The sequence below is a fragment of the Triturus cristatus genome, chromosome 8 (assembly GCF_964204655.1).
Source record: "Triturus cristatus chromosome 8, aTriCri1.1, whole genome shotgun sequence".
In the NCBI taxonomy this organism is placed as follows: domain Eukaryota; kingdom Metazoa; phylum Chordata; class Amphibia; order Caudata; family Salamandridae; genus Triturus; species Triturus cristatus.
Genome location: NC_140591.1, coordinates 1,369,296,268 through 1,369,440,446, shown reverse-complemented (window position 1 = coordinate 1,369,440,446; position 144,179 = coordinate 1,369,296,268). Strand labels below are relative to the sequence as shown.

General features: G+C 42.6%; 1 protein-coding gene and 1 long non-coding RNA gene across 2 annotated transcripts; both read left to right on the top strand.

Annotated features, from left to right (window-relative positions):
* The first annotated feature begins 23,836 nt into the window (after positions 1-23,836).
* On the top strand, positions 23,837-124,181 carry ADAMTS5 (ADAM metallopeptidase with thrombospondin type 1 motif 5). The gene is made up of 8 exons (XM_085623082.1): positions 23,837-25,839; positions 52,485-52,617; positions 69,842-70,009; positions 94,062-94,345; positions 100,349-100,532; positions 103,730-103,905; positions 108,645-108,820; positions 119,082-124,181. The coding sequence occupies exons 1-8, from the start codon at positions 24,910-24,912 to the stop codon at positions 119,644-119,646; spliced, it is 2,616 nt and encodes an 871-aa protein (XP_085479208.1). The 5' UTR covers positions 23,837-24,909; the 3' UTR covers positions 119,647-124,181.
* On the top strand, positions 60,168-63,803 carry LOC146805780 (uncharacterized). Its single transcript, XR_014967507.1, has 3 exons — positions 60,168-61,171; positions 62,696-63,300; positions 63,454-63,803. It is a non-coding gene; the product is annotated as an uncharacterized LOC146805780 (long non-coding RNA).
* Positions 124,182-144,179: the final 19,998 nt, after the last annotated feature.

Below are 144,179 nucleotides of genomic sequence, written 5' to 3'. Positions count from 1 at the left end.
CCTGTACTTTTCCCCTGCGCTTTTGCACAAACAGCAGCCGTGCGCCAATGCAGACACCCTTGCACCATGGTGCAGGGCTGCCTGTGTTGCAGGGATGATTGTTGTTGTGCAGGAAGGGACACCTTCCTGCACAAAAACAATCATTAATGGTGTTTTGCTCCTTCTATGTGTGCTTCAGAATGCAGCACACATAAAAGGAGCAAAAAACGAAGAGAAATAAAAATATTTCTCCTCATTGCGCCACTTCTATGTTCTGTGGGAGGCGTAGAAATCTGAAGCATTCCTAGGTTTACAACACGTTGTTGATTTAGGAATGTGTCAGGTTCCATGGATGTTGCGTGGAAACACCCACTGCAACACCCATGGAACGCACTTTTCACGCAGAGTAATGCATGAAAGTGGCCCATATTTACAAGGCCATGAATAGTCAGGCAGGGTGACTTTATGTGGCCTTGTAAATATGGGCAGGCACACTGTCCCGCCGGTGCATCTAAAACAGTGATACACTGGCAATGCAATGAGCTTGTAAATGAAGCCCCTGGTTTCTTGTTAGTGCACACTCGAGTCTGGATTCCTTCTACTTCTGATTGGATGTACAGTATACATTACCTGGCTGTTCAACAGTGCCTACAGGCTGGACATTTACCCCTGTTTGAGTGGATTTGCATAGTACACATCCCTAAAGTTTATAAAAGCATACTACTAGTTGATTACCTGTCACTTCAGGGCTGACTCCCTGTAGCATACACCATGGTGGACCCACCAACCTAGATGCTAAGAACTCTGTGATGGGCTCAACTATACAATACTGAATACTTTTAAAATCTGCATCATTGTGTCTATTCTCACACGTTCTTCAGCACCTCATGCTTATGCACAGCAACATTTATGGCACCATATTTGAAACCTGTCTTTGAATATCATTAACCTGACTCAATACCCTCCATGTAGGCCATACTACTTCCAATATCCTAAAAACCATGCGCTCTAAAAAAGCGCCCAGGAACCAGATGCAAGCAAAGAGCGCTCTCTGGCTAGGGATATGAAGTACTATACATGGGACGGTACAATACTACTAAATCATGGAGACAGAAAAACTAAATGCAACATAATGAATCTGTAAGTGCGACCATGGCATCAGAGTCCAGAAACATAGCACTTTCTACACACAATTCCCACTACTGACTATAAGTAAGAACTTCTCTGGCTAGAAACAGAGTAAAGTCATCCCCTTCCCAATCTCCCCTCTATCATATGGCAATAACCTCAAAACATACAGATTAATTGTGTCTCCTACGTACCCATGCACCGTGCTTACATAGAAGCTGCCTTTTGACACCCATGCAAACCATTCCTGTATAACTGCAGAAGGACAAGAGAATACAGCACTTATTGTGGAAGGGAATGCCATTGCCTTAACCACAGCACATCAACGGCACAAGTTGCAGTACATTTACCAAGCTGGAAACCTGCTCCCCTTCCCCTCCCAGGACATCACACCAAGCTCCAAGATGAAGGGTATAAGGGAATTCAACATTGTAGAAGTTACTGTTAAACCTGGTGGTGACATGATAGTGGCCAATTCAGTGCATTTTCAAAAAGACTGCATGTGCTGCTGTATGTTATCAACATGAGGCTGTCTAGAAACAGACAAAGCAGTGGTTATAAGCATTGCATGAGTCAAAGACTGCTATAGAGAGGGAAATAGTGGAGAAACATCAGGTAGTGAATACAGACACACACGCTGGTCCAGGACAAGGTAATAGAGCTATAACAAAAAAGTATTCCAGTGTTAATTGAAATACTTACTCTCATGTGAGAGCATCCTATTTTTGTTGAGCTACTTCTGTGAGGTGTGAAAACTGGCATCTATATCCTCTTGATGGTGATGATGGGTGTAGGACAAGAAGTGCCCTGGTCCCTTCAGCATCATAACTTGTGAGCATGACTGAGGAATTATATACGTTTCCTGAATAGGCTCTTGTGGATGCTTATGGCTAATGGAAGCAGCCTGTACCAGCTTCAAGCATTACCCCTAATCAAGATTCTAGAGGTCTGTCTATTACTCTAAGTCAAAGCAGTTCTTAGTCCTTTACATCTATTCTTTCCATTCCACTCATCTCTTGCTGGCTGCTGTGGGGGGTCAGGTAAGGATGTTGGCAATGCCCAGATTGGATGGGTACTTTCTATGTGCTGGTAGTAGATAGTAAACTCCCAAGATTTCCTTGCAATCCCTGTGATCTTGGCAAAGAATACAAAGGACTGTGAAGCCTTACCTGTTTATGTGTTGTCTATGTGCCAGAAAATGTATCTCCCAAGTACTTCTACTTTCCTGTTGTTGGGTGATCGGTTTGAGGTATGATGAGCAGTGCGATTTCCTTGATGGTATCAATGGAAGTAACATTGAAAGCATTCCTAGAGGGGGTAATCCTGGAGTGTTGGCTTCACTGGAAAGCCTTTTCTAGTGTGTTTCCACTTCCTGAAGTTTTGCAGGCATATGGACACCATGTGGAACTGCATTCAGGTTCTATTCTTAAGCTTTGCCCATGGCACACAATTTCATCAATGGATTGTGGTGGACTGCAAAGAGATATCTGCTAACACAGGGGGTGAAAATCACATCAACTCATCAACAACTGGAGACCGAGACACAATCATAGGGGCAGGGAATACAAGGATACTGGAACTTCAAGTAATTTATACTGGGACAAGTTGGCGAAGGCCAAGGCAGGTGCTTGAAATGTGAAGAATCTAGCATAACGGACTTTCCAGGATGGTGAGGGGTCACCATGTGTGCTTTACTAGTCACAACCCTCAGTGGGTCAGCATCAAAAGAGCATTAGACTTGAATTTCTGTTTATCCCTGACAATAACTTGATCTCCTCTTTTGAACTCAGTGCTCCAGGCACAGCGGCATCTAATCGCATAGATCTTCATTTTGCGTTTGTGAGATGAATCAGTAGTGCAAAGTTTATTAAGCTCAAGAGGTCTTTCAGTGTTCCATTGCGGTAATTTGGTTTCAAACATTAAGGTGGCAGGGCTTTCATCCATGGTAGAATGGGTAGTTGAACTGCATGCACAAAGCATAGACTGAAGAACTGATTTGAGTTCAAGCTTTTCCAGTTCAGCATGCTGAATGGTATTCTTGAGGGTGTTCATAAACCTCTCAACAACACCATTCGCCTGTCTCCAAGGAGGTGTGCTTTTCTGATGCTTCACATTAAGATTAGTTAGAAAAAATGTAAATTCTCAGCTATTGAAAGGCTGGTCATTGTCAGATTTCAAAATCCAAGGAACACCCCATGTTGCAAAAATGCTTTCTAATTTCTCAATGTCTCTGTCAGGGGTAGTTGACTACAATTCTTCCACATGGGGAAAAGGGGAATATTCATCAACAATTACTATTAGGGGATGTCCATTGTCAAGAGGTCCAAATAAATCAATTATAACCTTCTCCCATGCATTCCTTTGAAGATCAGACATGTTTAACGGATGCAGGGTAGTTTTGGATGACAAGTAGTTGCACAAATAACAGGTCCTTAACTCTTTTTCAACTCTTTCATCAAAGACGAGGGAACCACACTCAATCCTGTACAGCTCATTTAGTAGCAACAACACTATGATGTCCCTCATGGGCCAGTTCAATCACTTGTTGTCTCAGACTCTCAGGCCCGACAATTCTCGACCCTCATGTGATGATGCCTTCTGGGGTAACTGAAAGTTCTTCCTGCATATTTTTTAATTTCTGATATTCAAAGTCATCATAAAGAGGTTGAGTATGTTTTCGCCATGATTGATGTGTAATAATTTGAGTATTAGCAAATCTCTGCCAGTGCTCGTGGCAGCAATGATTTGTACCACTGATATGGCAGCAGGGGTGCTGGATTTCACGATGAAGTTAACATAATCATCAGCCGCTTTAGAAGTGGTGCCATGACACTGTATTGGTACACGTGAGTAGTAGTAAGCAGGGTTTTGATATTTTCCTGGATGATGTACAATCATATAACCATACTCCTGCAGTTGCAACAATGATCTGTCAATGCGAGGGGACATCTTGGCTTTAGGATTGCCAAAAATGGTGAGCAATGTGTGGTGGTCGTGACAAACGTGAAGCGCTTTCCACACAGGAACACATGAAAGTGCCCACAAGCCCACACCACAGGAAAGCTTTCTTTTTCAGGTTGTGAATAGGCACATTCTGTTGATCACAGCCTCAGACTTGCATAAGCCACCACGTGTCTTGGGGCATTGAGATGTCCAGTGTGCTGGGCAAGGATGGCACTTAACCCCACTGGGCTTGCATCAACAACAACCTCTTTCTGTTATTTTGGATGAAAGTGTGCCATTTCAGTGGCATTCTTAATTGAATGCTTGATTTCTTTCTTTTGCTTTGTTTACATTCACGTGACCATCGAAAGGAAACACTTTGTTTCATCAACTCCCTCAATGGGGCACTTACAGTGGCAAAGTAATGTATTTACCTTGAACAGTAAGGGACCATACCAAGATAGGATCTCAGCATAGTTACATCTTGTGGGTGAGGAGTGAATGTCAAGGCTTGTACTTTATTTAGATCTGGAGTCATTCTCCCATCAGAAAAGACATGGCCAAAGAATTTAAGTTTGGTTTTATGAAACACACACTTTGCGGCATTTAAAGTGAGACCTGCATCTGCAAGTATGTGGCATACTTGTTTAAGAGCTTTATCGTGTTTCTTTTCTTTGGCCTCAAAAACTAGTATGTCATCAATGCAATTGAAAGCATTTGTGACTGGCTGTATTATGCGGTAAATGACATCCTGAAAGAGTTCTCCAGTTGATGACACTCCAAAACTTGGCCTTTTATATCTAAATAAACCAATATGGGTTGAAAAGGTTATGTACGTGAAACTTTCTTCCAGTTCATGTTGGTGATAATCTTTGTTCAAATCAAGGCGGGAAAAGACTTTAGATACATTTAGCTGCTTAATCATGTCAGCAAAGTGCAGACCTGGATGTCGCCTTGTTGACTTGGCGCATATCAATGCAGATGTGCACGGCTCCTCCACTATCCTTCTTTGGCACTATCACTATTGGCGATACCCATAACGTCGGGCCAGTGGCTCGCTCAATGATGGCATGCTTTCATAGTGTCTCAAGTTATTTCTCAACTGCCTCTTGTAAATGAAATGCAATTCTACAATGTCGTTGAGAAACAGGACGGATGTCCTCATTTATGTGAAATTGCACTTTCATTGTCTTACGTCTTCCTAGTCCATGAAACAAGGATGGAAACTGATTCACTATCTCATGATAGGCATGTGATATGCATGGACGCTGTAGTTTACATAAATCAGCCCCATGTCAGCAGAATTGCTAATACTGAGTAACATACACTCGATGAAGAGCCTTGCAGGACATGAATTGGTGCTTGTACTTTCGTCTTTTTATGCTTCACAGTTGCTATGAATGAACCTTGACGGTGCAGTGGTGATGAAGCAGCCCACGTATAGACTTTGGTGTTTGACGGGGTTAAAATGGGCACTAGAAACAGTTCATTGTACTTTCCCACTGGCGTAATGTTTATCGACGTGCCACCATCTATGTTAAAAGGTTCTGCGCACCCATTAACTTTCAGTGTACAAATGAAGTTCATGCTTTCTCTTGTTGGCCTAGCTTTGATCGGCATTCTTCCTTGAAAGAAGCTAATCCTATATGTGCTTATCTTCCAGCAGTCAACATTGACATCACACACCCATCTTCCTCGCTGTCGCTTGAAAATGAAGGTGATGTACTTTTAGACTAGTAATTTGATGACAATCGACCTCTTCAGTTTCTGCCTGCCTCTACTGCTGTTCCAGCTTGGCCTAGTGGACGTGGTTGGAATGTCTCTGGAACCTTCTGGCATCCATTTTGCACTTGGTATTTACCTCGCTTTGCAAACCATTACGAAATGTTTCTCTTTCTCGCAGCCTTTGCACATCTGTCAAATGGCGGGACATTTACCTTCATGTGGAAAGGAAAATCCACATCAAAAACACAACTTCTTTGACATTACTTTGTTGCTTTCTCTCTTGTGTTTCGACTTACTTTTCACACTCAGAGCTGAATAATTTTGGGCCATTCCAGCCTCCATGCTAGTGGCTTGTCTGTCAGCTCTTTCTTTCACTGTGGCAGCCATGAGTGGTCACTCCAAACTGAGTGTCTCTATCAGCATTTGTCATCTGGAGGAATCAGAGACACAACCATCTATTACTCTAAGACACATAGCCTCTTCATCATTGAACTTGTTGTGCTTGCAATGCTTGATGAGCGAATCAAGCCTTTCTACAATCTCATCCATAATTTCACCTGTTTTCTGCCATTTCTGACTTGAAAATGTGGCATTGGATTGAGCTTGGTGTTTAACGCCTCTTTGATTTCACGGTGCGTCACTTCATCACCGTCTGGTATTTTCTTTATCACATCTTTTACTCCCTCACCCGCAAAATTCTTTAGCTATTTAATAATCATTATGTCATTTCCTTTATCCAGCGCATCAAAGAAATCATCAAAGGATTCGATCTAGGCAGTCCATCTGTCACCAATATTCTGTGTTTTGGCAGCATCGAAGGGAGGCAGTAGTTTTAGGAATATGGCAGCATCATAACATGTGGAATTTTCTGCTGTCTGGAGCAGAGCTTACTCTGACAGCATTTCCTGGCTGCTTGGACTGTCACAATCATCAAGCACTAGCCGCGTGAAAACACTTGGGTCATCGCGCCCGCTCTCTGGTTGTAAGGTGCTGTCTTCCTCTTTGCCGGTGAGTAGTGGCTTTGTTTCTTGCACAGGTTCTTCAACATTCTCACCTGTTTGCATTGTACCTTGTTTCTACTGCCTTTGGCATTTCTTTGTGCTAAAAGTGTTTTCTGCTTTTAACGATTCCTTCCGCACTTGATGATAACTGCCTTTGGCGCTTCTCTGTACCTGGTTGTCGTTGTCTTCAGCTTTGTCATACTGTATGAATGACGGCTTTGTATTATGGTGTGGAGCAGTATCTCTGGTCTCAACTTTACTAGTAAATTTCTAGCCAATGACAAACAAACTTTCTGTAATGCCTTCACTTTCTTCACAGACCTTGTACTTTATTTGAGTTTCATATAGCACTGGCTAGACCCAGAGGTATTAGAGCACTTTACATGAGGAACGGTGAGTTACAAGTTACATCCGTTACAAGAGCATGGATAAAACAAAGGACAGAAAGGCAATGTTACGGTAGTTCGTAGGTGGGAGGGGGAGGAAAGGAGACATGAACAGGGAGATGGGGAGAAACTGTGCCCAATGACCGGCTGGGTAGGTGACGGAAGAGGGGGTGAACCAGGGCCGATCTCCTCTATAGCTGTCGAGGCAGCTCCACCGGGCATCAGCCAAAGTGCTCGGACTCCACTGTCAGGATGGTGATCAGGGTTTATCTAAAGAAGATCAAGTTTGAACGGGGAGTGGGAGAGATGAGAGCCGCAGTCAGATCAGAGCCCAGGTGTGGGTGGGGGTAAATGTTTTGATGTTATCAAGGCACAGTCCAATCGGGGGTTCGACGGCCGGTGGTGGCAGCCACCAGCGAACCAGTGAAGGCTGCGGGCAGAACGGAGTTAAAAAGTCAAAGGCACCATTTTAAGATCAGGCGTTGTCCAGGCCCATCCTTAAAGATGATACCTAGGTCACAAAATGCCTCCAGAATAGAGCGCCATCGCAAGGGGGTATCAGCTGGACAGCCCCTACTGCTAGGTTTGGGAGTGCCCCGAAGTCTCAGGAGCCCTCTGCGGTGGTAATCAGGGATGGCGCTAGCCGCCATCTTGAGGTCAGGCACTGCCCAGAGAGGGCGTCTTGGTTGGTAAAACGGCCTCAAACAAAGTCCCCAGGCCAGATCACTAAGTTAGGAGGGATTCCCTAAATAGCCCTCGTTGCTCCGATACAGAGGAGCTCTGGAGCCGCGCTCACCTCCCGAAACTGCTGGCAGCGCCGGGGCTGTGTCAGTCACTGTGGTGGTAGTCTCCCCGGGGCAATCATCATGTCCGAGGCTCCTGTAGGGGCCCAGAGGGAGACCACAAAAACACAGTGCAATCTCCTTGGCAGCGAAACGAGTCCGGATTGCAGGTGCCCCTTTGGGGGCGGCCGCCATCTTAAGGCCAGGCATTGTGAAATCTTATGGTCAGGCATTCTAAAAACAGTGCCTTGCATCAGACCCCTTTGTTATCAGCATTGCACAGTTCTTATGTGGAGCTGATTTTTAGTGCCTTCAATAACGCTTGCAGGTGGCAAGCACGTACCCCACCCCCCTTCTCACCGGTCTCGTTCCAGTGATTGCCGACCGCGGAGTCTGGAGAGGCAGCCAGCTGTGTTGTCAGCATATAACCATACTTCTCTGCAGCTTAGTTCCAAGTGCCTCGATGTCTTTCGGGGCTATTCTTTAGTCCTTGCGTGGAGGCACTGCTCTCCGATTATCACCGCCATCTTGTGGAGCTCTGGCGCGTCTTCATCGCGGTCTCTCAGGTGATGAGTTCTACGCTTTCGGTCTATCTCTAAAGATCCTTGATTTTCACTTCGACTGTAGCACACGTGGCACTCACAAGCAGTTTGCTGGACCACAGCAAACTCTCCAGGGCAGCATTCAGGTTGCTGAGTTATGTAATCCCTTACCTTGTTGCCAGTTGTAGCCTCCTCCCCAGCCTGAGGATATGCATATGATCATGCTACATTCAGAGCTTGGTATTGCACATTTTTATTCCTCTGCATGTTACAGTTCACTGAACAGTCTACATCATGAGTTCTATCATCTACACCCACACACAAATGTCACTGTTCTACAGAGACCATCAGGAAATAAAAGGGTCCTGTCATCTCTAACTCACAAGACGCTACAACTGATACAGAAAGGCACCTAACTCGGAGCAAGGTACTATTACATGGGAAAAAGAACACACAATAACATCAAAGTAAGAAAGAACACATACAGATGACACAGATCACACAGACACTGTGTCATCGAGACACCTAAGTAGGAAGGAAATATATGGCAATAAGTGATATGCTGATACTTTTGCATGAAGTCCTAAGACACTAAGACAAAGACAGCTCCTACAGAACAAAAGGCACATATCTTGAAATGAGTAGACACACACCATGACAAGGGACACAGTGATGCCTCAACATGGAAGCCATACCCACTGTGATAAGGGCACACATTCAGGGACTACAAAGGGATGATGAGAGGTAGATACTGCACTGAGACACAAAATCCACAAATGGGAAACAGCCTTTATCACACGGTTTTTACCTCATTGTGCCTTTACCACACATTTTTTGCGTGCATGTTTTTACAGCGAATATGTATTTAAAAGGCATGCCAATACCATGCAATTAAGGAAAGTTGGTTGGGGTTCTCCCCCACAAATACATTGTTTTTAAATCTAAAAACAATGCGTGGTATTGACGCGTTTTAAATACATATTCACGGTAAAAACATGCACGCAAACAAATGTGTGTCAAAGCGTTGTACCGTCGTACAACCCCACAAATAGTGGCCAGAACAGGAGAACAGGATACGGCTCATCTTCTTTGCTTTCTGTGTTTCCACATCTTGCCCTTCCCCTAGCACCTCAGCAGCTAAGAGGAAGCTATTTAAGAGTTAAGAACGGGGAAATAGGTAAACTCTGTGATGGCTTCCATTGTCAAAGGAGGAGTGATGTCGCTTTCGCTACCTCATGTGTTTTGGTGAGTATATGTACAGCATTACCAAGTTGAAGACAAGTTGTCAATTTTTGGAGTTTCTCAAAAAACGATCACTTTTTTAAAAATCTAATAAAAAACACAAGATAGATTGTCTTGTGGCACAGAAGTAAATGAATAGGAAATGCCACAAACGTTCTAAGGCTAAAGCATGTGCTTTGCACAATGAAGTAATAAAAAGCAAATATTCTAGCATACTGTTAGAAGCTATCTGCCTTTTCCATGGGAAGAGATCTTATCTTGACAGTGAATCTGGCTTAAACAGTGTGAACAGCTTTAGGAGAAGTATTGTAAATGTGGGCAGCCAGGGGAAGTTATCAAAAAAAAGGTCCACACTAAAGCGAACGAACACAGTAATTCAGCAATAGGAACTGATAAGAGCCCCGTTTTAAGATATATTAAATACAAGAGATTTCACAAGCGCTGTTCAGGCAAAACCTAAAAATTAACTTGAATGCACATTGTAACATAAAATCTGAACGCGTTTTCGAACATCTTAAAACCTGGTCTCCATCGGGTCTCTCACAATCATTCCATTCCTCTATATACCCAACACAGCTAACACCTGAAATAATGCCCCGCAAAAGCCTGTTAGGACTGCCTAATCTGAATATGGTCTATGTTTGTTGCATTTTGTTGTATACACAGATCATTTTGGTAGCCACTGTATAAGGAAGGCACTTCAATAGTGCAGCCAGGAGGCAGCTGCAGCAAACATTATGGCACTCTTATGAAAGAGTTATGAGTATAGGGTCTGCTATGGATCAGTACATCGGTGGGTGATTTTATATGAAAGATATGCGGCGGTCAAGGAACATACCAAAGTTGCAGAAATTCTTCACAGTTTTAGGGCATTTCCTTATCGAATCACGTCAAGAGAACTAGTGCCTACACTTCGTCGTTTGAACACCATGCGAATCAGGTTACACTGCAACCATTCCTGGAAATCTTTATGGCAATTTAGTACACCCATTTACATGGATGGGAGAGGCTTTCTAACATCAAATCTTGTGCCAGGCCTTTTCTAAATAGCTCTCCATCTTTCTAGGAGAGACATGGCCCCTTTAACTCGGGGTGATTGGCCTTCATGCTACCTTGCAAGGACAAAGAATGTGCTACTAAGTAAAGCTTCTACTTCACCAAAAACATATCTGCATCTTATATATTCTCATATCTGGCAGTAACATAAGGTCAAGTGGAGGGTACATAGTAGATAAGCAGCAAACATATATCAATTGATTTTACTGTGCTGATTAAGAGGTGGGGCTAAGTTACAACCCCTGTGCAAACTCATGTTTTTTCAGTGATTGGAACTATGCCAACTGTGGAGTTTTCCGCATGAGCTGGTTACCAAGGGTAATAAGTATGAAACCTCCACAATTTCCCCCAGGTAAATCTCTTCAGATTGAGCCTGACAAATTTTTCTGAAGAAAAAAAATGGCAGGTGATTACTGATACAAGCAGTTGCCGCAGTGTGTTCTATTTTCGAATAAGAATTATTATTATTATTATTTATTTTTATAGAGCGCGTAGTCACCCGTAAGTATCCCAGCGCTAAGATCAGTACAACTGGGGGGTCAGCGGGAGCAGGGAGGGAGACAGGTTAATTCAGAACGGGGGTTGTTTACAAGAGCGGGGTTGTATCTATAACCCACCTCGTGTTGTCAGTTTTTGTCCAAGTCTGTTAAATACCTCAGTATACTCTGGGACACTTGTAATCGAGGCCATAAGTCCCCTTTGGCGAGAAAGGGACAAAATGTACGAAACATTGTTGGAAGTCGAAGGACTTCATGTAGGCATTTTAACTGTGGCATGACACATCCCAGCAGAGGTATGGAACAGTAAGTTGCACATCAAGCCCAGCCAATCAGTGTACTTTCAAGGCGAAGTCCATTTTACAAGCAGAGGCAAATAGCTGTCTGTCTCCTCTAGTTTCCATATCTTTTTATGGCCCTGTTTTAAAATATGTTTAAGTGAATTTTCATGGACAAAGAAGGAAAACAAACAGGCAGTGAGGCGTGCCAGCGCATGCTAGGCTTCCTTAGTCACTAAGTACAGGCTCAGAAGCAGAAAGTTGTTTAAAATGTTGATGTCATCATTTTTAAGTTGATCTGCTACTGTGGTGCTCGACAGGGGCCTAAATCACGTTCACTTTAATTTGCAGACAACAAAAAGGATATCCCTAGGAAGCGCATGGTCTCGAGCACTATTCCGATTGGGGGACCTTTATTGTGCTTTAAAAAGGCTGTTCTCAGTGTGGCCTGTCTGGAAACACCCAAAGGACATGGCTGCAGGAAGTGCAAGTGAACGGCTCTCCACACTCACTCGACATTATTAGAGAAGAGGTTAAACGTCAACATGGGGCTGGTAGGAGCTAAAAGTTGACACCACACGTGCTTTTAATATGGAGAGGCTGCTGCTGTGGTTGCAGCGAGAGTGTCTGTTACAGCCTCTGCTATGGCTACAATCATGCAGAGAGGACAATTGTGTCAACTATGCTGTAGGTGAAGCATGGACATGCACAGCACCTTCACTGTAGGTGCAGAGAGGAAGTTTTCATCACCACTTCTGTAGGTACAGTGATCAGAGGTTAACCCCTGCCGTTGTGGATGAATTGAGGATGTGTGTGGACCACCTCTGCTCTTTGTGCGTTGATAACGGGGGCACCAGCTCTACTATACTTGCAGTGGTGATGGGTGCGCCACTTTGGTTGTAGGTGCAATGGCTTGACTGGAGGTGCAGCGAAGATGTGGTACAACCTCTGCAGAGCTGTGAAAATGTATAACACCATCACTGTGTATGCATCAAGGAGGTGTGTACCCCCTCTCTGGTAGGTACATTGAAAGCAGGTGCACTAACTGAATACAGAGGGGCAAGAATACTACCTATGCAGTTGGTGCAGAGAGGAGAGAGATAACATGTTCACTGTTGGTGCAGTGCAGATGTGTATTCCACCTTTGCTGCAGGTGTAAACTGTAATGTTATGTTAAAAAGTTTTTTTAAGCACTCGATTACCCGAGTGTGTCTTGGCGCTGGCTAATTGCGCAGTAGAGAGGAACCCTAGAAATAACTGAGACCCTAAACAGTGCTAAACAGCCAAGTCTTCAGGGCTTTTCCGAAAGCCAATAAATTGGGCATGGCTTTGATATGCAAGGGAAGTGTGTTCCATGCTTTTGTTGTTCCCAACACAAAGCTTCGGCCTACCCAAGCCACACATTTAAATCTAGGCACTAGGCACTAGCGCAGATTTGGCTGATGCGGACCTTAAGGTCCGGCCTGGAGTGTACCAAATGAAACTGTATTTTTAGGACATCAGGACCTACATTGTGTAATGCTTTATGAACAATGCAAAGTGCTTTGAAGAGAACTCTTTGTCTAATGGGCAGCCAGTGAAGTTCCCTAATAGCTTTGGACACAGAATGATGTTCAGGGATTTTCAGCAGGAGACAAGCAGCGTTTGAAGTTTATTGAGTACATATTGGTGTGCACTAAAATAAAGACCAATACAATAGTTTAACTCAGACAGCACAAGGGATGTGACTACAGTTTGTTTTCTTGAGATTAGATGCAATAAAAAGTAGCGCCTTCTTTATCATCCTCAGGATGTGAAAAGCTGCAGAGGTGACAGCATAGACTTGGTCAGTATATGTCAGTTTGTTATTGATTAGGACTTCCTAATTCTGGGTATTCCTAACTGGAATGGGGAGTGAACCCAAATCTTATGGCCCCCACACAGGGGTCCAGAAAGAGAATTGGGCTCCAAAGAACAGAACTTTAGTTTTTAGTGAATTGAGCTTCAAACAATTCTCAGACATCCAAACACTGACCGCCTGTGTACAGTCACATAATCTGGCCTGTTGCCGGTGTCCTTGCTGGCCATGGAGGCAACAATTTGTGTGTCGTCTGCATACGATGTAAGAGAAAAACTGAAATATTGTATTAATTCGTCTAAGGGAGTAACATAGGCATTAAAAAGCGTAAGGCTGAGAAAAGACCCCTAAGGAATCCCGCAAGGTAGAGAATAAGGCTGTGAAACTAATTTTCCCAGACAGACAGACTGTTTTTAGCCTTGGAGGAAAGAATCAAGCAGTTCCCAAGCAGTTCTAGTAATCCTGATGTTAGCCAAATGATCCATCCGTAGCCCATGATTAACTATATCAAAAGCCGCTGATAAATTGAATAGGATATGGACTGCTCTGCTTTCCTGATCAAGTGACAGTCTGATCTCCTCAGTGGCTTTGATTAGAGCTATCTCTGTATTGTGGCCACTACGGAAGCCAAACTTAGTGGCGTCCAGAAGATCATGGGATTGAATATGCTCAACTAGTTGGTTATTCACACCTTTTTGATTATAGCAGGTATAACACCTTCACAGTAGGCACAGACAGGGCATGTGTGTGCCACCTTTGCTGTAGGTGCATTGATAGCCGTGGTAACAGCTGCATGGTTAATACAGTTGAGGCAAGTGTACACGTCTGCTGTAGCTGCAGTGAGATCAGTTATGCTATCTCTGCTGTGGTGCACTGAGAACAGGTAGAAGAACTTCACTGTAAGTACTTATAACACTCCTGCTGCTCTGCAATGAATGCAAATCTAACACCACTCCTGCAGGTGTCGTATGGTCACGTGTAACACCTCTGCTGTAGAAGCACGCAGAATAGGTCCTCTGACATGCCAGGTATGCGACTTCTGTCATAGATGCATTGAGCATAGGCATAATACCTCACCTGTAGATGAAGTGAAGACGGGTACAATACCTTAGCTGTTGATGAAGCGAGGACAGGCATTACACTTTCAGTGTAGGTGTAGCATGGTCAGCTATAACACCTTCATAGTAGGTTTTAGAAAGGTATAGAACCTCTGCTGTAGGTACAGTGAGTACAGGGGTACAATCTCCACTGCAGGTGCAGTGAGGATAGGTTTATAGTCTCCTTTTAATGCAGTGTGAGGACAGGCAAACTACAGCTTTTGTATGATCAATGATGACAGGTATAACACTTTTGTAGGTGCAGTGAGATCACGTGTAAAACCACAGCTGAACATGTAGTGTGGACAAAAGTACCGGCTCTTCTGTAGGTAGATTGGGAATGTGTGTGTGTGCCTCCCTCTCATTTTAGTACTGTGATGGTAGGGGTGCCTTCTCTGCTGTAAAAGTGTGTAAACAGATTTACCACCTCTACTGTGAGTCGTACCGGGACACGACTGCCTTCTCTGACGTACTCACTCTTTGGACAGATGTACTTTCTGTGCTGTGGATGCATTGTCCACCGGTGTATCATCTCTGCATTAGATTAATGTAGGCAGTGGCACTGCCTCTGCTGTGTGTGTGGTGTGTTCAGTAGTACCATTTCTGCTGTACATGCACTGTAGACAGGTGTATCACTGCTCCTGTAGGTGCTGTACCATCGCTGTTATAAGTGTTGTGTGGACAGATGTATCATCTCTGTTGTGATTGTAATGTGGAGATATGTTCCACCTTTGCTATGGATGCTGTGTTGACATGTGCACCACACCGGGTCCAGATTAATATATAAATGTCTACAACCCTGCTGTATCTATTGTGAGACTCTTTGTACCATGACTGACGTAGAAGCAATGTTCGTCTGTGTAACACCTCTGCTGTAGAGAATATGTGGGCTGGCTCACCAAGTCTGTTGAAAGTTATATGTGCACAAGCGAATCACTTCTGCTACAGGCTTTGTGTGGATATGTGCACCACCCCTGCTCTAGGTGATCAATGAACAGTTGTGCATCTCAGCTGTAGGTGCTTTGTGTACATGTATGTAACCTCTGCTTTTGGGGTTGTGGGGTAAGGTATGCCACCTCTGCTGTAGGTCCTCCTTCTGTGACTTAATGAGTACCACCTCAGCTATATGTTTTGCATGAACAGGTGCACCATCAATGTTGTAGGTACAAGGAGGCAGGTGTAACAGTTCAGATGTAGGTGATTTGTGGCCAGATTTACCATCTCTGGTGTATGAACTGTGTGGATATGTGTATCCTTTCAGCTGTAGGAACTTTGTTGACAGGTTTGTCATCTCGTTGTAGGTGCTTTGGACCGGTGTATCATTGTAATTTTAGATGCAAGGTGGACAGGTGTAACACCTCTGCTGCCGATGCAGAGAGTATGGGTATATCAGTTTTGTTGTATGCACATTAAGGACAGGTAGTACAAATTTGCTGAAGGAGCTGTGGATGCAGGTGTAACACCGACACCCAAGGTGTAGTGAGGACAAGTATACAACCTCTGCTGCTGGTGCAACAAAGATCTCTTCAATTCTAGGTGTGCCCCCCTCTACAGTAAGTAGAGTGAGGGCAGCTATAACAGCTCTACTCTAGATTTACTGAGTGCAGTTATAACACCTCTGTGGATGCTTTAAGGTCATGGGAGAGACCACTGCTGTACGTGTTGATTGGAGAGGGGTAGGTGCATGAGGTCATGTGAGAAACCACTGCCATACGTGTCGATGGGGAAGGGTATATCACCCTTTCTGTAAGGGTGGTGTTAAGAGGTGCACCCGTGTTGTAGAATCTGTCTGGACCAGTGTGTTGCCACTGCTACATGAATGTGTGGACATAAATACCATCCCTGCTGTGAGAGCAATGTGGACAGATGTGTGGTCTCTGCTACATTTATTGTATGGATAGGTGGAGCTTCTCTGTGTTAGATTCATAGCTTGTCACACTGTGCCGTCTGCACCAAACTATACTATGTACCTTTTTATGATGCTGAAATAATATAATACCTTTAACTATCAAGAGTGGCCCTGTGAAATATTAATTGCTTTACTATTTGACCTGGTTGTGTGTAATAGCACTTGATGCCAGGTCTGGAGGCTCAGGGGACTAATGCATCCACTGCAGGGCCCTGTGTTTGACCTCATGATCACAGGTTCAAATATCGGCAGGTCCACTCAGCCTTTCATCCATCTGAGGTCGATAAAATGAGTACCATTGAGTTGTGTAACAATAAATATCTGTTATTCAGCACCAAGATCCCTCCGGGTGAACGTGCGCTTTACAAATTCACATGTTATGGTATGTTATTTTTTTTTTTTTTAAACAAATTTTATTGAGTTATCCAAGGACATAGGCACATCATGTTATGTTATGTTATGTGTAGATCTGTGCATAAATGTTACCCAAACAACCATTTTCTGTGCTCTCATTACCAACCCATGTTCTGTACTGGATATAAGGGTCTGCCCTGTATGTTTGTATCGTAAATTCAATGAGGACAGATCTACCACTTCTGCTGTGTGATTTGTGTGAAGAGGTGCACCTCCTCTGGTATAGGTGCTGTATGGCCAGGTGTACAATCTCTATTATAGATACACTGGGGACAGACTTGCCACATCTGCTGTATATGCAGTGTTGCCATCTGCACCACCTCTGTTGTAGTTGCTGTGTGGACATGTGTGCCATTTCTACTGTAGATGCAATCTGGATAGGTGTAACAAGTCTGCAACAGGTGAAATTGGGACGTGTGTTGAACCTCTGTTGTATTTGGTGTCTGGCATACCACCTCTGTTTTATATATTGTGTGGCGAGTTGCACCATCTCTGCCGTAGGTCCAATGTGAACTGATGCATAAGTTCTACTGTAGGTGATGTCTGTATAGCTGTGGCATCTATGCTGTGGGTGCTGTACGGGCAAGTGTGTAACCTCCATCTAGAGCAACTTCGCCTCACAACTAGACACCATCAATCTTGCAATAAGTCTCCCGGTATCGGACAAAGTCAACACCTTGAGTCAACACCTTGACCACATGAAACCACAGAAGAAACTGAAGCAATTATGAAGACCATCCACTCCAGGGCACTGTCAAACCCTTGCCCCCAACACGCCTTCAACAAAGTTTCAGCTCCCATCAGCAAATGCTCACCCGAGCCTCAAAACCTACATCAACATTACCACTGTCCCAGAAACCTTGAAGCATGCAGACGTCAACGCTCTCCTGAAGAAGTTTCTCAGTTGACCCAGCCAAGCTCCCAAATTACGAACTGATTTCCCCAAACAGCCAAGGACTTAGAAAAAGCCATCAAGAGATGTGTCGTCAACCACCTTGACAAGCACAAGCTCCTTGATGTCATGCAATCAGGATTCAGACCAATCCACAGTACAAAGACTGCCCTCATCACAGCAAGAGACAACATTCGGAGGGTCTTCAATAGAGGGGAAACTGCAGCCCTCATCCTAATTGACCTCTCTGCAGCCTTCGACAGTCCCCCATCTTAGCCACAGGCCTCCATGAAACTGGCATCCAAGGACTCGTCCTCCAATTTATCTGCACATTTAACACTGGGGGAACCCAAACAGTCAGTATGCCACCATACTTCAGACTTTTCAGAATGCAGCAACCAGACTGCTTCTCAGGAAGAGGTGTGGCGCTGCGGCCAGGGCGACTGACGCCAGAATCAGGGGATCACGGTTCGATCCCCGGCGCCGGCGGTAGATTAGCCCAGCACCTTGTGATTCTGGGCAATAGCTTGCTTAATCTTCCTGAGGGACCCCAGCGCCTAGAGACCCTTACGTGTGATTGTTCGCGCTTTACAAATGTGGATTATTATTATTACTGTTAGAAGGTGGTTCTGACACTATGGGCTGCCCGGATTTTTCACTTTTTGAGCACCTAATTGTTGAGCTTTTACTGTGGGGGAGCCTCATAAGTTGGGACTCACCCACAGTGAACGCAGGATGTAAGAGACTGCATGGGGATTTTACTGGTGTCCCCCTGGCTTGACCAGGCCACTGCGCAGCAGCTGGAGTAAGGGACACCGGGCTGGTTACATGCAGACACATGTGTACATGTGTGTGCACACGTGTACGGACTGCGCAGAGGAGATTTCTAGCGTGCGCAGTCCAGGAGCAGCTACAAAGTGAAGGGTGTGGCAGGACTTATGCAGTATTGGGTGGTGACATGGAATAGGCTTTTTACACTGGAAAGAAACAGGCCAGGGAAAGTCAGTGTGTTTTACTGTGTTTTCACTTCATTATTCCCCTATGGGGATGTGGGGCCCATGGCTAGATTAACTTCCATTAGGCCTACAGATTCAAGACATACACTTAAGTCCAATGTAGCGAATGTGAAAATAAGTATTCTGCAGAGTCCAAAGTCATATTTGTACTGCTTTTGGGTCATCCAGAACTGTCATATTTCTCTGAGCCAGCCATGACCAGACCCAGGCTGAGGGCTGACCTCAGCTGGATGGATTGATAACCTTTCTTCCACAAGTGAGGGCCTCCTCTCCATGAAGAGATGAAGGGTGGGGCTACAGGCTCATCCATCACTAGGTGCCAGGCGCCAGGCTGCACCAAGGAGGGAAGGAGTTGGGTTTCAGAGGACATGTGGCCAGAGACACTGGAGGACACCATTTTGAACAAACCCAGAGGCTGGACAAGAAGGAGGGAGCAAGGGCAGGAAAGTGATGTGTCGCTGTTTGATAGGACCAACAGGGACTGTCTGCCAGCCCCCTACTTAACTTTTAAAAAGTGCTTGCACAGGAAGAGAAGCTCTCTCTGGGGTGTGGTCTGCTGAGGCTGAAGGTGCTGGAGCCTGGCGCAATGGGCAGTTAGAAGGAGAGACCCCCTGACTGCCCCCAGGACCCTAACAGGACCAGAAGAAGAGCCCAGGACTGGTGCACAGGAGCAGTGGCCTCTGCGCAGGGAGAAGAGAGGCCAAGGAGGAGAGCCAGGCGAAAGGCTGGCGCAGGGAGCCAGTGAAGACAGCTCCCTCCTGAATCCACCCTCTCAGAAAAGAGACCCCCTGACTGCCCCCAGGACCCTAACAGCACCAGAAGAAGAGCCCAGGACCGGTGCGCAGGAGCAGTGGCCTCTGCGCAGGGAGAAGAGAGGCCAAGGAGGAGAGCCAGGCGAAAGGCTGGCGCAGGGAGCCAGTGAAGACAGCTCCCTGCTGAATCCACCCTCTCAGAAAAGAGACCCCCTGACTGCCCCCAGGACCCTAACAGCACCAGAAGAAGAGCCCAGGACCGGTGCGCAGGAGCAGTGGCCTCTGCGCAGGGAGAAGAGAGGCCAAGGAGGAGAGCCAGGCGAAAGGCTGGCGCAGGGAGCCAGTGAAGACAGCTCCCTGCTGAATCCACCCTCTCAGAAAAGAGACCCCCTGACTGCCCCCAGGACCCTAACAGCACCAGAAGAAGAGCCCAGGACCGGTGCGCAGGAGCAGTGGTCTCTGTGCAGGGAGAAGAGAGGCCTAGGAGGAGAGCTAGGTGAAAGGCTGGCGCAGGGAGCCAGTGAAGACAGCACCCTGCTGAATCTACCCTCTCAGAGACCCCGAGGGCAGAGGAGAGTGTTCCCAGTGGCTGGGGCTGGTAAAGAGGAGCATGAAGCGCCCCATAATGCCTCGCCAGGCATTTGGAAATCTGCCATTTTGGTGCTTTGTGGCGCCCAGATGAGGGGGTCACCCTCACTTGTGAAAAGGTGCTGGGGGGGAGCTGCTGGAGAAGCACAGTCTTCCCCCCCCCCCCCCCCAGCACGTAGAAGTCTGCCGTTTTGGTGCTTTGTGGCCCCAAGAGGAGGGGGTTCACCCTCACTTGTGAAAAGGTGCTGGGGGAGCTGCTGGAGAAGCACAGTCTTCCCCCCGCAGCACAAAGAAAAGTCCCACCCTCAGTGTCATGGGGACCTAAAGGAAACTACCCCTCAAGGGCTCAGCTAGCATTTAAACACATTCTAGGCTGGAACTTTTGTTCTACAGCTGAGGGTGTGTGGAGAAGTGCATCATGAAGTGAAGGGCTGAGTTGGGGATGTGTGAAGAAGTGCATCCCCTGGAGGTGAAGTGGTGTAATTGCACCGAAATGCATTTACTAGTGGTTATTTCTTTTTAGGTGGACTGAAAGTCACATGTGTAAAGTGAAGTACCTGTGTAAGGTGATGTTAAGCTAAATGGAGTTATGTTGCTGGACCTTCCTTCTAGGAGTCTGGCTGTATTTACGTAATCCCATGCTTTTACCTGTGATTCCTTTTAAAGTGAAGAGGTGCACTGCAGGAGAAGTGTAGTTTCCAGGAGTAATTCTTTTGAAGGAACTGTAAGTCACATGTGTAAGGAGATGTCATAAGCCAAGTGGGGTTATGTTGCCAGACAGTCCTGCTAGGGTGTGTGGCCGTATATGCGTAACCCTGTGATTTCATCTGTGATGCCTTTAGGGGCTGTAATTGCAATGCATTCAAATGATCGACCAAGGTGATGAGTACTGTCATTCTAAAGTGTGCGTAAACATGGATTCTTGCTGCTGCGCTTAGGTGAAGACCCCAGACTGCTAGCCCTTAAGATATAGAGGTGCATACTTTATGGTCAGTAGGAGATGCTCAGTCAGGGTCATGTGTCACCAAGGCAGGTTTATCCCTTTTTAATGCTTGTTGAGGTAATGGGGTGGGTCGCCACTGGGATGGTGCCAGTGCGCAGGGCCCTCGCTCCAGGTTATGTTCAACTAACTGCATTGGGGGCAAGCTGATGTGCATACATGGGAGTGGTGGTACTAGACCCCACCCCCCTGCGGGAGGGGTGGAGATGTTATGCAATGTCACAAAGTAATTCCAACAGCTTATGTATAATTGTAAATAGTATTGAGTAGTGTGTGTGTTTAATAAATGTACTCTTACTTTTATAAAGCAAAGTACAGACTGGACAATCAATTATTGAGTGTTATTTTTGGCGCACCTGCAAATGGCGATTACTAGCCCACACCACCTCCCTTGAGTAAGCCTCAGACTGCTCTGCAACGCTACCCTCTGAGAGTCAGGCGCTACAATTGGGTGTTTGCTTCCCAGTGAAGGACAAATGTAGTCATGTTATTTGTGCAGGCCTCACAGATGCTGCCTCGTTTTGCAACAATTACTGCTCCTCAATCTCCCACGCCGGTCTCACATCACACCACATATGAGGGAACTTCACTGGCTCCCAATAAATGTGTGCATAACTCAAGCTCCTCACTCACATATACAAAGTGTTACACAACACAGACACAGCCTACCTGAACAGCTGCATGCCTTCGCTCAGCCAGACTCTCACAAGCACATGTCCCACACATGGGTGAAAGCTGATCAGGAGCATGAATGACCTCCCACATGACGTTAGAGCCTCCTTTCCCTACCCTCTTGATTTCCGCAAGAAGCGGGAGATTTGGCTCGTCAACTTAAGTTCCCCCGCAACTAGCCTCACACATCTGCCACAGCACCAGGGTACCCTCATGGGTGATAGTGCACTATAAAAAACACAAAACACAACTTCTGCTCCGGATAGAATGTAGACGTGTGCCGCCCTGATATATCTATATTTGGCAGATATCTAAGTGTCCTGTAGATACAACGTCCACAGGTGTGCCACCTCTGCTGTAGTTGATGTGTCGACAGGTGTACCACCTCTGTTATTATGCAGCCACAATGTTGTCAAGTAGCAAGACCCTTGCTGGAGGTGCTTTGCAATCAGATGCGTCGCGGCTGCTGTATGCACATTTTAGGAATGTGCGCCACCTCTGCTATAGGTGCAGAGTGAACAACTGAAGTAGGCTCTGTGTGGACACGTGTTCTGCTTGTGCTCCAGATATGAGGACAGATGCACCGCCCTTGCTGTCATTTCAATGTAGACAGGTGTAGCATATCCGCTGCTGGTGCTGTGTGCACAGGTGTAAAGATTTCAGCTGTAAATGTAATGTACACAGCTGTACGGCCACTGTGTTGTGGGTTGTGTGGACAGGTGTAACACCTCTGCTGTAGCTGTTGCATGGACAGCTGTATAACATCTCTTGTAGGTGTGTGGGAGCAATTCAGTTTTTTCTGATGTAGGTGTGGGGTGTTATACAACCTCTGTTGTAAATGTTGTGTGAACAAGAGTACTGCCTCTGGTGTAGGCGCTATGGGGACAGTAGAAGACGGTCTGATGAAGGTGCTATGTGGACAGGTGTACCACCTGAACTGCCCGTGAACCTTCACTGCATGTGCAGTGCGGACAGGTACACCACCTCGGTTATGTGTTGCTGTGGGATAAAGACAGGCTATATTATAAGCAAGCGTCCTGTGGCGTGCTGCGGCCACTCGGTGCGGCCCAGCGAATATTCAGTTTGCTTTACGCTTATGTGTGCGGCATTTTCGTGGTTCGGCACTCCCTTTGATATTTTTTTTCTACGGCCCCTCAGCCCTTGCCAAGGTCTGTATTCATAGTTTCACAGCTAAGGAAACGGGAAGCATCGAGGCGACGACTAGAACACCTTTTTCATTTCAGAAAGTTTACAGCTGTTTTGAAACAGGAGTCTAGCCAAAGGCTGACGGGTGACACAACCGTGCAAGAACTTCAGAGAGTGGACAGATTTACGAGAAGGCTTTCTGGAAGCTACTCGTGTGTGAAGCAAACATGAGCGCCCCGCGGTCTTGCCCTGTAAAGAACAACTTGTTTGACAAACCTCCATAGATGATTCTAGATAAAGCGCTCGGACGCCACGCACGGGCACGAAGCGCTATAAAATGCACGAGAGAGCACTGAGAACAGCATGGCACTGCAACTGCACTTCGTAATTAATGAGACATAGAGGGACAACGACAACTCAGAACAGCATAGAAAGCTACCGTGTTGTTGTTTTGTTTACTGCGTTTATTTTATGGGGGTCATTACCTGAGGTGAGGCTGTGAACGCAGACCACAGTATTGCAGGAAGAAACGAGCGGATAGAGACATAAATGCACACAATATCACAGACCCCCACAAAGCACATACATCATCACCCTGCCCGGCACGCAAGGACCCAGGAGCAGTCAGCGAGACAAGAAACACCACGTTCTGCAGCAACTTCCTCTCTATAAAAAGGCTGTAAATCTGCCCGAAGTGCTGGAAAAACACAAATAAAAAAGGCCGAAGGAGGTGAGGTAAGCAAGGTTAGCCAACGGGTGGCTGCTTGTGAAATAGTCAGCAGACGCGGACGCTGTGGCTTTAAGACGCGATTCAAAGGAAATCTCATTTTTCCTACCCAAACATTCGGCCCCCTCCCTCCCTCTCTCCCGCTCTCTTCTGTCTGATTAAATAAGGAGGAAGTGTGGGAGTGGTGGTTTCGAGGCTCTCCCTTTAAGAGGCAGCCTGCAGTGACGAATTGTTGAAATTGCCATTCCAGGATGGCATTCCAGTATAAATTCATTGTTCCACCTCTCCGCATCTTCATACTTCGCCCTCTTCTGTTCTGCTTCACATCGACAGACTGGGGGTAGCATAAAAAAAAGTAACGAGTCGGTGGAAACCCAGGATCACTTTTGTCTCTCTTTGCTTTTTCTTTTCCTGCTCAGCGAGGATTTCTGTTTATTTTTTCTCATCCACAAAAAGCAGAGGAGAAATATTGAAGGCGGGATGCTCTCTGAGAAGTGCCGCTGACAGCCGGCAGGAGTGATCGGTGCAAACAAAAAGTTGCTGGCTGCGGAGCCGGGCACCTGCCTGATCCGCCTGGTCTCGCGCATCGTCTCCCTGTGGCCACCGGCGGGGTTTGGTATTGACTTGGCATATTTGCTTCTGAGGGGAGATCAAACAGAGGAGAAGCGAGGGCGCAGAGGAAAGTTCAGAGCCGGAGATGCCATCGCCCTGAGCTGAGCCGGAGGACTTTGCCAGCCCTTCTGCGGTCCGTGGACTGCACTCGAAGGCAGACCCCCGGTAGACACCTACCGCTGCCTGTCCTTTTTCTGACCCGCTTGTGCCTTCCCAGAACCTTTCTGTGCCGTCTGCACCATCCAGCTCCCTGCCCTCTGGAGCCACCTGCACTCTCCCCGGGCACCTGCCCCTCCTCTCCCCCACCTCTACTCTGTAGCCCGTCACCTGTCCGCTTCAGTGCCTACTGGCTCTTCCGCCTCTCTCATGTGCCCTCCTGTTTCTGCCGTGCTCTCCTCCTGCCCATCGGTCGTCCCATCCGTTCCCCTTGCACCTGTCCGTCTCCTTCTTATCCGTGCCTACCCCCTCTAGCCCTGCTGGCCACTTGTGACCCCTGCGGACACTTTTCTTCCGGAGTCAGTCCAGCCCTGGCTCCTTCTGCGTCTCTGATGTTCCCTCTTTCCCTTCTCTGACAGTCCCTGGTCATTCATTCCTTCCCGCCCGTCTCTCTCACGCTCCGGGCTGTACCGAGCTCCTGCTGCACAAACCCTGCCCTCTGGTCCCCTCCGTCCAGCGGTCCCCAGCCAGGATGTGGCTCCTTGTCCTGTTCGGGATGCTGCGCTTGAACTTGGCCGCCCCTCCGCCGGAGAGTCAGCGGACTGCACCTGCCTATGATGAGGAAGCCCTGGGCTCCCTCGGCCCCTCCCCGCGGCGCGGGGGCATCGTGCAGCGCATCGATCAGCTGTACTCGGGCGGTGGACGGGCCGGCTACCTGCTCTACGCCGACGGGCGCCGCTTCAGCCTGCAGCTGGAGCGGGACGAGTCCCTGGCCTCTCCGCACTTCAGCACCGCCAGCCTGGGGCAGCGCCTGGCAGGCGGCCGCCGGGGGCGCTGCCTCTACCGGGGCACGGTGGACGGGAACCCGCAGTCCCTGGCCGTCTTCAGCCTGTGTGGGGGTCTGGACGGCTTCTTTGCCATGAAGCATGCCCACTACACCGTGCGTCCCCTGGGCAGGTCTGCGGACGGCGGCATCTACGGGGACCGCTCCGGGCCGGTGCTGCACGTCTTCAGCAAGGGGCGCTTCAGTTTCCAGACCCTGCCGCCCCCGCTGGAGAGCTGCGGGACCCCTGGCCAGCGGAGCAACACCACCACCGCAGCCCCATCCCCGGTGCCAGCAACCCGGAGCCGCAGCCGCAGGTCTGTGTCCAAGGCCAGGCACGTGGAGCTGCTGCTGGTGGCCGACGAGTCCATGGCCAAGAAGTACGGCAAGGAGCTGCATCATTACCTGCTCACCCTGGCCTCCATCGCCTCCTCCCTCTACGGGCACGCCAGCATCGAGAACCTGGTGCGCCTGGCCGTGGTGAAGGTGGTGGTGCTGTCCGACAAAGACAAGGGCCCCGAAGTGAGCAAGCACGCCGCCACCACCCTGAAGAACTTCTGCAAGTGGCAGCATCAGCACAACCAGCTGGACGACGAGCATGACGAGCACCACGACGCCGCCATCCTCTTCACGCGAGAGGTAGGTCAGACTGGAGCGTGCCCCCGCGTGCTACCCTGCTGGATACCCAGCTAGATGTGAGCTACCTGTCTGGACACCCTGCTCCTTGCTACCTTACTGGGTACTCTGAGGTAGGCCACCGTACCAAATATCCAGGTGTATTCTGCATGGGATACCCAGCTGTCTCCTGCCTTACAGGTTCTTGGCTATATGTTGCATGCTGGAGACACCACTGCATTCTTATAAAGATTTACCACTGCATGTGTCCTAACCAGAGGCCGTACTGTGTGCTGACTGGCTAGAAACCCCCTGCATGCTCTGCGATTACAGACGCCAGCTTGGTAGACATCGGCTGTACGTTACTTGTCTCACTAGACCACTGCATGCCCCCTACCTTTGATGTCCCCAGCCTACCAATCGACTCTGGGTTAGATATCTTGAGAAATGCTACCTGACTCCATAGCTAACTAAATGCTCTGTGCTTGCACACGCTGCTCAGGCCTGTTTGGTGGATAATGTACCAAAGGTTATCCAACAAGATACTCTATGCTAAGTTGGATAGTCTAGTGAAGGTTCACTGGCTAGGTGCCATAATGAAGACAATACTTGTTCTTCAGTGTATTAGTTGGCTAGACACTTCACAAACTGATGTGTGCCTAGATATCCCACTGCATGCTACCGTGCTAGACACCCTGCTGAAAAGTGCCTGACTACATGCACTCCCTAACTCCATCCACCAAAATACCCTTATTCATGTTACCAGGCTCCACATCAATCTTCAGGTTACTCACTTAGATACTTTACTGAACACAACATGAGTTGTTACCGTAGGGAATGTTACCTGGTTAGATATCTAACAGTGTGTTACCTGGACTAATACTTTACAGCCTGTTACCTGGCAAAATGCCACACTTCACCTCATGTGCCTAGAAACCATGTCCAGAAACCTCAAGCAACGTATTCTGACTCAGTAGTGCCTCGAATGCAACCTGGTGAGATGTTCTATCGGATGCTTCCTGGCTAGATCCTCTGATAAGTGTTTTCTATCTAGAAAGTCTAATGGCGCTATACTCCATTGGATTCTACATGACTGGACAGTGCACTGTGTGCTACCTGCCTGGACTCCCTTCTCGTCTCTATCATGTTAGATTAGATACCCTTCTGAATGATGCTTCACCACATATGGTAATGCTGTACCCCATACCTTATAGACATTACTGCCCAATACCAGAATGCTCCCCGGTCATATAGGTTACAGTGCAAGGCCTGGCTCGTTACCTACTGTGCGTAGAAAGGCTGCTTGCCTATGTGAATTTATTTGGAAAGAGACTCTACAAACAGGACATCAGCTGCTTTGAGATAGTAGGCTGTGTCTGGGGTAGGGAGAGAGGAATTATCAACCAACATACCATTATTGCATGACACACAGGATGGGATGGATGAGAGCGAATATGGTGAACAATGTTGGGAGCGATACGTTCAGAGGTTGATAAGGTAAGTCATCATCAACAAAGTCCACCAGCACTCTCAGAACCCAGCTTCCCCTCCGAAGACTCGTTGACTGTAACTTCCACCGTTGACTCTTTACAGTGCCCTGCTGCCCATTGGCTTGGTGTGAGATATACAAATACCACATGAATATATGCATACATGCAAAGTTCCAGATTCCCTAGCTCCTTCCTGAAATGGTAATGTTTTGTGGTTGTGTCAGAGGTGGTACCAAGTTGTTTCAGGCCTCTTCCACAGGTGAACCCTTCTATAGCTTTATGAATAAACGAACATGGATTTGGCTTTTGCACCCAATCTCAGGTGTGTGTGTGTGAGGGGGGGGGAGTATTTGGAAGTCAGCCTACTTGGACATTTGTGATGCACCACCAGTGTACCTTGTGTATTGTGTACTGCATCTTCTTGCATGTAACTTTCTTCTACACAGATAGGCAATGCAATGGCTTCAATGAAGGTGTAATGTACATGGTCCATCAGAGAGCTAAAACCAGTCTGGCTGCTGAATTTTGGATCCATCATGGCTGCTTGAGTGGCTTCTTCTCTGAGAGGCTAGCGTGCATGCTGCTTAGCCAACGTTATTGTTGACGCTAGCAGTGAGCTCTGAAGACCCCAATGTTTCAACTTTGTAAACTGATACCACGCAGTTTTCAAGTGATGAGGGACCACTTGTCACTGGATTGGCAACATACCAAACTGTATGTTATGTGCTTACAACACCTGTGCATCCTGCCACACTACAAACCCCACTATATGCTACATAGTTAAGGACCCACTGCTATTTATCAAACTGAAGGCCTCTTTATATTACCAGTCAAACATCTGATCTCATGAACCCACTATATGTAATACAAATGCATCCCAGCATGTGCTGACTTTTAGCAGGTTGTAACTTCTCATGCAGGTTACGAACCAGAAACTTTATTGTATATCTCCTAGCTGAATCTAGTATGTCTTATGACAAGTCTAGAGTAAAAGACAACTGAAAAAATGAGATGCAGAAAAAATGTGGCTCCTTCAGGGCACACTCTCCTATCCACATAACTATGCAGAGATCTCTCAAGATAGTACACAATTTACCTTCACACAAATACACACAAACCACTTCTATACATTGATTTTCATTCTTATAAATCTCACACAAGCATCAAAAAACCTCAGACACACCCGATTGATGGCTTTCAGAAATCTGCACAAAAGGGTGGTAAGTTTGAGAATGCACTACAGTGCCTTTGAAATGGTGGTTTACACTAGCTCAAATGCGATTCACATATAGCATACACCAAATCAGTGACCTCATGACATAGATCTTGCCCATACACACTGCATTATGAGTTGCATCTTACCTTTTAGCCTATTACATGACGGTACATTTGACTGCATGCTTCAAAAGATGGAAATCACGTGCCTGCCACACACCTGAAGCATAGCAGAATATTCTACTGTGTCTTACAGGACTTAAGACAGCTCTCTTTGTTACAGGCCCTGACATACAAAAGTACATTTTATGGCTGGATATCCTATTTACATAAGCCAAAACTGCTATGGGGTGTATTCATACCAGTCAAAGGCAAATAAACCTTCTGTCGCCAGCTGAACAGACATTGAATAACTGAAGAGATCTGCCACATGCCACTGGCCAACAGGGGATTTCAATTTTTCCACCACTGCAAGTCCCAACTAGCTACATGTTACGACCACACCTTGACATCTCACAAAGACAATAGTATGGGATGATATTAATTAAGTCCTTCTCACCAGATCTTTCCAACATTTGTCCCTCCGACATATATATCTACACAGGACCATTGACTTTAAATATCTCTGAATGGACAAACCGGCACAGTAGTCAGTTCAGTGAAGTATGAACACAACAACTACTGTAAATCTACCTTCAGAGCTGCTCAAAGCTGCCAGCTTACTGAAAACCATACACTGAGCGCTTAGCACTCACACTTCATCGTCCATTACACCGCTAAGTTCTGCGCTCCCTTTCACATTAACTGCTTCCCGTTGGTCCTCACACACAGTATACTCAAATGTACCATTCTGGATCTGAACAAATATTACTCACTTCCAGCTACACACCTTACAAGGTACAGTCGGCTACCCATGTAGGCAATTGCTTCAGCACCCCACGTAGGGCTGGTAACTGGTAAGCAAATATTGCAATGCAATACACTAGTTCATGAGTGAGTGTGTGAGTTGCATGACTGCGTGAGGGATCATTAGAGTGAGACGGAATGTTGTGGTATAGAGTCTTGTCATCTGGCTCTATCTACAAGTTCACCAGCAGGTGCCATTACCAGGATATGTCTGAAAAACACTCAAGGGTGTAATTGGAATAATCATCTAATATGTAATTGGGGAATCTACCTCATGTGAGGGTCTGATAAACTGACATGAAACACCTTTCTGTGTGCTCTGTGTCCTTGAATTGCTGTGGACTACATCCTCAAAGGCCGCTGACGGTGACATGACCTGAGGTTGTGTGGAGTCACACGCGGCATACACTACTTGCGATTGTGGCATCTATTTGTTATGTCTTCTGAAATTCTGTGATAGATCTTCGTACTTGGAGAAACTTCTGCATAATGAACCCGTTAAGATGCGGAGACATGAGGGGTTTGGGCATTTGCATGTACTAAGGCCTGCAGTACCGCGGCATTAAACACTCCTTGGAGAGAGAGGCTTCTGACTCTTGTCGTTACCCGGACTGAGAATTCTGGAAAACACTTTGGGAGCCACTCCTTGCGGCACATGACCTCAGGCATTCTGACAAGACACACAGCCTTGGATATGTTCATCATTCAAATAAACTCAGAATCACAAAGAAGCCCAGGAAAGTGTCTGAGGGTATCAAAACTCAAGGTGGTCTTCTGTGGGAGACAGGTGATTCAGGATCCAGGGAGCCAAGCTGAGGAGTTTTCATCCTTCCATCCTTCGGACAGGACAAGGCCAAGTTGCTCTCAAGAGATTCACGCAACCTGCCTGTCCACAACCCACCAATTTCCTGTTTTTGAGCCTTGGCGCTGTGGTGGTGGCTCCACTTCTCCATTTTTCAACATTGTCCGGAGACCCCAGTGGGGTGAACATTGAACTATAAAAAGACCTAATACTTGACATTACATTACATACTTTTCTGTAAACAATATGACCTCATAGCCCTGTCTGGTGGACATTATTCTTTTACTGATGTGGGTGGCTACGTTGGGTAAAATTTAAGTATATTAGAAAAAAGAACACACCTTTTGTTGCAGGGCGGGATCGGTAAAATGTTTAGTATGAAAAATCATCGCTGGTTCCTACAAAATACAAGACACTTGGCTAGATGGTTTCGACTTTTCAAATAGTATTTTCTTCTGATAATTTGAAGAAAAAAAAGACTCTTCTCTCCATTGCGTTAAACATTTAACAAAGAGAAATCTAAAAGTTAAATTTCATTTGAAAGGAGAATGAGATTGGTTTGGATAGTTTAGGAAGTTCAAACAAAGGTCATTAAGTAAGCATTGGCGAAACCAATAGGTCTAGCATTAATGTGCTAAAGTGTTCAAACTCAGGCATGCATAGATGCAGTTCGTATGCATTACGTGCACAAATACTGTTTAGCACATTAAAACTAGACCTGGTAGCATTGTCAGTGATGGAAAAAAAGTAATTAAACATGTTTTTTCCCTATTGAATGCATATGAGATAAAGAAGTGATTTTGACAAACAGTGTGTTAATAGAGTGTACCTTTTAGATGGTGAAGAGTCCTTTACATATTTCTATGGATACACTTCCTAGAAAGCTTAATAATACACCAAACAGTTAATAGGATGAGGTTAGAACTTTTCCTGTGGTTGGAGCAAATCCCACACAATGGATCTCTGAAAGAATTGGCAACAGCAGGTCTGCAAACAGATGTGCTTTATAGCCAGACCTAAAAATGAATGAAAAATAGCTCAAAGAAAGCCTACATGTAATAAGGGTCATAGAGTGTTTGGATGTAGACACTGAGCAGGTAGTAATGAGAACATTTGATAGCCTGTAGATTTAGAATTGAATTCCACCATACAACCGAACTACAGACCTTTGCTGGAGGGCAGGCAACTGGGAGTGAACTTTGTGTTGTGGCTAGTGGTCAGGCATGAGAGGCAATACAGCCTTATTTCAGCACTCCATAGTTATCAACACAAATGCACAACTCACCTTTGTAATGTTCTATAAATTGCCCAGATTTCCTTTTTTGGTATTCAAATTTGTGTCAAACCAGCAGCTGATCTAAAACACACAAAAGAAAAGTCAAGATATTAGTCCCACAAATTAAGCCCTTCCACTGGACCCTGGAGAATTGAGACGCCGCCTGTTGTATTTCAATTGCTGAAGAGCCTTAGGAAGACAACAGACCTAAAAGTAGTAAGAAACATGCAGGCAGTACAAAGTTCAAGAGGAGAATTAAAATGTAAACCACATGCCCATCAAAGGTGGTTTGCTGGTGTTGGCGGGTGGGGTTAGGAGGGTGGGTAAATTGAGTTTGTTTTTATTGCAGAATGGGTCATTTGCAAAGAACTTGGCAAGACTGCTCAAGTCATTAATGGATGTGAACTTTAAAGAATGTTGTCCTATGGCGGTATGTTCACAAATAGGAAAATGCTCCTTGGGGAGCGGCACTTCCAAGGGCCCCTCACTGCTAAAGTTAAACAGGGCCTGGTGTTGTTTTACTGCTCTCGGGTTCCCTTGTTGACCCTTGCGTGGAAGGATCAAATGATTGCTTGTTTAACAAGGCATGGTTAGGGCAATACGCCAGTCAGTAACTAAAACATATTAAAGTATAATATGCAAATATGCAGAGTACAATACTTCATGAAAGTTGCTATTTGACCTGCAAGAAGAGCCAATGTGCCACGGTGATTATTGTGAATTCCGAATCCAGAATATATATTTATATAGTGCTTCATCCCCAGGACAACCCCACAAAGCACTTAGGTTCCTGATTCCTATCATAAGTAAGTGCTTGGTTAATGGGGTGTTGGATGTACTTTGGCCCTTATGGGAGGTGGTGGGCGTGGAGAGTGAGGTTGAAAGACGCGGAGAAACATGGTGCGGCGAATGTCTCTGCGCGTCAGTGTAAATGTTGCAAAGAACTCTTGTCTTCTATCACCTTTGTTAAGTTACAGAGTCAAAAATTGAATATAAGTGTATCTCACCAATAGTTGTGAGGATATTTGATCTGTGTGACACAGATAGTGTGTGAGGTAGAATTTCAGTGAGGGTGTTCTGTCAAAGTGTGACTGCAAGGATTAGTCCACAGTGTGCATCAAGTGAGCCAAGAGGAGGAGAGGAAGCGCGCACTTCTTGAGCGCGCGTGGTAGGACGTCAAGTGGCATGATGACAGCGGCTCTCTCCATGGTGCTACCAGCTGACTCACGGTCTGAGTGGTGGACGGGAACAGTTTACAGAAGAGCTGTGGTTGTGTTAGCTGACCCCTCATGGTAAACTAACTATGTGTTATCTAACCACTCACGTAAAACTAACTACCTATTGTCAGATGAACTCAAGGCCCTTCAGCTAGCCCAGTGGACTTGATGGAATAAATTATGTTTTTCACCGAACCCAATAAGTTAGTCACAAAACTAAGGTCGAGCATCTTTCAAAGGGAACTTGTGTGGATTCATTTTTAATTTACATTCTTGAAATGCGGAGCCAACAATGGCCAAAGGTAGTGTTGTACTGTGTACACTGCTATGACTCAGCCCAGGAGACCTAAAATGATGATTGATTCTAGAACAGCTTTAAGGACTCGACTGGTTCCCATTCCCTAACCTGCCTGTGGCTGCAGGGCCTGTCTGAGGAGTGACAGCTGAAGGCTTCGCCACTGCGGCTCAGACACATGAACACGCTACATCTTTGGTTGTGTGTCATGGCATCGCGTGCAAAAAAAAGTATCTAGTCAGAATATCGACTACAAGAATATTGTGAAGGAAAGGATACATAGGGAAGTATACATTTACTATCATTAACTTCACATCTATGTACCTTGATGAGATATATATTTTGTGATGGCACAAAGAGGCGTAGTTAATTATAGTTAACCTATTCGTACCTATATACACATATTTGAATGAATTAATGAATGAATGAATGAATGAAAGGGGCTTATAGAGCGCACAGCTGCTTCTACGAGTATCTCAGCGCTTAGAGACTACTAGTGCAGAGTGAAGTGATAATGCCCGAGCAAAAAGCCAGGTTTGAAGCTTTTTCCTGAATAGAGACTCCGAGAAAACTGAACGGAGGCCAAGTGGGAGCTGACTCCAAGCCTGTGCAGTACAAAAAGGCAAAGAGTTGTTTTCTTGATACTTTGTAGTTAATATTCTGTCTACGGTGCTCTTTTTGCACGGATTTATACATCCCAGCCACTCCCCTGCCACTCCCCTGCTGCCCTGTAATTGATGGACGTGGCCAGTGGCAGCTCTGATGTGAGAATGGTGGGTTGGGGATGATTTCTTGAAGAAGGTGGTGCCCCTGTCCAGAACTATAAGCACGTCAGTGTGCTAAAAAAAAATGGTGTGGTCATGCATGTGAGTTGCCTCAAGACACATCTGTGGCTGCTTTGTGCTCTTGTTGGTTAGTGCGATTAGCACTAAAGGGAGGTGTATCACTGTTTTCCGGAGAACTCTTACTGTCTGTAGCGCACGCGCAAGTGTGCTAACTCTGCAAGTAAGTGCATTTTGTGCAGAAAGAACTGAACAGACCTATAAAGCAGTGTTTGCCCCTCCATGGCTCCCGGCTGTGCTGTCTCTTGTTAAATTACTATTGCACAAAGTAAGCACAATAGTGCAGAGTGTGCATAGAGCACAGCAAGAAAACATGGCCCTATATGCAGTGGGGTAATGCAAAATGATGCCCCCCTGCAGAATGTGAAGAGGGGCCCCTGAGTCCCACATATCTCACAGATGTCCATTGGCCTTGGGCTGAATGAGGCCCCCTGAAGGGTCGAGGGGCCCTGAAGGGTCGAGGGGCCCTCCTGCTCTGCAGGGGCCGGCGTTAAACCCCTGCCCATATGTAGTAAAAGTTTGCACTATACAAAGGAATGCCAACTCAAGTGATGATCAACTTTCATTCCCTAAATCTATTTCGCCCTGAAAGTTGATACTTGTGCAGCCCAAAAGCACTTCATGCTAATCCCCTATTAATGTCTGCAAATGGTTGGCGTGCTTGCGGCAGAAACGCACAATACCCGTAGGTTCCGGTGAAATGCTAGATGTGTTAAAGTAGCATGAACTGGCTTTGCGCCAAATCTTAATGCCAAGTGAAACCAGGTGCAAGCAAATGGTCACGCGTTGTTTCCTGCTATATCTACGCGTAATATGTTTCATTTATGCTGAAACACATATCATAGTCGTCTGACCCATGTGCAGCTGTCTAGAAATAGGAAGTTGTGTTGAAGGGTGTACCTCAAGTAAAGCTCCTATGCTAGACAATGTTGACTCACCTTTGTGCTATAATGCAAGGTTGAGTGCCATGCAGAGCAGCCATTTTTAGCATCAGCGCCACCTATGATGTAACCGATGAGCAAAAAGAATTGTTACACTTTTTCATGTAGCACCCTTGCGTGAGGGGTACTGACGCAGGGCCAGTGCGTGATGCCTGCAGCTCCTCTGTTTGTCTTTGTTGTCCTGACTGCAGTGTAGCAGTAATTCGTGGAGGGGCTACCAAACACACAATTTCTTTAAAAAAAATATCCCTTAAGAGTCATTGACATTTGTGCACATTGCCATAAAACCACCATTGCCCTCCACCTCCTTTTCCAGTTTCCCATATGCTAAGAGCGTTCTGATAAAAAAAAAAGCCAGGGTATACCAAAAAGACAAAGCGAAAGAACACACATTCAACAGGTTTCTGAATTACCAAGCATTTTAAAATTGAATTTTGCTTAAAAATGAGTGACAAACTTTTAACCAGTTTCAGGGCCCTGCACTTATTTTGCTCAAAGACATTGATTGCTTCTGATGTTGGGCTCATAACGTATGACTGTTTGTCTCCTTGAGGGGCATGCAGCAGAAGGGACTGCACAGAGAGGATGTGTTGTCAAACCATGCCCATATGGGAAGTATTTGGTGTGAATATGTCGAGAGGTTGGCAGCAGTTCCATATTACTGCATTCGGGCAGCCTTTCAACATCCTGCCTCATCCAGCCACGCTGCTGAACAGCAGCCTCGCTGTCATTTTCAAATCAAAGTTGAAAGAGTTTTGGATAATTGTGGGTCCTGGCTCTGGATTGTGACTCCCCTGGAATTTGCTTACAGAGGCAATTCTTTTCTTTGTGGCTATTTCTGTAGTTTCACAGCATCTAAAGCCACGCATGCCCAATCTGCAGGCAAAATGATCATAATTTCTTTTGGAAGGAAGCCCGCCAGAGACAGCAATATTTTACATTTTTTGCTGGCATGTAAATTTGTAATTTCAGGTTTTAGAAGTCGCAGTACAAACATACATTTGCCCAGTTAGGCCACACATTGGGGAAAAAACTGTTTAGAGCCGGAGGCATTTTCCAAGTAAAATCCCAGAAACCATTGCTTGGGCAGCGGGGCCTACTGATGTGGGAAGCAGCAAACATGTCCTTAATAGACGCACAATAAACAATCCAGGAAGGCCAAGTTCTCTCTCAGTGAAAGAAATTCCACATAAACTGGGTAACCTCTGTAGACTCTCTTGGTTTTTCGATGTAGCATCAAGGATAAAACATTTCCCACCTACAAGAATCCTCACAATGCGAACTATGTAAAACTTTCCAGTAGAAAAAACATAGCTGAAAACCTGGGCACCTCAGTCCAAAGTAAAGACCTCTTTCCTGTTTTTTTCAATGAGAAGTGAAGGAAATTGGCAGGTGAGTTGAACTTTTACAACTGTGTTGTTAATGTATGAAGTAAGCTGCTTGGCAACTGGACGCCAAGCCACCGGCTTGATGTTTTGATGGGCTCTGGAGGCTGCTCGGCGTTCTCTTGCACATCCAGATGTCTTCTAGCTGGCCTGTTTTTCTTCCACGGAGCGAATTGTGTGAGGTACTTTTTCCCATTCCTGTTTACCAGCTAATGCCACCTTGAACTTTGTGTCTGTGTGTTCATAGAATAATATTTGCCCTTCATCTGTTAAGTCGGCACATTTCCTAGAGTTTTAGTAACCCTTTACTTGCCATCAAAATCTGCATGAGGCAAACATAGTACCACGTGGGTGGCTGGCTGGCACAAAAACTATTTGTATCCTGGGATGTCAGTGATGCTGAGTTTCTCAGGCCTTTCTAACTAATTAATGTCACCATGTCTTCCCAAACTGCTCTCATTTTTCTTTTGTTTGCTTTTTACAAATGATTAACTAGTCCAATGAGTTGGCTTCTCAGTCTGAGCAGTGTTGTTTTTTAATAGCTCCACCTGCCCTACACAATGCCGGTGTCAACCGGTAACTTAATCTAGTTGCATCAGAAGGTAAATGTGTAGCTGTATTATCAGAGGATATACAGCACAAGGCGCAACTTTTTTTCCAGTCATTTCCACGGTTGTCGGGAACGTGCATCGTAATCCCCACGACGGTGCCTGAGAAGGCACCACCTCAATTTTGAAGTGGCGTAACACAAGCCCCGCAGCCCCAAAAGTGTGGGGGGGGGGTGCCCCAAGCTCTGAGGGGCCCCCTCAGCACAATACTCTGGCTGGAGATCTCCTGATTGAGTCCAGAGGGGGCCCCTGTCCACATGACTTGCATGGGGGCCCCCTCAAGTTTCGTTACGCCAGTGCCGACGGTCTCTTCGAGCCTGTCAGAAGTGGAGCGGATTCCCTGCAGGCATTGGTTGGACCGCCTGTATCATAATACGGAAGTCAGAACAATGCCTCAGATGTCGGGCGGAACGCCACCGACGAGCTGTCGGATGGCCTTCCTCCCTACATCGTAATGTGGTGCATAATGTTTTTGTGTTGCATGGAACAAAGAGAGACACTTTTTAAACTCCTAACTCTTGTGCAAAGGTTAAAGTGTTGCACTTAATGGAAAACAAACCCACGTGCAAACTTTATACGAAAAAGATGTGCCTTTCTTATTCTGCGTTTCCCAGTTATGTTTCAGAACTCGTCTTCAGATGTCCTTTTTCTCTGTGTCCAACCTTGAGGTCTATATAAGCACCTACTTCCATTAAGAATAACATTTTGATGCCACATTTTAAAATTTAAGAGATGCGCTAGGATGCCTTGCACAATTCAGGACATCGCACCTTGAAATGAAAAATCAAATCTTTTTGATTCTTTGAGTGCGCTCTTAAAGTAACTGCTGTTTTATGAACACTGCCTAATGTGTAACATGAGTTTGCACAAATAATGAAGCAAATATTTATATTGGAAAGAAACCCTTCTAATTTACACCCTCTTTGAATTACTTTTGAATATGTCGGTGTTTTTTCATGCTGCATGCAGAAGCCTTTATCCCAATTCATCTCGATTGAGGACAATGATGTCTGGCATAGGTTTCACCTGATTGGTAGCCGTTTAACACCGGAACATTACAAATAATAACTGAAGGGTGACCTGTTGACATATGAAGAGGTTTTTGACTGTACTATACTGCAAGCGGCCTGCTATAGCAACTTCTCTTCAGTTTGAACGGGAGATACATCTTTTTTGTTGAAATATGCAAACTTTGCAGAATCAATTAGAATATGTGGCAAGTTCAGTAAGTCCATAAGTAAATGGAAAACACAGCAGTCCTATAGTCACTTTTGTCCACTGGCCCTGATTCTACCTAATCAAATTGCCAGACATTTTGCCATAAAATCGATCTTCATTAAACCAATGTGCACACAAACGCAAATACACACATGCATACAAACACAGACATACGCATAAAGATAAATATATATCCATTCAACCCATACAAAACAAAAAAAATAGAAACACAACAGGTAGCCCTAATATCATTTTTTGGTAAATCAGCACATCTGCTGAGCGCTCAAATCACTCTTTTTCCTTCTTCCATTCCTGCGTCGTTACTATCACAACTTCCCTTGTCACTACTCGCATCTAAGCCATCCCTTCCAGGTCCCTGGTAAAGTTCCCTTTCCCACTAGGTAACCCACCAATCACATTGGGTGCACTCGTTGAAGCCGACAGCATGAAATCAGCCAGGTGTCCTTAGGTTCCAAGTACACTTTTGCCTCCTGCAGTGACTGCAACTAGTCTTTACAGTCTTTTGGCCATTCCAAGCCCTACAGCCTCTACTTGCACCATGCTGCTCACAAATTGTAAATCAAAAAGGATCTGACTAAAACGAACAACCCATTTATACTCACACTCACTTTCCAATTGTTCTCTCACTTTTCTTATCCACTTTATTTCGATCAACAAATTCATTTCATCTTGCCAGCTACCACCTGTTGTGTCTTTTGGATTCCATAACAACACAGGACACAATCACATTACCAGGGACCAGTCTTTCAACAATTCAGGAGTCAACAATTCAAAAGGAGTCTTTCCTTTCATAGGAAGTGTCTTCATTCTATAATCAAAAAGCATAGATTAATCAGACATTCTTCGTGACATATTTGATTCCATCTTCAACCGAATAACTTTAAAAATAAAAATAAACTAGCCAGTTTTTGTGTTTTACTTGGTCACTAGCTTGGCAATGGCATAATTCTACTCTTTTATGCTGGGTTGCACATCTAGCCAAAATGTTCTCATTTCCTTACGCATAAATTGAATGCATTTTGATAATCAACTGCTTTTACAAATCTTTCCTTGAAAATAAATCCCACAACTATGTATTCATTACCAGTGCAGTAATATATCCCAGAAACCACATCTCCAGCCATAGTGAAATATAGTCTACCAACATTAGTGTTTAACATTTACCTCGAAGCAAAATCAAAAGGCCCCAATGCTGCTTATTGTCTAGCTCCACCACACCTCAGGATGCAGCTCCCCTTGCATCCTTGGGGGTAGACGTGGTTAGACTACGCTTGTATTCCATCTTAGAACCCATGCCGACTTCTGTGTGATTGTAGATTTCCTGTTGGTGAATGGGCATCAACAGTGTTCTATACATCCTAATGTTTCTGCATGACTAGAATAAATGTCATATGTTTTGCAGATCCATGATCTTCACTCTTAGGCTAAATGGTGCACTTAATGTATCTTTCCCTTAGTACTATTTTGGCTTGTATGGCGAAAAAATAACTTTCCATCTGTACTTGCTTCCACAATGTATCATCTAATGCTCCCAAGCCAAATATTTTGGTACATTCTATTTTCCATTACACCTCACTACCCTTCTTATCCCCAGCTGCTAATAATCTTGATTTATAATCCCCTTTTAGCTTCCTGTTCAATTTCACACTCCTGACAGTCCTCACTTACAGTTAGCACTGCCGAATGTGTCAAAGAACATATTGACCTTTCTGCTACCATGCACGTCCCCCACCACATTATGGAAAGTTTATAATTTGGGGGCATATGTATCAACATCACCATTTGCGATTCTCAAATAGCGATTGTTAAGGAATCGCTATTTGAGAATTGCAAAACGGGATGTATTTAAAAATTCGCAAACTTTTTGCGATTTCTTAAAATTCCTTAATTGCGATTAGCAAATTGCGAAATCGCAATTAAGGAATACCTGCCCATTCATTTCTATGGGCCAGGAGACCCATAGGAATGAATGGGAAGTAATTCTCAAATAGCGAATTCGCAATTTGCTAATCGCTATTTGAGAATAATTTCAAAGGTGCAAGGGTGTCATGATGACACCCTGATGCACCCCTGAAATGAGCATGTGTGTGCATATGGCGCACATACATGCCCTAAGGGCATGTATGAGCGTCACGTGGCACTTTGCAAAATTAAAAATAGTGCATTTTGAAAGGAAATCGCAAATTACCACCAACTGGAAGTTGGTGGTAATTTGCGATTTCTTAAGGATAATTCGCACAACTTGGGTGCTTTTTACATATCATTTAAGAAATCGCAATGTGCGATTTCTTAAATGGTTAGGCAAAATTAAGAAATCGCTAAATTAGCAATTCCTTAATTTTGCGATGGGATTTTGCCTAATACATCCCGTTTTGCGAATTTTTACTCGCAAACGCTGTATTTTGCGATTCGCAGCGTTTGCGAGTAAAAATTAGCTTGATACATATGCCCCTTGGTCACTAATGATGATCATATAGTCAACCTGACTGACCTATTTCAGTCCTCAATCTAAACTTCATACCCTACAAGAACACATGAACATGTTAAACCGCTTAAGTGCCCCCATGAATGCCTTTATTTAATTATAGTAAATGTTCATGAGGCAGACATGAACACCTGTTCAACCATGCCTCACCTAGGAAACAAAGCTCTAATTCCATAGCTACTGATATCCAGTCATTACACAATGCCTTCCTATTACGAACAGATGAAAACATGTTTCCTTCTCGGTCCATCCCAACCGGTGTTCCTGTACTAAAGTAATCCCTTATAGGCTCTATTTTAACAATAAAGTTATCTTAAGGATTTGTCCATTACTGGTCAAAGCCCAGAGAAGAGACAATTTGTTCCACATTTTCTTGTCTTACTTCTACTAATGTAATCTACTGCCCAACAGATTGTGCCCACAATATCCAACTTCACACTGTGTAAATTTGCCCTTTTGCTTATTCAATATTATCCATGCTTCTTTAGCTTACTCTTTAAAACCCTCAATATTCCACTACGCCCTGCCTCATTGGTTCCCTCAATCTAATTGATTAATTATTTTTACTGCAATGCTACATGTTCAACATATTTCTTTAGAAACCAAAAACAAGACTAGACAGTAAAAGGTGTGTAGACTAGAATTGACAGGCACCCTTAGTGAGTAGGATGGGCATTATTGCTTTATATTCCTCGCCCAGAACCACATGATGGTAAACATTGATCAGATATACCATGATAAATATATACGCCATTGCCACTGTGAAGTCATCTGTCGTTATCTAGTTTTTCAAAATTCCACTTACACTTTATTGTACATCAGGGGTACATCTGTTAAAGTATGCCCCACAATGTTTGCTCTTTCTGTTTTCCTTCTTTTAGTCTATATAGTAGTTTACTCTTGTAAGCTTTTTAACTTTTGTCATCAGCTGACATTACCTGAGGCATTGGGCGTTTAATCAAGCTTCATTTTTAATATCGCTTAGTGTAATTGCCCAGTATGATCAATCATTTTATCGCAACACTTTCCTGCCCACATCCTCTCTTGAAAAGCTGTATCTACCTGCATGCAATACAGAATGTCCACCAAATACCCTGCAATTTCTAAGGGACAACATTATATTTGAATACGATTCGTCATATATTTTCTTTGGCACACTGCTATACAGCATGTCAGATTTCTTACTCATTTCTGCCTCTCTACTATTAATTTACACTATACAAAGAGACAGTTTCTCTTCCTCCTATTGCACTATTAAAAATAGTTGGCAAATGTGATAATTCATTATCCCCATCTATTATACAGCGTTCGCTTAGACTCAGAGCTTTATCCTCACTCATGAAATGCCTTCATAGTCACATTCATCGCAATAAACAAATAATCGGTATAAATAAAGTCTTCATCAATATTTTATTAAATTTGTAGCTTTATGATTTATCTTCTTGTCTCAATTGGCAGTGCTTGCACTATTTTAGTTATAGTGAGGTCAGACTTTCAGTAGGAAAGTCATTTTTAGTTTTCTTAATAACGTTTGTGCTGTATGATAAATCTGCATGAAAGTTTCCAAAAAAGGTTTATCTTCTTTGGCTTCTTCATGAAACGTTTGGCTCTCATCCGTGAAGAAGAGGCCAAGAAAAGGAGAAGTCCCAAGAGTTCAATTTCCATTTTAATTCTTATAGGAAAGTATGTTCTCCAGTACAGATAAAAAGATGAACAAAATGACACCAAAAGTGCCACAAAGTGTGAACTATACTGAGAAAGCAGGCGTGTTACGGTTTGGTGTACATCCGTTCAGCTGTTAGCTGTTTCCGGGAAGGAACCATGGTACTAGAACATTCTGACTGGCTGAATGTAACGGTACAACATGTTGAGCCTTCTTTTCAGGACTTGAGGACTTGGCCATCAGAGATGTCATCAATTATGTCATTTGACACAGGAAGAGTGATGTATTATGTGTAGACATGAACAGTGCATGATGAGGGTGCAAGTTGTAGTTATAGTGTGCCATAGAACATTTTTATAACATGCTGAAAGTGCCTAATGAAGCGTGGTTCATCACTTTTACCTCATTGGCATGTTATAAGATGTTTTGTGTGTGTGCCTGTGTGCATGGCAATACACAATGTATCCACAAAATGGCAATTCTATCCACCATTGTTGTTGCGGTCTAGTATAGTACTTAAAATGATTTTCAGTTCTAAGGTGCTTTCCCATTAAATTGAGATATGTGGACTGAGTTGCATAAATTTGCCTAGTCACATTGAGTCTGTGGAATTTACTATTACACTATCTTAGAAGGAACCACTTCAATCCTCAACCTCATTAAGATAGTACATTTCCTGCACACAGCTATTAGGTTCAGCGTTTTGAAAACCGTTAAAGCCACTTTCTAGCATTATGACAGCTGCACAAAACACACACCAGAGCTACTACCTACCTAACCCAACACATACAATACACTTATTGATGTCACAATACAGGGGGAGCCGCATTCTTTGGAAGTGCAGTGTGGATGGTGACAGACAGTAGAGAGAAATTCTGAATAACATATTGGAGCAAACCATCTACTTTAACTGTTAGCTTTGTTGTTGATATACAAAAGAAAGACTGCAGTGTCTCAGATAAATGGATGACACTTTTCACAGTGTAACCAAATAATATGTAAAGATTTTTATTTATTTTTTAGAGGGCTCTGATTGTCTATCTTTGATGTGATTTGCTTCAGATTCTGAAAGTACACTCTCTGGCACTTGTCTTCTAGGGATTTGAGTGATTACAAACCAGGTTGTTTATCATAGTTGATAATGGTTAATTCTTTGCAGTAGAAACATCTGTCCACAATGTTCCTTGTTCAGTTTGTTACAAAATCACATTAGGTTCAAATCACACCACACAATCGAGTTCTTAGTCAATTTAAAATGAAATATTTCAATCCCAATCCTCCATGCTTTATTGACCTTTATAGTTTGTTTAGTTTTCTATGTTGTACATAGCTGATGGTCAATTCAGGTCTGTCTCTTTTGCAGTTAATGCCGATAAGAGCATGCTGTAAAACAACCTGCTCAAAGTTGGCAGTCACACCATGGAATGTTCTCCATGTTTGCCCCATTTCCCTTCCCTGTCTTTTTGAAAGATAACATTCCAGAAAGAGTTTTTGCTGCAGTTGGTCTTTCAGAGGCTCATTTATCTGTGTGTCCATTTGTACAAGGGTAACTAATATGTGTATGTATGTGCAGAGGCCCAAATTATTTCTTAGAAACCTGCCATCAATGCTGGCGAATACCAGGGTTGATGAATATCAAGACTTCCTAGTTTTGATTCCACCTATTGATTATTTCTTCCTCCACCATCCACTTCCTGTCTTTTTACCTCATTCTTGCAGGTTCTCCTTCATCCCCACTTTCTCTCTTTATCCTTCTTTTCATGTTTTTCGCCTCTTACCCCCAAGTCCCCGCTATCTGCCTTTTCTCTTTTACTCTGGGTCAAACTCTGATAATGAAAAAAAGTCACTGCCACCAAAAATGAGGGCCAGTGTCTACCACCTGCAACGGACCCACAAATTAAACACTAGTTTGTTCCCCATCAGCACCCACCCACCAGATGTATATCACACTGCATTTATCTCCTGCAGACATTTAGTTGTTTCAGACTTGTTTACTTACTGTGGTTTGCTAATTAAATTAGACTATAGCACCGCAATATACTATTCTTCCAAACTTTCATAGTATCATCGAGAAGGAGGTAAACGTCTGTCCATTTTGCATATTTCTGAAGCATCTCTTCACACATATCACCATCGTTAAGATTTTCTAATGCCATTTACTGTTTTAATGGTTAGAACTATTTGATTTGGGGATGTGTGAAAATGTCAAATGATTTTTGAACAGCTGCCAAAATTAATAGGTAAGCAATGTCAACAAAGTAAATCATAGGTCTGCAAATGTTCCAGTGTTACCATTTTTTTAATTTAAAAAGTGCATCTTGAAATGAAAGTAGATGCTAGCAATCATCTGTAAAAAAATGGATAGGCATGCATTCCATTAATAAAAAGAATATGGAAATTCTGGTCTCTAGAATCTTCCATCCTTTCTAAAATTGCATGTTTACTTTACTGCAGCACACATTCTGTGCAGTGTATCTGGACAGGAGTGATGCTTCATGTTTAGTATTTTAGAGGCCTGAAAGAACAAGCATCGGTAAAGACAGTGGGCCTGATTCACAAAGGTGAGTAAACTTAGACAAAAGTCTAACTTTGCGTCTTTCGGTATTCACAAAGGGCATTTACGAGTAGTAAAGTTAGACTTTTGACTCAGTTAAAATTTAGTTTTGATCTTAATTTTAACTGAGACCTAAACTAAGACAAAAGCCTAACTTTTCAACTTGTAAATGCCCTTTGTGAATACCGAAAGTCGTTAAGTTAGACTTTCGTCTAAGTTTACCTATGTGAATCGGGCCCACCCAGTGTGCCTGGGTTTAACATGCTAATACATGCTGCATTAGCACCTTTGAGCGAGATAGGTGGGAGAGAGCCAGGCAGAGAGGACAGAAGAGGTAAAGCAGCCACTCATGTAAGTCAAAGCAAGCACTTGCATGGAGGTAGGAGTTGCACCAGTGGGTGTGCCAAGACGTGATTGACCAAGTCACAAGTGGATGCCTTAAAGAGACTAGTTGAAGAAACCCAATGCTCGAAAGATTTAAGTTGGGCGTCCATAAATGTCTATTGGCCTGAGTACGAGTGCCCAGAAGGGTACTCAGTATTTATCGTGTTCAGAATTTATTGGGTGTAATAAATAGCATTTTTCAGAATTTTCCCCCAATAACAGAGGATATAGTGCTAAGTTTGATGGTTACCACACCAAAATCAGCAGGGCTCAGAATTATTTGGCTCAGTCATGATAAGGGCCTATATGAGCTGTTGTGCTTAGGCATGCTAGAGGAATGTCATGTATTTAAAGACAGTGAAAATCAGTCTAATAAAGAGGTAGTTGTAGCACTAGTCATGGCAAGTTAATTTAGCCAACGTGTTTTAGCTCCAATTTTATTTTATAGTACTAACTTGTCCCACATTGGGAACCCCTTCCTACATAATGCAGGTTCTTTTTTCTTTTCAGAAAAAGCATGCCATGGCATTCCTTTGGATTAGATTCATGGTGAGAAACTGCAGGCATTGCACTGGTGAAAGTTGGTACAATACATTTAAAAAAAACCCTTGGCTTCTATGCAATTCAGTCTTTTTGCTATGGTGTGACATGTGAATCCATGTGTTGTACCATTTTAAATGGAAAAAGCCTGGGAATGTGTGCCAATTTACAAATTCTTTTTTGTTGAGCCTGTCTTATAATTTCTAGCAGAAACATAATAGAATGCTCAGGAGCTCCTTGAGCATCACGGGGTTTATTCACAAATAAACATTTTATAGTACGTAAATTAGTACTACAGCACTACTACTCGTACTATAGAGTAGTGTTCACAAGCCTACAGCTGGAGACCTCCGCCTCTCCTATCGTTTCTGTGCTGAGGTCAATGGATGTCATTTAGGGGTCTGGCTTGTCCCTTGCTTCCTCTGTCACTGTCCTGGTGACCCATTGCTCCCTGGGGCTGTCAAGGCAGTGACAAAAAGTGAATACCGTTGTTGTTTTCCATTTAGCTCCTTGCGAGTGACGGAGCGGTTCCATCATGTGCGTCGGTTGCGCTGTGCGCATGACGGAACCGCTCCGTCACGGCCCCGCCCGCGCACGGAACCTTCAGCACGGCGCGGTAATCCGCGCCGCGGTGAAGGGGTTAAATGGAAGCAGCTTGCAGCTGGGCTGGAAACTATTCAAACAAATGCAGTTGGAACCTGCCACAATTTTAAGGCTCACCTAGCAGACCACCTCTATATCCTCCTCAGGCCCCAAGCATGATCACACTTTCATGGCGCTGTTAGAGTGGTTATTTTGTGCAACATTTGACACAGTGGGTCATATCTTGAGTTCAGAGCGCTGTAGGTGTGGTCATGTTTAAAGATGTTGGAAAAACATTGTATAAAAATGCAGTCGCAGCCGGCATGACTCGTGTGTGGTGGGGGCGGGTGCGGGGGTGCACAGGGTTGCACAATAAAAAAATAAAAAAATATATACTCTTACCTCGCCGCCGGGTCCCGCATCTCTGCTCCTGCTCTCCTAGTGGGACAAGAAGCCAGCAGCCAGGAAGAACAGCCAGGCTCCCCTGACCAATCACTAAGCTGCAATGCAGCGTTGTGATTGGTTTTGAGCATCCTGGTTTGACGCTCAACTAAGGAATGGGGGCCTGGACATGTTCTCCACGCAGGCTGCATGGGGAACAAGGAATGTGCGCATGACTGATTTGGGCAGCCCGAGAGGGCCGACCAAACAGTTATTGCACACTTAGGAGTGGGCAAACCCCTCCTCCCCTGACCTGCTCAAGAGCAGAGCAGCCCAACCCACCGCCAGCTCACAAAGGAAACATACAATGATAATAACTGAAAGTTATTATCATTTTATATTTCCTTTCTTTACACTGCTCAAAAGCAGTGGGAGGAGCCGCCACTGTAAAAATGTGCTTGAGTCTTTGCCAGCCTTTCCCTTTCTTCTACAAATTTACTTCATGAATTATGATAATTCATTGCAGTATTTCACTTCCCACTTCCACTACGAGCCTATGTGAAACTGACTTTACCCATGTTTTCACATCCAAGTTGCAGCTATCCCAGTGCACAGCATCTGGGGGGGAGGTTCTATCAAAAGGTACAATGTCGTGGCTAAGGGATGGACTAAATTGAGATTTTGTGAACAGAAATTCAGATCAGAATTTCAAGGAGGTATTGTATGGGGATGGAGAAATACCTGCTGCTGCTGCCACCTGCAGCTACCTGCAGCTACCTGCAGCTCACTGAAGCCATGGGTAAAGTGGTGAGGTGAGTCATAGTGGCTGCCACTTCTTTAGCTGTTAATCTAAGTTTGAATTAGGCCTGGGGCAGCAGTATTGGCGTCGCAGATCTTGCGCTGCCTGAGAGGACTGCTTATAGGTTGAAGCCTTTTCTGTGCAGGATAAGCACAGAAAAGAATGGGGTCTGCTCATTTTGCACAGCCAAATCCAGAGATCTTTTTGCATAGCCCAGTATTGGGCTACAGATGGCATTACGCCTGGTATTGCAACAGTACACATATCTCAGAATAAGGGCTGCACAGAAACTCTGATGTGGAGAGTGACTGTAAAGAAAGAGCCATGTCTTTTTGAAAATCCATCTCCAGTGGAATGTGGATTTCTATGTGGATATGTGGTAATGATGCTGAACCTATTCATGTTTCCCTCAGCAACAGTGTGATGAAGGTTAGGGCGGAAAAGGGGTGCAGCAGGTAAAGCACAATTATGTTGTCATCTGTACTACATAGAAAGCTTTAGTGTCAAATTACTTAGTATGCCCCCTTTTCCCAAAAATGGTTTGAAAATAGACCCTCATTACATTGTTGTGGCCATAATCTGGTAGTTTAAATTCATTTGCCTTTTATCAGATTTGACAATTGGGTTTGTGTACTTTTTCTGGCCTTCATTACCTGGTATTCCTCTACATGAAAAAATGTCTAGGGCTTGCCAGGTCATTTCATGATGACAGGACGCCTCTTTTTCAGTCCTGGACTTTCATATAACTCTGTGCATTCTGGTAGTTATAGTCTTGGCATGCTTTAATGAGCCAATTGCACCAGCACACCCAATGATTTGGAAAAGAAAAGCCAGGTCTGGAAAACTGCTGATGTCCTGTCAATTACTACTACATTTCCCAGATGATTTTGCTCCTGGAGAGACTGATCTGAGCATTCGAGCCCGGGAGGCTGTACTCTATGATTCAGGCAATATCTGCCCATGGAGAGGATGCACTCAGCAGTCAAGTGCACACTTATTCATGGCACGAATGTACAGGACATTTGAGGCTGTACCTAACCATAATGAGCCTGTGAAGGAAGGGATTATGTGCCTGTATTTTAGCTCTTAATGTGTTTATGAAGCTGCTAGGGGGGCTTCTGTCTTCTGGATCATTATGGGCGTTTCCTTTCCTGGACTTGCATGTGATCACCTAATGCATTCTGTCTGTTGTAGTTTTACTTTGCTTACATTTAACTAATTCGACTAGCACACTTGAAAGCAATGAATGTAGGTGAAAAGTTCAGGACTGGAGACAGTGTTCATAATGACCTGGAGTACGGTGGTCATACTACAGGCTTCACGTGGCATATGCATCAAAATCTGACATTATGAGACTATACACAGGGTGTGTTGGGTGTGCGTGGGCATATGATTGTTATGCTTGGCTATTTAAGGGTAATATGGACATTTGGGCATGCTTGTGCATTTGAGTCTCTAATTGCCTACACTTTTGTTAGCCTATGATGTTTGTACCTATGTAAATGACAGCTGCACTCATGACAGTACACTAGTTAATATGTAGTTTGTAACAACACTAGACAGTATTCTGCTTTAGTGGTGCATTTTTGATTTTATTAATCTTGCACTTGTTATTTTTACTTCAATAATGACACTTACTATGACACATTTTTAACATGAGGTCATCGGGATCAAAGGTCATGTGATGCCACTTCCAGACTTGTGATGCACAAATGATGCCACTTCCACTACCCTACCATTATGCTGAATTGCCGTCCAGGTGGAAGTCTCTGATTTTTTAAAATTATAATTTAAAATTGTACTTTATAATTTAAACTAATATGTTCAAATTAACTAATCTTTTAATAGACATGACATTTGATGAGTTAATGTGCTCTTAAGTTTTATTTTAAAAGTTCTATTTTAAAATGACTTTGTAAAATTGATTTACATTTATATTTCCCATTAAAATAGTTTTAATACCGTTTTTCAAAGATTAGTACATTTTAATCATGTTACCTATACTTTCCAGTAGAGAGCTCACCACCATCTTGTTAGAGGCCTCCACCTACATTTGTAAAGTTACTAGGAGTAACTTTACTCTTGTAAATCCTGTTCTAGGACGCTTGTTTACCTGATTTGAGGAGTTAAAACGTGTATGTTTACACCGGGATGTAAATCTAAACTTGGACGTTTTGACACCTAGGTGTAACAGTAAATACACACATGACTTATATATATATTATATATATGTAATATATATTTAGAGAGATATTCATATATACATATATATGTATGTAATGTATGTATATATATATATATATATATATATATGCAATTAGGTCCCTATGTGTTTAACATGGTTAGTCATCCAATGAAAGCAATGCCTTTCTGCTCTCTACCAAAGGCCTGTGTACTTGAATCACATGGTGTGGTTTTCTTCCCTATGAGTTTCCCAAGCAAGAATCCACAAATGTGTCACTTCTATATATTCAATATAAAATGCATGCTACAATTCGAGCCTGGCCTGCTTGCAAGGCTGACAAAAGGTTTTATCCCTATGATGATTTTATAGTTAAGGGTGTTTGGGAAAAACAGAAGTATTACCTATTCTACATTTCAAAAACGTCTAGTTCTTTCTGTTTTGCAAGACCTGGTTTCTAGCTTTGCACATTTGTCCCAAATCGTCATGCTAAGTTTCCTGAAACATGTGTAGATCAATATATATTAATAATGATCCACCTAAAAAAGGGATAATGTGCTTTAAGAGATAGAAAAAACATTCTGTGTGAAAAGCTCTGAATTTGAAGATTTGACAAATATATTTGTTCATATCACTGATAAAAGAAGTTCTATGAATTGAAGAAGCACCTTTTTATGGTCTGATTTGACAGAGCAACTGTCACCAGACAACTATGTTATAATCACCAGGAGTGGGGCTTTGTCTCCACCTACATGTTAGGAGCCAGGAGTACATGTTTTGATTGGGCAGAAGTTGTGTGCGTCCACAGAAAAACGTGCTTGCTCTTCACACAGCTGTGATCCTTCCGTTTATTTATCCAGCTGCCTGAATTTGAACTTTCGGGGGCACACATATGACATTGTAATGCTGTTAAAGTGTTTTAGATGACTAGATACTTTATGGTGCTTTTCACTGGCCGCAGAACAGATGGAAGGGGGCAGTGATTAACCTAAATGGATTTTTAGGTCTGATTTGACAGTGTAACTGCCACCTGACCTTTTAGCCTACACCAATATTATTCTACAGTTCTTTGGTTCCACACAAATATCCATTCCCATGCTATGTACCTGTTGTAAAGCTTCACATTACCATACAACATTCTTTTACAGTCAGACCTGTTGGCATTGCCAATGCTTGTCTTTCTACTCTGCCAACTTTCAAATGAGACAAACTCCTTTTACTGCTCTCATCACCATGCAATGCTGAAAAAACTTAATAAAATTGACTGTTATATTTTTGAGGTTTGATTTCTAATGCCATAATTTGTGGAAAATGTTTTAGCATTGCTTGCTAAAAGTGTCATAGAATGAGCGCTGGTGCCAAAGCTGCACTACATCTGTGCCACAAGGGGCATAGCTTCAGGGTGGATATTTGGGGTGTGACACCCCCCCAAATAAATGCATTCTTGACTTGGTAGTTGGGTCTTGAGACCTTGAGTTGGGTTTGTTATGTCTGTGTCAGTTTTTCTTTTCATCCTGATAACACTAAGAGGTTTTAACTTGTTCATTTTTTGAATCAGAAATGTAAATATATTTAAGGCCAGATTTACAAAAATGTTGTGTGAGGGCTGCGTCACTTTTTTGACATTGCTCTTTCAGACACAGCCCTAATTCCAAATCCTTTTTTTATTTGCAAGACCACGTAAATATCAATTTGCGTAGCTTGGTAGGACAAAGTAACGCCACACAGTGCATTGCGATGCCTTGCATTGCTTTACGTCAGGAAGGTATTCTCTGGGGTTGCATGGATGCTCCCATGTATCCACCCATGGATTTTGATGCTAACTCATATTTACAAAGAGTTGTAGACATGGGTTTGCACCAAAATGGTGTACCTGCCTGAGGCTGACGTAACAAGGAGAAATATCTTTATTTCTTCTAGTTATTTCCTCTTTGTATGTGTGCTACAAAGAGGAAACATTCTAGGATAAAAGTTTTTGTGCAGAAAGGCACACCTTCCTGCACAAAACTATGCAGACAGTAAAGCAGACACCCTTAAAATACATTGCATGGGTGTCTTCATTGGCGCTAGGCAGCCCAAAGTGCCTCAGTGAGTGCTTGGAGAGAGCAGAACTGCATGATTTCTCTGAAGATAGAGGGCAGTTCTGAGCTCTTCAGGTGACGCAACACAGCACAACAGCTTTGCTTGCTGCACTCCAATGTACCACTTCTTTCTAAATATGCCCATTTCTGCACAAACTAACATGCAGACAGCATTGCAGGTGCAACACATCTGTTAATGGGGGTTATTAACCCCTTCTGTGCCCATGACGAGCTGGACTCATCATGGGCCGCGGTTGCGCTGTGCCCATGACGAGTCCAGCTCGTCATGAACCCCACCCGCTAATGCAACGAGTGGCACAGGGCGGGGAAAGCGCGTGGCACTGAAGGGGTTAATCACATCCTCAGTGCCCTGTCCCATAGGGTGAGGACACGCATCCTGAATGGGTTGTCACATAAAAAACTCAACTAACTAGACATACTATTCATTAGATCTCTGCTGTATGCTTGTTGCACTATGGTAATTGCACCTTGATGCTGCAAACATAGTGCCAATGTTTGTCCCGATGCTAATGGCACCCTACACAGAGAATGGTACTGCCACGTTTTTGATGTGAAAATACCACTTCACTCTCAATATGTGGCATGCGAAAAGCATGGACACAGTACACCACCTGGTCCTACTCTAAATGAGGGCCTACTCGGGTCTTATCCCACATGCGCACTCTCAGGCTAAGCGTGTCGAAGACCGTTCCCTACTGACTGCAGGCGACATAATCTTGTTACTCCCTAGTGGTGTAGGATTTGATTTTAATCATTTCTTTTTGGCCTCCTACTTTCACAGGACTTATGTGGGCATAATTCATGTGATACCCTGGGAATGGCAGACATTGGAACCATATGCTCACCGGAACGCAGCTGCGCAGTGATTGAAGACGACGGCCTCCATGCTGCTTTCACAGTCGCTCATGAAATCGGTATGCTCCATCTTTTCTGTTCCTTTGCCAAATCAAACACTTGTAACAGCTGCACTTGTAACAGAAATACTGCTCAATTAAAGCCAGGTTTGCTAGCTGCAGATAAACGCTCAGAGATTACTAACTCCTAGATGGCCACAGGATGTATGCGGCAAGGTAGGACAAAATTATGTGGCATAATGCAGCACATTTTGAGATAGTATTATTTCATTATTTTGTCAATTTGACAGAGGTTCACACTGTCTGAGCAAAGGTTTCACCCAATTAGTACTCGATCAACACCATACACAGCAATAAACAATTCAGAGGTGACCAGCCAACCTTTGCAAAGGGCCTTCCATTGCGTGGTAACACGTATCACGGTTATTTTAGTAACTTTTGATCCATTTGAGCTAGAAGCACATTTTTTGTCTTTATTAAAATCTGCAGACTATGCAGAAGATGGTGAATTATGCGGCAAATGCGGCAGATCTATACCCATGCAGAAAACGTCACGGCTGACGAATTCCATGACTACGGGTTTCCTAATCATGGCCAATAATGATATTAGTGAGGTGGGGAAGCGCTCCTTTAACTCCATCTGATATGAGAGTGACTGCTTCCGTCTAAATAATGACAATGCAGAAAACCTGTAGTGAAGTTCTTGTGGAGTATTTACGCTTGTTCCCTGGAATGTACACTACAAAATAAGAGTGGTGAAAGGTTATCATGAATCTCTTTGATATTTTAGTTCTTGATAGCTACTTGCATGGTGCATGTTCAAAAGTGGACTAAATTACACATGAGTAGTGCATGTGTAATTAGCAGAATCCTGAATCTATTCAATATTATTGACAAATATCTCAATTTATGTTTGTTTAGTGTCATTTACCTCAAAATACTCACTCCTCAACTGTGTACATCTAATTTCAGAAGTAAAAGTAAGCAAGATTAATAGAACACTAAACCTATTAAGGATACCTAATTTATTTGGTTTTAATTAAACATCGACATCTTGAAACAAAACAAGCAAAACTTAATAGGTCCAAATTATTTGTCCAGTAATTCTATCTGTAGTTGAAACTAATCCCCATTGTTGGCCCCACTATGTAAACCACTCAGTACATACTAACTTCATCTGGGAGCAGTAGGAGAGCCTAATAGAGCGGGCGCATCCCATCCAAAGCAACTTCAGTAACACCTCAACTCCTGTTCTTGGCAACATATCTGGGATTCCTGATAAACTCTTCCTCAGGCAGCGCTGATTAGTCCTGCTTTGGCAGTTGTGAGAGTTACATAGAGTTTCAGCCTAGTACTTATTGATTATATTTTCAGTGGAGCTTTACAGGATACATTTTTCCACATTTGAAAAAAGTATACAAGACCTGTTCATGTGAAATTCCCATTCAGTGTGTCATTCAGGCTAGTTATTAAATTACAACTAAAGTACATGTCAAGGAGATTCCGAAGCTGGCTTAAGCAGTGGCAGCTACTGTTTGAAAAATAGGGTGGGGCGCGATAACGCCAAACTCACCATGTAGCGTGAGAGCAGCTTCAGGATTGGTGAGAGCAGGCTAACCCAACGTTCATTTTGAGGCAGGGGGCCTGTGCCAGCACTCTGGGCCTACAGTGCGCATGTTGGGCTGACTGTAGGAAGCCAGTCGGCCAACCTGACACAGGCACTGAGCGGTGTAGCAGTAATCCTGCAATGGAAGGATTCAGTCCACCCCTGCCTCATGCTCACGCTGTACACAGCACAAGCTGGTGGCATAATAAAATGAAATTATTATGCCATTTTATTAATGTGTGTTTGCCTGCTGCACTCGCAGCAAGCGGGGCGATGCTACTTCTCTCTTGTGGAGGACCCGCTGCTGTGATTACGGATATCATGTCATCGTGGAGAGGAATGATACTAAGGACAGGCTCTTTTGTGGTTGTGAATAGCATGAAAGAACCCTTATAACACCTTGCAGAGGCTCTGAAGTCTATCAGGCAACCAACACAGAAAAGTATTTGTAGGATAAAGTGGTCACTTTAGCTTGTTTATCTATCCCAGACTTCCATCCTAATCCGTTCAAACTGCTACACAAGGGCATATGTTCACCTTAAACCGTCATCAGCATACCTATAAAAATGGAATCTAAAGGACTGGAAAATGAAAACCCATGTCCACATAAATGCTGATCAAAAGTGATGGCAATTCTGATCCATAAAGAGTCACCAAGAGACAGCATGAGAGCAGTATACATAAGTGGAAAAAGAGGTAGCCTAATACTGAATATGAACGGGTACAATAAAATCAATGGAAGCATAAGAGAAACAACAATTAGGAGGTGGTGTATTGTAGTCCATTGAAAACATCAACAGTCCTGTTTGGATGTTCTTCATTTTGGAAGATAAGTCATGGATTCAAGCCATTGCCCTCATTATACTTGTTCAAGATTGTTTTTAGAGATACCTAGCAAAAAGGTGACAAAAATACTGAAAGTATCTATCATAGGCTATTTTAATAAAGTCCCCAAAATTTTCAATGCCAATGCAACAGTATCTTGCACCGTAACCTTGCTGCATCTTGGAACCGATGCATCTCTTGGGCTGCATGACACATATTTGACTCAGATCCATGCAATTCCCCAGAAACCAATATTTAAGGTACTCTGTTTAGTGGGCCTAACTGGATCCCTGTAGCTAGTCCGTGGTTCATGGTGGTTGGCCTGAGCTTGTTACTGTGTCCTGGTCCAGTGTGATTAGATAACCACAGATGACGCTCTCTGCCTTCGTGGCGCTATTTTCTCTAAAACTTTAAAACTCAATATCTTTGGTTCTACTAATTAATTTTTGTTGATTTGGTCTTGTTTTATTTATTAAAAATCACTATTTTTCTAATCCTGTTGTTGGCTGCTTTTTTAGGGTGTTTTTTCTGTTTTACAGTTTGAATTTTTGACCAAATACTTTTCACATTACCTCTGAGTTAAGCCTGAGTGCTTTGTGCCAAGCTACCAGAGGGTTGAGCACAGGTAAATTTAGGGTCTGCTTGTGACCTAACCCTGAGAAGAATTGTGGTTGTTGCTATAGAAACGTTTCACCCACATCAAACAGTAGCTGCATTTCTTATACTGGTGAGGACTGAACTTGTGTTTGTGTAGTGCCGTTCAGTAATTTGTGTACACTGCCACCCCCACACAAATAATCTAAGAGCAATTTGAGTAAATTCTCCAAAATTGGCCTTTTTGATTGTTTGAAAAAAACTCTCTGTCTTTTGTGCTTGAAATTACCTCTTCAAGCATGGAATTTGAGCTGGCAATCAAGGAGTCCTAGCAAACACAATAAGATGATGGACGTAGTGGTGAAACCTTTCAGACACTCACCCCCATACACAGATCTGGGTTGAATCCATCATGGTTCTTCTGCTCGCTAAGCCACCTCAGTATGGACCCAGCCATATGCAAATCAGTCTTGAAACAAGCATCCTGGGACCTGCTTTGAGGTATCACATAGATACATACAGCCAGACCTTCAGAAAACGGTGGTTTATGCATTAGTCTTGTCAAGGCTTGACTACTGCAACGGCCTTCTGATAGGTATAAATTAAGCACTTCTTGTGAAATTACAGGTTTTACAGAATTCTGCTGCCCGTTTCCTCTTTGGTATCCCAAAATATTCCTCGGCCAAGCTGGACCTCAAAGCTCTACATTGGCTTCCAGTGAAAAAGGGGACTAATTTTAAGGCCCTCTGCATTGTCTTTAAGGCAATGCATAATCAGGGACCTGCTTATCTGATTGACCATTTCTGCTGGTTCACCCCAAACAGAAATTTGAGATCCTCCTCACATATGTTAGTGGAGGTTCCCAAACCTCGTCTATCAAGCTGGGGTGGTAAAAGCTTCTTAAACATCACAACCAGACTTTGGAATGGTCTGCCTTACAAACTTAAAAACTCGTCGGACTTGATGTCTTTTAGGAAGGGCCTGAAGATTTGTTTTTTTTACCGCTTAAGTTCTGAAATTTCAAGCTCTAGCCTTTAATTTAACCTCAGTGATGGCCTGATGTTGGGTGACTAAGCACCTAGACGTCCCAGGGTATTAGCTGCGCTATATAAATAAATAACTAAATAAATAAAATAACCAGGTTAGCTTGATTCCAGTGGCAAAGTGAGCAAGGGACCCACATCTGCGCATACCCTAGCCACTTAGTGCGAACATAGTAACACAAAGGACTAAGGGTATGCTAATTAAATTGTGGCCACGTAAGGATCCACTGTGGCATCAAAGAGTCCTATTCACGACTTATAGGAACTCCTCCAACCCCAGATGCTTCAATTATCAAAGCTGAAGAATAAATCTGGAAGTTGCTCGCATGACTCTCCGATGAACTCAGCCACAATTTAATTTCTTTTGGAACAGCTGCCAAGTATTTTTGGCTCTGTGCAATTTCCACCTGACATTGTGTCATCTAAGATTGCACAAATTTATCATGCTGGTTGCTCTCAGCAAATTGTCCTCTGTCTTGATGATGACCTAATGAATTATTAAGGACAAAATGTAGTTGACACCATCCTTTGGCAAAAATTAAAGAGGAAGCATATATTGCATTTATGTTCCTTCTATTTGATGGACTTGCTTTGTGCATTTTTCCCTCTGCCATTGTTCTTTTGTTTACACTGTAAAGTGTATTTTGTAATCATTGTTTTTGTGTAAACCTGTGAGCACCATTTCTGCATTATATGTTGGAGTTTTGAATCAAATTCTTTCTTATTAATATTTTGTAATAAAAAACTATTTTTCTAACAATTGTTATGGATACCTTTTCATGTTTAATTTCCTCCTTTTTCGCCCTGTGTCTAAATCCAATTGTTTTATTCATGTGAAGTGTCAGTCTGTGTGTTTTTCCCAATTAAATTCCACGAGCCACTGTAGCTGGGTAGTTAACAGTTGACAGCAAACTGACTGACCCCAGGAAGCTTGCTGAAGAGGCGGACTTCTGGGTCAGTACCAGAGTGTCCAAGAAGGTACCTGGAAGTACCCCAAGAAGGGTGGTTCAGGTTCCTGCAGCAGAATGGGGGGTGGGGGGGGGGGCGTTAATGATGACCCAGACAATCCCCAGAGTAAAGAGGGAAGGAAATGGTTCCCATGCCCCATATGATAAACAGGGAGATGGTTCGGGTGAGTTTTGGACCAGGGACCCTCATTTCCAACCACATTGCTTTGAGTGATCCAAGAAGGGGCACAAGCAGGGAGTCTCTGTCTGTTCAAACAAACTACCCACTGGTGGGAACCCTACCAGGGTGGCCAATATGGTCTTAGGGGTAAGTAGTCCCCAAGAGCAGGTCATCAACCATGCCATGATCTCTCTTAGTTGGGAGATAGACTCAGGTGGTCGGTTTGTGATCCCAGAGGGTGGAAGTAGTCGCTTCCACCAGCTGTAAGTGAATGGGATCCCTCACACTGATCTGATGGACACAGGGGCTAGCCAGACCAAGATAGTGGAAAGGCTAGTTTCCCAGATCAGTACACCAGCCAGGTTTGTAGGGTCACTAGGCTCATGGGCAGGACTTTGTCCACCCTATGGCATCCCTGGAGTGGGGTGGCGAGGTGACCCAGATTGAACTAGCCCCAGTGTCAGGAGAACTGAGAGGGGCATCCGCCCATGGTACGCTGACAGCCCAGTTATCTGGGGATACCACGCCCAAGCGGAGGGCACTGGAGTCCAGATGTAGGGCCAGGGTGAGGGAGGACTCACCCCTGTCCCCTGTTCAGCCTCAGGGTACAGACCCTGGACTGACTGGCTGGATGACGCTGGACTCCGCATCGCAGCCTCGCAGCTCCTCATACCTGACGCATCACCCCTGACAGAGTGACGCATCCCTGACTTTGGACTGAGCATCGCAAGCACTTGTTGCTGGGATTCTCAATGCAGACAGAACAGGACCCCACACCGTAGCCTCGCTACATCTCAGAACCAAAGCATTGCTTCAGCTGCGCGATGCATCTTTGACTTATATCCATGCAATGCTACGCAAACCAGGATTTAAGGCACTCTGTTCAGCAGGCCTAACTGGGTCCCTGCAGCCATCTGCACTCCATTGCGGTCAGCCTGAACTTGAACAGTCTGACCAAATGTCCACAGTAGGCGCTTTACGCCTTTTGGAGTTCAATATCTCCGGTTCTACTAATTGGATGTGCATTGTTTCAATCTTTTTTATTTATTCAAAATCAAGTCATTTTTTTATCCTGTTGTGGGCTCTTTTTGTGGTGTGGTTTCACTGTTTTACTGTTTGCAGTATTGCACAAATACTTTAAACATTGCCTCTAACTTAAGACTGACTTCTCTTTGCCAAGCTACCCGAGGGTTGTGCACAGGTTAATTTAGGGCCCGCTTTTGACTTCATCCTGAGAAGAATTGTGGTTGCTGCTTGAGATGTGTTTCACCCCCCTCAACCAGTAGTTCCTGTTCTTACACTTAGCATGCCATTTTCAGTGCACCGAATCACTCTCTAATGGTAGTATCAGCGTGCTATTTTTCCACTTCCTGAAAATGCCCAAATACCGTTTTTACTAAATACCTAATTTTTTCCTTGCTCTATGAGCAGTATCAGTTCTCCAATCAGAACACATCATCCCTAATATATCAGCTTGCTATTTTCATACATTAGTTTTGTCCCCAAATATTATATTGTATTGTAATTGCATTCAGCTTGTCACAGAAATGCTAATTTGGCCCCCTAATTATGTTCTTCCATTTTTAGGAAATACTTAAAGGCCAGTTGTTACCGTCATGTTCCCAGGTATCCTGAACTTTGGTTAGCCAATGTCAGCTTGTTCCCAGGTATCCCACATATGCCACTCAATTCCATAATGGGCCTAGCTAGACAAGATCTATTAGATAGCAGTAAATCTCGTGTTCCTAGGTACACCTCATATGCAAGTCATTGTAAATAGCTCTTCTTTTCCCATAGGCAGATCAAGGTACGTAGATATGGAGTTAGGAATAGTGGGGGAGATTCACAAAAGCATTTATGATTAAGGGAATCAGCACTTAAGGAGTACTCTTTTCTGTACTTTTACACTGTGCTTAATTTGTAACACAATTAGTGCTGGTGCCCAGAGCACTGCTTAAAAGACAGTGGTCTGTGCTATTATCCTCCTCAGTCCTCTTTAATCCACTGCCAGACACTCACTGCCCCTGTATCTCACTCTTGCAAGCTCTTGCTTTCTATATTGTTGACTTTTTCCCATCTTCTCTTCCCTCTTCTTTCCTGTTTGTGTGTGTTACCTCTCTGTTGCTCCCGAGGAATGTTTGATAAGAATAAATAAGTGCTGGTGGGCCGCACTGGTGAACACCTTCTCAAGTTAAGCACTGCTTTTACATACCATGGTGAATTACCCCTGAAACAACCAACTCCCTATTAGTGCAAAGAGGAAATTTCTATTATTGTTAAGTGTATATGAATAATCCCCAAGCTATATCAATTGTATTTCAATTTTAGATGTTTTGGGGCCAATTCACTAAGATAGATAGGAGCATGTAAAAGAGAACTACAGGAGTATTACTTTACATAGCCAAAATACCTTTGTGACTAGGTCTCAAGAAATGAAATAAGAAAAAACATCATTATTGTTAAATGTTGCTGTTTGAAGAACGTTACTTCTATTATACTGTGCGGATCACTGAAAAGCCATTGTTATTGACACACATCTACCACAAGCTTATTCAGCAGAATTATTGTTTTCAATGGGTATATGATCACCATGATGGCCACATAGTATCAGTGATCACCTCCTACAAATATTAGCTCCATCAAATGTAAGTGTTGCGATTTAACATTAAGTCACACTTAAATTTCTTCTACCTCACCCTGCCAAATCATCAGATGTTCTCTTTCCAAACTGTCAAGATCACTGACCAAAACAAATATAACCTTGAACTCTGTCTGTGCAACCCGGAAGTATTTTCTTTGGTTGCTACTCAACTCTTGGGCTCCTTTCACAACTCTCTGCCTCATCCTCAAACACATTCCAACAAATGCATCATATTGCTTAGCATGAAAACAAATTATTACATTCTAGCACTCTCTCAGCACATCCATTCTATTCCTGTTCCATATTCCTTGAGCATGCTTGAGATAAAGAAGCTTTGACAAAGCCAACAGGTCTCACCTATAACAGATTGCGCTATTCCCGTTCTCAATGTTTTCTTTCTTCAATTTCTCGCACATTCATCATTCATGAACGGATGGCAATCATGTACTTTTTTTTAATTAAAGAAAACCTATTCCAAGATGGCCACTGATTTACAGTCATGCATTATGATGCATGCGCATACTCGTGCCATTGTATATGCATTGTTATATGTTTGTGTGAATGTGTCATACCCCAGTCAGTTATTTTTAATTTACCATTCTAACATAGCAAATGGTCATGTTAGAATATAAAATTAAAATGTTTCGTAACATACAAAAATATGTATATTCTAAGCAGCTTGCAACACTTTGCAGCTGCTGGGCTATAGTAAAATAAATAAGTGAATACATTTAAAATTATTAATTAACACTGGAACTCGCGGGAAGAAGTATAGGGGTATATCAAAAAGAAGGGGGAAAGAGAGGTTTTTAACGGTTAGGTTCACCCTCCCATTGTATGTATAATTAAATAAATAATCTGAGTCGTCAGATTATGAGAACCTAACCAAAGGGTGTGAGGAAAGCACTTGTTTCCTGAAAAACCCAGGCAAAAGAAAGAAAGGGCAATTCCTTTCTTTAGTCCCCTCACTCACCAGGGTTTCCCCACGGTGACATGCTTCATCATTGGGGTCCTCTCAGTCCTCTACGGGCTGAGGCGTGCTGCGACTTGCGGATTTACGTAGGAGCACTGAACAAGACTATGTGTGGTGCAAGTGTTGTGGTGTGGAGTGGTTTAAAGTGAGTTAAAATAATTAACTAGTGGGCCAATCTAATTTTATTGTTGCTCCTAGCTAATTAATTAAAAAAGTGGGTAATGTGCTAGAGATAACTACTATAATGGGTAAGTGTACCTAGCATCCGTTGTCGACTAGTTTCAAGCTTCCCAAGCTCTTCATCAGGACTACACTGGGACCAGCCCAGTGTGAATACCACTCCTAGAAGACCTAAATTGGTGCATGAAATAAGTGAAAAAAACGAAAAACGCTGTGCAAATTTAGCATGCGTTACTCAAAATACATACGTAATGTACGTCTCATGGAATTATTTTAAAAGGCAAAACTGTGCCTCATGGTCGACTGAGGGGGGGTTGGACACTCGTACACTTGTACTCGTCAGGCCACCTGCCGGAAACACCTACTAGTGCACTGCCTCGCCGACCGCATACTGACTGGATGCGAGCCGGGGCACCCGGCTCGCATCCAGTCAGTATGCGGTCGGCGAGGCAGTGCACTAGTAGGTGTTTCCGGCGGGTGGCCTGACGAGTACAAGTGTACGAGTGTCCAACCCCCCCTCAGTCGACCATGAGGCACAGTTTTGCCTTTTAAAATAATTCCATGAGACGTACATTACGTATGTATTTTGAGTAACGCATGCTAAATTTGCACAGCGTTTTTCGTTTTTTTCACTTATTTCATGCACCAATTTAGGTCTTCTAGGAGTGGTATTCACACTGGGCTGGTCCCAGTGTAGTCCTGATGAAGAGCTTGGGAAGCTTGAAACTAGTCGACAACGGATGCTAGGTACACTTACCCATTATAGTAGTTATCTCTAGCACATTACCCACTTTTTTAATTAATTAGCTAGGAGCAACAATAAAATTAGATTGGCCCACTAGTTAATTATTTTAACTCACTTTAAACCACTCCACACCACAACACTTGCACCACACATAGTCTTGTTCAGTGCTCCTACGTAAATCCGCAAGTCGCAGCACGCCTCAGCCCGTAGAGGACTGAGAGGACCCCAATGATGAAGCATGTCACCGTGGGGAAACCCTGGTGAGTGAGGGGACTAAAGAAAGGAATTGCCCTTTCTTTCTTTTGCCTGGGTTTTTCAGGAAACAAGTGCTTTCCTCACACCCTTTGGTTAGGTTCTCATAATCTGACGACTCAGATTATTTATTTAATTATAAGAAGTATAGGGAGCATTAGGAAGAAGTGTGTGTAACACACGATGAGGGAATTGAGTAACCCAACAGCAGTTTTCTGCTTTCAGACCCATATAAAAAACTAAATAAAAATGTTTTTTTTTAAACATTGACAAGGGGGGCATGGTGGAGAGTGTGGCATAGAGCATCTGGGATGTGTGGGCACATAAGAGAAAGAAGGAAATAGGGGAATGAAGCAAAGAAACAGCTGCATTTCCCCAAAAAAGAGTCCCCCTCAACTATGCAGTGGAAGGATACAACTCATCCAATCAGAACATTTTGAGACCAAATTCACCTTGGCGGGACAGTCTCAAAGATAGGGAGCTCAGCCAGGGAATCAAGGGCAGGCCCTGAGACAGAAAACAAAACAAACCAGCCATGAGCAAGGGGCTGACCCAAAGCCCAATATAAGTATGCTATGGATCGGAAACAATAGATCATTGTAAGCTGTCTGAGTTGACACATAAGAAGAGACATATTTTTCTCAATTAAAAATGAATACATTTTGAACATTCTCACAGTTAATATTTGCATCAAGAATAAACACCTAATCCTTGTAAAGAACCCATCATTCAAGAATCCTATGTCCATCCTTTAAAGTACAAATTACTTTGAGGCAAATGTGTCTCATATTTATGGAGGTGTTTTCTCTGTCCATTCATTTATTTAATGTTGCATTTAATTAAACTTGCGTTAATTCAGTGTCTCATCATTAAGGAACTTGTTGAAGATTACAATAATTATTTTATAAGTTCTAATTATAAAATTAACCATTGCAACACAAATGAGACCAACAAAGCAGCAACAACATATTTCTTGCAACTACTGCTCTGTTTGTTTTCTGCTAGTGTTTTGTCTCTAATACAATTGTGTTAATACTGATCATGTTTTGTCTGTTGAAAATGATTCCATCTTTTATTAATTTCTATGATGAATGGAATAATATACTGCCCATGGCATAACGTCAGAAACTTCAATAAATGAACAAATCAGAAATCTCAAAATCCTGTTCACAAAATGTGTAGACACTTTAAAATTAATTTCCCAGGTCTTTAGAAGTGGAAAGCAGAGAACATTAATTTATATATTACATAGAAATTATTAACAAAACAATATACAACAAAGTACACCAAGTTTCAAATATCTCCTGACCATCTACAAATTGATGGAAAGGGTGCTCTGGTGCATCTGTATATAGTGATGCCGGGTCTGTCTACAGAAAGGTGAAAGTAAATGGCCTCCTAATTTCCATTAGGGGCAAACTGTCTCTTTACCTAGACAGGCAAACGTGCTTGCTCTAGCTAGTAGATGCTTGAAAAGTAGGGTTCAATCAACCTACATGTTCCTGACCAGGCCACGTTTAAGATATGCTGTTGACGTGTAGGAAATTGCATGATACAGTCTTTGGAGGGCTAGAAAATGTAGAGATGATCAGGGGGACGGGTTAGAAGGATGGTCCAGCAGCGAGTAAAGGGCCACACGTGTGTGGTGTTTTCCTTGAAGGAACAGAAGATAGAAAGGACCTTTGCTCATCCCGTGTGAGAGTGTATGTGGGTGACACCAGGGTTTCTCTGGGGACCTTTTCATTTATGGGGCACCCAAGAATTCATGGGTCTCGATACAATTGAAAATATCGGTGCTCAATCACTCTTTAAGGACAGGGAACAGTCACCACATCAAATCAGCAACCTGCAGTTGTTCCTTCAGCATAGGAATGTGCATTCTAGAAGGCAGATTGTATTCATTTGCCATGGCATGATATGCTGCCTTTTTCTAATCCAAAGATGAACTGTTTCATGGTATTTACAGTTAAAAAGGTACTTCTATTCTTCTTATGATGAACTATTGGTATATATTTTTCTTAATCATTGCAGGGAAATAGCAAAAATTCTGTCAATTAGAAGAAAGTTAAACTTCATGAACCTTCTGGCTTCTCTTAACTAAATTATGCAGCAGACTCATTATTCTCATTAAAAATGCATTGTTTTTTTGCCAAAGTAATGAGCGAAAGGTTTCTTTGTCGGTGTCACTCAGCAGAAGGGAGGATAATTATGATTTATGGAGAAGCAGGCTCTGATCTATAAATAAGTATCAGAAGCACATTCTTTTCCCTCCTGTTCCCTTTTCTTTCAGACTTCCATATGCAAGTTGCTTTCCTTTCCTTCATTTTTCTGGTGTGTTCCTAATAGGCCTCTGTCAGCATCTCTTTGCGTGCACACTGCAAAGGCTTGTTTGCAGATGTTAGGCATCCAGATTGGCAATTTGCATGTGTGACACCTTCATCTACAAGCAGAACTAACTTAACAGCTCTCTTCACGTGCTTTTCTAAAATGCATTCCAAACATCTGTTCCTAAAACCGCAGGTTCTGGATCCAACATTAACACATACCTTTCAAGAGCAAAGGGAAGTGCTTAGCACGAATCCCCTGGGGTGGGTGAGACATGGGACAGAGGGGGCCGGGTCTGCCCTCTCCAAACATAAACACGACCTGCACGAAGATTGCTCGCTAATGCCAGTTAACATTTTTACTGAAAATTCTTGGCCAGCTCATGAATCTTTTTATTAAACTGTTAGGCTGAAAGCGTTCCACCTGCTACACACGCGTGTGTTTAAAAATAACTGGGTTTCTGGAGCCAGGCCAACTTGCAACGGATCCTGTGGCCTGCAAAGGTACAATGTCAACAAAACAACTTGATTTGGAATAATTTAACTCCCTCTTAAACGTGTCTAAGTTTCCTTTTCTCTAATTCCCGTTTCTGCCCGGTGTAACTGGAAGCCGAGAGCTTCCTCCGTTGCAGCTGGGAAAATGATTATGAAGCAGAAGTGGGGCCGATCTCAAATCAAAGCGAAATGTTCAGCCAAGAAGGTTTAGGAAGCGTCCCAGACACAACAAGGAACTTTGCTTTAGCTGATGCTGCGGTTTGGGGGTTTTCTGTACTTTTGCTGATCTCAGTGCAACCGTGCCACCCTGGACGGTAGAATAAACAGTCCCTTATTTTCAGAAGCAGTCACGCATCCTGTGACCTTTCCGACGCAGGATGTCAGGCACACCGGAGTGGAAGGTCAAGGGCGCTGCGAGCTAGCTGGGAGTGAGAAGCGACAACTCGGCACTTTCTGCCCCTGTAGCAGGATGTCGTGTGCAGCTGCACTTGGAGGCACTTTCCTTTCATCTTTAGGGGGCTGACCGGTAGTTGCCATGGGACCCTTGCATCATCACTTTGCTTCTGGGAACCTTCCTGTGATTGTGGCTTCCTGCAGGCTGCAGTGGGTGTGACATTCTCTTGAAGTCCTTCTGTTTCACCTACCACGAAAAGAGCACCAACCCCAGAATGTTGTGGGATCTTACCCTACAGAGACTCTGTACCCCATAATGAGTGGCATAACGAAACTTGAGGGCTCCCCCCTGCACAGTTCACGGAGGGGGACCCCCACATTCCAGACTCGGGAGCTTTACGGGTAGGGGCCCCACTGGCAGTGCATCCTTTATGAGTTATGGCCTTTTTACTCTTTACATGTCAAATTGCACATTGTGAGGCAAAGGAGCCCATCTACAGTTACCACCAAAGCACACCATATACTTTGCGCATAGTTTGTGAGAAATTACCTGGATAGGTACCCGACTACTCATAATGTATGACCTTATGTGTGAGCAAAAATGTGTGCATATCTATAGCAACACAACATGTCCTAGCCATATCTTTCCCTATTCTCTAAAGTTTCTTAGATTTATCCACTTGCAAAAGCCCACATCCAAGGTGGACCTTTCAGCAGCCCTAAATAGATTTCCACAGTGTCAGCTGTCAGAGAGGATTTTGCACATATGTACATAAAAACTAAAGTGCATCTAGCCCTTTGTATTGCATCTTTCGAAACATCCCTCCTTGCTAAATCCTGTGATTGTTTGTTGCTGCGCTCAACCTACTATGAAATTACCCTATTGCAGGGCAATGCCTTCAAATTGTAATCCTTAATTTGTCAAGCTGAAATGTGTTAGTGATAGGAGGCTTGTCATATTGTTGAGCTGGCCATATAGAAGCACATGGTGAACTGTAAGGAAAAGGAAGCATATTGAATACTATAACTTTTCAATAATTTTGCTGTGTTGCTAAATTACTTTTTGTTAGACAATCTTAAGGACTGCGCATAGTTCTAACCTAGTTAAATTGGTTAGCTTCCTTCATGCAACAGTCCTGTTACAAATTGCTTCTAGTAGAGGAAAGTAATTTGACCTCGGTTGCTATGATCAATTACCTGCCTCGCTTAGCCAATTGCCTATCACCCCTTGCTAGATGACAGTGTACCATAGATGAGTTATCGCGTTATTCCACGGTGACAATGTAATTAGACGCTGCTGCCTCAGAGCGTCATTTGTGCTCATTCAATCTTTACCAAAGGTCAGGCTCGTGGAATACTGGAAGTACAGAAGGTGTGAGCAGGGTTATTGTCAGCTATTGTGGAGTGAAATACAAGACAAATTATTGGGCATGGTGAAGACCTCGAGCAGGTCTAAAAAAGGCTCATCGATTACTTGGTCAGTTTAAAAATCTATTTCTATGGCAATTTACATTACTAAACTGTACCGCTTGTACCATTTCCCCTTCCCTCTGCATGTTTTCTCCAAGTTGGTTAGACAGTGACGTTTATGGACAGATTTAAATTCAAATGGTACTAATCTACCAAGGAAACAATAAGTAAGTGCATTCATGTATTAACAACAAGAAACCTGTGTCACTAGATCAGAAACAAATGTGGTTTCTGTATAATATATTTGATTTGCAAAGCTGCAAGTGTCTGATTATTCACCAACGACAAAGCATTTCAATATGCTTGACGAGAGCATGGGTGTAGCTACCATTGGTGCAGCAGGTGGAGTGGCACCGGGACCCAGAGCCCTGAGGGGCCCAATGAAACCCAATAATTGCTGTATTTTTCTACCCCAACAACAGTCAAAGAAGCCATGTTACTTGTAAGCACCAGGGCCCATTGAATCCTTGCTACGCTACTGGCCAAAAAGAGTCACTGAAATAAGGCTGGTAAATGATATCGGAAGTGATCTAAAGGTCGTCTTGCTGAGTTTGACTAAATGAGTAATGTTAAATTTGGGAACAGCTACTTTTTCCATTTCTTATAGGACTTAGAAACAGCAGAGATGCGCATGAAGTGCTATGTGAAAATTCACAATATAATATTGTTGTCTTTTCACAAAGGATTATTAAGGCTATTACTGACTTTTGCGAGTATCACAAAAATGTTATTACTTTTTACCTGCATCATTAACAGATACAAATCGCACCACTTAATAGGGACACAACTTTTGTTAAAAGAGTCTCTAAGTGCTGAGAGAAAATATTTAGATTCATTTTACTCTGGTAACTTTGGAAGGTCAGTGGGTATAGGGTTTTAAGACATTGCTGACTAACCTCTCTATCCCTTGTTCGAAGCAAAATTTCCAAATTCTGGAATTTGCAAATTGACTTTAAGGTCAGGTGTGTAGGAACCACGGTACACAGACATTCAAGCAGGCAAATTTAAAAGTACAATATTGGACAATGCATTGGATACGTATTATGTTTTGAACCTCAACCATAACTGGTTATGGTAAGAATATACTTGCAAATAAAGAGCCGGATTTAGATCTTGGTGGGACTCTCATTATCCCTCTGTGGCAGAGTATCTAAGTACTCCACCAATCTGACGGTATCCCGACCACCGTATTTAGGTGTGTGCTGACTGAACCGCTGTCCACATCGAAAGACTGTTTCCCGAGGCGACGGGCTCCTCTTTTGGTTAATAGTACTCCATTGCTGTCAGGTCAACAGGCTTTCGCCGAGCCTATTTATATGTCCCCATTGTGCTGCTGTTGTCCTAGCAGCGGTTAACTGATGGAGTGAGTCCATTGTGAAGTAGAGACTGGTACGTATTACTGATTTATGTGTCAATACACCACATATGTGTTGTGTTTTCTTCTAAAATATATGTAGGTAATGTGTTTTACCCCTTTTCTTACATATTACTTAGCACACAAACAACACACACACCATTGAATGCACACCCACAGACACCACAAGTGCAACACTCACAATCACCACAACAACAATTTTCAGTGTCAATACAGGTGTGTTCATTTTATCTTGATAAGTTGTAAAATGTACACTAATGTATTACACAAAAAAAATGCATGTAAGGGCAATGTAAAAATACACAAGACTAAAGCAATTGTCAACACACTATTCATAGTAAGACAAGTGTAAAAGAAGCTTACCGTAGATCCCGGCGACAATGGAGTTGATTAGCTTCGTGGTCATGTAGTAGCAGCAGAGGGAGGACCTGGACAATGCGGTTTGAGATAGAAATCAAAGTGGGAAACAGAAAAAAGGCACGTTTCTGCCTCATTTCCTTCAATTCCACCAACTCAAAGCAGGAGGTATCCCTGCCACAGTTTCCTCGACGGAACGGCACATCGTGATTGGCCCGGCGGTAATCTTGGCTGGACTCCTGACAACAGCCGCTTCTGCCTATGATGCCGTCGACGAGGTTGAAAATTCCTGGCGGGGTCGGTGGCACTCGGGAGGTCTTTCATCCATGGACTCGCTAACACCTAAATAGAGTGGGGGGACCGCCATGTAGGCGGGCAGTGAAACCATCAAAAAAGTGTCGGCGGGATCAAATCCGCCAAGATCTAAATCAGGCCCAAAGTTTGTAAAGATTTTTGTGATTATATAAATTTGTCATTGACAAAACCTACAATACGGAACATTAAGCTTTAAAATGTCAAAACATTTGAATCTGTACAATGTTATTCTTGATTATGATCTTTAAACATTCCTTTTCTTTTAACATAGTGTTGTTTTACGTTGCATATATATGCACATATATATATACACAACACATATATACATGCATATATACATAAACAATTGGTTGATGATTAAATACATTTGAGACATTTAAAAGTATTGCGGTATTGAGAAACATGTACATCAACAGTTATCATCCAGAACACATCCCTTCAGGACACTTCATATGAAGAAACACCATATGTGAAACGCAATTGAATAAAATCAAATCACGGCTTCCAAATTTGTAATAGTGTACATTAATTGTCATTTATGATTTTTATCTTCATTTTACTCTCCTAGGGCACCTGCTTGGCCTCTCCCATGATGACTCTGACTTTTGTAAAGAAAACTTTGGCTCCATGAAAGATAAACGTTTGATGTCTTCAGTGCTTACCAGCATCGATGCATCCAAGCCCTGGTCGAAATGCACAACAACGACAATTACCGAATTCATGGATGATGGTCATGGTATGTATGATTATGTTTAGCTCTGTAGAAGTGAATCACATGCCATATAATGCAGCTGTTGATTAGTATATCATTCTCACTCAGTAGAAAATTATATTTCAAAGATTTATTTCAGCTCTGGGTACTTTAACAGAAGTTATAAAATGAGCAATTATCTCATAAACAATTTGATTATATCGGTCAGGGCTGTCCAGCGTTGTTTAAAGATTGCCAAATCCATGCCAGGTTTTCAGAATACCACAAAGGACACATAGTCAGTGTTTTTCCAGAGCATCACACATGGACCCAACACTGAGAATCCATCATTGGCTACCCAGATATTCATACAGTGGAGATCACCACTGCTTGCTTCCTGAAAAGAACTTCATTAATAATGTGCCAAAATCTTTGCAATATGCCTTTCTGAAAGAAAACATTGACTTGTTTATCTGACTTTGTGTTAAATATTTCCATCCGTTTATATGCTGTAATATGCATAATTTAGGGAATAATGCAAATGTTAAATTTGAGTTTTGTTTAAGAATGCTCACCAATTTAGAGCATTTTTGAAAGTCATCATTCAAAAGAAAATAGAACCGGGCATAACACTGTATGAAGTTTGGAAATTTATATAGCTACAACCTAGCAAGGGGCATTTGAGATCTAGGTATTTGCGCTACACTGTGCTAAGAGAGCAGCCTTAGGAGCACTGTACATATGATCTGTGAGCCAAAATGGATGATTAATACCACGTCATCCACTCTGATCAGTGGAGTTTAAAAGGCTGGCATTTCTCCCTTAAATTACTATTGCAGATTTCACTAGTAAGAAACCACAGTCGCCTAAGAACTTACTTGAGAAAACCCTCCCATAAATAAACCTCTATCACCAGGTTGAGCAAACTGACAGAGGAAACTCTCCTTTGTGCCTAGCTCTTACTTGTGAATTCATCTATCTGCTCACACTGTCAAGTACCTCCAAATGGGAAATATGTACATTTAGAAATACAGTTCTGGTCAACTAGAGTGCCTTAATTTCCTATACATTTTTTTTCTTACAATCTTGGTATTTAATAAGTTAGGCATGTAGCCCCCTTTACCCCTTTACATTGGCATCTGACCAGTGATATCAATTTACCACACCGGTGCTAAATCACAGGGCTTTTGTCTGTGAATATGTGTATCTTCTTCCCCGGCATCAAGGAGTATATGATACCTACCTCTGTGGTAAGTCACACCTACTCCCAGAAAGGACTTTGTGAATAGGGTCCTTAGTTTGCAATAGTGTCATATTGGAATACAAGTAAATCAACTGTATAGACACAAAAATGCTCTCCAAACGTATTGTAACAAAAAGTGGTAGCGTTTTATTTAAGGACTATTGTTCAGATTGTCAACACACAAATAATTTACTCCAGCTGGGATAGAATTCATTTCCATTCAGAGACCTACCAGAGAACCTGGTCCTTTTTTGAAAGATAAATTGGTTGCTGAATACACGTTATCATTAATTCATTTCATATGAGAAAACATATGAGGAAAAATAAATAACGTGATGATGTGACCGAATAAGAAAGATAGATTTAAACGTGATGTGTTAAAGAATAGAAACCCACTTCATTGTCAGATTGAAGCCAAACAGACCTTACATTGCCTAAAGGTAACACATCCTGGTCTGTTTCTGTAAAAGATGACCTATTCCATTGTAGTGCAGCAGGGGAAGGGTGCAGGCATGTATTTACCATGTGAAGCCCCAGAGGCATGGACGCCATTGTGGCTATCAACCAGCAGACCAGCATAACCCGCCCCAAGTATGACACGGCTCACTTTTGCTTTGTCTCATTCTTTAATCACTATATCAGCCCTCCATGACTTTCAAAGCAGGAATGGGAGCACATTGGACCCACTCTGTTGCACTGGACATCCATTCTCTTGATATTAATGACTTTCCATGTAGACTAAAAGTTTGCTGGAGTTAAGGGAATGTGCACTTCTCTTGTGGGTTAAGTGCACTCGTATATTTAATCAGATACCCAAGCCACTTTGCATTTCAATAATTGTGCCTGTTTGGAAGCTATTAAAGAACTGGCTCTTCCAGAATAGATCCTCTTAAATTCCTCCATTGGTTTGTACCGCTCTTCCAGCGCTGGGATGCCTCATGGTAGCCATGCGCTATACAAGTGCCGCAAAAAACAGAATAGAATAAAATAGAAAAATCAAACTGCAATACTTGTGTCCTTGCTATCATCACGCCATCGATAACTCATGCTATGTGAAAAAAAATGCAGTGAGATGTGACTGTGAATAAGCAAAGGATGAAGTAAAAAACATGAATCGCCTTACTACACTGGATGGCAGAGCTTCAAAGGGGGGTGGTACTAGGGATCAGACAAGCCAGCCATCACACCATTCCACAATAGCAGAGCAATTTGGTGCATTAAATATGCAGACAAACCAATGGGGTGACACAAAACTAATACCCTACAATCACTGCCTTTAACATCCTCAAGCATTGTTTTTCTCAAAGCTGTATGCAGGAGACCGGACCCAGGGAATGCCTCGGTGTGTACATACACAATTCCTGTGTTCTTGCTATTACGTTTCCAAGGATTGTTTATTCTTGAGCATTCGTGAAGAATGGGTAGGTGAGTTGTGCTATTGATACAATCTAAGACTAATGTAGTTAGGATAATTGCAGTCTAAGGGGCTAATTTCTGGGAGTTTGGCATAGGACAGCACAGCAAGGCACCCTGCTACACTGCCCTATGCCAAAGTGAAAGGGCAGGAATCCACCGTATTTAAGCAATATGGTGCATTCCTGTCTTTTCGCCCTTGGCGCCGTTTGGGCAGCCTAGCGCCAACGTAGGTACCCCTGCACCATGGTGCAAGGGTGCCTCCATTGCATGCAGAATTGTTGTTGTGCAGGAAAGGTCACCTTCCTGCACATAAACAATCCTCTGAGGCATTTTCCTCTTTCTATGTTTGCTACAGAATACAGCAAACATAGAAAGATGAAAAAATGAGGAGAAATAAACATATTTCTCCTCATTACGCCAAACCTCGGAAGGCATATGGATTTGCTCTTCCCCAGATTTACATGATCTTGTAAATCTGGGCCAGCATCAAATTCCATGGGTGTTAAGTGGGAAAACCCACCGCAACATGGAATGCCTCCCGGGTGCTGAGTAAGGCGACACAGCAATTTGCACTGCTTTGCCTTACTCATGATTTATGAGGATGCCCAAAGCCACACAGGGTGGCTTTGCGTGGCTTGATAAATCAGATCGAGTGCCCTGTGTCATGCATGTACCACTTTACGTGGTGCAAAAGTGGCGCAGGGCACTCATAAATGAGCCCCTAAATGACCTAAGTCTCAGTCTATTTCCTTTGGGATTTGCACAAAGAGTTGTCAGTGGCTGGCACTATCTCTGGCTTTTAGCCGAAGAGTAGAGGCTTTCTAGTTCATGGAAGTATTACATCTATGCCAATGTAATGATTGTAGGCAGATTCGGTGTGTTATTATTTCCCCAGGTTATGCCACATCCATTTCTGAACTCTTTCCAGCTTCTGGTTATGCTCTCTGGGTTGGAAACTGTGTGGTATTGTGCTCTTATGGATAGTCCATTGGCTACAGGGTATAATTAAGGTTTACATATTCATATTTATAGCACCTTTTGAAAGGGGCCTTAAATTTACCTTCATTGCACAAAAACCTTCTGAAACAAACTCCATAAAGTTCTCAACTGTGTCATCTGTGACACAATTCACAAATGGTGAGTTATAGTTTAACAGACCTTACTAAACTAGAAAAGATGTACTAGCATTAGGGGGTCAGTGGGGTCTTTGCACTAGAGAAAGCATTTCATTTTTGAGCCTCATTGTGTTCATGTTGTATGTTGTTCAAACACTAATAGCCCACCTGACTTGAGGTTTGTAAGTGAGACTTAAGTGTCTAATGTTTGTTCACGCCACATGTTGGTGTGCTTAGCTCCTGTAAGATTGGATGTTCTTGATTGTGGGCACATTTTGGGCAGTACACACAGGACACCCTTTTCAAATGTTGGGTCTCAATTGCGAGGCTTTGGAGCAGGGCAGTGTCGCAAGGAATCTTTCTGCACTGGTCTGCTTCACAAGAAAAGGGCAGTAATGTCTGGTATCTATGAAATACAGTGCATTCATGTCCATTTCTCCTATGCAGGTGCACAATAAGCTGCCATGCACCAATGCAGGCACCCTTGAGCCATGGTGCAAGGTTGCCTGCGTTATGGGCGTGATTGTTTTTGTGCAGGAAGGCACACCTTCCTGCACAAAAACAATCAGGCACACCTTCCTGCACAAAAACTATCAGGCACACCTTCCTGCACAAAAACTATCACGAGAGGTGTTTTCCTCTTTCTATGTGTGCTGCAGAATAATATTTCTCCTCGTTGCACCTCCCTAACGCCACCTCTGGGGTGACGTTAGAATCTGATGCATTCCCAGGTGTACAATTTCTTGTAAATCTGGGAATGCTTCAGATTCCATGGGTGTTGCGTGGGGACATCCACAGAAACCCCCATGGGGCGCCCCTTTCATGCAGTGTTCTGCATGAAAGGGGCACATATGTACAAGGCCTTGAAAAGCTATGTAAAGTGGCTTTGTGTGGCATTGTAAATATGTTGCGGCACATTGCGCTACCGGAGCCTTCAAAAAGTGATGCTCCAGCGGCGCAAAAGTGCCACTGAGTACTTGAGTGTTCATTGTGTCCTAACAACACAAAGGATATCTGTTGTTCAAGGAATCTCTAAGACAAAATGCTTCTAAATGTTCAGATCACAATCCCAAGGGCTAGAGCGTGTTCTTACATACACAATGTTAATACTAGCATTCGTATTAATTCATGTTATTCGCGTTTGCAATCACTGCACTTACATTTACTAGTTTGTGCAATAAATATGGGGATTAGTTCGCTTAGCTCCACTTTATTATTCACTCATTAATAGGAAACACAGCCATGCCGTCATCCTTACACATTTTATGCAGCCCAAATAGCGCTTGCATTGCCAGAAATGGGATGAACACTGGACAAGTCTGCCTGCACCAGGAGAGTCCAGGGGGTAGATTTGTCATGATGCTTGAAATAAGTCACTGGGATTTTTGTGCACATATCCGTCCTCTTGACTATGTCTAGTCCGAGGTCTTGTATTAAAACATTTTTAAAAGCATTTTCCTCCAATGCAGTTTCCTATAATATATATAGCACATCCTGTACATCAGAAAAAAAGCTAATCTCTGTACATGGAAAGAAAGAACAGCACACAAAAAAGTGTAAAAACAAGTTAAGCTGCCAAGGAGATCTAACTTTAAACTGCAGAAGGTGTACAATCAGGCTGTACAGGAGTGTTCAAAGACATTACATGACATTTAGCAAAACTGAGATAGTGTTCTACAGAGTACTGGGCGAGTGCTTCAGACTTTCAGAGGTGAGACTGAAAAGTGTCAAGCCACATCCTGCACCACCCAGAGTGCTTCTGCTACTTTTACTTCGGGTAAAATGTAGGCGATTGCATATCACTCTGTACTGTATAGTAGAGGCTTGCACAGAAGGATCACAACACCGCATTTTGTGTAGATGTGGATTTCATGTCTCTGCAGTGCTTAATGTGAACCAGGGGCTTCCAGTGCTCAGATCCAGCACTTACTCATTAACACCAGCCCTCTTAATGAGCACCAGTTAAAGACACATTCATTTATGGGGAGATTAAGTGATTGGCCCAGAATCACAGCATTTTGAGCGGACGCTGAGACCCAAACCTGGCTCCCCAGCTCTGAAGTCGGCAGCTCTGGCCATTATGATACATCCTCTCCCCACTTTCATGGTACTTTTTTAGTCGGCCATAACAGGAGAAAAGGGCTGGTGCAAGCTACCTCCTCATGAGAGCCCCAGCGCGTATTTCTTTACAAATTAACCACTGCGTCTCTGGTGATAGAGTTATGCATACCAATACTACTGATGACCTTATTCACCCTGTGGTAAATAAAATAAATATTACCGGACTGAATTTCATGCGGAATCTTAAATTAAAGTAAATAGCTCAAAATAACAAGAGGCAGAATCCGTGGTATAAGAGGTTTCTAATGGGCTTTATTCCATTCAAAATGGCCGACTCGAGTCGCGGCCCTCAGGTTCCGTCACCACGAAGGTTCAGGAAGTGAAGTACAATAATTTATTAACAGACATGTATTTTTATAATAAGTACATTACAATGAAACGAATGTAGAAGGCGTAACATTTGATAAGAAAAATGACGTGACAGTGACATAATCGAAACTAGGCGTAATAAGGAATAAAAGAAACATGATTGGTTAGGATTATCAGACATAGGTGGATCTATAAGATAATACTTGGCATAGATGCGCGCGCAGCAGCATGACGTGTAATTGACGTGCAACTAGGGGGTGAAGGGGACTTGACATTTAGCTCTACATGTGGAGACGAGAAGTCTGGGGTTATGTCAACCTAATCCCAAATCATATCTAACATCCTATGTTTAAAGAACTATGTTATCCACAAGGAAGAGACTCTCGGACAGAATCTATTCTATACTGACTGTGTGCGTGTACAAGCGTCTAAGTGTCTATATGAGATGCGAGGGGCAGAAAACTTTCCATGGCAACAGGGCTATGAATCACTTGCAGGAGGACGGAAAGGCTGAGTCCTTTGCTTGTGAGCTAAAGGAAATGTTTACCTAAATCACTGGACAGGAATGCATCGGCTGAAGAGCAAAATAGATAATTCGAAGGTGAAATACAACTTCTTGGCAGACAGGCGAAAACTGGCCGAGGCAGGCACCGTTAGCTGCACAGGGAGTAGGACAAAGTTCATGGATACAGATGCGAGCTCAAGCTGAAGCTGTCAGAGACAGAGAGCAGGGAAAGGCTTTGAGGACAGAATCGGGCCTACTCGCCTGAACTGTAAAAATGGAGTAACTTAGCCATGTAAAGTCGGTGGCCTTTCATACCTAGGAATCGAATATCCAGCCCATAGATGGCGGATCTGACAGAGAACATGTTGACGGTAGACACACATATGTTTGCGTCTTAGAAACTGGAACTGGAGGGAACATACATGTACTTGTAACATGCATATAGAACCGTTGGGGTCCAAGATAGGGGACATAACTGATCAGGAAAATCCACATTTCCACATTCCCTCCTTGTCCCCTTCTTGCCCTTCACGAGACATCAATCTTCATCATTCCATTGATTTGCTCATGGAGCATCATTTCTTCTTCTTTCTTCTTCCGGGATCTTGAGCGAAAACTTTGATGTGGAATACACGATGTGGCACACAGACCACAAATCGCTGGTCCACATTGCAGGCATAAACAACAACTGAAGAGCATAAGAAGGCCAATACCTAGGAAGGATAGAACTCTCCATCCCCAGGCTGATATCACACTCCAAAACCACCCGGACCACGTCCAAGTGTCTGGATTCTCGTGTATCTGGCTTACAATCTTATGAAGGCGTGTTATAGCTTTATATACAGATGGCGAATTTTCTGGTATGAATATGCAGCAGCTGGATCCGATGACCCTGCAAGCTCCGCCCCTATCGGCCAGGATGACGTCAAGGACAAGACGATTCTGGAGAACAACAATTCTCATCACTGATTGTTCCTCTGTCAGATTGCCTAGGGCGGCTATAGTCTCGTTTACTACAGCTTCAAGAGTCTTGGTGAGTCTGCGTATCAGCTTACTATTTGATATAGTACCTATATAGGGAAAGATACCTTTATTGAAATCTACATACTTGTCCCATGATGTCTCAGTATAATCGACAACTGGGAGATCTCTTTGCTCTCTATTGTGTACTAAATGAACATTTCGATAATAATCAGGGGGGGCTAGGAAAACAGGTGGCAAAAGGAATGCTATATAACAGGTACCATCCCAATCTAGAGGCAGACGCATATATGCCGTCTGACCACATATAAAGTAAGAATGGCGAGAAGCTCTAAATGAAGATTTGCCTTGATCACTATATTCTACTGTAGTAACGCATTGGCTATGGCCCATATGTATGGAACCAACTTTTCTCACACATAATTCACCCTTAACTGGAAATACTGACATAGTGGGCAGAATTAGTTCAACTTCGGATTTGACACTCAAAATCATAAGATTAGGCGTAAAATTACCTAATTTATACACTTCATTTTCTAAATCAGTTCCTGTTCTACTGGGGTGACCCTCCTTATTAGGGTGACAGACTTTGAATAAAACTAGATTCAGATTTCCCCATATCCAATGTTGTTGATAAACTGCTGTGTCTGGGTCTATGGAATTTAATAAACTAAACCATGCTCCACAGGAGCCATTGTATGTAAATGGATGTGGAAAGAAAGGCAGAACTCCTTTGTTATTCTGATAGGGAGGAAGTCGGCCACACACCCAACAATTGGTCGCATTACTAGTCTGATGGGAATGATGTAACATACTAATGAATGTGTTATTGCGCAGCGCAAGTCTATAAGATAATTCATGTGGCGGTAGGTCACTAAAAGAATGTTCATCAGTTATATTGAAAACACGTTTAGAAACAGGATGATATATGTGCAAAATCATACTCGTAATAATTACTAAAATACTCAATAAAAACAAAATTAATAATGTCACAATACAGTGGTTACGCAGTAATTTACAATAAGCATGTCGTTTCATTATGATTCTGGACTCTACATGATTCAGACCTAAAGGGTACATGTCGGGACAGATTCAACCGCTTCACCTTGGAGAGGACTTAAACAATCAAATCGTCCGACAGTTTAGATCTGGACCTGAGTTTCTGTTTATAGCACTGAGAGTCATTCAGTTCAACAAAAGGAAGTTTTGAATCAGTCTGTGAGGGAGTGCAGGGCACAGTGTCTATATCTGAAGGTAGTCCATGAAATTTTTTTACGTGACTGGAATGAATCCACCCTTTTCGTCCCTCGATCTTCACGGCTGTTCTTGTGGTCAACAGGACCAACTTGGGTGCTTTCCACCTGGGCTCCAATTGACTCTTCCTGTCGAAATTTCTCACAAAGACAAGATTACCCGGAACAACGTCATGGGGTTTCGCCTCAGTGTTGTCGGGAAAGGCTGCAGCTACCTGTGAACGAGAAGATTGTAGTGCAGACATCAAGGAAGCCAGGTAATCTGTCAGCATATTACAGTCAACATCAGTTATTTTACGTGGTATAGGCGTCCCCCACATATTCGGCGGTCTACCAAAGATCACCTCATACGGGGATAGCCCTGTTCTAGAGTGTGCTACCATTCTCATGTAAAAGAGTGCAACTGGTAATGCTACTATCCAGTCGACACCTTTCTCTCTACATATTTTGGACAGTCTGATTTTCAGTGTCTGGTTATGTCTTTCTACGAGACCTGCTGCTTCGGGGTGTCGGACACAGTGGAATTTCCACTGATATCCCAACAAAAGTGAGACATGTTTCATTAATTCGGATGAGAAAGGCTGGCCGTTGTCTGAATATACAACACGTGGTAAACCGTACCGTGGGAAGAATTCTCGAACTAGCTGCTTGGCAGTAGTCGGGGCAGTGTAATCTGATACGGGATACGCCTCTGTCCAACGGGAGAGAGCGCAGACAACTACGAGGACATATTTGAATCCTCGACAACGTTCCATCTGAATATAATCCATCTGGAGGACTTCAAAAGGATGGTCAGGAGGCTGAAATCCACCCTGCTCTACGGGAACACTCTTTCCTGGATTAAACTGACAACATATCATACAGGTACGAACTTTTTGTTTAGCTGCTGCTCGTAAATGTTTGTTGAACCAAATGTGCTGAATGCTGTCTAGCATAGCCTTCTCTCCTAAATGTGCTGGACTGTGAACTGTAGCTATAATGGCTTGAACCATGGAATCAGGGAGAAACCATACAGATTTCTCCTTCGTCATCCATCCTTGATCTGTCTGGATCCCTCCTAGTTCAGTCCACTTCTTTATTTCTTCTGCTGTGGCATGTGTCTGTATGTCAATTACGTCAAGTGCGGGATCCTTAATTGTCATACACTGTGTTGGTGTCTGAACTATTGGCTTTGTCATGTCTAATGTGCGATTCTGAGCAGTCTGTTTAGCTGTTCTGTCAGCTAAGTCATTGCCTTGAGAAATGGTATCAGTAACCTTCGTGTGTGCTTTACATTTCATAATTGATATAGCAGTGGGTAGATGTATTGCGTCTAACAAGGCATGAATGAGGGGTCCGTGCTGAATGTGGGCACCATGGGACGTTAAATAACCTCTCTCTCGCCACAGCACGCCGAAGTCGTGTACAACTCCGAATGCATAACGTGAGTCAGTGTATACATTAACTTTCTTATTTGTGGCTTGAATACATGCTTGCGTTAGAGCAATAAGTTCTGCTGCTTGGGCTGACAAAGTATCTATACAATTTGTCTCAATAACTTCAGTGTCTGTTGTGACTGCATACGCGGCCACTAAATCTCCTGTATTTGTTCTCATGCACGATCCGTCTACATACAACGTCAGGTCTGGATCTAACAATGGAACGTCTGTCAAGTCTTGTCTAGGTTTCGTCTTTATTTCAATGATTTCAACACAATCATGAGCTAGTGGGTCTGTTCCAATTACAGGTAATAGTGTAGCAGGATTCAATGTATTACACCGTCGGATCTCTATGTGTGGTTGAAACAATGTCAGTTCATAACCGGTAAGTCTTGCTATGGTCAAGTGTTGTGTTTGTGTTCGGTTCACAAGAATCTCTACTGCATGTGGTACTTGTACTGTCAATGGGTGTCCTAATACTATGGCATCGCTTTGTCTGATTGCTAAAGCTGTCGCTGCCACTGATTTCAGGCATGCAGGCAAAGCCTGAGCTACGGGATCTAATGTACTGGAAAAATAAGCACATGGCTTGCGTGATCCTGCTTGATCCTGAGTGAGTACTGATAAGGCAGTACCTTCGCGTTCTGTAACAAAGAGTGTAAAATGTTTGCTATAACATGGTGTTGCTAAAACAGGTGCTTGACATAAAGCTTCCTTTAGGCTTTCAAAAGCTTGTGTATGTTCCTGAGTCCAAGGGAGAACAGTCGATGTGGCTGCCTCCTGTGTGGTTAACTGAATGAGTGGTTTTGCTAGAAATGCGTACTGAGGGATCCACTGCCTACAATATGAAGTGAGGCCTATGAAAGCCCGCACCTCCTTTTGTGTCTGGGGTATTGACATGTTAGCAATTAACTGGATGCGATCTGGTGTAAGCTGCCTTCCCTCCTTGGACAGCGAGTGACCAAGATAAATAACTCGCTGAACACAGAATTGCAGCTTAGAAGGGGACACCTTGTGCCCCTTGTCGGCTAGGAAATGTAAAACTGTCAGAGAAGCTTTTTCACATTCTGGCTCGCTTCTCGCGGTGATCAGCAGATCATCGACATATTGAAGCAGTGCAGTATTGACTGGCATGTGGATACTGTCAAGTTCTCGTTTCAGTGCTTGGCTGTAGATGCTGGGGCTTTCTGTAAATCCTTGGGGAGCGCGTGAGAATTTAAAGCTGCGCCCATTTAAACTGAATCCGAACAAGTATTGGCTTTCCGGATCTATTGGGACGCTGAAAAAGGCATTCTTGAGATCAATTACAGTAAAGAATGTTGCTTCGGAATCAATTGCTGTCAACAATGATGATATATCAGGGACCACAGGGAATTGTGGTACAATACACTTGTTTAGTTCACGCAAATCAATAACCAATCGGTACACTGGTGGAGCAGTAGGATCAGTTCGTTTAAGAATCGGAATTATCGGTGAATTACATACATTGGAGTCTGTTTCTACAACTACTCCCTGGGCAATTAGTTCATCAATGATTTTCAACAAAGCCACTACAGCATCATGCGGTAACTTGTATTGTCGCATTCGTGGTAGTACCACTCCTGCTTTCAATGTAACTCGATAGGGTGTAATGTTCATGCAGCCAACATCCGTAGGGCCTTGTGCCCATAGATGTACTGGTAAAATCTGTAGTCGGGGATCCATGTCTCTAGACACATAGTGACCTTTAAAATCACGCAAAAACAACCTTACTCCTTCCGGAGAACAACATATTATGGCTCCTAGTGCTTTCAGAGTTTTAATTCCTAACAAATTTTCTGGGCATGATTTAGTAAGCAATAAATCTGTAATTCGTGTCAAAGGTCCTATCGTAAGTGGTAGAGGCTGTGATACTTCATTAACAATAGGTTTTCCTGAAAAACCAAGGGAAACATTTTGAGAGCCTGAGAGGGGTGCCCCTGGAACTTCACTACGTTTTATGGTTGTTCGACTTGCCCCTGTATCGAGTAAGAATTTTCTATCTTGACCTAATAATTCACTATGTACATAAGGTCCTTCTTGATCTACCGGAATCTCGATAAGCGGTAAGTCAACTTCCCTCTCTAGGCTGGTTCATGCGTAACGCTGATACTCAGGGTATTCATACTGTGCAGTCTGATACATTTGTTGTGTTGTGGTTTGTGTGGCAGTAGTAGGCAACGGTGGTGCAGCTGGCACAAACTGTATGGGTTGCTGTGAGGCTGGCATAGACTGTTGCTGAACTGGCACGGACTGTCCATGCTGCATAGCTCCTTTTTCATTCTGATCTTGTCTAACTAATCGCGGTCTCTCTTTTGCAATACCTGTAGCTATATTTCGTTTCAGGACTTGACAATCATGTACATAATGGCCTAGTTGTTTACAGTAATTGCAGGTTCCCTTTACAGGAACTGCAGAATCACCAGAATGTGTCACACCCTTTTTGTGACCATCTGCTGGTACTGTCTGAGAAACTAGCATTTTCATTTTTGTATCCTTCATGCGTCTATGCTCGTGTTCTTGTTCATCCCTAATTCTATTGTGATGATACTGTAACATTTGTAGCATTTGCGACGGAGTGTTACTTTGCCAGGTACTCTCGAATTTCAATATTCTATTCTTTACTGGAGGTGGAGAATGCATTTTCCACTAATTTTGTCACAAATAAATGTGGATATGAGTCACTACTTGCTTTTATACCACTATTTATACCAAAACATTTTTCAAATCGAGCATAATAATCGCTTGTGTCTTCATCTTGCTTTTGTTTGCAGGCTGTGATTGCACCCCAATCTTCCTTTTTTGTAGTTAATAAACGTGGCAGTACCTGTACTAGTAAACCTGGTAACAGTTTAACTTTATCCCCGAGCCCTGAACCTGCAGCTCGGCCCCTTTCTTCCTCTGCTAATGCTGTCCAGTCTATCTTTTGGTCTCCCACTTCCCACTCTTTCTCTTTCAGTTTTTCATATATGCCAGCAGGCAAAAGCACCTTTAATATCGTCATAATATCAGGAAAGGTGTACTCTCCCATCAGTAACATGTCTTTAATTTCTCGGTGGAAACCCGCTGGGTCTTTATCATGGCTAGGTACTACTTTCTTCATTTCTAATAATTCCATTTTTGATATAGGTGTGTAAACAAATACACGGTGAAACTCATTGTCTTCGCCTTTTATTGGGTGCACTTCTCGTAGAGGATTTTGTCTATCCATGTAGTACGGTGCTCTTTCTCTGGGGGGCAGGGAGAGAGAATCTGGATTTACAAAAAGGACGTACTGCTTACGTGACACTAATATCTCTTTAATTAGCTTGTTACTAGAACCTCTCCATCTGTACGTAAGTAGTTCCGTTAATATATCAGGTAAAGGACCAGGGTCAGCATGTTGGCTCTTATATAATATGAGGAGTTGCTGAATCATATAGATTCCAGCTAAACGTTGTTCATCTGTACTGAGGTTGAGAAACGTGTGTGCTACGGTCTCATCACCGTATTTTTCAGGACTAACAATCCAGTGAACGGCTGATCTGGCTAATTCTTGCTCATCCATGGAATCGAGGAGGTGGTAACCTCTTCGTTCTCGTAGTATTTTATCTGCGGCTTGAAACGAATGTTCAGGAGACTTCAGATTCATTACAGGCGTCGGATACGTTCTGCTATTATTTGGACATACAGAGTGTATTGGATCAGAAAAACATCTAGTATTTTCACAAGATCTTCCTCTGCCTACATAGGCTATGGTCTCTGACTGTCTTGCAGAGTCCCCTGATTCGGACACTTCATCTTGCTCAAACTCGTCTGTTCCCAATCTCTCTTCATGAATACGCTCTATTTCTTTACGTATTTTTCGGCACATGGCTATTATACAATTTTGCTTATCGTGTCTCCCTTCTGATATATTCTGACTCCATCTTGTAAGAATAAGCATTGCATTCCGGTCTACCCCCGGACGATCTTGATTTCTGATCACACAGTTTATGAGGAAACGTAACAGTTCCCCTTGTATCTCTACTTTCTGGAATTCCATAGCTCTGTTAATACATCCTGGATCTCGTCCTGTTTGAACAAAATGATATATGTTATCTAGATGCGTAGCCATCCCTGGTAACCTTGCTAAATACTCTGCGGCTCGTCTGATACGTAATGATGCCAGGACCATTTCGTCCTCTTTACCAACCACCGGGTCATATCTACAATTTACAAGAAGTTCCTTAAGCGTACGTTCATTTACGAACTTAGGTGTACGTGAATGTGCTGACTCTTGAAAAACAAGTTTATTTATTCTAGGTGGTGTAAAAATACTGCTAGCACCTCCCGTGGCCCCATCTGGGGCGTCGGGTGTGAAAGGGTTCGTCGAACGTGATACAGCAACTATGGGTGTCGATACCCCTGTAGAGTCGACTGCGGAAACAGATGCGGAAACAGATGTGCTTGCCGATGCTTGTATCGGGACTTGCTGTTGCACGGGGACAGATACCTGATCCTGACGTTGAACCCCTCCGCCAGACGGTCTATGTGGTGTGGCGTTAGCATACTCGGGGGCTGCATCGTCTAGATATGAGGAAAGGAAAACATCTTCTGCGGTTCTGGGATGCCCCTTTGGATGTACCTTAATTGGAAATAACGGGGGTGGCAAGTCTTTTGGCACCTCCGTAACAGCCTTAGGTAGTCCTTCGGCTAGAAGGGGATACATACCATTCATAAGAGCATTTCTTTGTCTATTTACTTGTTCTGATTTCACTCGGATACCTTCCTCAATTAATAGATTTTCTTGAACTTTATTTGAACTTTCTTTACTCCTCTCTTCTTGTCTACGTGCTTTTTCTGTTCGTCTGTGAGATTCTTTACGCCATAACTCAACGGCGTCTTTCTGTGACTGTCTGACCTTTCTTTTCCATAACTCTTCCTCCACTTTCATGATGCACTCTGCATCCCAGGTTCCCGCTATGGGCCACCTTTGACTTTCCGGTAATCCTTTGGTATAATCTACCCATAGATCAAGAAACAATATGGCATCTAAGCCATGTTTATGGTACATGAAATGTCCTGGAGTGTCTCTAGGAGGAATAGGAACTGCTTCTTCAAGCACCCCTTTTCTGGTAGTAATCTGTCTTAACTTCGAGAAGAGCGGCATATTGACAACTGACCTGATACTTACTCTTGAACTTACTTAATACGAGAAACACAATAATGAACAGTGAACTATGAACAGTCATTCATACCACAATATGCAAGACATTTTCTGAATACTTTAAACATTAAACATTAAACATTATAACAATGATCGACAATGATGACAGTCTGCCTAACTAATCACCACGCTGAATTCTTGACAATAACTGAATACTTCGGAATACTTGATATACTGCTAAACAGTACATATACACTGCTAAACAGTGCAGACCGGATTTGTGTACCCAAATCCGTCTTGACCGGCACAACCTATGTGCGCGTCAACACGCCTCCCCGGCGATGGTACTCACCGAGTAGCTCCTTGAAACGGAAGGCCTCAGAGAATGGGCAGGACTCGATAACTGCGGACATCGGACCCTCTGGACGTCGGAATTTCGGAAAACCTGGTGGGCCTCTGTATACCTCGGATCTTGCTCTCTCAGCTAGGCTCTGGTCGGGATACTTCGCACTTCTCACCGCCTCGTCTGGGTTGATCGCAGCCTCAGTCGCCCCCGCTTGACCGGAGGGAGCTTACAGGAAATCCTGCTGGTACGCGTTTATGGTCCGTCCAGCTGTGGCAGGAGACCGGGCCTGCAACGCACCGCCGGCGCGTGAGATGAGAAAGTGTCCCTGTTCGGGCGCCATTATGTGGTAAATAAAATAAATATTACCGGACTGAATTTCATGCGGAATCTTAAATTAAAGTAAATAGCTCAAAATAACAAGAGGCAGAATCCGTGGTATAAGAGGTTTCTAATGGGCTTTATTCCATTCAAAATGGCCGACTCGAGTCGCGGCCCTCAGGTTCCGTCACCACGAAGGTTCAGGAAGTGAAGTACAATAATTTATTAACAGACATGTATTTTTATAATAAGTACATTACAATGAAACGAATGTAGAAGGCGTAACATTTGATAAGAAAAATGACGTGACAGTGACATAATCGAAACTAGGCGTAATAAGGAATAAAAGAAACATGATTGGTTAGGATTATCAGACATAGGTGGATCTATAAGATAATACTTGGCATAGATGCGCGCGCAGCAGCATGACGTGTAATTGACGTGCAACTAGGGGGTGAAGGGGACTTGACATTTAGCTCTACATGTGGAGACGAGAAGTCTGGGGTTATGTCAACCTAATCCCAAATCATATCTAACATCCTATGTTTAAAGAACTATGTTATCCACAAGGAAGAGACTCTCGGACAGAATCTATTCTATACTGACTGTGTGCGTGTACAAGCGTCTAAGTGTCTATATGAGATGCGAGGGGCAGAAAACTTTCCATGGCAACAGGGCTATGAATCACTTGCAGGAGGACGGAAAGGCTGAGTCCTTTGCTTGTGAGCTAAAGGAAATGTTTACCTAAATCACTGGACAGGAATGCATCGGCTGAAGAGCAAAATAGATAATTCGAAGGTGAAATACAACTTCTTGGCAGACAGGCGAAAACTGGCCGAGGCAGGCACCGTTAGCTGCACAGGGAGTAGGACAAAGTTCATGGATACAGATGCGAGCTCAAGCTGAAGCTGTCAGAGACAGAGAGCAGGGAAAGGCTTTGAGGACAGAATCGGGCCTACTCGCCTGAACTGTAAAAATGGAGTAACTTAGCCATGTAAAGTCGGTGGCCTTTCATACCTAGGAATCGAATATCCAGCCCATAGATGGCGGATCTGACAGAGAACATGTTGACGGTAGACACACATATGTTTGCGTCTTAGAAACTGGAACTGGAGGGAACATACATGTACTTGTAACATGCATATAGAACCGTTGGGGTCCAAGATAGGGGACATAACTGATCAGGAAAATCCACATTTCCACAACCCAGTCACATTAAGTTGGGCCATTTCTACTTCCAATAGGTGAGCCTCTTGGAGCAGAGTGACGCCAAATTGTTTAGCATTCAAGTAAGTCTGGGTCCTCTTTCGCTTCACAAAGTGAGCTAACCCATCAATGTTCAGTGAGAGGACAGTCGGTGCCTCCGTGCAGGCTGGTGTTGAGATAGTCATGTGAACTGGGTCTTTGGGTACTTGGTCTTCAGCATGAGAGGGCATCTGAGGTTGATAGGATATCCTGAGTGATGGAGGGGGAGTTGTGGTGGCGGTGTGAGGAGTTCAGGGTATGATCCATTCCAGCATTTGGTGATCTACTCTTACTGTAGCCTGTGGACTGTTTCCCCATTCATACGACTGGCCAGGTCAGGGCTATGAAACTCAGAGAGAAGGAGTCTCAGGGGCGGCGGGAGGGACTTGGCACCTACCCTATCCCCAATGCCCAGCCAGATGGGTATGAAGTGACCAAGGCTTGGGAGGCAGAATAGTGTGGCCATGCATGGGTGGCAGGGGTGTATAGATAGTGCAGCGATGTCTATTTGCATGGCACTCTGATGCCGGCAAGTGTCATGTTCGTGCGATATATAAAACTTTATAAATAAATAAATAAATATGTAGTTAATGCAATGGAAGAGACAGAGTGATGGAAGATTCCCACCCCTTACTAACCATTGTGTACTTGAGTCCAGCATGTACATAATAGAAAATAAACATGCAAATTCAATAGAGCCCTAAAAACAGAGAACATGCTAACACAGTACCAGAAATTTACTGGAAACACAATAGTTCCGAACTGAGCATCTACAGCATGTTGATTATTGCTAAACTATGTACAGACATGTTCAAGGTCAAACACATGTCAAAGATGCATCTGCATGCTTAGTATTGCATCCCATTCCGAAGCAGCAGTTGTGGGAGCTTGGTCCCTTGCCGATTCAGCAGTTTTGGTTGGAGCAAGTGGCATCTTTTTAATACCGCTGTGAACTTCATAGGTGACTTATCTTGGCTGGGGTGATAGTCCTCTTAATTGTGCGGGTTGTGTATTTGCTATATACCTGCTGTGGCATCAGCAGTGGGCACTTCCATATATGAGGAAGCATCTAGGAATCTCTTGGGATCCTCCGGGTCGTCATATTCTCTTATTCTGCTGTCTATGGTGATAATCATTATAGCAGGATCCAGTAGGCCATATTTAATGTTTCAGCATTCTTATTATGGATGTAGCACTCTCCTAATATTAGTGTAAAGTGAGTAGTCTGCCAAGACATTCATCATGAAGCGATTGAGACAGAAACGGCTGCTGTTTTTCTGTGCCGCCTGCAGTATTGCACTTCCATCTCGATGCCTATGAAATCAAACGATTACAAGGCGGGACACACTCTCCCTGTATGGGCCCTTTGGATCTCCAGTGGTTCCTAAAAGTTGTTGCCCAGAGGCCAGGAAATGAAAGATGTCATATAGGTCACCATTTCTTCCTGTTCTGCTTCCTCTTGGATGCTGTAAAATCACACATTATGCTTGGAGCGATTTTTCAAGTCTGTCAACTTGCGTCACAGGAACCAAATCTCCTGGTCTCATTCTGAAGCAGAGATCCGTTTATTTTCCGCTTCCACCAGTCTTTGTACGGAAGTGTCCAGATGTGTGAAGAGGGTTGATTTCTTCATCATTCCATTTTACTTCATCAAACATTTCAGTGACATTGGGCTCCACTTTCCCTATGGAAGGGCTGATGTTTGATATCTCCTTCATTTGGTTGTCTAATGTAGCTTCAGGGGCTTTGGACATTGTTCCTTGTGACAAGGGTTTCCCATCTTTGTAGCCTTTGAGAACGGCAGCTGGCTCGGCAGTGCAGGCACAGACATATGGGCTATGAGCTCAGGGCACCAATAATATCAAAATATTCCAGTGCATTTATGTGGCAGTATCATGCCTCCACCCATTGAGAGTATGGTGCTGTGTATATAGAATGAACTGCATTTAAAAGTTCAAGGAGTGGTTGTAGTAGCCTGGTGTGGACAGAAATCATCGGGAGTGGCCTCTGCCTGTTGAGGAAGAGGTTTCCATCAAAGAGAAGTAGGAGGGTGTACAGATAGCAGGCGGCCTGGAGCTTGCCAGGGTGTCTACTGGAGTGTCATATGTCACCAGTATTCTATTGTTGTGAAGCGATGTGCACAGGGGTTCAGTTTTCAGTCTCCTCTTTCTCTAGTTCAGGAAAATAATATCACAATGGCCTCTCCACTCCTGGTTGTAATGGTCAACAATTCAAGTTGAGGGCATAGGAGTGGGCATTTAAAGGTGAATTTATGTGGATTTCACGCGACCCAAGCCTCAATCGGACATCATTATGTGGTATGTCAGACCCACTTCATCTTGTCTTCAGCCTCCGCCACAGACTTTGGGTGACGTTAATGTGCAGTCTAATCTGGAGATAAGAATGACGTTATTGAGGATTACTCCATCTCCCTAAACCTAAGATGCCTATACTGCAGAGTGTGAAGATGACATGGCAGTGAGGAAGAAACCAGTATTGGTTGGATGCTGTGCAATGACCCCACTGCAGCCAGTGCAACCACTACAGCGGACTACCACAAGCTCCAGGATCCTGCGTCGCAGATCGGGGCAGATGTATATGGCCGCCACCTCCTCACGCACAGTAGACAGACCGTGGTCACTGAAGCTGGAGTCCAGATGAAAAGCTCTGTTGAAAAGTTGCATAGTCAGCCCCTCTCGACTAGTTCAGGAGTCAACGGATGGGATAGGAGACCAAGAGAGCCAGGGAGCATTATGTGGTCATCAGCGCTCCAGGGCACGGGCCAGTGCAGCAGGTAGCGGTTTCATCCTCAATCAAGATCCGTGCTGTCATTCATTGTAGGTTGGGACCCCAGGGGAAAGGGCTCGGCCCAGATACTGTTTCACCCTCAATGAAGGAGGGCCGTTCCTAACTAGCACAGACTCCGCCCTCCTCTAGAGGTTTCACTTTTGAAAACCAAGTTTTGTATTTTGCAGTCTAGAATTAAGTGATTTAAGAACAGTTGAGTTGAATAGTTGCTGTTTATATTTCCTCATCCACTGGTAGATTGCCTTATCACTTAGGGATTACTTGTATCACAGTTTAAGCAAAGGCAAAGGGGCACAATTGGTTTCAAGCAAAGTTCAGAAAAGCACTGAGCTGTCTAATGATTATTCCGGCAGGCAGACCACCACAATTTGTGAGCTCCAGTGTTAAACTTTTTTAAAGTATTGCAACTCACAGGCCACTTGCTTGTACAAATATAATCACTCCTAAGTCAAAGGTAAATAGCAAAGTTCCAGGTTCGTGACTGGTGAGTCTTTTAAACAAATTGAGCAATGATAAAGCTAACAAACCAGTCAATCCTCGGCAGTATTAGTGATGACAGACTGTTCTTACAGACTCTGTAGAGGGTTGAGTGAGGAACTCTGCATACAAGTATGTATCCCTTTTTTGCACGCTGGCATAACTTTATTTCTGATAGCTCGGAAAGCCCGAGCTAGCAGTAAGCACCCTGGCGTCCACTCTGCCGTGAACAGTGCTTCCACCACAATGAGAGAAGTGCCTTTATAGACTCTGTAAAGCAATTTGACCTCCCTCTGTACACTGTTCCATGAGCTAAAATGCATTTTGATCTTTAAATACCATGGTCTATTCACTTCTTACAATAGGTACAAACCTTTATGTTACACATTGTAATTCTGTTATTGATGTTAGTCAGTCACCTGTGTTGATCAAAGCACTTAAAAGCACAGATGTTTTAACAATATAAATCGCTTCATTTATCAGCATGTTTTGTGGGCTTGCAGTAAATTTAGTTTAAGTAGAAGACGTCAAGGGCTGAAAACTGATGCACTAAAATGTTTGTTTACTGCACAATGCAAATAACTAAAAATCAACATACAGTTTAGTAGCTACGATTTTTAGGGTTGTCATTAGATAGACCTAAAATAAGGTATATGTGCTTTCAGTGAGCCCTCTTTATCCTCTGATCTGTAAAAGGTTTCATTCATTTTACTTCCCCCACCGCAGAATACAGCAGAGAGGAATGGGTCAGTTCCCTTCAGCCTTTGGCTCCCCTCTCTGCGAGTGACAGGAATTTGCTGCTGCACAAAGTGCATATCTCCCACAAGTGTTGTCCCCTTCCGTGCTATGAACGGGTGGGCCAATGTGTCATTTTTTAAAACACAGATGTTTTTCCCCTTTTCAACATTTCTTTATTTTTTTTCCATTTGTGTGGGCTTAGCAGTTCCCCAAAAGCTGACAAGGCACTGAATCGGCTTCTATCTTTAAGTGGACGTTAATGCTAGTCCAAGGTGACCTCCCATGAATGCCTGTGTGAGCCCTCACTCAGGTGGCCATCTTTGGATAGTTAATGTTGCACTTTATTTAAAACCATGTAACATTTGCACTAGGCTTGTGTGTCTGCACACACAGGTCACCATCATTGAATAGTGTTTCATAAAATGTATATCTTGTGATGGTTTTTATTTCGCCTTATAACAAAACACATTTCAAGATGTCTCTTTCATGAGTGCGCGTACATGTGCACACAAAGGCAGCCATCTTAGAATTTTTTATGCGAAAGTCCAACAGAAACCATTAACAGGACGCCACCCATACGTTTGCAAACATGTGCATACACGAACACCCATTTCGAAATGTGTTTTTCTTACTTTAATTAAAACCATTCAAAGAAGAAAAAAATTGGCAAAGCCCATCTCTGCAGTTAAAACCAGAACTATAGGATTTTCTAGTGCTTAATAAGAATGTTGTTCCCTAAATCCTAACAAAAGGCTAGAATATTGTAGATGGGAGGCATCAGAACCTTCACTTTAAAAATAAATGAAGCGGTAGCATATCTCAAAACAAAAATAGCAGCGACATGCAGGCTAATGAACTACACTTGTAGTTTTTTCACCACGGCTAAGGAAGTTACACAATACTTTTTGGTTTCATTGATGAAAATGGTAGCTGGAGACAGGAACACAGGCAAACATATTTGGATGGTGAGACTAGTTCGGATGAGAAACGGAGAGAGTGGGTGGGAAGGAACGGGTGCATGTGTCTTTAATACACACAGTGATGAGTGTGGTTGGCTTGAGGGAAGGAGAAGAAATGTAGAAGAGGCTATGTTACAGGGGCAGTGTATAGAGTTGGGAGTGTGAATGAAGGGGGCTGAAGAAAACAAAGGGTAACAGGAAAAGATCCTGTAGGGGAGTAACAAGGTTACATCCATGAAAGAAAATCACATAAAAATTAAATACTATACCAGATGTTTCTTATAGATGGCACTAATGGTTAGAAAATTTAAAGGACAGGAATAATAAGTATAGAGGATTGAAGGGATAAATTCAATTTTGAATCCATGTGGTCACATTAATTTACACATTAATCACGGGGCTAATGTCTCCTACATTTGCACACAACCATTCTGTTTCATGGTAATGGATCCTTTTAGCATAAATATTTCAACATATCAGATCCTAGATAGCCAATTAACAGGACGATTCAAGTGTAACCATGCACAGGTCTAGCTGATACAAAGTCTCTAACAGAAAGGACAGCAATGCGAATCACCACTGAATTGCATATTTTTGCTTAATCAGAGAACATGTTCAACATACATTTTGTTAGAAAAAATAATGTGTCATGTCAGATGTATGTTTGTGCCCATTTTAAATACATTAATCTCTTTGAAGATGTGCAAGAGTAACTCACTGCATGAGGAAAAAGATGTGAAACAAAAGAGCTGTACTTCTCCTATTAATCTACACTGTCAAAAAAGAGCATTAATGTACCTTTATCAAACAGATTTAAGGGTATTATGAATCCCCTTTGGGTTCTGTCCTCAGAGACAAAACGTTATTTCGAGGGTTCCGTATTCTCTATGATAACTCTAACATGTTTTAGAATTTAGCTTTCAAATTCTTTCCAATGTTGCTGTATTTAAAAGTAAGAAAGAGGTAGGTCTTCCTGAAAAACATTACTTCATAATAAAAACTCTTAAGACTGTCTTTGAGTTTACAGCAGTAAAACCACTATGTTGATACCCAAGGGTGCATGTAAATCTGTGAATGTGGAGAGCGTGCTCTCTCACATTTATTTACAGATTGCAATGTACTTAATGGTGATAGCATTGAGGAAGGTGCCTGAGGGAAGCATAAACATATTAGTAAATGTTGGGAAGTACAGGCGTGTTTACAGGGAAGTGGATTTGGTTCTGTTGCCTCTGACATACAGGGAGAGGCAGTGGCAGAGAGAAAGGAAAGATTAATCAAGCAAACTGGAATTTTTCAAGCAAGTTCCTAGTGAGAAAGCGATTGTGTGTGTGTGTGTGTGTGTGTGTGTGTGTGTGTGTGCGTGTGTGTGTGTGCATGTGTGTGTGTGTGTGTGTATGTGTGTGCATGAGTGTGGGGTTCTATAATGCTGAAAACAAAACAATCTCAAAAACACCACCAAGGTGTCCTGTGACTGAAACAAAGATGAGCCTGAATCAGTCAGAAATATTGTAAGCAGTATTTACATCAATGTGTTACAATGTATTATTTGTGATTTATTAATCCTGTGTTTTACCTCATAATACAAAGTGTTATGCCTTATATAGCGAGTATGACTATCTAGCCACTGTTATACATTTTTAAATCTGTATTCTTCATGTGAAGCAACACCCTGTGATTACAAATATGACTGCTGTTACAGGCTTCTGCTTGCTTGATCAGCCCAGGAAACAGATCTTGGGTCCAGAGGAACTTCCAGGACAAAGCTATGATGCTGTTCGTCAATGCAAGCTAGCCTTTGGCCCAGAATATACTGTGTGTCCTGCTATGGATGTTTGCGCCCACTTGTGGTGTGCTGTCGTTCGCCAGGGTCAGATGCTGTGTTTGACCAAGAGGTTACCTGCTGTAGAAGGGACGCCTTGTGGAAAGGGAAGGATCTGTCTGCATGGAAAGTGTGTCGACAAAACAAAGAAAAAATTCTACACGGTATGTTATGGTTAAATCTTTCACATTACCTTTTTAGAGGCTGTCCTAAACCTTTTCTCTAAAGTCACAGTTCTTTTTCTATTGTCATATGCATTCTTCATTCTTACTACATTTTGACTGTGGTAACACAAGATAACGCAAATCGGATCTCTGATTTATTCCTTTCTAGCTCTTAGCGATAATGAAGAATATGTAGTTTTTCTCAGTAGCGGCCAGCATTACTCGCAGGTGGGGAGCAGGAGCAAGGGATCACAGGGTGGGGGATTCGCAGGGGTGTTGCGGGGGTGATCGCTGGGAAACAAAAAATACATTTTAACTTACCTTTCCGCCGGGTCCCACGTCTTCTCGGCTCCTGCTCTCCTGCCTCCAACAGGAACTGGAAGAAGGCAGCCAGGCCCCCTCCCCTAAGCCAATCACAACGCTGCAAGCAGCATTGCAGGGGTGTAACACAGGCCCCGCATCCACCGCGGTGCGGGGGGCCCCCAAGCTCCAGGGGGCCCCCTCAGCTCAATGCTCCGGCCCGGGAGCTCCTGATTGAGCCCCGAGGGGGCCCCTCCACATACCTTGCAGGGAGGCCCCCTCAAGTTTCATTACGCCACTGCAGCATTGTGATTGGTCGAGACGCCTCCCAGCCAGGGGCTAATGGGGTGGGCATTTTCTCCTGCATGGAGAATGGCAGAGTGCACATGACTGGTTTGGGTGGCACAAGAGGGCAGACCAAGCAGTCTTTGTGCACTCAGGCGTGGGCAAATCACTCCTCCCCTGCCCTGTTCAAAGAGCAGAGCAGCCTATCAGCCCACCCGCAATGCGCAAAGCAAACATAAAATGGTAATAACTAAAAGTTATTACCATTTTATGTTTAGGCTTTCTCGCACTTCGAGACAGCAGTGGGGCGACACTCCTCCACCCTAGTGGAGGAGCTGCCCCTAGTTTTTCTATTTAAAAAATACGTTTTTTAATTTTCTATCTCCCAGATATGCTGTAAGAGTCCTTGCCCTCATCTTGTCTATTTTCCACTTTCAACTATCATTTCCATATCCCTCTGCATGAAATATGTGCTTCATTTTGAGATCTGACAGCAAACAGTTTTATGGTCTTGATGACCTCATATCATCAATCCTTAAAAAAAGTACAGTATGAAGCTTTTCTTCCTCTGGGCAACAATGTCCACTAACTCCTCAATAGAAAGGGTCAGGATCGCTCACTTTGCTGGGACATTTCGTTCCATGTGGCTTTTATTTTTCTGGCTACTCCCTTGCAACGTACTAACCTATTGTGGATGATTACATTCTCCCATTTGAGTTCCACGTAGGCACTGGTGAAAAAATATTAAAGTAGTATTGTGACTAGATTACAGATGCAACATGATACTTGACTTGTAACTGAGAGCCAGAGTGTATTATTTGAGGTATTTACTTCGTTAACACAACAACATTTTAATTGTTGTTCTTGTTTAGTACGTGCATGCTGTTTTGATGCCTTAGCATTTCATAAAGGCACAGTGCTATTTATTAATCACTTGTGCATTCATTCATGTATTTTATTTTGCTTCCATGGTATCATGGTATAGTTACATCTTTTGTACACATAATATTAACCAAAGTGAATGTGGGTTTTGTTTAAAGAAGCAATGAACACAATAGTGCTTAGTTAAAAGTAACTATATTACAATATTTTGATATGTATGCCTTTAATGCTCACCACTTACAAGACTGTCTACATATTCCTTTTCAAAATACTCTTATTGGAAAAAACATCTCAGCTCTGCTAATGCAGCTTGTTCACATTCCATATTGTTGTAGCCCACCATGTTTCTTCATTATGGAGATAGTCTTTCTATGATGCTGGGCAGAACACACACAAAGTTGCTCGATTATTACCATACATTTTCAATATAAGAATTGTGATCGATTGGGGTGCGCACCATTTGTTGATTCTTCTCTTTCTCAGTCTCTACCCAACTTTGAGTATGAACATCCTCTGCTTGTATTTAGCAAGTATGTGCATTGTATAAAATGACAGCAATTACCATTTTTCAAACTACTGACCTTATTGAAATATTCCCAACACTGATTTGTCTACATTAAAATATGTTTTTACTGTCTGTAGACTCTCCCTTCATCACATTTCTCCTCTGAACCGGATTTTATACTTTTCTATTTATATACATTTTATCAGATTTTCACTCACACATCTTTCCAATTGTCATGCCTCCATTGTCTAGCTATCGATTTTCTGTGTTTTCCCTTCTTGAGAGGCTGGAAATAAATTTAATTTTTCAGATTCTGAGCAGTGAACATGTGTGGCTACTTTACATAGCAGACCTTCAAAAGAAGATTATTTCCATTACGAGTACGATTACGAATTTGTCGGTCTGACCACCAGCCCGTCATTGCGGCGGTCGGGAGTACACCACCCAGCCAGCAGCATCCCAACCGTCATATTATGAGTTGACCACTGGGCTGCGGTGTTGTGTCAGTGATGGCACGGTGGTGGCATGCTTTGGCTCATAGAGAGTTGTAGCATATGCCGCCTCAGTGACAGCGCTGTTTGCACATCAGTGCACTGTGTACCATGCACTAGGTCATGCATGGCACACAGTGAATGCACGACAGTGCAAGCAGAGGGGGTAACAACATGTGACCCCATGTTCCCCCCATGGACTAAAATACCTTGGGGCTCTTTTGGGGGCCCCTTTCCCTGCCTTTCTGCCAATCTTTTCATGGTGTGTTCTCACCGTGAAAAGCTCTACACAGACCACCGCTTTCCCCACTGCTGCCCCTTCGGGATCCAGGAACTTGTGTTGGGCTGATGGTGGTCCAACCGTCAAACTCGTAATTGGGCGGTCGGACCTCCCGGGTTGCAGCAGTCAGACCGCCATACTCAGAAAAAGGCACAGAGTCTGATTTACAGAGGTATTTACTCACCTATTCAGCACTTAGATATTACCTAGATGTATAAATACACCTACTAACCAGTGCAAACGCATGTGAATGATTCACAAACCATGAATTTGCAGTCATAAATTGATTTACAGGGGCAAGTTGTCTCTGTTCCAGGCCATGGACTCCTCAAGTGAATATCTGCAAATAGCGAGTATGTAACTTATCACAAATCTTTGTTACACATTTCTGCGTTGCCGTAGCTAGTGGGGTGGGGGGATGAGCAAGTCATCTGTCGTCTGGCTATGGCGGAGGAGCGGTGCCTTCTCTGCCAGCAGCAGCAGCTGCAAAACTTCAAAAATAAAACTGCGTCACGTCTAGGACGCCACTGCATCAAAACCTTATGCCTGCTTCAGCAGGCGTAAGGAGTGACGCAGTGTAGTGGGAATAGGCCTCAAAATGCATTGCTAGAGTTGTGCCATGCTTGTGACACAACTCCAGCAATGTGTGACTTTTGCCCCGTCAGGTGCGTCAGAATTTCTGACGCATCTGTCAATCCTTGTGCCATGGTGCCCCGTATTGTAATTAAGGTGCATCCATGGTGGTCGTAAGGGTTTCTCAGGGTACCACAGGGAAAGTGACGCATCTCTACAGTTGCGTCACTTTCTTGTAAATGTGCCCCAGAGAGTGTTTCTTAGGAACCAAATTGCAAACCTGCACTAAACTCCATAGTGCAGTGGCCAAAAGTCCACACTCTCCTTATAACTTCTGCGCCTGCCACTGTAGACATTCACTTTTTTGGTGATCCCCGATAAACGGTAGAGCCTATGGCCTTGTCACATAAGGCTGGACTTCACAAAACTGTTAATTTGACTGCATTCTACAACCCAGTGCCATATGTTTGTATTTTAGATGTTGAATTTAACAGAACTGAGCATGTGGAAAGGCTTTACACATGCTAAATAAAAGTTGTCCTGGAATGTTGGAGCCAGAAAATCTTTACCAGGCATTATTGGCCCTGAGCCACACGTCTGTCTGTAGTGGAGCTGTCAACGTTCCAATGTTCAAGTGTTACTTTAACCCAATTTAAGATTCTCTCATCTATTCAGAGGTAAACATCAAAGTCCATTTGGGACGATTCCCGCCTACACGGTGCAAGTAATGGGCACACGTCCTCCGTGGGATACAGTAATAGTCTATAGGCAGCCTGGAAGTGAATTAATGTTTGACAAGTGCCCTGCAGACCTTTCAGCACATTAGCAAATGGCGCAGAGGCAGCTGTAAGTGCCCTAGCTTGGGCAGGATCCACTTTATTAGGCGGCAGTCTTTTTACGTAAAACACCCATGGCATTCCCTTCAGTTCCATCATTACAGATCAGAAACCCAATGTGCTTCTTTGAGAAGATAGCATCACCTAAATTAGAACATTCTCATAGTCAAGTGATTTCCCGACTGGCTAATGGCTTTGTGAAAGGGGTATATTATCATCTGGCATCCTTCAAACTGCTGAACTGCAGAAGACTCCACTGAAGTCATGCAGTAATGATAGCAGGGACCCCCCCCCCCCTCATTGGCCCCCCCACCCCGGGCAACCAGCTCTCTCTGCTCCTCAATTCGTGCGAGCATGTGAGGCTAAAGCGACAAGCATGCATTACTTAAAGCAGTGGGAGTCAATTCCGGATTATCAAATAGGCAAAGTAGGTACCGCCTATGGGCCCTACTCCTTTTAGGGGCCCCGCCACAGCGAATCAAAATAATACTGATTTGATCTTGAAAGAAAATTACAGTCAAGCTTTCTTAAGTAGTTTCCAATTAATTGTTGTTTAGTAACATTCGTAAATGTTATTGTTCAGATTTGTGTAATAAAATTGGGTTATTAAAATTGTTGGTTGGTAAAATTAAAAACGTATTAGGAGATAATTTGCTAAATTTGCATGGGGGCGAAATTTCGACTGCCTAGGGGCTTCCACATGGTTTAATGGTGGCAGAGAGCCAGTGATCATGCAGTATTGCTAATTAAAACAATTCTTTCGCATGATCTTGCATGGGAGAGCGGCTGAGGGGCAAAGGATTGGTTGGGGTCTCTGAGAACTGCCAAGAACATATTGATGAAACGCTATATTTACAGAAAATGGCAATACAGTGCACTATTGCTTACAACGATGGGGATATTATTGTGTATTGGAGTGTTAAGCAGGCAGAGGTGCCTTGTGGATTCACCGCGCCAAGAGGGGATTCATTCTGCAATGTGCACTTAGAAATAGCACTGTTCACATACATGCAATTTCGGCTGCGCCAGTACGATGCTTCTCAACGGCTTTTACTTTACTGCTGAAAGTTTGGAGAAGGGCCCATTGCCAGATGTTCGCTTTCTGGATGGCCAGCCAGATGTTGAGCATTTTTCTGAATTTTTAAGTAATTGTATTATTCTAAGATCTTTCAGTAGCTTTCCAAAGGATGAAAGCATGGGTGAAGTATACCCACCTGCATAATCTAGGCTGCCGGTGGCGTGGAATTAGGAGGAGTTATATCATAGGGTATAATGTTTAATTTTTTTAAAAGTTTACGAGAGAGGAAATTAATAGAGAGATTCCACTATGACCTGTTTGCTCCACACTAGTTAGATCCTTATGTCACGCGTAATGTAAGTAGGCAGATTGAGTGAGTCTTTGCATCAGTTGCTTCATATTATTAAGGGCCATCATGCAATAAGCAAGCATCATTTAATATGAGCGCCCCCATATATTGTTTGCATGAAATGTAAAATTAACTGTTTACTCTTACTGGACACGGTAGCCTTTTTATAAAGGGATAGCTGGATAAAGGTCGAATTTAACTAAGGGTCACTATTTAATATTTCTGTGGATTGATTTTAAGTTTAATTTTGCATCACAAGTGATCAGTGCTTTCATACCTTTTGCTATACATAGAGTAGTGGCTTGGTTTACCAGTGATCTACTGACATCCCAGATCTCTAAGCTCTGTGAAATTGATACCCATTTTCCCTGGGATATTTCATATGCACGTGTAAATTTGTCTTGAAAGGAGTGTGCATGCCCCACATGGTTTGATGAGGTTCCCATGAGACTGCATTGTTTATGCCGTGTTGTTTCTGTTCCAGGCTTCACATCATGGCAACTGGGGGCCGTGGGGTGCCTGGGGACAGTGCTCTCGCACATGCGGAGGAGGCGTTCAGTTTGCCTACAGACACTGCAACAACCCAGCTCCACGGAACAGCGGGCGGTACTGCACAGGGAAAAGAGCTATCCATCGCTCATGCAATGTAGCGCCTTGTCCAGCAAATGGTAAGTTCGCTTCAAAAAAGGCTCTTGTATTATGACATAGAATCCTAAGGTGATGATGACTCCATTTTACAACCAGAGAACATCATAAAGCTGTTATTGACTCATTATCCATTTGATGGATTGAAATAACTGCTTTAAAACTGGTCCATAATTGTCTATTCAAATAAACATTTTTCAATAATTCCCTGCTGAGAACAGACATTGCACAAGTTAACATTGTAACTTGGTAGGTGCAGAGGCTGTTAGGTACCCCTGGATGTTTGTAAGAACCTTTAGTCCAACTGGTATGGCTCATTGTGAGCGCCTATATGTGCCAACAGACAGCCACTGACAGCTCAGCAGTGTTATTTATGTAATTGAAGAAGACCCTCACTGGTCCTCCTCACAACTCCTGATGTGTCTTACCGCAGAGGGTGTGTGGCATTGTTTCCTCAGGGTGGCTAGCCATGACTAGACTCTGTTTATTGTGTCCATAGTGGAGTATAGGATGTTACTACGCATGCTATCACATCGCGTTCCTTTACAACGCCGTCGTTACAATGACCACGTTGTTATAACGCAATACCTTTACAACGCAAGTTATTAGATCGACTTGCTCAAGGGGGCGCACTGGACTTAGGAATAGTAAAATTTACTATTCCAACTCCAGCCTGCGCCACAGTAGGGAAGGTGTTGGATTAGTAAATTATACTATTCCTTATGTTAGACTGCCCCCTACAGAAAGTCGATCTAATGACGTGCATTGTAAAGACATCGCCTTCTAACAACGCGGTCGTTGTAACGACCGCATTGTAAAGGAACTGCAATGTGATGACTGCGTTGTAAACGCTGTCTCCTCCATAGTGTAGTGATTTGTAGGGCTACTGGAATGTGGTAAGGGATGCTTTACATGAAGGGAATAGCACATGCTGGTCACCAGTGCTTACTTATGCTCCAAAACTAGAAGTATGGTCTGAAGGTGGCAGGCGAGAGAGGGATGTTGAGAAGATACTGCATGAGATGGTAACTGTTCTGCCAGGCTCAATCCTGAAGTTACTCTTTTTATGCCACTTTTTCTTGCTCCCATACTACATTGAAAGTTGACAGGTGCACAAGTGAAGTTAGTACATTTGATGAAATGGCATGCTGCATAATTGTATGACTTTTAACTTAGAGAAAAAAGGGCTAACTGCCAATGTTGTTCCTGACCAATGACAAAACAAAGACGTTTGTTTCATAGGCATTTTATGTAATTTTAGGGAGAGGCATGTGCCTTGACATTTCACTCTGGTCATCAAACTGTCTCTTTCTGCTCAACGTTTTAATGCTCAGGACTGAAATCTAACGTATACAGATTTGTTACAGGTGATGTCATTACCTGTTGACCTTCCTTTGTGTTTAGACTGTTGATTTGTCACTGGCATACTGTGTTTCAATCCAGTCCTTCCTTGGAAGGGGACTAAACTGTACTTGAAGCTGCTGTCTGTCTTCCTGCCTTCTGGTGTCACTCCACCTCCCATTTTAATGAAGGATTTGTCTATCTTCTCGCGATATTATGCTTCTCTCTCTTCATCCCTCCTACTAGTGAATCTCACATTTTAGGGTGTGTCTTTTCTCTCTTCCAGCTAACTAAGATGAGAGGTTTCTCCTATCTGTTAGCAAGCTTCATGTTTATGGCAAGTCTATCTGTGTTCCATCATAAAAGACATTTAATTCAATTAATGATCTATCTGTTTTCTGTCCTTCTAGAGTTTCTCTTCTCCCTGCTATCTAAGGCACATACTTCTACGGCATCTCCATCGGTCTTCCCATCATAAATGTTTTCTTTGTGTACGGCTTCTGTGTGCAAGTTTCATTATCCAGGGGCCGATTCACAAAACTAACTTAAGACAACATCCTAAATTTACTACTTTTGGTATTCACAGAACTTAGGATTTACTCTTAAGTTTGTCTTAAGACAAACTTAAGACAGACTTAAGACAAACTTAAGACAAAATCCTAACTTAAGTCTGTCTTAAGTCTGTCTTAAGTTTGTCTTAAGACAAACTTAAGACAAAATCCTAACTTCTGTGAATACCAAAAGTAGCAAGTTTAGGATTTTGTCTTAAGTTAGTTCTGTGAATCGGGCCCCCAGAGTGTATCCATCTGCTTACCCACCTTCCAAGGTTGCACCTTCTGTGGCATTCCATTGTTTTTCCTTGATGTTGTCTGAGCTCTGGGATTCACTAAGAGCCAAATCACCAGACAACTATAAATTCTTATACTACCATATTCAGTAATATTAAGAGGAGATGCAGGGTCCCTAAACTTTCCTGCATCTCTCTTTCCCAAGGTATTGAACTCAGGCTGGCTCTCTCTTGAATTTGAAGACACTGCACATTGAATGATACACATGACTTAGTTTCTAATGCAAGTCTATTGTGTTACTTTTAAATCAAAAGTTGCATTGCTCTGAACTTGTGCTAGAAATTGTCATTTGTATTGTGTCACAGGTAGTGATTATAGAGAATATGGTTTTTAGCAGTAAATAAATCTCATATTTAACAAAAAAGTTAGATAATAACTATATATGTTATGTAAATACTGGGACTTTTGTCAGGTGCTTAGCACATACATCAATGCCATAGTAATTGAGGTCAGGATATCTAGGCTGGAAGTTAGGCCTAGGTGCTATTACAGCCATGCTGAACCTTTTCGCTGAGACAAGCCTTATGCTTCCTGGGCAACAGTGCACATAGATAATGGACATACACAGGGTATAGGCAATTTATCACATGATGGTAAATTGCACATGCAGTTCTTTCACATGGGCTGACACAATGTACCAATCGTAAGGACTTTGACATTCGGTGAAGGCATACTTGTATTATTCTTGGCGTTCCTTTGACACATTGGACCATTATTAGACCAGGACATGTCAATATTTTGACCTATTGGGTCACTGTTGGAAATGTTACTGTAATGAGTATTCCTATAGAGGATTTGCTCTTGTGACCATTATGTGTATGATGGAGTTGTGGTTCATTCAGTATTGTACACAGTATGAACTATGGAGCAGTGAAGCAATGCTGATTAACTTGAATAAATGCTACTACCTTATCTGTATCTTTCATTGTCATTCAGCATGCCATCAGTCTTCAGCTGACTCCAGTTTTTATTAATGTTACCTACATTTTGTGTAAAAATCAGTCTAACCAAAAACCCTCATTGTTCTCCAGCCAAATCCTACAGACAGGAGCAATGTGAGGTGCGAAACGGCTACCAGTCCGATGCCAAAGGGGTGAAGTCCTTTGTAGAGTGGGTTCCCAAATATGCAGGGGTGCAGCTTGCGGACGTCTGCAAACTTACTTGTCGAGCCAAAGGGACTGGCTACTTTGTGGTATTTTCCAGCAAGGTAGGTGCAGATTCAATGTTTATGTGTTAAAACATGACTAATTCTTTAATGAAAACATTATACAATTTGCATATCATTCAGTACAAAGGTTTGCCCATCCTTGATCTTTCTAATGACATATTCCAGGCACTGAAGCTAGACCACCCAGCTCTGTCTGCTTCAAAATACTGTTTGTTGACACTCAGCTGACAGCTTTGTCTTGTTCTGCTGGTTCTTTCCATCAATATATTTGGTGCTGCAAGTCTTCTCAAACATGTTTTTCATTATGTATTAACTATAGTCTTAAAATGCCTTGTGAACCTGTAGTTCTAAAAAACAAAAAAGTAAATACTCTGTGCTAAAACAAATAACAGCAACAGCTTGAATACATTTTAAAAAACGTTAAAGTGAACGTGTCTTCTTAAATGTTTCCTAAAATCAGTTTTGCAACTGAGGTCATCAGGGAGATAATTAGAGAGTGGAGACTACTGGTAAGAACCACTGTTGCTGATCAAAACGTTTAAGGATATTTGCCACAATGTTAGACTTTTTTTAAACTACAAACAGCAAACTTTCAGGGTACCTTAATTTACAACAATTCTCTTATACATGAAGATAATAATGGTTTTAGATTCTAGAGACTTTCTCCTCTCTGACTGTGCACTGAAAGACATTTTGTGCCATACCTCTTGAGAGCGCTGGCTCTCAGGTACTCTGCATGATTGAGAGAAAGCGCCCATGCTGGGTAGGGTGCGATGTTGTCCCTAAGAACAGATGCATCAATGCGTCCCTAAAGATAAGATTCAAAACAGCATTTCAAATATCACTGAATAATAAAGACTGACTCAAAAAGTGAGTTCGAGATCAGTCATTTAGAAAACTATGAATGTTTAATAAATATTAAAAGTACAATATAGAACAGCAAAAATATAGTTGCCTCAATAAATCAGGCATGAAGTTCAGAAATTATTTTCGACATGAATTTATAAAGATAGGGATGCACACCTTTCTTATGCGTTGTTCTTTTATGTTTGTCCATCTTAAAACTGAATGCGTGCAGTTTGGCTGGTGCCATGCCCAAACGGCACCTGGATAAATAACGATCACTGCTCGACACACATTTGTTTGACAAAGAATATGAGGCCGGTTGTTCTGCAACGGCTGTGGCAGTGACCCCTGACGAAGGGCAACAGCGGCCCGAAATGCATTGGGTTTTAAAACAAACAGCACTGCCTAAGATGAATTTGCATTTTTCGTGTTTTACGCCAGAGGTTCGGAGGGCCCAGCCTAAACATTAGAAACTGTGAAAATCGGCAAAATCACTCCGCGTGTGGAGGAATAAGGTTGAAATTAAGATGAATTAAAAAAGTTTATTATATGGATTACTATGGGTTACATGAAAAAATTGGAATGACTAGATGATGGCTTAGCAGGCGACTTCAGCTGTGCGTTTGGCCAGGGGAGATGGTGCCCCCGAGCAGTGATCGTTCAGAAATTATTTGCCATGAAGGCTCTCAGCATTTAAAATAGATGAAGGAATTAGGAAAATCTAAAAACTAAACTAAGTCCAGAATGTGCAGCACATCAATAGAGAAATGGAGTGCATCCCTAGAAAGACCCAAAATAATCCAACTCACTCCATGAAACGGGGCGTTTTATAATGTGTTTCACCACGGAAGGCAATGGAAATCGTAACGTCAGCATGGATTGAGCAAATGTATCAATACATTGTCAGATCACAGTCCAGCATTATAAAACGTCATATATTGGCACCGTCCTAGCCTTATCCCCGTAAATAGAGAATATTTTTCACCGTATGACATAATGTCATTGAAGATGTCAGAACAAATCTGCTGACATCAACAGTGGAAAGTCTCATAATGAGTGGACTACTGTGAATGAGAAGGAAGAGTCTTGAAAAGTATCTAAAGGCTTCATCCATAGTTCTTCGAGAACAGCCTGTCAACACAAAGCAACAGCCCACATTATGCTGCGTGCAATATCAATGAGAAATAAACACATAATGAAAAATATGGATACCCCAAAAAACAAAATGGTGTCGAGCCCTAGTTTGGGTTATGCCAGGAAAACATAAATCTGTACATCATAGCATTATCATTTCAGTTTCGAAAGTTTCATGTCAATAAGCAAATCAGAAATTATCTAACACCATAAAATCAAATGTAAAGATATGCTCAGAGACTGACATCTTTACCTCAATGTACTTTTGCTTTCTTTTTAATTCACAAACATTCCCTGAATTACACTTCATCTGGGCTTCTATTTCTATATATAGTGTTTACACACATAGAGGAATGGATCCCACTGTACTTAGGAACATTTTTACCCCTTCACATACAAATTCTTTTTTTATGTGGCGAACCCCTTCCTCTGCACCCCCAGCAAATATGGGAAGGTCCATTCCATTTCCTATTCTATAGGGAAGCTACTCCATGCCTTGGCTGGATTTACTTTCCAACCATTGCCAGGGAGGGAGTAAGCTGAATTTCATTTTTTGAATGCTTATTAACATGGTTGTGGATATTCACAAACTAACCAGGCAAACCCAAAACATGCAATGTAATGCCCAATCGTACCCGTGAGTTGGATTTACTACTGTAAATTTCTTTGCACTGATGCCGGAGAAATCTGCAGGGGTAAATGCATTTGCATCTGCTAGGAATCATACTGATAAATTCTGGCACGGATAAATGAGATATTTTCAGATATAAACGTACCTCTGTAGATAGGGCCATGTATAGCCTTGGAGGATATCTTTTTAACCTAAGCATACCTGTGGAAGGGGACACTAAAGCAGCTTGTATTTATAGATAACAACTATATATATATATATATATATATATATGTATATATATATGTGTGTGTGTGTATATATATATATATATATATATATATATATATATATATATATATATATATATATATATATATATATATATATATATATATATATATTAGCAAATAAAAAAGAATAAATCATGGCAAAAATATCAAACAACAGTCATATCCACATGAGAAAACAGTTCATCCAAAAAATAATTCTTGAACTTTCTATGCTGTGGTTCTTTAAATTTCAATAACCCATAGCTACCTAAGGTCACATACCAAGTGGTGGTACAATAGATAAACATGTAGAATAATTTGTTTATGCTCAGTTAAACTCTATCATAAACTCTTCATATGAGATACTTCCAGAGCATATTATATAGTGGGTATGAGGGACCCGGTGTGTTGTGACCGCTACTATTGTCCACAGAGATCCTAATGCCTTTTAAGCATGTGGCAGCAGTTCAGGGAGTTTGCAATATCAGTGTTTCACATGCGTGGTAGACACAGCCTGTCACTGCCAGCAGACAGGCCTTGTGGTGATGGCTTGTCTTCATGGGGGGGTTCTCTATACGACTGAGTCTATCCCTCCTTCCACTACTAATTTCTCTAGGAGCTAACTATGGGTCTCACCCTAGATCAGTTGTTCTATAAGGGTGGCCAGGTTTACCCTTCCCAAGCAGGTCTACAGACAGCCCTATTATAGCCAGTAGAAGAGTAATTTACTAGGAGTAGCAGGATCAGTTGTACCACAGTAAGATAATGGCAATTGGTTTCTCTGATTCCTGCCCTTTATAGCCCAATTGCTGAGGTTTTGCATGAAATGAATTAATCTTCAAGAAATGGGTTGCTGTTGTTTAGTTCTGTGGTTGAACGTAAATTGCAATGTGATAGGGCGCGGAGGTTTTAAACAGCCAATAAAGTATGTATAATGAAAAATAAAAGGTGGTATATGAAGGATGTTCCTGAAACATCTTTCAATATGTGGTAAAACAAGTGTGTACAACTTGAATGCAAGATGCTTATAACTGAGGACCTCAGTGGTGTATAAGTAAGTGTGGTATTTAAGAAAAATGGTCCTCAACTTCACCACTGTTCTTAAACACCACGTCATCAAGCACAGGAGGAAAAGGAGCCGGAAACTATGATTTGACACCTCCATGATGCCGCCACTGTTCTAAAGTCCTAAATGTCATATGCAAAATGTAAACTTTTCGTACATTTACCAGTTTAAAAAAATATAAAAACTCTACAGAATAAATTCAGCAGCATCAGGTCCTTTGGAATTCGCATACAGTACACATGGATTGAGATGTCACCCAGATGCCGTGGCAATAGATCTCAAAGGTGGTTGCATAGATATTACAAAGTATGGTTGACAGAATAAACTATTGAGCCACAAATCATGGAACATGAATGTGGGAGGATCTGAGCAATTGTATCTAATACATAGGGTCATCCTTGACTTGAGGAACTGAATGACTTCAGGACCACACACTCTCTTCAATGTGCATGACATGGATGCAAATTACTACCCATTATTAACTATGTAAGTGGGAGTTTGCTATTGAAAAATGAAAAACAATTGACCTCGACATCCAGGGATTTTTTTCAGATCACCGGAGGAAGATTCCTGTTAACAGAGCCAACCAGGGCTCTGTTGATGGAAAACCGACAGTCCTCTCAATTGTAAATAGGCTATTTGGATCGTCATTTTGATGTTAAGTGTACGTTGATACATTTGCGACAGAGAATCTGTCCTCCAAACTTTAAATCACCCCCTTAGTTATAGTCATATCACAGAGTACAGATTTTTACATTTCCACACACCAATGTCGACCCGTTTTAATGACCTTTTGCATATAACTTGCTTTGAGGTTTACATTTTGAACATTGTTTCTTTTATCCTATAGGTGGCTGATGGTACTGAATGTAAGCCATACAGCAATTCAGTGTGTGTTCGAGGGAAGTGTGTCCGAACAGGCTGTGATGGCATCATCGGCTCTAAACTTCAGTTTGACAAATGTGGGGTGTGCGGAGGAGACAACTCTAGCTGCACAAAAGTCACAGGAACCTTCAATAAGAAATGGTAAGGGACTCAAAGAAGGTATTACCATCATTTTTATATTACGATCCAGCAGGTTAGGCATAATATTTATTATTTCAGGCTAAAACTTTGAAAATTAGGGTAGATTTTGAAAGAAGGACCCTAGTTAATACCACACCTTTTGTTCACACCCACAAAAGTACTGTCTTCTGCCATACATGTCAATGATGTTGCCTCAGTAATTACTTCTCATTGGGCGAAGACTAGGGTGCTGTAAATGCAATTTATAGGACACTATAAGCCACGTTATGGTCAATGCTTGTAACTCCCACAAAATGATGAAAACTTTTAAAACCTTTCAATTTTACTTAACCATGATAAATCGGTCAGCAATTAATGATAGTTTATTGGCAACACAACATCTGTTTCATTACATAACAGTTGGGCAATAGATCTCACTGACATATTTAAAGCATTATCTGTGTTGCCAAACTCTAAATCAAGACATGGTAATTTACTTGATAATTAATCAGGTATATAAATGTCACCAGACCAAGGTTAACTGATGTTAGATTATTAATCATTTTATTTATGTTTGAGGCAGTGTGAAGAAGCTGTGACATAGCGTTTCAAATAATTATTGTATCCATGCCAGATTTTCTATCTAATGCCTGTCCTTCTATAGATAGGCATTAATACCTTCTTAATGATTGTTTGTCTTTTTTGAAACAATTTGTTTTCAATCACTTGGATAACATAATGCCTGTGGGAAAATTATACTCACAAAGATAAGCCCAAATCAATCACTATGCCTGTAGTATATACTGAACAATCTTTTTCAGTTTACAAGCTAAACTGGGAACACAATGTTACTTCTGATGAAATGTGTGAATTTTGTTGATTTTTACAAAACAATTTAGCCTTGATCTCAGAATGTAAATATTCAATGGAAAATGGTATCTCAGCTTGGAACATGATGTTTGGGCTATCTAGGGTTTACAGAAGCACATCATTAACAAACCCTGAAGGGGGCTTTTTGCAAGTTGTTTTGTGCTCCACAGAGAGGGAATTTTCCTGCTCCGAAACTGCCGAACTAAACAGAGGGATGGTGTGGCATTATGGCTAATCTACTTATAATAAGATTATTAGTTATTCACAGTAGGCTTGGCTGTAATTTCTGCTTCACTGACATAATTTGGTGTAAATTTGGTAATTTTACGTTATGCTTGTTGCACGAAATTCCTGAAATCATGTAATTATGGGCTGTTCGTAGCAAAATATTTAGCTCAAACACACAGGAACGAAACTAACGACCTGAACACAAAAGGCAGCTGTTTGCGGTGCTTGTGATTTTAGATGATTTTTAACCTTGAAATGCTTCCTTGTGTCCAAAATAGACCAGAGGATGCATATTGCATTCAAATATAGCACAACATGCTGGTTTTGCATTTTTAGTTATTACGTATATTTTCACATAATCTTTCTTTAAATTTGTCATGCAATTACAAAAGAAAATTACGTGAATTACACACACTCCTATTCCAAACAGTGTACTGCAGATCATCACTGGATTGTGGCACTGACAATTCTAACTTGCTGGCTACAAGAAAAATAAAAAGCAGCTAAGGATAGTCTTTTACTGATAGACACGTCTCTTGCCTACTTGTGAAGCACATTTGGGATCCATTAGTGAACAGAGACAGCCTGATCATCCAACACCGTGGTGAAGGGACATGTCACTGTTTGCCGCAGAAATTAAGGCACTTAATTCCAGTCATTGTAAAACTCTGATGCAGCCAAAGGATGCTTCAAAGTGTTTTTGGATTAGGGGAGCAGCAAATTGCTAGTTCTCTCTCAATTCAAGCAATATCTGACAATACAGCTAATGTAGATGGTCATGAAAGGTTTCAAAATTGGCACTGAAGAGAATTGGTGAAACTCACGGACCATGGGGGCGCACCACTAGGTACTTTGGAATGTATTGAAAGAAAAGGTCCTAGTTTTACCTGTTGATTATGATTAGAAACAAAACAACAGAAACCCATAAAAGAATGACCATTCTACAGTAACTGAGGACTTGAGATGGTTGAGAAGAATGCGATGAACCACCATGTCAAAGGCTAACAACGTTTTGTGAAAGATCACAGCCCACTAGGAGAAGGGGCATGTCACTGTTTCTTAAAGCAATCAATGCCATTAATTCCAGTGGTTCTCTTCAGAGTCAGATTTAGATATTTTTAATACAAGCCTTCATTTATTTATTGTTACTATAAAACTCTGATGCAAGCAAACAATGCTTCATAGTGTTTGTGGGTAAGGAGAGGAGAGTAGTTGCAACATATAGAATAGTTAGGTTAAGTCCAACTGCCCAGAGGAAAATGCGGATCATAAGGTGTTTACCAAAGTCTCTGAATTCAGCCTCACATTGAAGATGCAGTGTCAAAAAGAGGTAAATTGGGAAGCTTCAGAGGTAGTGACATTACCCGGACATTGAAATAGTTTCTGTCTAGGAAGTAGCAGTGACAAATGGTGTTGACAAACTTTTGGGTTGCCAGCCCAGATATTAGAGAGGCATTGGTAAATAATGTGGCTATCAACATGATGGTAGATTGAGTTAGATGATCTTTGTATTGCAAAGTTCGAGGTGTGAAGCAGCAGCTTTTAATTTGTTGATGTTCTTATTGGCAGTGGCCTTTGCAACTTGTAAGATAACTAATTAGTCAAAAACTGTGTTATTATTATCTAAATGGGGTGAGGGACATTGGGCAAAGTTTAATTAAGTTTCGCTACTGAAGATATGAATCTGACCATAACAGATATTTTGGAATATTGGCACTTGGGAGTGTCAGAAGGAATTGTAATCATTTTTCGGTAGACCCGAAAGAGTTTTTTCGAAGAATTGTCTACTTCGGTATTGTGGGCCTTAAAGTAGGTTTCTTACTCTGGTTTTGACATGCTCACACCTCATGTACCTTAGCTACATTTTTAACAAGGTTCAAACAATAACATTCTTTGTTCATCAATTGATGTCTTTTCCTACTGTCCCTAACACCAATAGTACTAGGATTAGAGTCATGTATCAATTCCTTGCTCAAGGTTAATAAATGCCTTCTGCAACCATTTTCAATGTTCATTCTTCTAGGTGATGCAAAATGTGGAAACCCTGTTCCATAACATGTGTTGTCATTTTCACTATCTTGAAAAATGCTCAGTTATACAATTAAGCTATGACATAACCAGGGGTTGCACACTTCATAACCCTATGAGGGTGGTGTTTATTAGTGTTAATTCAGTGTAGTCTGAGTGTTCCTCACCTTCTATCAGAATGTTCTAGGTTTGTTAATATTGACGATTTATCCCTAACATTTGCAAGTCTCAGTCCAAGGATTCAGAATATCTTGATTCATCAATGAATTTGCTATGCACTTCTTGAAATCTATCTAACTGGTTATTCAGACTGTATATTTCCCTTTCACACAATCATACATCTCTTGCAACCACATCTCAATATCAGGACTGTGGTAAGTTCTCCAAAGTCTTAGGATCAAAAAGTTTGCTGCTGCTATGCCGATACTCATCTTATCCGTTGATTAGTGATGTGATCTCCGCGTAAAAGATTGAATCATGTAACAGGACTGCCTGGCATGCCGAAGGCCCTGCTATGTCACCACTTTACGCAATATCTCCTACACTTCAGTCCAGCAGTGACAGTTAGGGCAATCCCAGAGCAGGTGCATAATATTGCTTTTTGGATGTGTGCTTCTCCAGCATGCTGCCTAAGGATTATTTCAGCATCATTCATCTTTATTTGGATCATTGCCATCTGTGTAGGATTTTGTAATAACCAATATCCAATCATGTTTCCCTGAGGGGATTATTATTCTTTGTCATGAGGTCTGACCAGTCTTCATCCAAATAGTCTAACTGCAGACAGAGTGACCACCAGTCTTTCAATTGTTTGGATAGCAGTACTCAGAAGATGTGGTCTGTTATAGTCTTGTAGAGCCCGGATACCACTCCTTTATAAGTTCTCAAGGTACACAAATATTTAAGGATGGAAGATTCATAAAGTTCTTTCAGGGGCCCAAGATCTTGTTGAGGCAGTGGTTGAGAAGCTGGTAGCTCCAGAAGTGAGTGTGTAGGGAAGAGGGGGTGTAGATCAGATTCTTCCTTTGTATCTGCAAATGTTTTCAGATTACCATCTACAAGCTGGTCATTTATTGTCTTTATGCCTCTGGGTTCAAAATCTTACCAGTTCTGCTCTACTCCAGTTTTTATGATACTGTTAATCCACAGAGGGGCATTCTTGTGTATTCTGCTATTTGCATAGGTCATCACAGAGACCATGAAGTTAAAGGCTATTTCTTGCCACATGCCCCTGTGCTGTGTACAGTGTCCTGATACCCCCGATTTCTGTCATCTGATGAGTTTTTGCTAACTGAGATGCCGGTCAGTAGGTCTGTGAGGTAGATGTAGACCACTACTTTCTATTGCTGCATGAAGTTTGGACAGTTAAAAGCGCAGATTTAACCCACTCCAAATAAAGGTTCTTAGTAGCGTAGATACTTCTACTCTTAGTGAAGTGGGATACATATTGGAAACATAAACAAAGATGTATTTGAGACAGGTCATCACCTTCATTTTAATCACTTGTGTCTTGACACACATTGATAAACTGCGTAAGGACCATCTAGCCAGATCAGATTTGATCACTGTGAGTAAAGAGCTTATATTACTGTCATTGTCTACTATGCTAATCCCTGCTTAATCTAGATGCTTTCCAATAAAATGGATGGTTTCCAATGGCTGCAATACTGGTGTGTCTAGTGATGCAAAGTGGCTCACATTTCTCCCAATTATTTCTGTAACTGGAGAATGTTGAGAAGTGTGAAATTACATTTATGAGAGCTTTGATGAACGTGATTGGCATTGATACAGTTAACACATAAAATAGACCTTCATCTTTCCCTGCAAGTGCCATTACCCCCTCTATGTCCTTGGCATGATTAATGGTAATTGCCAAGGGTTCTAATGCTAATGTAAAGAGCAATGGGGAGAGGGGTCATCCTTGACTGGTGCTTCTCTTGACTTCAAACTCAGGGGACACTTAACCATTTCAGGCAATCACTGCAGACAGCGCTGTGTACAGCCATTACACTTTTTGCTAAGAATTTATCTCCCAGTTCTATGTTCTCCATGACCCGTTATAGGTACCCCAACTCCACCCTATCAAAGGCTTTCTCTGTGTCATCGATCCCACCAATTTTTCATCAGAGGCATTATATACTTGCCAGAAAGCATGTGTAAGCCATCTTAGATGTGACCAGATGAGTGATGTAGAATGAAGCCCACCTGTTCCCAGTGGATGAGAGATGGCAAAAGGCCCTTCAATCTATTGGCCAGAACTTTGATCTTAGGGGTAGATTAAGTTAGCATTTGCCTTGCCGTTGCATCATGCAACACTACGCATGATAACACAAAGGCTCACTTGTGATTTACAAAGTCTTGCAGCACCTGATTTCCCTGGCCCTGCGTGGCTTTGTAAAGAAATTTAATGAGCTGCATTCTGTTACAATTCTTATTGGTAGGCATTCCATGCGTGGAACATAAATGCTCTTGTTCGTCCACCCATGGATTTATTGCTTTTCTATATCTACTAAGGTTTGTAAGGGCTGGAACTGTGTGAAATTAGTACGTCTATAATAGCGATGAAGTCTGGATTCATCACGCTTGTAACACAGGCACCCTTGCACCATGTGCAAGGATGTAATGGTGCAAGGGTGCCTGAGTTGGCACTAGGCAGCATCTAGTGCACTAGCAAAGGGAGAGAGATGAAGTGTGCCTAACTTAGTAGATACGGTACTTTACAGCTCTCTTCCGTTCATGCAATACAGTGCAGCTACTTGCCTTGCTGCACTGTGTTGTGTGAATTCTTAATAAATATGCCCGTTAGTGTCTACATTAAGTATGGAGAATGCAGGTTCACAATGGCTTGTGATGACGTGCAATGTTCAGCAGTAGGTTTAGAGGGTTTTCATGAAACTGCTTCAGTGAAAAGAAGTTATTTAGCTGATTTCAGCACTGTGTTTTGTTAGTCTGGGGTCAATCCATTGAGTGCTTCTGCCATCACTTCCTTAGTTAGCGGCATTTGAGTAGGACTGTCGCTAGTGAGGAAGGGGGTCATAAGGCAAATCAACAGAGTCAAATATGCATCCTTCTTGGAATACCATGATTAGTGGAAGGGGGTGGCACGCCAGCTTCTCACAAGTCCTTAGGAGTCACTGAGTCACTGTGTAATTTTCAAATTGTCATCTTTGCCTTTTTAAAAGAGGTGTTCCTCCTACATAGCTGAACGGATTGCTCTGAGAGGTGGTTTGTCAAGGTGAGACCGTGGGTATAGATAGATTGTGATCAATTACATTAGTATGTGTCCTTTGTGTATTTGGCCTCATTTCTGCCCCATTGTTTAGCTGTGCTGAATCTGCACTTCACTTCTTTTTCTTTGTTCAATCACTCAATCAATCCACTTTATTCGATTAATTTAAATCATAAAAGTACAATCCACAACAATACACAGACAAAAAAGACATTTAAATATAAAATGTAAGAAACACTATCACTTAAGAATTCATCATGTGCAAATTTTCCAAATGTAAAATTTCCATGAACCTAATTTAAGCGGAGTTCATCATAAGGTTCCTGTTATTTTTGAACCTCATAAAAATACAATGCACAACACTCAGTCAGAGTACGTAATGAATTGGTCGTAGATCAGCCCCATTTGTTAGAAATGCCAGAGCTATGCACCACTCTTTTCCCTTTGCTCGATTCCTCATTCAAAAATAGATCTGCCTGGTATGTAATGCTCAAGATGGCCACCACCAATCGCCTTTCTATGACTGTGCCTCCCTTGGTGATCAGTTGGTGCTCAACAGGGCCTCCGATACGGATGCCCCTCGCATCTCCTGCCAGTTGCCATTGACTGAGTCCCCCACATCGTACTCACCCAATCCTGTTCACAAAGGCCTGTCCACCAGAATCCTCAGTCTGCTGCATGGATCCACATCTTCCATTGGGTCACACTGCATACCTCCGTCTCGGGCCTCCAGCACTACCACACAGAGCCCTTTCTGCTATCCTGGGGGGGGGGGAGCACAACAGTCACCATTTAGCTTCTACCACAGATACAGGGTTGTCACTTATTATGCAACAAGAGCTGTAGCGGGTCTCCAAGATCAGGCAGTTGCAGAGCTATAAAAAGATGCCGCTATCTTCCTTGCCACCTGGCTCCACTCCCCCTGGGTTGGTTTCCTACTCTGTAAGATTTACTCATATGAGTCAATCAATCAATCAATCAATCAATCAATCAATCATTTGTAAAGCGCACTACATACCCGCTAGTGTCTCAAGGTGCTGGGGGGGGGGGGGGGGGGCGCTACTGATCGAACAGCCAGGTCTTGAGTATCCGCCTGAAGGTCAGCAGGTCTTGAGTCTGTCGTAGGCTCAGTGGGAGGTGTTCCATGTCTTGGCGGCGAGGTGGGAGAAGGATCTCCTGCTGGTGGTTGTTTTTCGGATTCACAGGACAGTGGCGAATGAGAGGTCGGCGGAGCGTAGCTGGCGGTTGGGGATGTAGAAGGAGAGCCGTCTGTTGAGGTAGGCTGGGCCGGTCTTGTGGAGTGCTTTGTGTGCGTGGATGAGGAGCCTGAAGGATATCCTCTTGTTGACGGGGAGCCAGTGCAGGTTTCTCAAGTGGGGGGTGATGTGGCCGTGTCATGGTACGTCGAGGATCAGTCGTGCCGAGGCGTTTTGGATGCATTGTAGTTGTTTGATGAGCTTGGTCGGGCTCCCGCGTAGAGGGCGTTTCCATAGTCGAGTCTGCTGCTGACGAGGGCCTGGGTGACTGTCTTTCTTGTATCTGTCGGGATCCATCTGTAGATCTTGCGGAGCATGCGGAGGGTGTTGAAGCAGGAGGAGGAGACGGCGTTGACTTGCTTGGTCATTGAGAGCGTTGAGTCGAGGATGATTCCCAGGTTGCGTGCGTGGTCGGTGGGTGTCGGGGCTGCCCCCAGTGCCGTCGGCCACCAGGAGTCGTCCCAGGCTGAAGGGTTGGAGCCGAGGATGAGGACTTCCATCTTGTCCGAGTTCAGCTTCAGACGGCTGATCTTCATCCAGTTGGCGACGGCCTTCATTCCTTTGTGGAGGTTGGCTTTGGCAGTGATGGGGTCCTTGGTGAGGGAGAGGATCAGTTGAGTGTCGTCGGCATAGGAGATTATGTTGAGGTCGTGCTGTCCGGCGAAGTGTGCGAGCGGGGCCATATAAATGTTGAACAGTGTCGGGCTGAGGGAGGATCCCTAGGGTATGCCGCAGAAGATCTCAGAGGCTTTGGATCGGAATGGGGGGAGGCGGACGCTCTGGGTTCTGCCGGAGAGGAAGGAGGTGGTCGATTCCAGAGGCTTGTCTCGGATCCCTGTGGCGTGGCGTGTGCGTAGTGTGCGGTGGCAGACGGTGTCGATGGCGGTGGAGAGGTCTAGGAGGATGAGTGCTGCGGTCTCACCATTCTCCAGCAGGGTCCTGATGTCGTTGGTGGCGTCGATGAGGGCAGTCTCGGTGCTGTGGTTGCTGTGGAATCCTGACTGGGAAGGGTCCAGGATTCAATCTAATCTAGTAAATCTAAACTGTACACAAAGATTAGATCAAACTGTTGCTTAACCTTACTTCAATTTAACTGAGTTTACTTGTGTGACTGAGTTATTCTGTGTCATTGTTTGACTTGTATGTTCTATCTGCAATAAAAACATGTTAAAAAATGGTTTCACTTGTAATAGTGTAGAAAAATAGGCACATAATTATATATTTAATGTAACAACAAATAAACATTTAATACCCAATCTAATAGCTTACTATGATAGTATACACCACGGCATCCAGCTCCCACATTGGTGCATAAATGTAATAAAGGTTAAAGTAAACAGGACTTACACTAAACGCAGATATAAAAATAATACATTAACTAAATGAAGATTGTGAAGAAAATATTTACAACATTGCACAATAGGTTACAACAATTAAAGAAATGGTTGACTTTGATACAAAGCGAAGCATAAGTTAATTTAACAGCACACAAATAATTTGAGAGGCAAAGAGAACAGAAGAACAGGTAGTGGAGGCACTGTTGCCAAGCAAACACAAATGAACCGAGAGGTTGTTTTCAGAGATTATCTCTTTTATTTCATATGAGTTGGATTTTGCAAAACAGCCAATACAGCCAACACGTTTCGCCTGTATCTGGGCTTCTTCAGGGCTGTGTTTGAAAGTTGAAATTTGTATCCCACTATGTATAAGAGATCCAAATAATATTGAAATGAGGAGCTGTAACCTTGAAAGTAATACACCAACAAGCTTGAGATGTAGCGCCATCAGCCACATCTAGAAGCAAACCCATATCTGGTTCCGGTATCCAGTCTATCTGGAATTCTACTGGAGACGTACAAATTTTAACTTTCAAACACAGCCTGAAGAAGCCCAGATACAGGCGAAATGCGTTGGCTGTATTGGCTGTATTGCAAAATCCAACTCATATGAAATAAAAGAGATAATCCCTGACAACAACCTCTCGGTTCATTTGTGTTTGCTTGGCAACAGTGCTTCCACTACCTGTTCTTCTGTTCTCTTTGCCTCTCAAATTATTTGTGTGCTGTTAAATTAATTTATGCTTCGCTTTGTATTTTGAATCTAAGTCAACCATTTCTTTAATAGTTGGTGGTGAACCACTATTTGAGGTGGGCAATTATGAACTTTCTGGCAACTTCTGAATACCTTAAAGCTACAGGTGATTGTGAGAGATTGGGTTCCCCTAGCCACCACTGTTTGTTTGACTTTCATAAGTTAATTTAATTTGGAACAAATCTGAAGTGTAAAGTGACAAATGCTATGCATAAAGAACCTTGTTTGGTGCACTTTTTAATGTAAAACATTATTGCGGATCCAAGCGTCTACCCCTGCATGTTCCACTGGCAGTTTTAACTGATTAACACTCACACACTAGCATAGGGATGCAAAGAGGTCTCTGCTTTCTGCTGATGTGATTCACAATGCTCCATGTATATTGGAAAGTGTTGCTATGTTTAGTGGGAATATTTTGACCAGTCCACACCCCAAAGAATGTTGGAATGTTTGCCTTTAATCAATAAGAAAGCTCAGATCATCCAAGGCAATGTCCTATTAAAAGTATTTACCTTTCTTTTTATTGTAAACAACTTTTGAGGAAGAATAATATTTAATATGTGCCTATTCTTATTTTCAGTAAGGGTTACACTGACATAGTGAAGATACCGGAAGGTGCAACTCATATCAAAGTCCGGCAAATGAAGGCTAAGGACCAGAAGACATTTACAGCGTACTTGGCCCTTAAAAAGAAATCGGGCGAGTATTTAATTAATGGGAAATACCTGATCAGCACATCTGAGACAATCATTGACTTAAATGGAAGTGTCATGAACTACAGTGGCTGGAGTCACAAGGAGGATTCATTTCATACAATGGGACATGCTGCAACCAAGGAGATTCTTATAGTACAAATTCTGTCCACTGATGCCAGCAAACCTGTAGATGTGAGTTACAGTTTTTTTGTTCCCAAAAAACAACTTCCATCGTCGAACAGCATTACCAGCATCAGCAACAAACTAGTGCCACAGATTACCCAGCCTGACTGGGTGACTGGACCATGGCTCTCCTGCTCGAGAACCTGTGACACAGGTTGGCACACAAGAACTGTTCAGTGCCAAGATGGACTTGGAAAGTTAGCAAAAGGATGCCTTCTGTCTCAGAGGCCGTCAGCATTTAAACAATGTTCACTAAAGAAATGCTAACCTATGACTCTAGTCATTTCACAGAAATGTCTCCGCAACCATTATTGACATACCGCTATATGGCATACCCAGAGGAAGAGAACAATCAGCTACTTTGTAGTAATCAAGGAAAGCTACTTAACCGCAGAAGCTGCCACTCTGGGCCACATGCTATGTGGACACTACTTTACATATGAGTAGATTCTGGGATGTCAGAAAGCAGAAGAATCTGCTACAAGTTCTTATTTCTGTGATATTTGAAGACTTACAGCACCATCTTCCCAATGTCACCTACCTCCAATGCTTATAGTTCATGATCAGGTGTCATTTTCAAGTTAATCTTAACATGAAATACAGTAGCATGTATTTTTATAATTTGTAAATACTTGCCCTTTGGCATGTCACGTTACACCACAGGCACTTGTAAAACATGATATTTATATCAGCAACTGATTGACCAAAGTATGTCTACAGCCATTGATAATCTCAGTCGATTTATTTCCAGGAATGGCTGCAGACGTTTACTGGAAAACAAAGTGCTTGCTTCCATTTATACATTTTCTATCCGACTTTTCTTCTGACAATAGGAGACATATTTCCTCCTAGGATCTTCCTGGTGAAAAAGTTCAGGTTTTTTTTTCATAAAAAGTGATGTTTTTAAAAAAAAAACAATATCTCACAAAAGACTTGCATCTACCTTGAATGAAAAACATAGTAAAACTATTCTTTCTTTTTAGAGAGGCATTCAGTATTTTTGATCTAGCAGGTCATGTGTATAGTGACTTGTTATCTTCCTAACCCAGGTGTCCCTCAAGTGTTACCACTGCTTTGTCTTTTATTTTTTTCTAGTTTCATACTGAAGAATGTTTTTTTTCAACCCAAATGTATCAAAGATCTCCTACGTGTTACAGACAAGAGCAAGCGGAGTTCAATGTTTTGACTGCAATGCCTAACCTTGGTATCGATCCTACCAGAGAAAAAAGTTTTATGTGTTTGCTAACAAGATGCAGATAGTTTTCTTTAGTGTACACCATGTTTAGTTTATTTCAATCAAAGGAATTACTGTCTTTTTGAAATAGGAAAACATACCATAATGTGGTAGCCAATGTCTCAACAATGATTCCATATAGAAAACATTCTGGCACTTGTATGTGATAATCAGTTGCCACATGGAAGTATGTATTGTTTGAGTCATCAAGTCAAATATAACAACTAGATTTGATTGAGGAAAACATATTTATAAATAAGAAGTTGTTATTCCTAAACTTCAAGGTTCCAAAATACAGAGAGAAATACCCCTTTATTCTGAATGGACAGCACATTTTACATACACCCAAAACCAAAATGTACATAATCATTATTTGATGGGCAAACAGTGCTCCAACTATTACTATTAGAAAGTGGGATGTCCATAACGTACTTTAAAGGTGAGTGTGAATCACTAAAAGTCACTATTTTAGGTTTGAGGTATGTAGGCAACATATTCTGAATGCCCAATTTGGTTCAGCTAGCCATCACAGCTATAATAATGTTGCCTCATACTATCAAACAAAAATCTAGATTACTTCTAGATGAAATAATACTTCAGCATGACAATCAAAAGATGGTCTACTGCATTTTAAATTATTTCAGTTGAGACAAAGGCTCCTTTTTCAGCATACAGGCTTAGTCTGCTAATAACACAGTCACTATTCCGAACACTTATATGCTGTGCTCAGTTTGCCCTTTTATGTACATCTTGGGAAAGCAAAGATAAATGAAGGTGCCAGGATGTTAAATGATGAATAATATCTTGGAGAGCCAAGGTGTGAGGACATTGTTGAGGTGTGATTACATTGAATTATAGTAGGTTATCAGCAGGGTTGTAAGTTGTGCAACACATGCATTCCATTGATATTTATCAGGCACTGGTCCTACCTTTCTTGACCAGAATGTGTTAAGTAAACCTAGCAGATTAGAAACTTGTCTAGTTGAGCCTTGTTTTGAAAGCTATGATAAAAGTTAATCTTTTAGCCATTTCCTGAACCTTAGGTGGGCTGGTTCCACCCGCAGTATTTCATCTATATTATTCCAAACCTGAACAGTAAATGTTCACCCTCCTACTTTCAACCTTTCTGAATTAGGGGCTTTCAAAGTCAAGAGTGGAGATGGACCATTTAAGTGCTCTAGATCAAACCCTGAGGTGTATTATAAAAGGATGCATTTTATGAGAGAGATTTTAAAGCTCTGATAAATGAATACCAGCAGACTAAACCACTAATAACCCATTTGGCACCAGTAGGGTATGGCACGTTCCAATGCAATTCATGAAAATGCAGTGTGCTCACAAATACTGATTCCAGCATTTTGCTTGATTGCATCAAACATACTGAAGTTGTCTGCCTTCATGTGGAAACAGTCCCAGCCCATTCAGAGCTACAGATATAAAAATGTGTTGTGGGTTATTTGCAAATGTAAGATAAGCAACTCGGCACTGAAGAAAATAATTTATTTTTGTACAACTGGTATGTGAACAGATGTAATACATTTATTTATTCTTATTTAACAAAGACACCAGTTGGGCAAATGTATCTATATTTAAAAAATGTACTATCATCTTTTTTCTTATTTATGCTTCTCTTTTGTGTGGAAAGTACACCTTGTGAGTTTACATATTGTACAGCACTGTCTAATTTTGTATTTTTTTTACAGAACGCTTTCTGTGTGAAATATGTTTATATGTCCCTGTAAATATATCCTGTATAGAATCTCGTTACAATTCCAGCGTTCTCCCCATTCCTAATGGAGATGTGCATTTGACCTTGTCTGGCATATAGTGTTCTAGGCTGTTTGCTATGCTTACAATATTCACCATATGCTATCAATAGCCACTTACTCAGTGTTTCCTAAACCTCTGTTGCACTATCATTGGACACAATATGGGCATTGTTTAATCGTGCTGAGTTACAATGTGATTTGTTACTGAAAGTCACACAACAAAGAATCTCTGACAAACATTTTCCTGATACTTTGGATTTGGTTGTGGGCTACAGAATGTTTGCTCACCCATAGTATAGGACACTTTAACAAAAAGGAATACCGTAGGTTTTATGGTGGCCTTGAAAAATATGATGAACAGTGCAAATATATCACAGTGTAGTTCATTTAATCCAGATATTGTTTTGCAATCAAATTAGTGACAGACATTATAAAGGTGATTGTACTTGGACTGATGGGAGAGCCGAATGAACTGTGTGTATTATTGTGGCCTGCCTTTAAATCGTACAAGAACATTTACACATAAATGTTTGTTCCACTGCCTTCTTGGCCCCTTTGCCACTTCTCCTGATGCTCAAAATCGCCTCCTTATTCAAAAGCTAAATTACTGAACTCTTGAGACCAATGAACCTTTGTAACATAGAACATTTATTTTGGATCTAAAGTAAGTGGTAAATGTCCTTGTCATGACATTTACAATAATGCACTGATGCTCAACAGTTCTACCACCTATCAATTAGTAATATACATATATATATATATATATTTAGGTCAAGAGAAAATTATAGTCTGCCAATGTTGTGTTTGAATATGTCCATGTTATTTTTTTCACAGTAAAATGACAACAAAATTAATGAATGTACCCAACACTGGATTTGCTTCAATTTCTATGCATTTCTACATGTCTAGATGGGTAACAAACATACCCCAAATCATAATGTCTAACATGTATGTTTTAACTGATAATATCAACAAAACAGATACACAGTTTATCTAAGCGTTAATTGATCTGTCACTGTGTAAGTGCACAATGATATTGGTGCAATGTGGCTAGACATTTAAGTTCACCTGTCACTATCCTCATACTGTAGATAAGTAAAGTGAAATTATGAGGATAATAAATAATGTATTTCAAGTCAATTTGGCAATGTGCAAAAGAGCCAAAAAGCCAAGGTTCATCTCTTTTCTGTTGAAAAATTGTGTACATTCCATTTAGAAGTGAACATTAAAAAATTAAGTATAAAATGCAGTTGGGTATGTAGCAGAACATACGGTTTTGCTCTGTTACTCATAACAACAATTTAGAAACACAACACAATTGCAATCTATTTTTTAAAAACTATGAGTAACATTTATATTTGTTTAGCAGCAAATAAAAAAAGGTGCACATAGACAAATGAAGGAAACGCACGAAATAGCATTCAGTCAAATATATTTACTTTCAAACAATTGATTATGTAGTTTGCAATCAAAGCAATGAAGTGTGTGCCACATTATATGAAGTTAATTGTTTCTTTAAACTGTTGGAATACATGCCTTTTCTAAGGGGTTTTAGAGCACTATCTTGTCAGACAATGTAAGTATGTAAAAAGTTACACCACGACTTAATCTGTTACCAGGGCTTACTCTACTCAAAATAAACTGGAGGAGAAAAGTACTGTAACAGCACTGTAACAGAATTCATTAAAAGCAATATTTTGTTTAATAAATCAATCATGTATGTATAATTTACCAATTGTATTCTTAAGCACTTGGTTCTGTGGTTTAGTGAAAGTAATAAATAAATTACTTATATCCTGCTTCAGAGTTCTACATTTTTGCATGTTTAGGACCTGTTTGAACTTATGCTTTTGGAGCATTTAAAGACACTTTGAAATTAAATACGTATATGATTTTATTTTGTGATCAAATCCAAATATAAAAGTTGTACATTGGTACATACATTTGTTTGTGAAGCTGCATCGAATACCCCTATTAATTAATTGTATTTTGCTTACTTCCTTTTCGGCACTTAAATGTTTGTAACTTAATGAACTTATTTTAGGAATCTAATGTGGAACACAAATGATAATACTTGGAGTAGTGTTTGGGATTTTATTAATATGAGGCACCAGACAGAAAGGAACATTTCGAAGCCCCTCTAATTTGCATAGAATGTGAGATCAAAGGAAATTACATCTCAATATGTACCTCCAATAAACTATGAGCCCTCGTTGAAGTGACTTTGAATTAAGCAATTTTCCTTGTGCAGATATTACAAAAACAATAAAAATATTAATAATAACCATAATAAAATATGAACATATATTTTAAAGTTCTATTAAGTGGGAAACAGTATATTAGTCACACTGGGTGGAAAGGTTTGACCTAGATTGTTCCAAAACATATCTTTGCTCAAAGGTTTTCAGATTAGTGCATAATTATGCATGTAGGGATGAAGCATATACATAGCAGAAGCCTGGCCGTAAAGGCAGCGGAGAGCTGTATGGAGACAGAACCAACATGTGATAGGAGGGTTAAGTGATTTGTGGACTTTTACTAAACCATGATGTAGTGTTCTTTGTAAAGGTGAGTATTCGGCTATTTCACTGAAATGAAGCTGTCTTGGAACTGTCTGTTTTGATACCGGGATATCGTTCTTATTCTTCGTTGCATAGATGGGGAAGACCTTTCACCTTGTTTTTGTTTTTGTAGATCTTCATCTTCTGCCTGAAAGTTGTCCTTACTTTGGATATGTGGAGAACCACTGGAAAAGTTGAGCTTGTTGTCCATGTAGTCAGGGGTGCCAGTCGTGACAGCGTTGTAGTTGATGCAGCTGGGTCTGAAAGTGCTGTAGGCTCGCAAGGGATGCCTCTGGAGTTCCATTATGGTCGGAGATGTAGTCATATTTCTCCAAGCCCTAATGAGATGGGCGCAGGCATGTAAGATGCTCTCAAGGTGCGGCAGGTGTTGATTAAAAATCCAAGATGACTTGCCAGGTACTGAGTACAAGATAAGGTATGTGGCACAAATGGATTTGGAGCAAGAAGGATATGCAAATTCAAGGAAACAAAACAGTTGACCATACCTTTATTTCTATTAAAAGCGTCACTCAAGTCACTATAAAACACCAGAAACAGCCAGAATATAAAGGTATGCTAAAAGGGTTTAATGCATGTGCCCTAAACTATGGCTACAAGACCTCTATCAATGCCCTCAGCAACATTTTAAAATGCTGATACTAATTATTAATATACACATAGATGGTTCCACAGTGCTTGTACTTTTTTTTAAAATGATGCAGATACATTTTACTAGTTTTAGAAATATCTCCTTTCACTTACAGCCAATGATTTCCCAATTTTGCATCACACCTGGAAAGCACATTTTCAAATGCAATTAAATGATGCTACACACCTTGCTAACTAACCAGCCCAGTCCCTTTGGTCTCATACTGCTAGATTATTGCTGAAAGACTCTGGGGAGAGAAAAGGAAGCCCATATTTACTAGGGTTTTGCATTTGGGCTGCATCATTTTTGTGATGCAGCCCTGACACAAAATCCTTTTTGGCATTTACTAACAAACGCAAAGTCGGTTAGAGTGGTGCTGCATGGTTTAGTAAATACAAAGTTTGCGTCAGATAGGCTTTACATGTGTTGAGCATGGGCGGTCCATGTACATTGCTGCAAACACCGATTTACAAAGACTTCTGAACATGGTTTTGTACCAAAAGGGTGCCCCTACCCGACAGAGGCGTAACAAGCAAAACTATCTTTATTTCTCCTCAATACTTCATTTTTCCATGTGTGACACATTATATAGCATGCTTAGAAAGAGGAATATGCTACTAAGGATTTCTTTTCTGCAGGAAGGCACACCTCCCTGCACAAAAACAATTGCTTCCTTATTGCAGGTCCCCTTGCCCCATGGTACAGGGATGCCTGCGCTGGTAGTAGGCAGCACACAGTGTGCCAGCACTGGGAGAGAGCATAAGTGCGCCATATCTTAGTAGATATGTTGCTCCATTCACCCAACACAGCACGGTAAGTTGCCTTGCTGCTTTGCATGAAACAATTATATACCCTGCCCAAGATCTCTAGAATTTCCACTTTGCCAGTATTTTACCAGCATGGTCAGTATTTTCATGTGTAAATCAGACGAAATTGGGTAAGGGAACACAAGCTGATATTTTTCTACATTTTTTTAACGTTTTCTGCAAGAGGATTAAGGCTGACGTGCATATGGTGGATCCTCATCTGTAGCACACTGGGCCAAACACTGAGGTGCCGATTAGGATCCTGGAAAAAATTTCCCCGTACGACTCGTATCCGGTCTTTTTACCGTACGAATCGTACAAGTGCCGTACAAACTGCCAAGTATGATTCGTATGGGAAAAAGTCCATACGAGTCACATTGGGAATAATTCCCCACACGTCCTCTGGTCGGAAAATGTGTCCGACAATTCCGCGGACGATTTACCGTACAAACGTGAAAAGTGAAGTCCGACCGCGCAAGTACGATCCATCCCGTGCGTCCGAAGTCACAACCGTATGGAAAAAACACCATCCGCACCGAACTCCCATAGCAACCATGGAGACATGTGCCCACATATGTGCCGACCCCCCCCAGCCCCTGTATGTACGCGCCGACCCCCCCAGCCCCCGTATGTACGCGCTGACCCCCCCCAGCCCCCGTATGTACGTGTCGTACCCCCCGTGTATGTACACCCGTGTACGTGTCGTACCCCCCGTATATGTACACCCATGTACGAGTCGTACCCCCACCCATGTATGTTAACCCGTGTACGTGTCGTACCCCCCGTGTATGTACACCCGTGTACGTTCGAGTCGTACCCCCACCCATGTATGTACACCCGTGTAAGTGTCGTACCCCCCGTGTATGTACACCCGTGTACGTTCGAGTCGTACCCCCACCCGTGTATGTATGGTGCGTACCCCCAGCGCGTAGCGCTGGGGGTACGCACCGTACATACGGGGGTGGGGGTACGACTCGAACGTACACGGTACATACACGGGGGGTACGACACGTACACGGGTGTACATACACGGGGGGTATGACACGTACACGGGGGGGTTCGCCGCGTACATACGGGGGCTGGGGGGGTCGGCGCGTACATACGGGGGCTGGGGGGGTCGGCACGTACATACGGGGGCTGGGGGGGGGTATGGCGCGTACCGGGTCCCCTAATCTGGTCATTTCGCGGCGTACTTCGCTTTTCCGGCACTTTTTGGTTGCCGTGAAAATATTGCCGTCCGGACTGCTGTCGGTTCGAATCGTACTTCCTGGGTCGTGAAACGCTGCCTGTAAGCGTCCCGACGTCACGTCGGAGCATTCCCGGATCACATTCGTATGTATATTTTCGTCGGTCGGTGTTTTTTACGATTCGTACGGAAATGGTGTTTCCGTGCGAATCGTACTTCCATGTTTGTAAAGTTTTACAACCGGGTACGAGTCGTACGGAGAAAACGCTCCGACCGACGGTTCGTACCCGGTTTTTCCAGGATCGTAATCGGCACCCGATAGTCTTGAATGCTTACTACAATAATTACAAGTCACATGACACATTTTCCACATCACCGAGGAGGCCTAACAAGGCTGAAACCAGTATGGGGTTGCTTGTGTTTCTGTTGAGAAGGGACTTGACACAATGACATGGCTGGACTCCTACTATCTGAGCTCAACCAAGACGGATTTGCATAAGGTCAATTCCTGACCATAGCAATATGGTGGATAAAAAAGGTGGACTGGAATTCCATCCAACTAATGACTACTGTCTGGATTAATTCCAGAATTCTTTACATCACAGAGCAAAAGATTAGCAAAAGAGAAAAAATCCAACAGAATTTCTTGGGCTAAAGCTTTTATGGAACAAACAATCATTGGTTCTATGATGAAGTAACATCTGTCAAATTAGGAAGAGAAAGCAGAGCACAAAGACAATGGTGTAGAGAAAAAAAACACTTGACCATCAAGATCTCAACACTTTTTGACCAATTTCCCTTCTACTATTCCTTGGCAGACTTTTGGGAAAACTGATTTATTAAACAGGTCTAGACATTTGTCAAAGACAGTAACCTTTTGAATACTTTCCAAGCTGGATTCTGGACAGAACTGGACATCATATTGGTTTTCAATGATCTTGGATGCCTGGCCGATAATGAGAGTGTTCAGGTACTGGTACTTTCAGTAGAAACATAAATAGGACCGGAGGAAATTTAAAGACCAGCAGAGGCCAGCTCCCCACTCATATAATTGAAACACAAAGGAGGGCCTCTTGGTCTGTTAATACAATAATGGGTTCTTAGGATGAATCCCCTCACCCACCCAAAGGTGGCATGCTTTATCATAGGGGATCTCCTAACACTATGAACCTAGTCATAGTGCGGGCTACAACCCCTCTCTGAGACGGAGGAATGTATGACGTTACAACTCATACATTCACAGCACGGTATTTTACATTGCGTTCGTTACAACGCAAGTCGTTACTACGACTTGCGCTGGAGGGCGCTGGATTTAGGAATATTATGATTTACTACTCCAACTCCAGCCTACGTGACAGTAGGGAATGTGTTGGAATAGTAAATCATACTATTCCTTAGTTTAGAGTGCCATCCAGCGCAAGTTGTTGTAACGACTTGTGTTGTAACGCCCGTGATGTAAACATACCGCGGTGTAACGACCGTGTTGTACAGGTCGTTCTCCGAGACGGAGGAGCTCAGGGATGTTTTAGTGGAGATATTGAGGTGTACTAAACCTCTAGATAAGCTGGGCGTGTTGAGACGGGTGTGAAAAGGATATGTGAAAGTGATTAAAACTGAATCAGTGGCATGCTGGGCAACTTTATTCTGGCATCCACGGTCCAGGATTAAAATCCAAACTAAGACAGGGAGTGATTCAATCTGTCGAAGCAAACAAAAAGATCGACATGTTTCTGCCTTGTACTCCCGTAAGGGTTATAACTGCTTTCATCAGGACAAAGATTAGTGAAAAAATGGTGAGAAAAAGGAAGTGCAGTGTTTACTGCTATTCATTCAATAGGGTAGAAACATTTTTAATGGTACTTTTACACAACCAGTAATTGGAGCAGGCTTTCACTCTGTCTTGAAGTGTACTGGTCTGGAAAGCTCCCCAGAAAGGAAAACAAACAATGTGCAAACAGTAAGTTGAGTAGCACAACCCCATGTATACATGGCTCTCAACCGAGTACATACTATACTAGCAAACTGAATGTCAGAGAAGCACCTACCCGAGTCGCCGGGTGAGCAGACGGAAAATCTATTACTTTGGCAATACCAACTCAAGCCGGTCCCTAAGTCCTGTTAAAAGAAAAAAAAAGGCAGTGACATGATATGTGACCATGACATGTGGTCATTAACACATTGTAAATACAGCTGACAGGGGTGTTTAGGAGATAAAGGGAACTCAAATATGAGGCATATGCTGAGGTGCCCAGGTGTGGCCTAGTGTTTTGTTAGCAGCTAGTGTCAAGCGAATAGAAGCCCCTATAGAAACAAGTGTTCCTGTACCTTGATGTGCTGCTGATTTAATACACAAAGAAAGGGCTCCAGTGTAAGAAGTCTCGACTTTTTTTAAAGATAATAATGAGTCTGCAAATATTCAGGTAATTTGGGAGGTCTATAAGGCTTTCTTGAGAGCCTTAGGTACTTCTATTATGGTAGGGAAAAATCATAGTTCCAGGCAACGAGAGAATAATCTTTTGAAAGATATTCAAATAAAGGAGTTAGAACTTCAAAAGGCCTCTTTAGCATCTTCTAGTAAAGTACCCTGTCTTACTAAAGAGTTAGAACATCTCCAACAAGAATATAAAGGACTTTTAGATAAAATGTTATTAAATAGATGGAGGGTTAGTAAACTTCAGAATTTTTCATATGGTGAGAAGAGTGGTAGGCTTCGAGCTTGGAAAGCTAAAATTGAAAAAGCCCGAACCCAAATAAGAAGCTTGTAGTTATATGGCCAAGTTATATAAAGATGATATCACGCCTGGGGTGGAAAATATACACCAATTTTTGGATAATGTGGAACTTCCCTCTCTCGATGTACATCAAAGAGATTCTCTTGCTTCTGAGATAAGCGAAGCGGAGATTCAGATACAAATGAGACGCAGGGTAAGAGGGAAGGCCGCCGGGCCATACGGCCTCCCAATAGAAATATACTTGTTTCTCGAAGATAGTATAGTTTCTGTATTTAAAAAGCTCTTTAATACTATCTTGAGGGAGGGAGAGGATCCCCCGACATCTTGGGCTGAGGCAACGATAGTCTTAATCTTAAAACCAAATAAGTACCCGCTGCTAGCGGAGTCTTACAGGCCTATATCCCTGTTGAACACAGATTATAAAGTGTTCACAGGGATATTAGCAGCCAGGGTCGCAAAGATTATTAAGAGTGTAGTTCATAGGGATCAGAGGGGCTTTGTTCCTGGAAGACAACTCAATGAACTAACTTTTACAATGCTCAGCGTAATTGATCTTGCTGAAACTTTTAATCTTTCTGTGACAGAAGTGGCAGTTGACGCCGCTAAGGTGTTTGACCAGGTTCATTGGCCCTATCTCTGGGAGACTTTAAGAACCTTTGAATTCACTAAGAATTTAATTAAAGTAGTTCAGCTATTATATAGTGCACCTAGAGCTAGAGTGTTAGTTAATAATGAGCTAACAGATTAGTTTAGCATTAAGCGAAGAACTAGACAGGGATGCCCGTTGTCCCCCCTCCTATTTAATGCCTATATTGAACCTTTTGCTGCTTTAATTAGACAGGATATTTCTATTCTCCCCTTTAGATACAAAGATTTTGAGGTTAAATTAGCTCTATATGTGGATGACCTTATTTTGTATACCCTGAAGGCAGAAGTATTCAGGAGGGTCTCGGGCTATAGTGTAAATAGAGACAAAACTGAAATCATGGAGTGGAATCAACCCTCTCAGACCTCTGGGATAAAAAATCAAATGAGATATTTGGGTATCCTAATCACCCAGAAGTTACAGGATGTCCCTATGGTTAACTGGAGCAGGATTAGTCAGGAGGTAGGGAAATTATTGATCAGATGGACAAATCTACCTCTTAATCTATATGGCAGGGTCAACTTGATCAAAATGATCGTACTTCCAAAACTTACCATTCGTTTTAGTACTATACCCCTCCCTTTTGATAAGGACGAGGTAGATAAATTACAGGGTAAGATTAGCAGTTTTATTTGGGACTCAAAGGGTTCCCGTATATCCTGGAAAAGGTTAAGGAGAAAGCTGAAAGCTGGAGAAGGGGGATTGGCTCTTCCGGATTTGTGGTTATATTTGCATGTTTTCCATTTTAAGAACTTTCGGATATTATTAAATAGACCAGATGGTTCTGCATTAGGTATCTTATATGGGGCAATGCTTAGTGATCTAGGGAACAAACAAGGGCAGTTCCTTTTTAAATTTGGGGACCAACATTTTTTTTTAAATGTTAGATTGAAGATCTTATTGAAGGCACTGAAGAATTGGGTCTATATCCGGAAAAACGTGGAATATTTTATTATTCGGATTATGCTCCAATCTGGAGATCTACTGGTACTCCTGCTTGTTTGGATGATATGCTTAGTTTACCATTGAAGCAGGCAGGAATCTCACGATGGGGAGATCTGAGAATAGGTACAGAACTGGTGGCTTGGGAAACTTTGACATTATGTACACGGGGACAACTAACCAGATTCAAATTTTATCTACTCTCTGCCTGGTGGGATAGGCAAAACTGGGTGGAACAGATTGATGACTCTTGGCTAACACAAGCGATGAAACCTGGTCTTAAATTGCTCTGTGGTATCGAATCCTTATTGAAGCAGATGATGACATAGATCAGGATATACAAAAGATCTGGAGCAATGATATTACTAACATTAACTTGAGTAAGGCTTGGACGGTTTCATTTGCACTCGTTCGAGAGTTAGTCAGACCTGCTTTTTTAAAATGAAACCATCTGTTCACTCTATATCGAGTATATTGGTCTCCAGCAAAATTAACAAAAGCTACCGGAACTCAGTATGTTTGTTCAAGGTGTCAAGATCCCCTAGCAGATGACTATCATATGTTTTTTACTTGCCCAGGGATTACTAAATACTGGTTGGATTTAAGTGAATTCTTGTCGGATGTAACTGGAATTCAGATAGAAGTAACCCCCTTACTCATATTTTTGGGAATACGCCAAGAGAATATTGTTTTTTCAAGCAACAGAATCGCAAGATTAATATTCTATGTTATTTTATTGGGAAGACGAGAGATCTGTAGAGCTTGGAAATCAGCAACTCCACCTCTTTTCTCTGAGTGCAAAAACAATATCATACATATTAGACAACAGGGTAAGGCATGCGATCCAGGAAGTCAGAAGAAAGTTTGGACTATGTTGGTTGATTGGTGTCAGAGGAATGGGGTCCAATGATTAAGCCAATAAACAGCTGTTGTTCCTGGTCCCCTTCTCCTCTATCGCATGTTTGAGAATGGTTGGAGTGGCAGCAGCTAAATTTCTTGTGAGGAACGACTCTGTTCTTGTCTGGCTCTCGCCAAGGGAAAAGGAGTATTGCCAACAAGTTAATGGGCAGAATGAGGACCAAAAAAAAAAAGAAGTAAAAAATGGGAGGGGAAAGAAAAGCACTAACACGGGAGCACAAAAGCCTGCTGTCTATATTGACTGATGTTTGTTAAAAAGTGGCATTTTAATTGGAAAGTGAACCCTCAAAGACTTCAGTCAGGTATTGGTGTTTGATAAAATATATGTCAGACACTCAAGGCATTCAAAATATTGCGGTCCTGTAATCTGATACCGAGTGGTGGAGTGATGACTGCCCCGGAAGGGGAACCATGTTCACCAGGATGATAGCTCACCCAATGTCGGTATCTCAAGCAGGCCGCAGATTATTGCAGACCGCAAGTTTGAGTGATTCGGAGGAAAGACAGCCATCGTATTCCAAACCCAGCCAAAGAGGCGGTGGGGAAACCGCAAGTCTTATCTGGCTCACTCGGGAGAAATGCGGAGCAGAGAGAGGGGGACAAAGGTCAGGAAAGAATGGTGAGGCGTAAGCACATCGTGCGAGGCTTGCTGTTTTGAAAAAAGGGGTAGCGAACCTCTCTTTCTGCTTAGTATGACAAACGAAAAACGCCTACCTGCGTTGGAGGATGTGGTCTGTTGAGTACCACAGAGACCGAAACCAGCGCGGTGGCTGTTGTGTATATGGAAAGTTTGAAAGAAGTGGGCTACGTACGGCGAACACTAGTCGTCGCCGTACATGCTACATCAGCGCGCACAAAGTTCAGGGAAAAAAAAGGAAAGTCGGCTTTGGGACATGTAGTACCCAAATGCCGTAAAGCGCATAACTCATTGGTGAAAAACCGGTTGTAGTCATTCTGATGGGGAATGGGACTACAGGAAGGACAGTTTGGTAATTAAATATGTAAAAATTATAAAAGAGGACTATCATGTCCAACTGCCAACAAATAGTGACTGTGTTTACTGGAGACTGAAGAGTAGGTCGGAAAACACAGTAGGGACATCCTCACTGGAAAAAAAAGCTCCCATATTAATTAGGAGCCATAGATAAAGGTCAGAGGCAGCAAGGTGCCGGTCTCTTCACCCTGTAGGTAATGACGGTCATAAAGTCTCATGCCTACTGAAAGATTGTTGATGTGAGACTAACGCCGACAACAATATGAGTCCAAGCCCACATTAAGCGGTTATTCAAGACTGAGATAAGGAGAACCATGGGATATCATCATTGAGACCTGTACTGTCACTCCTGAGACTATGAACCCAGTGCTGTACTTTAAGATCTGATAGCAGCTGTCAATACTAAAAATCCTTAATGAAATGGTGCTGAAAATAGGCTGCCAATATAACAAACAGATTACGTTATTTCCAGCAGAACAGTAAGATACCACTTTCTGATTCCACACCTAGACAATTGAACTATTGTTGCTTGAACATGAAAAAACAAGAGACAAGAGGCATTTGGCAAAACAGTTTGTTTAAGTAGACAGAGCTGCCGGGAGAACAGTTACAGGCATAGGGTCTGAAGACTGTCTCAATTTACAATCAATCTGCGGCCTCTTCTTATATTGTTCATCGGGGATAATAAAGTATTTCCAGTGATCCGTAAGCTGCTTTCTTTGGAGTCATAAATTAATTGTCTAATGGAGAGTACAGTTGGGCCTCAAACTTACGTGGACACAGTGTTGTGTGGGTAACATGTCCAGATGTCCGGCATAGGGAGCACGTGATCACTGGATATGCTACGTCCTGATTGGCTATATGTTCCTAACTCGTGTGGCATCTGTCTTAATGGTGCTTGGGAGCGCACTTTCCTCTCCTGCCATGTGTGCTTTATTGGGGTCAGTCTCCCTGGACCATTTTGGTATAGCTTCACCTATCTGTGGGATTGATCTGGGGTTTCCTGTTCACGCTTGTGTCTGCTGGTTACGTGCCACCCCACCTGTGACCTGTCAATCAGTGACTTCAGGCCTTGACAATTGAACTATTGTTGCTTGAACATGAAAAAACAAGAGACAAGATGCATTTGGCAAAACAGTTTGTTTAAGTAGACAGAGCTGCCGGGAGAACAGTTACAGGCATAGGGTCTGAAGACTGTCTCAATTTACAATCAATCTGCGGCCTCTTCTTATATTGTTCATTGTGGATAATAAAGTATTTCCAGTGATCCGTAAGCTGCTTTCTTTGGAGTCATAAATTAATTGTCTAATGGAGAGTACAGTTGGGCCTCAAACTTACGTGGACACAGTGTTGTCAGTGGGTAACATGTCCAGATGTCCGGCATAGGGAGCACGTGATCACTGGATATGCTACGTCCTGATTGGCTATATGTTCCTAACTCGTGTGGCATCTGTCTTAATGGTGCTTGGGAGCGCACTTTCCTCTCTTGCCATGTGTGCTTTATTGGGGTCAGTCTCCCTGGACCATTTTGGTATAGCTTCACCTATCTGTGGGATTGATCTGGGGTTTCCTGTTCACGCTTGTGTCTGCTGGTTACGTGCCACCCCACCTGTGACCTGTCAATCAGTGACTTCAGGCCTTGGTATCAGCGCCCTGGACCATTGTAGTGTTGCTACGCTTATCCATGGTATTGATCTAGGGTTTCCTGTTCATGCGTTTGTCTGTCGTCTACCTACCACGTCACCTGTGCCCTATCAATCAGTGACCTCAGCCTAGGTCTCAGAGCCTGCTTGACTACATGTTTGCGAGTTTGGGTTGATGTGGAGTTCACAACGGGTGAATTCATTAATAAAGATGTGATTTCATTCTCAAACATGAATGTATAGTTTTTCATATTAGCATCAACTTTTTCCATTTAAATGCTTGGTGTCCCGCAAGGGTCAATACAATCCTCACTGCTTTTTAATCCACTCTCCTACAACACCTAGGTGTCACTTTCTATATGTATGTGGACAATACTGAAATCACATTTAGCCTGTCTAATCTGAGGGCAAATATAAAAATTACACAAGATGGAGCATCTTTGACCAGTTGCCTTATTTTAATGTGCTTGTGGATGTGTTCTAACTTCCTGAAGGTAAAGCCTTCCAAAACCAAGGTGATGCAAATTACTTCCTCCAGGTTTCAGGCCAGCTATCCTGAATTTTTGCAACCTCCTTCATCCTTACCTATGGACGTATACAGCTTGGGCATCAACCTGCACACCATTCTATCACTCGAAAGACAAGTGGCAAAAGTGTCCCGTTTACCTTTAGCTAACTCAAGATCTTGAAGAAACCTTTACCTTACATCCACAGCAACTGTCAGACTACAACAGTCAATGTCTTGATTCAATCTACATTAGATTATATAATTTATATAGCCAGCCCTCAAAAACACGTCTATCAGTGTCAGCTTATGTAAAATACTGTTGTCTTTCTTGTTGTGGCATCTCAAGACATAGCAGAATATCAGCATTACTAAGAACCCTTCACTGGCTACCACTTGAGCTAGAGTTACTTTCACAGTTCTTAGAATCATATATAAAATCTTGCATCACCATTAAAATGATCAGGGATTGCTGGACTTTATGGGTAGAAAGGGGTTTTCATTAAAAAGGGGGTTTATAGGGGACAGATATTGGTGGAGTTTAGGGGTGATGAGGGGATTTAGGGGTCAGGGATGGGTACAGTTAGGGTGCTAAGAGTTTTAAGGGATGGGTGGAGGTAAGGGTTGATGAGAGGGTGTTAGTGTTCAGGGATGGGTGAAGTGTACCGATGAAAATGGATTTTGATGTGTCAGGAATGGGTGGAGTTTAGAGGTGATGATGGGTTTTTAGGGTTCAATGATAGGTGGAGCTTAAGAGTGGTGAGGGATTTTTAGGATTGAGGTATAGGTGAAATTCAGGGCTGGTAAGGGTTTTTTGTGGCATGGCGCAGGGCGACTTTCAGGTGGTGAGGGGCTTCTAGGGTTCAGAGATGGTTGGAGTTTTGTGGTAGAGTGGGTTTAATAAAGAATCAGGGATGTGATTCAGAAGCATACCAAATAAAAGTTTTTAGTTCGGCATATCCAAATCTAAAGTAATGCCCCTTGAGGAAAAAGCATTCAATAAAACAGCATACAACCTTTGTGGAGAGGCCGAGGGAAGTGTCCCCGCTCCCTTAAACCTCACAGTGAGTGATCATGGCTTTGGGTTCAGTAGAGACAAGCCAGTGGTACAAACAAGATAAACTGTTCCTCCCCCTGTACCACTGAATGGATAGTAAATTACAGCCATAATGTGGGTGCATTGGATCCTCTAACCCCATCAGGAACATGATTCCATTGCACTTACTACTCAATTGATAGTTTTGCCCCTCAGAGGTACTGCTGCAAAGTCCATGGATGGTGACGATTCCCTGAGCTCCCAGAATATACCATCCATAGTTGCCAGGCTCAGGTCAGGAAGGGCCTCTCAGTGGCTGAATATAGCAACAATGCCCATAGAAGAGAGGCACGTAGCATAGCCATGGGCTCTGGTGCAAAGTAAAAGCATCCCCTCACACCTTTCACTGGCTGCGCTGTAAAATACAGTCATAATTTGGATACCTTGGTCAGCTAACACCCTGGGACTTGGTGCCACTGCACCTGCTGCACTACTGATGGCTATGCCACTGATATGGACCCATGCACATAGTTATGGTACAGCATTGTGAGGCAATTGTGCCCAAGTGAGTGCTACACTAAAGTTAGGAGGCCTAGACTAGGCACCCTCTATTTCCCTAGGCTTTGAAACTATGCCCTAGCTCTGCAAGCCCTAGGGCCTGGGCCTCACAGCAATGGTCTAACATGGCAAGCCCAGGTGAGAGGGGTCCCCTCGCTTGAGTCTTGCCACAATGACCAGGAATTGTAAGAAAATGGGAGGAAAGGGATTTACAACCATGGTCTAGTGCTTCAGGCCCAGCTGCTTGGCCCTGGGGAGGGCTCCCTACTCACCTGTGTCCCCCAGCCTTGTCTAGTCCTGCAAAGCCCGCAAGAGTGTGCCCTACTACACTGGGCCTCGCTGTCGTGGTCTAGTGCGGATAGGCCAATTCGAGGAGTGTTCTCTTCTGTGGGTCTCGCAGATATGACCCTGCACTATGAATGCCAGAAAAGGGGGTGCCCTCCCCTGGTCATCACAGCTATGGTCTAGCTCTGTGATGCCCAGGTAGGTTGGTAAAATTCCCATTATAACTTCACAGGATATTGTGAGGGTTGAGACACATTGTATGTGTTGAGACAATAGAAGGTGTTCAGCGAGTAGAGGGACTATGAATCATATACCAAATTTTTGGGGTTCCATTATAAATCTCCCTCCACTAAAGCAAGCCATCTTAAAAGATGGATATTTAATTTATTGCGTGTGATTATTTGAGCTCTAATCCCGTTTCATATCCTGAGGTAAGTCTTGACTGCTCACTGTTACAAATTATGAGAGACAGGGTTAGAAAATGAACACCAATGGCAAATATCCGTATCTACCATCATACAGACCAGTAACCACCCACTGGCACATGACCTGCTTCAGTGGGTACGTTTTAACCATTGCATTAGGATTCTTGTCATGTAATCTCTGCTTTACACTGCATTCTAAATCAAGGCTGGGACCACAACAGAGTGACATTTCCCTGGCAAGGGCAGCCCCTTGGCCTTACCATCAAAATCACTGCCACATCAGTTGTGGTCTAATGGATTAGTTGGAAACGTGGCCATATTGTGTGTTCATGGACAACCACTTTTTTAACTTATTCCTCGGCTCCATTTTGGCAAGATTGCAACTATTTAGATTCAACGTAAAAGCTGCAAGTAATCATGTGGTTAGAAAAATGAATTTGCCAGTCTCGTGGTATATTCACCAAAATGTAACAAGTAACATTGTGCTGCTGACTTGGGTCTTCTAATTTAACAAACTGTCTGATCCTGGGCAAATAAAACTCACCCTGTGACTATGTCTACTGATCTTACAATTTGTCAGCACTTTGAAACAGGCGTAATGGAGGAAATAGACATCCAGGGATAACCCCAGGACATATCCTCAGCATGGTACACATTTACACATTCAGGGATGTTTGTTTCTCATTAGCTGAATGTTCTCCTGAAGCAGCATTGTGCAAGACCCCCTGCACTGTAGTCCCTCCCTCTGTGCTATTTCAACACACTTCTTTTACAGGTCATAAAGGGATGAGAGAGTGAGAGTTGCTTGTCATTTGAGAGGGTTAAAAGAGGCAGGGCACTAAAATGTGGGACAATGTGCATCTAGCAGGGGCTCTGTACAGGCATGGGGCAGAAACACTTACTCCAATACACACCTGCAGAATAGTTGCGAGGTCCAGGGTAGGGCGCTGCCTCTCTATGACCCAACCAGCAGCGGGACACACCTCACTCTCAAATGGATGAGGAGGTGGCACAAGAGGATGAGTGTTGGGAGGGGAAAATGTGGGAAAGCTGTGGCCTCGCTGTGGTGCACCAGAATGGGGCCCAGTGGTTGTGGGTTAAGTGCAGGGCACTGGGCAGCTTCCCACACTTCCCACACCTAGGGCCAGCCCTGTGTCTAGCCAGTGGTCATATTCAGGTTACGAATAGTGTTCCTGTGCTCTTTCAAACCCATCTTGGCTTTTTTGGAGTATCCTTTAATGGAGCATTGGAAAGATAAGTATCTCATCTTGTGAAAAAAGTTTAATCTGTTGCAAAGAGTGTCAATGGCATATCACGTCAGACTTAATGTTGTTAGTACAGTGGCTGCAGTTTAAGCACAACTATGTGCCCTTTTATGTGCAGCCACCCACACCTTTCGCTGGTTTTCAAACAGACTTTTTGCAACCAATTCTTTAAAATATACTAAAAGTGGGCTTTGACTCAGCCTGGAGGAGTATTTCTATTTTATCTATTGGGTGTTTGGTGATCATTCTGCTTCTAATTGAGTGTTTGCGCTGCAATACAGGAGGAACTACTTTACATCTAAAAAGTACACTTAACCATTACAATTATTGTCATATATAAATTCTTTATCTCATATATGCAATACCACCCCATTCCACCATAATTTATCCCCATCACCATGAATACATTAACCACAAAAACAGCCACCTTTACTACCTCAATACCATCACCACAAATCCCATCAACAATAACACAACACCAATACCCCACAACCAACAATATCATTGTCACCAGTACCACCAATATCAACATCAACACCACAGCAGTACCACAACCACTGTTATTAACACTAATATCATCAGTGTTGCACTACACTCACAGATGCTTCCATTTTTAACTCCCACACCGATATCACAACCACTAAAACACATACCATCAAATCCAACCACTGGTAAAACCACCAATACCACTCCCTACAAAACCACCTCCAAAGCCACCACCAATAATGTCCTCATAATCAATAACACCACAAGTACCACCCCACCACTGCCAAGCATTGACAATGCCAGTGATTCTGGCTTTAATGTGCTATCATATAGAGATCTATTACTACAGTCCTGTGTTTGTATGTCTTTGTATGCCTTGACACAAACATATTGGCTTTGCCAATGCTTGTCCTGTTTTTTTAACCTTCACACTTATTGACTGTTACTAAAGGAATCGGAAGCAAGGCTTTTAATGTTTTGTCATCTTGAGTATGCAAATAAAGATTTTGGTTCACTTGTAAACAGCTCCTGGCTTGGAATTTGACCATTTTTAGTCTCTGTTTGATGTATTAAATTAAGAGTACTCTCCCAAACCCCAGGGCAAAATTTATGACAACTGCACATGAATTACATAATAGCCTGGTTCCTTGTATTTGTCTTACACCCCTTTTAGTGGTGTTGTTATGAGCATGTTGAGTAAAGGCCCTAAATCCCATTATTAACAAATAAGTTCATAATTATCTTGCCTTAAAAAGGGATCGATTAAATTACTATATGAAGCATGAGAAACCTAAATGTATGATGGTCAAAAGTATGTCAATTTACACAATTATTTTGCAAAATGCTTATTAACCTGTACCACATAAAATGTGCCAGACATAGGCACCACTAACTCCAAATTAGAGTGAAGGTAAGAGGGGCATATTTAAGTGTCATTCCCTTTATTGAAGTGTTCATGTTCCTATTGAGTCTGATCGACTTCCATTGGAGAGAAGACCATTTGATGTGCCCTGAACACTGGGGTAATCATTTCCCACTGTAAATTTGTGAGTGGTACCTCGTGCTTGCATATCTTAATGAAATTGCAATGTATAATTCCAAAAATATCTTATTCACAAAAACACCAGATACAATGTGATGAGTATGGAGACTTCCAATGCACTCCACATCTGCATGTGCAAATCAGGGGTTGGAGAGTGTGCACATGATCTTGATTTTATAACATAATGAGTTGTAGGATTGCCCACACAAACATTGGGACCTGACCAAACTCAAATCCTCAGGACGTTACCATAATGCCATGTTGCAGAAACATGTCCTAAACAATATTACCAACAGGGGCACCTACAAATAGCTACACCTGACTCCAATCATATACGCAAACCAGGCAACAACCATACTGCTTCTCCCAAACCCTTCACCCACTTCAAATGTACCTGCATAGTGAAACAGACTCACACTGAGTTGATGGAGCCATTATCCATGAAAGAGAAGATATATTTCCGTGAGAAGACAGAAATTCTGGTCATCTATGTAGTTGACCACTATGGTAAATGCATTGGTCTGTCTCTATACACTCTCAGTGCAGTAAACATGTACCCATGTGTAATCTATCCTGGTTTAGGTTTAATCCTATGATCACTGAAAACACCCCACCTAAAGTGACACAGCCTGCATCAGTGTATACATATAAGCACTGATAAACACCTGCACAACCACAAACTAAAATGTCATTCAAAGAAAGAAAATATCTTTGCTATACAAGGTAGTATCAAAAAAGACTGCTTTAAGATTATTCTGCTCGAGTTTTGCTGTTTAGGGATGTCATTAAATATTTCTTCTTCCTTTTGCTTCATCAAGTGGTGTGTGATTGAATTAACAGTGCAGGGTTTAAAAGCATGTTTCTGATCTAATAATTTTATATAAATTTGGGAGAATACACATAACACGTACATATTATAACTGAAGCCAGCGCTTCATGGTTTCACCGGCGCGGAGCTCGGTTTCTAGTCACACACTGTTGTGGGAAAATATTTTTAAAGTTAGTGGTATTGAGAGAAGAGAGCCTATTCGTAAAGATGGCCGTAGCATTTTTTTTAACTCACCTCGTCTCAGCCATACTTTTCTACTATACCTAATTCTTCGTAGCTCATCATGTGGTGACCGAATGAAAAGGACCCATGAGCACGTACGGGTGCTCAAGTTGTATGTCAGGAAAAACTGGTACACTGTCCTTCCAAAATGGCCGCCACAGATGGGCTAAAAAGGACAAATCAGAAGGGAGAATAAGTATGTCTCATTCCGGCCTCAGCACAGCTGTCATACTGAGCACTGATAAAGCAGCAGTATTATGCTGATTTTGCAAGAATTACTGTGTGTTAGGAACAGGAATCAGGGGACAAAACCATTTGGGCTGTTATTGTTGGTTTGGCATCAATTCCTGATTATGGTGGTAAACAGTGGTAGGGTTTTCGGAGTTACATGTAAGGAGCTGGTAAAATCATGTTTTGCCAAACCTGAGTTTGGCATGTGATGATGGTGATGTGCACAAAGGGGATGTTTATGTGCCAAACGCGCTGTGACATGTATATAGCCCTCTTGTGGGGAGACTCTAGAAGGCTTAAAGGTGGCGTAAAGTACAGAAGTTTTTCTTGGACATTCGATTCCGGAAGGTTATGGTCACCATTATGGTAATTCTTGCAAAACCTGCCTAATACTGCTGCTTTATCAGTGCCCAGCATGATGGCTGTGCTGAGGCTGTAATGAGACATACTTTTTCCACGTTAGCCCATCTGTGGTGTCCATTTTGGGAGCTCAGTGTACCAGTTTTTCTTGACGTACAACGTATCCATTTTATTCAGTCACCGCAGTGGGACCGGGCAAGATGCAGTTCCCGAGTGGCGAAGAATTAGGTATAGTAGAGGAGTACGGCTAAGACAAGCTGAGTTTTAAAAGACCCAAATGCCACGGCCATCTTTATGAACTGGCTCTCTTCTCTCAATACCACTAACTTTAAAAATATTTTCCCACAACAGTGTGTGACTAGAAGCCGAACTCCCCGCCGGTGAAACCATGCAGCGAGCTTCAGTTCTATTATGAACGTGTTATGTGTATATTGTGTTGTGTGCTTTATTCTAGGAATCATACTACAATTATTGGTGAAAGTATTCACTCACTGTATGAGATACTGAGAACCAGAAACATGTCATGTGTGTTATATATGTTGTATGTCACAGTGTGAACAAACAATGTTTTGGTTTTGTGACTACTTCAGACTCACTATAAGTGCCATGGGTAACCATGAACGCGCAGACAAGTCACTATTGTTCATCTCTTCACCTTGGAGGTGCACATATGGATGATGGGCATAATGAATTAGCCCCCTTCTCAGTACGGCGAAGCCGACATGGGCAAATATAATTATTGCTCTTTTACTTCTTTTCTTTTCTTTCAGAAATTGTCAATACAAGTACCAGGTGTTATTAATTATTTGGAAACCTGAGTAAGCGCATGCGATTGATGCACTTTTTGTAAGTTGTGATTAGTGGAACAACTATAGGAATGGAACTAGGTATTTGACAATTATTACAATAGGTCCTGAAGAATAGCCGAGAGGGGTAGGCTAGAAACATATCGACCATTAGGGTTTGGGAACATTAATTCCAATATTCCTAATTTTTTCCCTCTGTTTTTTAATCATACCGACTAGGGGTCGGAATAAAGTAACATTACCCACTAGCCAGGTATTTTTAACGCACACCTTCCTTTACTTCACTTCTTCCCTGCAGGACCATCTGCCTCTCATAGTCATAAAATCAGTGCTCCCGCGTAGTTCGTCTGGTTGCAGAATGCCCTGTTCTGCAGCGGAATGGGAAGGACCCTATGATGAAGCATGCAGGGCCGGACTGGTACTAACGGCTGGTCTGAGTTGCGCGCTCAGCTCAGCTTCTCACAGCACAGGACAGGACCGGTCTGTCGCGCGGGTGCAGGCAATAAATCAAAATTAGTAATTATGATGATGATTCAATCATCATCATGATTTCAATTTTTGATTTGGTGTGCATGGTGCGGGCGGCCAGGCCGGCAGGCCGCGATTAAAGTAGGAGAACTGAACTAAGCTAACATAGCTGCCAAGGTTTCAGATAGGTATGTGTGACATT

Bases quoted from the DNA above. Each gene is read 5' to 3' on its own strand.
- ADAMTS5 (XM_085623082.1), top strand. From the start codon at position 24,910: ATGTGGCTCCTTGTCCTGTTCGGGATGCTGCGCTTGAACTTGGCCGCC. The intron at 94,346-100,348 runs GTATGTTATGGT...TTTCTGTTCCAG, and splicing joins CAAAGAAAAAATTCTACACG to GCTTCACATCATGGCAACTG. The intron at 100,533-103,729 runs GTAAGTTCGCTT...ATTGTTCTCCAG, and splicing joins AGCGCCTTGTCCAGCAAATG to CCAAATCCTACAGACAGGAG.